This window comes from Echiichthys vipera (assembly GCF_963691815.1).
Source record: "Echiichthys vipera genome assembly, chromosome: 6".
In the NCBI taxonomy this organism is placed as follows: domain Eukaryota; kingdom Metazoa; phylum Chordata; class Actinopteri; order Perciformes; family Trachinidae; genus Echiichthys; species Echiichthys vipera.
Window position 1 is genome coordinate 21,544,520 of NC_139831.1, and position 144,179 is coordinate 21,688,698.

At 40.8% G+C, this 144,179-nt stretch overlaps 8 protein-coding genes across 11 annotated transcripts; 2 read left to right on the forward strand and 6 right to left on the reverse strand.

Annotated features, from left to right (window-relative positions):
• The first annotated feature begins 3,875 nt into the window (after positions 1-3,875).
• Positions 3,876-56,387, forward strand: ablim3 (actin binding LIM protein family, member 3). The gene is made up of 22 exons (XM_083915716.1): positions 3,876-4,256; positions 14,082-14,219; positions 29,883-30,066; positions 35,333-35,448; positions 37,801-37,927; positions 38,070-38,163; positions 41,727-41,814; positions 41,980-42,038; positions 42,134-42,205; positions 44,287-44,448; positions 45,196-45,225; positions 45,374-45,500; positions 47,407-47,502; positions 51,614-51,748; positions 51,948-52,018; positions 52,262-52,430; positions 53,506-53,535; positions 53,876-53,931; positions 54,200-54,266; positions 54,366-54,376; positions 54,520-54,600; positions 55,184-56,387. The coding sequence occupies exons 1-22, from the start codon at positions 4,244-4,246 to the stop codon at positions 55,295-55,297; spliced, it is 2,040 nt and encodes a 679-aa protein (XP_083771842.1). The 5' UTR covers positions 3,876-4,243; the 3' UTR covers positions 55,298-56,387.
• A 1,667-nt stretch (positions 56,388-58,054) lies between these two features.
• Positions 58,055-85,801, forward strand: afap1l1a (actin filament associated protein 1-like 1a). 4 transcript variants are annotated; one of them, XM_083915205.1, is made up of 20 exons: positions 58,055-58,143; positions 62,642-62,682; positions 74,529-74,654; positions 75,195-75,278; positions 75,395-75,474; positions 75,851-75,989; positions 76,147-76,242; positions 76,349-76,563; positions 76,661-76,840; positions 76,996-77,079; positions 77,662-77,737; positions 77,965-78,084; positions 78,166-78,377; positions 78,571-78,716; positions 78,826-78,898; positions 79,442-79,556; positions 81,073-81,240; positions 82,750-82,925; positions 83,013-83,135; positions 84,130-85,799. In XM_083915205.1, exons 2-20 carry the CDS (start codon positions 62,673-62,675, stop codon positions 84,154-84,156), a joined length of 2,250 nt encoding a protein of 749 aa, XP_083771331.1. In that variant the 5' UTR covers positions 58,055-58,143; positions 62,642-62,672; the 3' UTR covers positions 84,157-85,799. The 4 variants fall into 4 exon arrangements, with proteins under 4 accessions (XP_083771331.1, XP_083771328.1, XP_083771329.1 ...); XM_083915202.1 differs by lacking the exons at positions 58,055-58,143; positions 62,642-62,682 and adding an exon at positions 70,735-70,902 and having other exon boundaries at positions 84,130-85,795; XM_083915203.1 differs by lacking the exons at positions 58,055-58,143; positions 62,642-62,682 and adding an exon at positions 70,735-70,902 and having other exon boundaries at positions 75,854-75,989; positions 84,130-85,794.
• Positions 85,802-85,998: 197 nt separating this feature from the next.
• gabrp (gamma-aminobutyric acid type A receptor subunit pi) lies at positions 85,999-91,177 on the reverse strand (the record flags this gene model as incomplete). Its single annotated transcript, XM_083915206.1, has 8 exons — positions 85,999-86,500; positions 86,595-86,788; positions 87,773-87,925; positions 88,037-88,174; positions 88,385-88,467; positions 89,726-89,943; positions 90,880-90,947; positions 91,072-91,177. The coding sequence occupies 8 exons, from the start codon at positions 91,175-91,177 to the stop codon at positions 86,168-86,170; spliced, it is 1,293 nt and encodes a 430-aa protein (XP_083771332.1). The 3' UTR covers positions 85,999-86,167.
• A 20,060-nt stretch (positions 91,178-111,237) lies between these two features.
• Positions 111,238-113,370, reverse strand: foxi3b (forkhead box I3b). Its single transcript, XM_083915841.1, has 2 exons — positions 112,570-113,370; positions 111,238-112,381 (listed from the first exon to the last, which is right to left on the reverse strand). Exons 1-2 carry the CDS (start codon positions 113,168-113,170, stop codon positions 111,816-111,818), a joined length of 1,167 nt encoding a protein of 388 aa, XP_083771967.1. The 5' UTR covers positions 113,171-113,370; the 3' UTR covers positions 111,238-111,815.
• Positions 113,371-117,985: 4,615 nt separating this feature from the next.
• Positions 117,986-121,556, reverse strand: lcp2b (lymphocyte cytosolic protein 2b; the record flags this gene model as incomplete). Its single annotated transcript, XM_083915439.1, is given in 7 exon segments — positions 117,986-118,073; positions 118,075-118,109; positions 118,293-118,442; positions 118,615-118,689; positions 119,917-120,093; positions 121,202-121,264; positions 121,482-121,556. Coding segments are annotated over 7 exon segments (663 nt in total).
• Positions 121,557-124,464: 2,908 nt separating this feature from the next.
• On the reverse strand, positions 124,465-126,221 carry LOC310948347 (protein Wnt-8-like; the record flags this gene model as incomplete). Its single annotated transcript, XM_083915440.1, has 6 exons — positions 124,465-125,022; positions 125,113-125,255; positions 125,424-125,549; positions 125,819-125,948; positions 126,038-126,071; positions 126,157-126,221. The coding sequence occupies 6 exons, from the start codon at positions 126,219-126,221 to the stop codon at positions 124,465-124,467; spliced, it is 1,056 nt and encodes a 351-aa protein (XP_083771566.1).
• Positions 126,222-126,811: 590 nt separating this feature from the next.
• LOC310948348 (protein Wnt-8a-like) lies at positions 126,812-128,576 on the reverse strand (the record flags this gene model as incomplete). Its single annotated transcript, XM_083915441.1, has 6 exons — positions 126,812-127,378; positions 127,544-127,686; positions 127,779-127,904; positions 128,113-128,251; positions 128,384-128,417; positions 128,506-128,576. The coding sequence occupies 6 exons, from the start codon at positions 128,574-128,576 to the stop codon at positions 126,812-126,814; spliced, it is 1,080 nt and encodes a 359-aa protein (XP_083771567.1).
• Positions 128,577-134,651: 6,075 nt separating this feature from the next.
• tmsb2 (thymosin beta 2) lies at positions 134,652-136,694 on the reverse strand. Its single transcript, XM_083915858.1, has 3 exons — positions 136,558-136,694; positions 135,344-135,448; positions 134,652-135,097 (listed from the first exon to the last, which is right to left on the reverse strand). Exons 2-3 carry the CDS (start codon positions 135,441-135,443, stop codon positions 135,060-135,062), a joined length of 138 nt encoding a protein of 45 aa, XP_083771984.1. The 5' UTR covers positions 135,444-135,448; positions 136,558-136,694; the 3' UTR covers positions 134,652-135,059.
• Between the last annotated feature and the right edge of the window lie 7,485 nt (positions 136,695-144,179).

Below are 144,179 nucleotides of genomic sequence, written 5' to 3' on the forward strand. Positions count from 1 at the left end.
CTTAGTTAAATATAAACTGTGGAACTGATTGTGTATCCTCAGCCTCCAGTGCACATGACAAAGTCACCCTGAACACAGAATATCAGCACATGTGATCATGCAATTGGCTATGCAAGGCTACAGGACACAGACCATTTATTCTGCTCTGTTTGCAAAAGTCTGCGTGTATGTGTGTGTATGTGTGTATGTGTGTGTGTGTGTGTGTGTGTGTGTGTGTGTGTGTGTGTGTGTGTATGTGTGTGAGGCAGAGAAAGAGGGAATGAGGGTGTATTGAATAGCAACAAATTAGAGATAGACAGGAATGGTCGGACATATCAGTATACAGGGTGGATTAGACCGTTTATGTGTGTGTGTGTGTGTGTGTACACGTGCGTGCATGCATGCGTGCCTGTGTGCGTGCATGTGTGCCTACTTTCCCCTGGCCATGTGGTTGGACAAGGGGCAAGGAATGTGAGGGTTAGTGAAGAATGCAGCATATTGCTGATCAGTAATACTGATAGTGGACACATGGCCTGAGTGTGATGGATAAACAAAAGACAAATTAGCTCAAATAGAAAAACAGTGGGTGAATGATTAGGCCAACACACTGCAACAATAACGTGATCTCCGTCAGCAGTTGTGTTCGGCAGTTCATAATAAAGCCTAACTTTGGCTCACAGTTGCTGTTTTATACAGTGTTTAAAGGTCTCATGTTATGCTCATTTTCAGGTTCATACCATATTTGGTGTTTCTACTAGAAAATACATGCTTTATTGTTTAAAAAACAATAAAGATATTCTGTCTGTCTGAACCTGTATTCACCCTCTGACTGAAACAATCCATTTGAGCGCCCTCTGTTTAAGACCCCTTCGCTATAAGACCAGTCTGCCCTGGTCTTCTGCATTTGTGCTCTCTGCCTCTCTGCACCATCATAGCAGCCGGGGAAATGACTGTAACAGCACTGTAGCAGCATTTTCTACCTATACTGTATATCGTATAGTTATATAGGTATAGTTTAAAGTCACAGTTCCTGAATACAGGCTGTGAGCATTTCTCTGTGAATTGAGACTTTTGATACTTTCACAGTATTTATAAAGCAGCTTTATATTAAAAAAAACACAAGGAAATCTCACTTTTTATCTTTCATCAAAAGGGGCAACGGTGTGCAGGTTTTTACAGTATAACATATCATAAGATGTTTGCCTTTGCTGGCACTGGTGCACCAGGCACTGGCGCCTCTGCTGCAGTGACAACACTGTGTTGACCTGCCCCGCTGCCTTCAGTGCACAGGAAGGCCAGCTTCCTGTTTTTCTGCTCCATCAGTTTAAAGGACAAAAGCACCACGCAGGAGTGTCACAGAAGCATTATCAGCACCAGGCACATGTCAGGGCCGCAGGGCACACACTTTCACACCCACACACACATATACACACCCTGATGAAGATGGTTCATTTCAGTCAATCATTATCCATACTGATCATAATCAGTGTTGACTCCGGCCAGGTCAATAAACAAACCGTAGTATATACAGTATCAATTTGTACGTCCAATCTAACCAACATTAAGGATTTATTATATGAATATTAACACACACTCCACATATTATTTGATTATGATTAAGTTTTGTTTTTTTAAACAAACAACACTTTGTAATCCAAGCTCCCTGTTTCAACTGAGAAACCCAACTGAGTGAGGGGGTGAAGCAGATTAAAGGACAAAGAGAAAACAGCTTGTACAACCATTGAGCTCCAGAACCAAAGAGGTAAGACTGTGCAATACAGTGGGGGAGAGAGAGAGAGAGAGAGAGAGAGAGACAGAGAGAGAGAGAGAGAGAGAGAGAGAGAGAGAGCGAGAGACAGAGAGAGAGAGAGAGAGAGAGAGCGATACAGAGAGACAGAGAGAGAGGCGCCTCTCACATCCCCCCATTGTCCAGCTTCCTCCAGGAATCAGAACCAGGGCTTCCTCAGGACACGGGACAAGGCAGTTGGTTCATAAAAACAGTGCATACACAGTTCCATAAAAGAACAACACACATACATACACACATAGTGCCATGGGTAGACCATACCAAAATATCAAGTGTGCTCAGTCAGACCTGAATCTGAATCTGTCTCTTTCTCTCTCTCTCTCTATCTCTGTCTCTGTGTATGTGTGTGTGTGTGTGTGTGTGTGTGTGTGTATGTGTGTGTGTGTGTGTGTACGTATGTATGTGTGTATAATTCAATTTGATTATCTATCTATCTTTACAATGAGTTCAAACTTTGTTTTCTCTGTAGTATAGGAGTCTTTTAAATTGTAGGGTCAGTAACTTCCGTTGCACTTGACCCACTGTCGTTGCTTTGTATGGGAAACAGCGGATGGGTGTTTCTCCATTAGATGGAGATCTTTCCACATGGATCTCACTGAACCTATTGAATGCAACCACAACAGTGAGTCAGAGTGAACGTACGCTGTTAATCATACAAAGTTTTAGCTGACTGACTCACTACTGTGATTCTACGACCAAACACAGCACAGTAAACCTGTCAACAGCTTCACAATTAACCTCTCCTCAACAACAGCTCCACCGTAAATAATCCAATTAACTAAATTGCATACGTCGACGATCCAGAAGAGGGCGGTGTCCAACAGTTTTAGCAAGAAGCCCAGCCTAGCACTGCAAAACAAAACAAACAAACAAAAAGAAACAAACAAAAAACAAAAACACCAACAGCTCTTGGTTTCACAAAGGCTTTCCGGAATCTTTCAATCAATTTGTTTAATCTTGTGGTTCTCTTGAAAGATCACTACTTTCAGTTTCAAATGACACTGGCTTGACTAATTATCAGATCTATCTTATATGGTACGGACACAGAGTTTCTCTATCTAACCTCGTGTGAAAAAAATATTTAAGAGTGAGGCTAATGACCTTTGAACACTTAACACTTTCAGTGTAGCAGTCTATGGTGCCCCCAAAGCGTCCACAGCAGCCCGGAGTGACGTCGCTTTACACAGGATAAAGAGAGACAGACATCAAGTCACCCATATCCAGGTAGTGCCATACCGGAAATAAGGCAATTTTACTTTCACAATAAAACCAATAAAAATAAACATTGTTCGTAGGTACGTGGCCTCCAGAACCGAGTGACATCAAGTAGACTGTTGGCACTTCTAGTCAAGGACATGTGTAAGTTGGTTGTTCAATGCAGATTTGGTGTGTAAGAAACAACATTAGTGTTAACATTGTATTTTTTTTTCACATGATCAATCCCTTAATAACATTTAGATTGATAATTTATGAATCAAACACAGGAATGTCACGTCACTCTTCAAATCTACTTAGTTTGAATTTAGTTTTTTTAGAAGATTAATTTGGGGTTTTTGAGAACCTTTTATATACCTTAACAACACCTTGTATCTTAAATTAAATTATAATTAATGAATGGCCCTGGGTTTAGTCTTGGTCCTGGAGGATCCTTAAGGCTTTCACCTAACACCTGATACTGAAAGTTAAAAGATTTTTAAAAAAATACATCAAATAAATGTGTAAATTAAGGGAACAAATAATACCTGAACATCAATTGAAATTTTTAATTAAAGGCTTCTGTGTCGTGTGTTTTAGTGGGTTTTGTTTCCTTCTTTTCAGATTAATGGCCAAATGAAGGCATCTCTGACAATAATTGTCGGGTATTTCATACGACTTGTTTTTGTGGTAATTTGGAAAACTCAAACAATTGAAAAGTTAGCGCCACTTTCACCATGAGACCCACATTACTGGTTTTATTTTGAAAGTTACGGTCTGTGAGGAGAGCGCGTCAGAGGCGCACGGTGACAGCAGCAGCAGCGGCACACCGCCAGAGAGAGCGCGGCAGAGCTGGAACAACAGTCAGGAGCGAAAATGTGAAGGTGGAATCCGACCGAACAGCATTGTGTTGTGACTGGAGCCTGCTTCTCTGAAGAAGAAGAAGAAGAAGAAGAAGAAGAAAAAAAACACAACCTGCATTCCCCCACAGCAAGAATACGAGCTTTATTTTTGGATTTTATAAAACCTGGGAATATCCTCTCGTTATGTTTCTTTTCTTTTTATAACCCATCTCTCAGGCTCTGTCCACCTGCTCAGATATTTGGACTGGAAGCAGCGTCGCGGGGAGTGAAGAGCATCATTCATCATTTTTACTTACACAATTTGGAAGGAGTTAACTGCTCCGTGAAGATTCCCTTCTTGCTTTATGGGATTATTCTCGACGAAGACGCTCTGTGTGAGATACTAACAACATTGGGCATCATGAGTTCCAGTGGTAAGTCCGTTCGTGCGCGCGTTATCTCTCCACTTGAAGCGCGAGGACAGTACCTATATGCCAGAGCAGAGACCGTTTAACAGTAGTAGTCTATATGTGATGGAAGAGACAAGAGACATAAAGTGGCAACATAAATAAGGTTGAAATCAAAGCTTAACCCATGTAACATGACTTCACCTCAGTGTTGCCATAATATTACATTCCATTTCTTTCTTTCATGTACATCCCGGAAAAATAATTATAGAGCTGATGTGACACATGCATCTGCTTATAGTGTGTGCCAAGCTCCTCTTATAGACTTGGAGCAGGTTTAGAGAGGATAGCTAAGTATATCTGGAGGTCAAAGTAGCATTTACCCAGAGTTCATCCACAGAGGTGCATTTTTGGGATTCTTCATCTACATAGCAGCTGTTGCTTGGACCCTCCCAATGTCTGCTTCCCTTCTCTCTTGCTACTGTTTCATCATTATCTCCTTCCATGTACCACACCAGCGGGTACATTTGACCTCCCTTGGGAGACCACCCCTGCGTTCAGCTGTTGCCTCTTCATAAAAGTCCACCTGTCTCTAGCAGGAGTAAGAAACCCTTGAGCGGAGGTTTCTGGCCTGACCCCGCTGTTGGTCTCACAGAGTTTAGTTCACAGTGATGCAGCTCATGAAAAATAAGTCTGACAGCCTGAGGGGCTTCTGTCATGCTTCCCCTGATCGGCCCGGGGCCTGCCACGATGCTAAGCTGACCTTGTATCAGCTGACTGTGACCCTGATCCTCTGTCAGCTGAATCAGGGCTTTCCCCCTGTAGGGCAGGCTGGTCAGCTGCAATAGCATGTGCACACTTGTATGCGCTTTGTTGTTTACAAGAAATCCCCGGTTGATTCCCAAGGCTTGGATCTCCAAGGGAAGACTTTTAATGAACCACCCCGGCCCCTGTCCCTTAGATGTCAGTAGGGCCAGTAGAAGTTAATGTGCGCCAGGTGCTCTGTGAACTGATGGTGTCATGTGCTTCCTGTCCTCCCTTCTCTGTTCTCTGTGTCTACAGGAGGAACCGGGTATAACTGCATCATTCATAATCTAGCCTGTCATTGTGTGGTCCTACATTATTCATCCAGTGCTCTTAACCCTCTGGTACCGAGGCCTTGCCTGACTGCCAGTTCCAGTGCCGTGTGTGCCCGGAGTGGTGTCGCAGCTCCTCGCTTCTACAAGACAAATGTGTAGAATTCTTTTGTTAAGCTTGAAAATGCTTTTCTCGGCTAACACAGAGGGGGAGGAGTGCATGCAGCCGGCGTGTGGAGAGCTGTCACAAGCTCTCATGATTTAAAAGCATGTGCTGAAACAGGAAATGCACACAAACATCAACAACATGTCAACCTGTGGGTTTCTGTTTGCCTGCAGGTGCGTGTGAACCAGTGTATGTCTGAATTGAACTGTGTGCGTGTGTGTCAGCATTGTCATAGCAGGCAGATGATGGGGTGACATGCATCTGGCTTTAGGCAGAAAAACACAGCTGGCATCAGAGCTAAGGAAGGACCCTCTCCTCTTCGTTCCTCTCTCCCACCCCTCCAGTTAGTCAAACATATGCTCCCCTCCACTCAACACTCTCAAGGTTTGGACATGAATGGGCCTGTTAAGCTGTGTTGTGTGCAGGGTTTTCCGCTGCATTGGGTGTGATAGCCCAGAGGCCATCGACACACAGAGTAATTACACACGCCTCTGACTGTCTGTCTTGATCTTCTGGGCCTTCTATCTCTCATGGTCACTGGGTTTTATGTGTGCCTGCTTGGACTTCTATTTTCTGCCTGACTGGCAGTCGGGGCAGGACCGTGAGCGCAGCAGGTTCGTTTCTGGTGGAAAGTATCTTGGTTTTATGTACTGATGATGTACTAAATGCACACTAAGAAATATTCTCTCATATGTAACCTAATTGACAAATAAGGCAATTTCTGAAAAACAGTGTACCTACAGTTTGTGTGTTTCAGGGGAGCTATAAAACCCATGTTGATCAATACACTGATCATTGAGCTCAGGGACCTGAGGGGATCTGCAGAGCAATACATCACAGTGAGCACTGACACCTCTCTCCCTCCCTCTCTTTCTCTCTATATACAAGAGTATATTAACCTTAAAAAGCAGTTGCATCTCATACAACCTAATGATTAAGACGCACATGGTATCAATGCATGATAAGTATGGAATTAGGTGCCAAATATAATGGCTACTCTATGGAAGTAATTGTGCATTTGTCTCAGACATGTCCTAGCAGTCAGTCAGTCCACCACTTTGGTCCAGACTGAAATAGCTCAACAACAGTTAGTTGGATGGATTGCCATGCGATTGGCTACAGGTACTCATTGCACCCAGAGGATGAATCCTCATGACTTTGTTGATCCTCTAACTTTTTATGTAGTCCCACCAGCTGGTCAGGATTGTCACTGTTCTTGGATTGGCACAACATACTGTAAAGACACTCATGATAACCGGGTGACTCCTAAAGAATTTAGACATCCCCTAACGTATTGTGTTTAGTGCTGATTAGCAAATGCAAGCATTCTAGTTTGCTAAGACGTGAACACGGTATCCTGCTAAATATCATCATTGTCATTGGGAGCATGTTACCATGCTGATGTTAGCATTTATCTTAAAACAATGTTGCGCCTATGAAAGATATATACTAAACAAATCTTATTCTATCAAGTGGTTGATATGAATTGTAATTTGACATTTTTAAGAATAGTTTACACTTGATTTAAGAAAGGACTTGAAACAACCAGACTTGCTGTAAACCTGATGAATAACTTACTAGAAATGCCTCGAACTGAACTGGTGGCAATAGAAAAAAAAGTGGATCACCAATATAGCAATGATTCATCCTCCGCAAATTTCATGTATGTCAAGGATTAGCTATGTTAGAGGGGAATTTTGTTTTTATGATGGTAAAATGCAAAATGTCCACAAAATAATAAGAAAGTACCTCTGGGTACCATGGATATTCATGTCAGTTTGGACCAAAGTTTATAAATGGACACAACATGCCACTGACAGTGTCCTCCATTCAAGAAAGGAGAAGATAAGTGAATGTACAGGACGGCACTTGATTAAATGATGGATATTTCCTGTGTTGTTTTTGTGTCACCCTTGGTTTTTTTTCGGTTTTATGGAAGAAATGAGTCAGATCAAGGGTAGACAGGGAGGGAAAAAATATCATATATGATTCCTGCTCTTCTGCCTCATCTGGTGAGCAGTCCAAACCAGAGCCAAACACCATTCATCACTCCACCCGCCAGACGCCTTACAGTAGTTCAATATCACAGAAAACAAAGGTGGGAGACAAAGACGTGCAGATGCAAACTCATATGCTGGGATGCACACATGAATATTCATAGTATAGTCATGTACGTTTTTTACACTTCAACATAAATGAAAGAACATGTTCTTTCTTGTTCATTTGCAGCTACTATCATTGTGGTGTCTGGTACACTGGTATTCAGTTTGATTTGTGTAGAACTCTTAAAACCCTTGTGGAAAGGAATTAATGGAGATTGCATGCAACATTGAGTAACCGTTTCATAAGCTCTTTTTTTTAAATGAATTTGAATGAAAATAATAAAAAGGAAATCTCATTCAGTTCAATGCTACGCCATTGTGAATATATTGCATGTCACTTCCTCAAGGTTTCTGTCTCCGTGACCTTGACTTCTGGTAGGATTGAGTGATCATTCAGACTGTCAGGAGCAGTCTGACCTTTCTCTCTCTCTGTAGAGTGACAGTATGTTTGTGGTACCACTGGACACCATAGTGGCCCTGATAAATGCTCCTGTCCAAGGTCCTGACAGAGACGAACGGAGATAAAGAAAGAGGATGGGGGAAGGCAGAGAGACACCTGATCATTGGCTTTATTACAGGGAAGGCATGGTGATGCTTTGTCGTGACATTACATTAGCCTGGCATCATTAGACTAATTCAGAAATGCGTATTAGTCTACAAACTCTCAGTTAATTTTCAATTTTAAAGGGTGTTATTATTTGTACAGGACAAAATGCCTCTGGACGATTGACCTACAACCAATCACAGCAACAAAGCGGCATTGCTTGGTCTGTTTTGAAGCAGAAAAACAATGGTGTATGGGTCACAAATGTTCTCAGATTACAGCTAAACAGTACAATAAAATGTGTGTCTGAAAACATTTTATGTGTGAAATTGGCAATCCAGTAACAGAATCTTGATTCAAATTTGATCAGTGCTGTCTAGTTTGAGTTTGGACAGCCTGATAAACCGGGGCGCTCCTCCTCCTGTCAATCATTGATCCCACATGAGAAAAACAGTTGGTCCGTCAGTTCGCGTGCTGCTGAAAGTCTGTCTGAATGGGAGAGCTGCCAGAATTATCTGTCAAAGAAAATAAAACATGCAGTTTGCAGATTCGTCTGGTTTTAAGGCTAGCAACATATAGTATACAGGACAGATCTTTCAAATGAACTTGTGGAAAAATATTTGATGCACTTAAAGGGAAATGTTGGAGTGTTTTCGAGTCATTTCAATACAGTTTGATCCCTTGAAGCTAGCTTCTTGCTGCTATTAGCCAAACTACATGTTGGTGCCTTTTTGGAGTGGGTTCAGCTTTTAGTATAGCTGGTTTGTGGGTTTTTTTGTGTGGTAGGATTATGTTCTTGTCTGAAAAACCCCGAAATTTGGAATTTGAAAAATTCACTAGATGGGTAAGATGTGCACCGCTTGTGATGGTTCGTTCAATGCACTGGCTTATCAAGCACCACTGAGCTATTGCTAAACTGAGTAGAGCACTCCTTCTTTGTTGTCACAAACCCTCCCTCATGTAAGTCACGTTTGTGTAAATAAATATTATTTATATTAAGCCTTTGCAGTAGAATTACTATACTTTGGATTGTAGACATTAGCTTGTGGAAATGTAAGCTACAAGTAGGTGTCACTAACACATAAGTGGCTTAGTGTGACTTGGTTGAATTGGATTATTTTTTAAACCTGGCTTAGGACTGCGATCTGTCTATTCAAGATGCTGATTTAAAGTTGACCCTGATACAACTGATAAGCATGGGTAAAGTAAACTGTAATAAGTAAAACATCACATTTATCCTTTAATAATTTATCTTTGTTTTACTTCTGTCTGATTCTTTGCCACACTCTTCACTAACTCGTCACCTCTGATCTCTTAGTATCCCTTGTGACTGAGCTCCCAGCATATTCTTCCCTGGGGCTGTCAGGTCAGGGGCAGAAATAGCAGCAACCTCTCAGTCCCTGGGGATGCTGTCGGCTCTCTGACCCTGGCCCTGTTCTCATCACCTGTCTGCCGTAGGCTGTTTTCTACCGTGGCACTTGCCACTGGTTAGGAGTCAGTGGATTACACCTGTACTCTGGCGGCTATCATTAGAAGAATGACTCAACACCTCAGCTTGGGAGAAGATGGACTGTTGTATGCAAGCTCTTTAATGGGTGTGACGTGGAGTGCATGAGAATGAACGCCCTGAGACAATTAAGATAGAGTTACGTAACGTTTTCAGCTCCTTAGCTGAATGTGTCCCTGGATTCTCTGCGTAGGTGCAGCTTCTTGGCATGCGCATTCAACAAGTCAAATAAACATCTCATTCATTAAAAGATACTTGTTGAAAATAAGCAGGAATCTTTGCTATTTGCCGCACCTCTGCCTGTTTAATTGTGTTATGTGTTGCTAAGCTACATTCAGCAACTTTCTCAGTTTCTATGTAAAGTATTTTGTTTCTTTTATACAAGTTTACCAGACTGGGCTGTGAAAGCAGAGGAGGTTATACTGTGCCAGAGGATTATTTTGGCCATATTTCAGAAGGTCAGCGTTGTAAATAAATGTTCTTTGTGTTTCCAGCAGTGGTTGGCACAGGCTTGCATGTACTGACTGCCATTTGTTCTCATTATCTCTCATTCACACCTGATAGGATCAGTGTTGCTGATTTGATTTCACAAAAAAAAGGCTGCCTTTGCCTGGTCACACACACACACACACACACACACACACACACACACACACACACACACAATCACACACACAATCACACACACAATCACACACACACACACACACACACACACACACACACACACACACACACACAATCACACACACACACACACACACACACACACACACACACACACACACACACACACACACACACACACACACACACACACACACACACACACACACGCATATTCAAAAACCCACTTCCAAAGGATTGTCATTATTTGAACCAGTGGCTGGGCACTTATCAGGCAGGGTAGTGGGTCCCAGTGGTGCTGCCAGCATTGTGAGAGAAACAATGAACTAACAGAGACTTAAGTGTGGGAGAATGGGAGTGGGAATGAATCATGATTGCATATTTCCTGTGCCCACACTCCTTTCCTAGACAGGAAAATAAACTACAGTTATGCACTCACTCTGTCTTGCACCTATGGATACATCCATGCCCTCACACTCAGTATACACACTGTAGCCTACACTTTGCATATACTGTTGTCAAACTCTGAGCGTGCAAGAGGTGCTCAGGCTATGAAGCATGCAACGCAGTTCGACTTTTTAAGTGCTGTAAGTCCTTCGGGATTCATCCAGTGAAATGGAATCAGTAGCTGTCACGCCAGCCCACATGCTGGTGCTGCTCTGACTGAAGCAGCAAAGTCCTTCAGTCAGCTCTTCAGGTAGACAGCTAAGGCCAACTATTTTACCCCTTCCACAGAGTGAAGGACCACTCAGATACTCCTTAAGGAAGATGGAGCAACCGTTAACCCAGCTGTTCTGGCACAGTCTTAATATTGAGAGGCTGGTAGTCTCTGGTTGTGGATGCAAGATAATCTGTTTAAAGCCTAGAGGAGAAGATGGACCTTTAAAAAGCTGCTAATAGCCTAAGAGGTCTTAGGTATTCATTTTCATCACTCATTTAAGAAAGAATTAATAGGGATGTGCATCACATCTTTTTTATCCGTTAAGTATCTAGATTCATGGACTACAATATGATTATAAATAGTGCTCAACATGTCGTCCCACAACGTTCGTTGTGCTGCCACTGGACTTTATAGCTGTTCTACAGACTTTTGTTTCCATTCTAATTTCTTCCAAACTTTAGATTTTAGATTTGAGGGGGCACTTTAAACCATTATAGCCATGTTGTTCTTCCTCATAAGCTACCATCACAGCTCCACACTACTCTAACGTTATACTCTCGTCAATGCGAGTCTAGCGCTTACCTTTTACCTTTTATGAGAGTGTTGCAGAGTGGAGTGGAACCTTTCATCATATTGTAATTTATATGTTCTGAGAGAAAACTAGACTTTTGCATCTCCTCTCGGATCTGTTTTCAGGCTTTAGAAAATCTAGCCTGTGACCAGGGCTGTAGAATTTTACTCAAGTCCGCACTTGGTCTCGAGATTCATCCAAACTCCTTAATCATTATATCAGCATTGGAAAGACACTATTACTTATTAGGATCATGAACAGGACTCGATTTGCTCTGGACACGGTCTTGTCTTAGTCTTGACTGCCTTTGGACTTGGTCTTGACTTGGACTCAACTGGACCTGGTGTTGGACTTGACTTGAACTTGATTAAGTTGGTCTTGACTACAGCCCACGCAGGCTGTGATAGGAGAATTTAGCTCTCCCGCCATTTTAATTACAGGTCATTTCAGAGAGAGAACTTTCCTCTTGGCTCAGGACAAAGAAGGGGGAGAGAGCAACAAGAGGTCTCACTCTACTTCAAATTCTGCCTTTTTTTTTCTTTTTATCTACTGCTGCTTCAAGGCTGTATGTGAATACTTGCCTTCCTGACGAGGTGAAATAGCGATGAGGCTTGCAGGAGTGTGACATGTAAGCTAATGCATAATAAGGTAAGGGGATCCATCCACTTTCTGACCTGACTCAGCAGTGTGTGTGTGTGTGTGTGTGTGTGTGTGTGTGTGTGTGTGTGTCTGTGTGTCTGTGTGTCTGTGTGTCTGTGTGTGTCTGTGTGTGCGCGCGTCAGCCCATATGAGTGTGTGACAAATAGAAACGGTGGGAGAGAAAGCCTGGAGCTTACCCGGATTACATAGGTGTCAGACCTCACAGCTTCAGAACAAGTGTTGACAGAACTACACACTGATCTCATTGTGTGAACTGCACATAGTACAGTCTACTCAAAGCCCCCAAGTTCTGGTGATGGATTGCTGCAAACAGCGGAGAAACCTTTGAATATGAAAAGCAGTTTTATTGAGCTTAACTTTGAAATCTATTAAGATTTTGAATTAATGCAATGTTATTATACCATTATAGTGGAACATTTGCTGTGGCTGGAGACAGAAATGTTGATTATGGTTTGTGAGTGTCACGTCAAGTGATTGACAATGGTAGTATCTTATTTCATTAGTAGGCAATATTGATTTCAGGCTACATGATCGTCAACTTATATTAGTCATCCCCTTAAACCCACCCCACATGAGATAAAAGCTTGTGATTGGTCCACCCATGTCCAGGTTGTATGACAGAACCTGTCTGTATGGTAGAGTGACCAGTCCTATCTGCCAGAACAAATGAAACATGAGTTTGGCGGATTATTCTGGTTTCCAAGCTAGTAACTATGAGGTGAAACTATCTTTGCCTAGCAACTGTAACTGGCCCATCAAGTTTTGAATTTCTCGGTATGTTCAGGCAGGGTAATTAGCTAGTAAGCTTAGTTTTCTTTTTAAAACGCTCCGATAGGAAAAATACAAGAGCAAAGTGTAAGAAATTGATTAAACAGTGTGTTTGCTGTAATGGAAGCTGCAAATGTTGATTACAATTTGCCCTCCAACATTCCAAACCAAACACATTAACTGAGATAGCTTTATATATTTTGCAGCAGCTGCAGTCAGCAACATTTCATATTCACTGAAACTGTGTAAGTGTGAGAGTCAGTCACAGTTCATGCACACGCCACAGATCCCCCTCGCACATGTTACAATATCACATGTGCATGCCTCAAGCTAGGCATACGCTAAATGATGTTGGCATATCTAAGAGTAAGTTAGCCTGCCTACCTCCGTGTAGCATACTCTCCATGCCGTTTATCGATAACAGACAGAGGAGCGTGTTCACAGGAATCTGGTGCACACGCACTGATGCACTGAGCACTCGATGGGAGGGAGCTAAGGAGCTCGTTGGTAGTGGGGGAGGAGGGGCGTGACAGTTGTAAACATTCAAAATTTGACTGAGTCAGCTTGATCTGCCATATTTGCTGACTGCAGCTTTAAGTGAAGCAGCTAAACAAGGTTCTGTTAGAATAACAGTCTGATATTTTTTCATATCACATTTAGATTCAAAAACAATGTTTTTGTTATTGATCATTAAAAAGGATGCTGACTTTCTGAATCTTGCGACCGGTTAGAAATAACACATTTGGCTAGTACTTTTTTTTCTTCGCTGGTGGGTTGATTAAAAAGGCATGAGGAGGGTCAGAATATTAGGTTAAGACAATTAGAAGCAGAGTAGGGTGGGTCATGACTTTGCCATGACACACCCTATAAAATAAATTAGATAAAAATGAAAAATAAAATGATTGCATACTGTATGTTGCCATTAAGTGCACATTTAAGATTTACTGAGTTCATATTATAAAACTAATGAGACTAACTAAGCTTAAGTTATCTTAACTAGCTAGCTTGTTATTATGCTGATAAAATCTGCCACAGACAGTTCTTATTTCAGCTAGCAAAATTAACTGTTGCCAGCTAGAAATTACAATCTTATCTACTATCTAAACAGTCACTTACTTCTGTAAAATAGTTAAGTTTAAGAATATTAAATATGTGTCTTTTTGTCTTCAGCAGCTTATCACCAAAGCTCTGCCGGCGGTGATCGAAGTTCTGGACTAATCCGGTGCCAGCGATGTCGGGAAGTATGCAAAGGAGAGGTGGTACGAGTACAAGACACCCACTTTCACGTCAAGTGTTTCACCTGCACCGGTAAGACATGGCAACCTGATCCATAACAGCACAAAGCATCAAGTATTAGAGTAGACAAACAGCTGTAGTGATCATACAAACGGGTCTTACAAAGTCTGCAGGTGTGGGTGGTCCTGGTCATAAATGTTTTTAAAGTTATAATACGACAGGACTTAGATACCAGTAGTAGACATGAAACCAGACATCTATCTTGCTCACGTGCCTACTTTCAACACACACACACACACACACACACACACTGACACATAAACACTCACTCTTCATCCATCTTCTAGTGTACATGCTGAGTGCTACTATTAGCCCACGGTGGGGATTGGAACGGATCAAAGGTGCCTTCCAGGGGACTTAGGCTCCTGCTAAGGTAGCTTGTTCTCGCGCTGCCAACTTGGAGAGGATTTACCTTTGGTTGTACACTATGGTCTATAATGAGATTGTGTCAACTAGCTTTGCAGGGCTACAGGTGAGCACTGGTGACCTACTGTACAAGAGATACAGGGGTGACATTATGTCAGATCCTCTAAGAACAGTGATAACGTGACATGTGTTTCTCTTTGGTAATGTTTTAAAGGGATTTATTTATTCTAATGAATATAGACTATATATTTCTGCTACCTTTTACATTTCTGCTAAAATTATAAAATAACAATACTTTTGTTTTTCTTTTACTATTTTGCTCACATGTTGTCAGCTGTACAGGGCAGGCGAGACGTTTTTCTGGAGTTTTATGCTGCAAGTGGTTTGCATGACTGAAAGTGTAAAATTTAGGAAGCTGATGATCTGATGAAAGGGATGTTATTTTCTTAGCAGGATTGCAAAAACTCCTTCTCTACATTTGTAGAGTTAAATGCAGGTCTGTAAGGGGTTTATGAAAGTATATGTGCATTTGTAAATCAGAAATCACAGAGGAATTGTATTTGCCATGCTGCTGTACAGCCTGGAGCAAGTGTACTCAGTTTTATGTTAATAATGCCATTTCTAAATCAAAGACATTCAGTCATGGTTATTTTCAGTCATTTGCAGATTTTGAAAAAAGCTATCACATGGATTAAAAATGTGTACTCGTCAGTCATCTAATCACACCCATCTTTGCATAATCATAGACTAATGTGACAATTTATGACAAATCTCTTCCCACTTTGTTCCCCAGTCATCTTATTACTCATGGGTTAAACTGAGTTATGTTGACATTATGTCACACTGGCTTAGAGTTCATTAAAGTTCTCTTATTTAATCACACTAAACATTTATGAAGTAAAATCTTACAGCCAAAATACATGAACGGACCTGCAGTTTATGCAGCTAGGTGTTGCACAATGAGCTATTGTTATGAGCTATGGGTGTAGCTCATTGTACAATACACTGATTTAAACTGAGTTTGCATTGTGGCTCTGATTGTGATCAATCAGACAGGCCAGGTAGAGAGAGAGATGAGAAACAGAGAGTGAGAGCCAGTTATGATAAGGCATCAGGGGTATCTGACTAAACTGGCATTAGGGGCATCTTCACAAATTGTGTCCCCATTCTTTCTGATGACATATAACGACAATGTTTCCTACACCTGTTGGAGGGCCATGTAGCCGCACGCTACCTCCTACACGCTCTACTCAGGTGCCACCCCACGTCTAAGCTAAACAGAGTATTTCCAGTAAGTAAGAATGCGTCAGATACGAGCAATCGCCTGAGGTGTGCTACATGTATAGGGTCTGATTCCCCGGGCATTGTCCGATGTGCATGAGAAAACGGCTTCAGATTAGTGAAAATAGGCCAGATGTGGCACTGTTCCTCTAAACGTCTTACTTATTTACTCCATGAAAATAAAAAGAGAGGAAATACTTAAACTTAAGGCTTTAATCTTGTACATTGCATCAAATTGTCACCTCCATTGGAAAATGTGATAAAGTTTAATAGTTGTTTAATTCATTTCAGTGTATTTGAGATTTCATATTCCCCTAAATAGGCACAATTTCTTATGCATCTTGACTTATTCCATTTATGAATATATTCCTGTTTTATTCCTGTTTATACGGGAGTTCTTTCAAGCATTAATGTGGACATCGTCTTCCATTTAATTTTTTATTGGACTGTTTAATACTTGCATATGTTTTTACACATACTGCATTTCCTTCAAATGTCCACCTTAAACCATTCCAGCCCATATACACAGACAACACAATGAGTGAAATGAGACCATACTACTAGCAGTTATTTTGATATTTCTGCAGCAGCTGTAGTTGAGGAGAAGAAGCTGTAAGCTGAGTAAGTTGTGTTTATTACTGTATAGCTGCACTACACAGTAGATAAACTCACTGGAGGCTATTAATTGGAGGGCTGTTGTTACATGGTCCTTACATATGCACACATACACGCATGCACTCAGCCATACGAGCTTGCACGTCCATACACGCATGCACGCTCGCTGTGGTTGTGAGGGGTTGCTGTGGTAACGGTGTGAAGGGGCACCTGGGCCCTGGTTGGTGGATATTCTCAGCATCTCTATGGTGCTATTAACCAATCGGAAAGCTACATTCTGTGCCCCAGAGAAAAAGGGGGGTGAACACAGGAAGCCAGCTGTAAAGAGAAGAAGAAGAAGAAGAAGAAGAAGAAGAAGAAGAAGAAGAAGCAGAAGAAGAAGAAGAAGAAGAAGATGAAGAACAAGAACAAGAACAAGAACAAGAACAAGAACAAGAACAATAAACAAGAAGAAGGGGGATGGGGTGCTGTTTGTATCGCCTAAACATTGCTTCATCACTTAAGTGGTGATATCTGATTCCCACTTGCTCTTCTTGCTTTTCATTTCGCTCTCACTCGCAGCAGCGGTACAGTAATGGAAAACTGTCATCGATGAGCATCATGTTAAATACACCTGTCAGACAGCCCTCCCCTCTCATGTTCCAGAGAGCTCTCCTCATCACATGAGGCAATGGGGCACTATTGTGCGGCCAGACTCTGCCACATCCCTGCCCATAATATGCTCTCCTGTGTGGGCCTCTGCAGAGCCAGCAGTCCTCTAAAGCTTGTATTGTTCAGTGTCTAACCCCCCTCACAAACAAACATGTTGCATGTTCTTTTGAACTTCATAAACTCAATCGATTCTGTCTGTGCTTCTATTCTTTGCTATTCACTAGGTTCAGCATGGTTGTGAATGCAGTAACAGGATTTCAGATTGAATTTCAATACTTTCTTCCATCTCTCTATTGCTTTTTTCTCTCAGTTTTTATCCCTCTCCCTGTTTCTTTTTCCCGTTCCTTCCTGATGACGGTCACCCGAGCATGAAATCAATTTCTCATCTTGGGACAGGATGACATTGGCATGCTGGCCGTGCGACTTAGAGGCTAATGGCTAAACTGTACTATACCATTGCACCGGAGTGACAATCCGCTGTCATCTGGCAATTGCCTTATCTGTCGGACGTGTTTATGAACTGCTGGCATTTCAACGTGTGATTTCCTCCTTTGCTCTTTTCAGAGAATCAGCATGTGTACTCAGCTTATTGACCTTGACCAATGATATTTTGTGTGCCTCAGTCTATTAATTTACACTGGAAAACCATGACATACAATCTAAGTTATGTCCCCCTTTTTTCTACTCTTCCTTTTTTTCTTTTTTTATTCCTGTCTCCTTTTTCCTCAAAAGGGCTGACTTTGCCCCGCTGAATAGATCACAATCACAGTCAGTCAGACACACTTACTTTACTTTGTGAGCATGCACATTCACTTAGAATGTAGAAATACATCCTTACATCCCTTCCATCCTTTTGTCCTCCCTTTGTCTTTCCCCACACATTATCATAATTCCTCTCTCATGCATTAGTCAGAAGATCCCTAATCATGTGCATTTAACCTCTTATTTGAACCCATTATTCAGCAGCTGATTATAGCACAAGGAATCAGAAATGCCATCAGCTCGAGGAAAAAGTCTGTGGAAGATGCTGAAGACGAAAGCCAGCTCACAGATTGATGCTTCAACTCTTGACACAGAGAAGGCAGTGGGGATGTATGCGTGTGTGTGTGTGTGTCTGTGTGGGTCCCATAGCACTTCTCAGGCTTTACAGTATGGATAATGTGGTTTTGTATTACCGGCAGACAGACTGACTCGTGCATACTGGCCTAATGACATAGTGACCACATCTATCCCGCCTCTGAAGCATAATTGGCACTCTTGGATTCCAACAGAAACAGCCGGTCTATCAGTGGCGCAAGCGCAAACACACACATGTATCAAACGCAAAGGCAAAATGTGCATGTGTTTCCCTGTGCAACCAACTCACATGCAGACAGAAAATACAGAAGCACAGAAGCAAATATTCAAATGCAGACAGACAGATGAAAACAAAGACACATAGACTGCCAGGGTGCTCCCAGTAGTTGTTCACTACTGTTTGTTTTTTCAGACAAAATAGATTTTTCTCATAAAACAGCGCTAAAGGGACAGGTCAGATATATACTTGACTGCTCTGCTAATGCTCCATCTCTAGCCGGTGTTTTCACCAGGGCTATTGTAAGATTGCTGCATCTTTGTCTTTTTCTCTGCAGACCCTTTTCTGTCAGTTCAGCCTCCCTTTGGATGTCATTAGCCCCCATCACTCAACCTCTGTGGTAATAGCATCGACCTAACTGTACTGTACCGCCATTCTGTTCTCTGAAGGAGAAGACTGAGATAGAGATCTCTGTCTGCTCTGAGATAACAGAGGGGAAAGGGGGAGAGGAAAAGACAAATACCAAGAGGAATGAAGAGAAAACGAAAGAGAGGTTATAGAAAAAGACACATAGCACAGAAAAAAAGTAGGGGTTATAGGGAAGGGGAGCTTCCTGTAGCTATAGCAACCGCTGGTACGCTGGTCCAATCACCACGCCAATGCCTGGTTGCTAGGGAGAGATCTGGTGGAGAGAGAAGGGAGCGCGGCAGGCAGCGGTGCTTTTCCCCGACGACTCTCCAGGATCTGGGATAGATGACAGGGATTATACCTCTGCTTGTCTCTCTTAAGCGTCACCGTCCTTGGGGATTTTCACACACTAAAGCCCTGCCTATTGTGTGTATGTGTGTGTGTAAAATGTTTTATGCCACAGTGATGTAGTGAGCCTGCAAGTGTCTAGCTCAGAGAAGGAGTGATTTCTAAATGATAATGAAGATCATTAAGTGACAACCCCTGCTGTGTTGGACAAACACACTAAACCAGTACATCTGTGTAGAGCTTGAGCCGCGGTGCCTTTGAATTGCATATCAAAAGGCTCCATCTTAGTTTGATTATCCCTGTCTCTATGTGTGTGTGTGTGTGTGTGTGTGTGTGTGTGTGTGTGTGTGTGTGTGTGTGTGTGTGTGTATGTGGCTGTGAGTGTGTGTGTTAGAGGGATCTCATTCATGCCTACTTTCTCTGCATTATCAGCTACCTCTCTCTATATATCTCTCCTCTTGCCCTTTTTTTAGGACATCTCCATCTGTTTTCTGCTTTTGATTTTTTTAATAACCACACTAGTGGGCAATGCCAGTCGAACGGGGCGTTCACACCAAACAGCATAGACGCGAATTGAGTGACAACTCTGAGTTGAAAATCAATGTAAATGGCGCGATTACATGCGATTCATGCAGACGGGGCGCGAACGAAGCGTTCAGAGAGTCTGCCGCCTCTGGAGCGTCTGGAGCGTCTGAAGCGGCGCAAAAAAAATATTAAACTTTTCAGGTGACATTGTCGCGTGACAGCTAATTAGCGTTAAGATTGCGGTAAGCTTCATCAAAGTTCTCCATGAGAAATCCAGGGGCTCACCAAATCCGCTATTGTTGCAGTCCTTAGGGGAAACCAGTCTGTTCCTGTGGATACAATATAATGGATATAACTATGAACTGTGGATGGCAGTGACGTGCCTTTAGGCATCTAGTCTGCCAGAAATCCCGAAGAAGAAGAAGTAAGTCGTCTGTGAAGAGTGAAGCTGAGGAGGAGACCGGGCAGCAGCCTGTATGGCTTCGCAGGTTAAATCACTGACAGCCTGATCTCACTACAACACAAGGGCTCTTTTAAGCTCAGTGGGGGGTTAGCTTCAGTTAGCTAGCCGCTTTGGCTGCTACATGTGATAGACGCAAATGAAGCGCTGATCAAAAATGTGACAAATGTGAGAAAGTGGCGCAATACAAACATCTGCAATTGTATTCACGTCATTCGCGTTTGGTGTGAACGCAACACACTGTAAGTCTGCCACTTTGATCCAGATCTCAAAAACTATTGGATAGATAAAATTTTGGAGACAGTCATTGTCCTCTGAGGATGAACAATGCTAACTTTTATATGGGTTGTTATGAAATGTGGTATAGATATTCAAGGTCGCCAGAGACTGAATTTTAATGATATTCCTTTCCTTTAATGAGCCTGTGAATGTTCTCATTCGTCCAGGTCATCGTTATCCTTAAAGCAATTTCAGTCAAAAACAACTGGACTGGTTGTTTGTCTAGGAAGACGTTTCACCTCTCATCCAAGAGGCTTCATCAGTTCATGTACGCATCTGACCAGGCTGGGACTGGTCCAACGAACTGGTGTGGAGATCCAGGTATTCCTTTAATGTCACCCAGCCCGTTCTCATTCCAAGGGCATCAAATCCAACACCTTGTCATGAGCCCTTTGCGTTTAGTACCAACGCACTAGGCACCTTTGAGCATCTGTGTGAAACGCACCAGGCTTTCAGCTGTAAACCCAACTGCAGCGATATTAGATGGTCAGAGCAAGTGCTCCAGAAGTAAGTGTGAAAAGGTCAGCTTAGGAAGGGGATAGAGGTGATGGATGGTTCAAACACAACACAGGACTATTGCAGGAAACTGCGGTTTGTGCCCTGTTCATGTATAGTGTGTCCCAGGCATAACATTAGTTACATTACAAATATACTGATTTTTACCCCACCCATGATCTTTTCCTAACCCTTTCCAAGTAGTTTTGTCAACGTTGACACATGTTCTCTGTGTTTAAAACAGCAACCTTTGTGGAGTGTCACAATTTGTCATGCAGGGCTACCCGGTTTATTGTAGTGATTTAGTGATCTTTTCTTTTTTTAAGTGAAGCAGCAGATATCATGGGACATTAAAGCAGCCAAACTAATAACTGTAGTTATTAAAGTGACAGAGGAAACTACACTTTTTGCTTCTGAAGTTACTGTCCCCCAGACATAGCAGAGCAGCAGGTCTGCTTTGTCTACATTTTAGAGAATATGAATAATATTTTCTTCAATAATGATGAATTATTTCACCTATCTTCTATTAATCTGAACATTAATTGTATTACCCACTTGATTTGTATATTAACAATGGGAATATGGATATGACTGAAATCTGTGCATCACTAATCTTACTATCTAAATAATGTGCCCTGTAAATAGCAGCGAAATACTGCACCTTTGACTCTAGAATTTAAAATAGTTTTTTGTTGGTCAAATGCGCAAACGCTTTCGGCTGCCTCAAGAAAGCCATGTGCCAACTAATTTTAAGACCAACATGATCATGGGCACACAGATTGCAAATACATGTCGGTAGCAATGAAAGTTGCACGAGTACAGCCTCACAAAGCTGCTAGTGTGTTTATAGACTTTTTATTTCACTCCTCTTCCTGTCTGTCTGTCCGCCTCCTCTCCCACCCTGTGACTTGGCACAACTTGAGAAAACCAATGATTTACTCTTGAAGTGTTTCCTCCTGTCAGAGGGGCTCAGATCCTGAGGACAGGGGGAGGGCCGGGTGGCCCGGGCACCACGTTGGTAGCATAGATGTGGGGTTGAATAGGTAAGTACCTCTCGGCTGAAACTCATATCTGCCCCACTCTCTGCCAAACTGTGGCCGCCCCTATTAGTTTGAAGGGAAAAAAAACCTTGAATATTAGCATAATGTTGACGGTAGAGCTAAAACAATTAGAATGTCGGCAGTGCTACTTTTAAGTACTGTATAAAGCATGTCCATTTTCTTAAAAGCCCATTATGAAGACCTAACTAACATAATGAGCTCAAGGAACAGTCTTCAAGGAAGGTTGCATGGAGTAACTGTCCTGTAGCGAGAAAAAAGGGTGCAAATTGAGATAAAGTGGAGACCTTGTGCTCAGAGCCGCAAAGATTTGGAAGCGGTCTTAAAACGGAAAGAGAGAGAAAGAGAAGGGGAGGAGGCAGGGTTGTCAGCACTATTTTGGGGATCCGGCCTGGGCCGACTTTGAAAAGGGAATTTTAATTGCATCTGTTGGCTGGAGATAAATACCCAATCACCCGGACCCCCTGTGGGTGCCTAATCAGTGCGGTTCTAATGACCACAGCTGCAGACACCGGCCTACATGCTAACGTCTAATCACCAGACTTATGATCTCGATGCATCTTTTAGTTTTCTTTCTTGGAGCACCTTTTAGAGAAAATGTGATAATGTGTGTGTGATGCATAAACTATTATCATGGCTAGCAGTGGATGCTATTTTACATTTTTGTCTACTATTATCGTGCATAATGTCATTTGGAACAGAACCGCAATTCCTTTGTGAAAAACTCGTTTACACAGGTTTTAATCATGGACATAAGAACTGATCTTTATAGGGCATCTTCTGTGTGTAATAAGCTCCCCATCAGCATTAGACACATGAAAAGCTGACTTTATTTTAAAGTTAAAGTTTATTTAACACAAATTAATGAATCCCTTTTAGATCTACAGTTATTGTGCTTGTTGATTACTATTAGTTACTCTTGTTTGTTTACTATGGAGTGGTTTCACTTAGTCACTGTTATTTTATGTGACTTGTTGTTTTTGTTGTTTGGATATTTATGGATATATCTACCTATTTTTTTTTTGTTTTATTGATATAGTTATCTTGTTTTATTGACATAGTGCCATTTCATTATTGTTTCTTTTTATTGCTTTCTGTGTGGACACCAGGAAGACTAGCGACCACTTTGTGGAATCTAATGGGGGCCCATTTAAAGAAATATAAAATGTACAAATAGATTAAAGTAAGTCTTTCGTGTAGTTTAGTCTTTGTTTGGTTTAGCAGTCTAATTAATGAGTAATAGGATTGTTTCTCTATAAAAATCATACATAGTTCTCATGTACAAAAATATTTATCAACTTGGAAATTGTATTATAATCTTTCACTCTAACTGTATAGACTTTACCACAAGTACTAACATTGTAAACCCCCAAAGGCCATTCATAGGACAGTGAGGGTCTACGTTGGTTGTACTGGGGTGTTGTTTTTATGGGTGGGTGTCCACACCATGTGGTGCTGGTTGTGTGGCTGTAACCAAAGCCTTTCTTCTTAGAGCCAAGCTAAGCCACCAAGCTCTGAACCAACTCCACCCACTGTGCTGGCGACTGCAACATGTGGAGGGAGAAGTTTGAAACTTCTGCCTCATGGTTACGGCTTAAATAAAAGAGCTGGAAAAGTAGAGGGCCCGCATGCAGGATGTAAAAATCGAGGCTGTAATAGAGAGGTTTGAAGAAAAGTCCATCATCTAAAAGTTGCATTTACCTTAAGTCTAACAAGGTGCACTTAAACAGGTGCAAATGTACAGTAAGGACCTTAGTTTATTCTATTTTTTTTCTTTTCTTGTTAAAAACATACAATACTGTAGAAACCATGTACCTTGGACGTATCAACTTTTCATAAGCTAGAATAAACACACTTTTTCTGCATTGTGATCATGACAGCACAATGAGATTATAGGTGAAAAAGTAATGTATGTCTATCTCCATCTTATGTTGTTGTCTGTTTCCAGAGCCCTCCCGTATGCTCCTTATGGTAACTACTAGACTCCACCCCGCCCTATCAACATTCTGATACTGTATTGCATATTTCTTACATAAAGTGTTTCCAGAAACATATTTTAGTTTACGGTTTAGCTGTAAATTCAGATAAACTTTACTTTTTGGCTGACATTTTTTTATGAAAACAGACAAGAAATGTGCAAGACAGTAACAGAATATTGCTTCATATTTGAATAGCGCTGCCTAGTTTCACAGTTTGAGAGTTCAGAGCACTTATTGATGCTGCTTCAGAGACTTCGGGTGCAGTGGACCTAGCAGAGGTCATTAGGCAGACAGGGAGTGGCAGAGAGACATTACTTTTTCACATCTGTCTCATTGTGCTTCCAGAATCAAGTGACAATTTCAGCAAATGTGATTTTTTTTTTTTTTACAGAAAGTAACCAACTTAAGCTTAAAGGGAAAACTTCACTGTAATTTTTCAAATTTTCGAAAGATACATCACTGATAACATTTGGTATTTACAGTCAACAGTTCAAACACAACAAAACCAAATATGCCACCACCACATCATTCAGACTTAGGGACCTAGCTGTTTCTAGGGCAACTGTGGCAGGCTTATGTCTCCTATGGCAACTGAGGAAGGAGGATGTTCTTTGCGGGGCATTCAGCCAATCGTTCAGATAGAAAACAATATGATTAGCCAGAACAGGTGAGCCTTCCAGCCAGCCTATCCAATCCGGTCTGAGCAAATCGGGCGTCTGTATGCTAATGAAGTGCATCAGGCTAACTGAGCAGTTTCCATTCATTTGAAAATCAATCTGGGTGCAGATTGGAAAGCAAATTGTTTTGAAAGAGAGGGAGGCAAAGGAGAGAATGAGAAAGTGAACAGCTAAGAGATAATGATGGTGCTGAATGTAACTACAATTTAGTTTTAGAAGATTAAAAACATTTTTAATTAAGTTAATACAGCAGACGATTTCAAGACACAGTGATTTTTCTCGCATGATGAAGAGTTAAGCGGACGTGGAAATATTTACGCTCCCATTCCCCTTTTCCATGCAGGAATCAGATAGCCTGTGATTTGGGTTTCTGGTAAGAGCCTCAGTTAGTCTGGCTTAAAATGCAGCAGGGACACTTTTTGAAACTCTGTGCCATTGTTCAGTGGTTCTGGAAATGTGGTTTGCACACACAAACATATTTTATAAACAGGCTATTTTAAACCTCAGCTCTGGTCTTCCTCATGCATCCCTTTCTCTTCATTCTTCCCTTTCCTCTCTTCCTTTACTCTCCTGCAGCTTCCTTGCCTTGATGCCAATGACCTGTCGCAATGATAAAGATCCATCATCATATCTCACCATACACACTGTCCCATTTCATCATCTTATCCCTGCATACGCACACTGCCATCTCATCGGGGATGGATTTATGTGTTTCCATTCTCCTCTGGGAGCCGAGATTGTTTTGTTTTTAAGTGAGGGCCCATTGATCTTTTATTACACCATTAAGTCAATACGCTCCACTCATAAACAGCTTGAGATTAAATGAGCCCCTTTGAAGGGTTTATGTGCATGTGTCCGTGTGTCTGCCTGTGAGAGTGTGAACTCTCAGACTGCCAGCATACACTGAAAACTGGTAGGGAGCCAAATGTAGCCTGTAGCTGCAATGCTAGTGTTTTTAGCATGACCATGAAGAAGCCATTTATTAGCAGCAAGTTGTTGGTAGTCAAAGTGATTTATCCACGAGCACTATGATGCATTGTTGAGTTTAAAATGCTCATTTACTGCAAAGAAATCCACCATCATTGACGGGAAGTGTGTTGCAGGCATTTTACGCCCTCGTCAGTTGGACCTGATATTGTAAACCTCATGACTAGCAGTTTTTCCACACAGATTATATTTCCATGTTTCATGCTGTGATAATGGTCAATGGTTTGGCTTCTGTGTAGAAACAGTATGTTTTCACAGATAATTGTTGCTGGTTAAAAAGCCCACTACAGTCAGATCAGTTTACAGATTTCAGGAAAGAATTTAAAGCAGCTGAGACGTATTTTTGGTGATAAACTAAACGTCTCCTAAACTAAACTAAATACTCCACTGCTGCCAGGTGCAAGAGTTATCACCATAAAGGCTGACAGTTACTTCATGGAGTCATAACCGGTCGCCTGGTAACACGTACCAGCTAAAAAACAGCCCGGTACAAACAAGAAATAAGTAATCGTAAAAAGTTCACAGGTTCGGCTATTTTGTTCGACGGAGTGTTTGGACCTGGAAATAGTATTTTGAAAGGGTGTTATGTAGGACTTAAAAACCAGATCTGTAGTGACACAAATAGACAGACATACACGTACTGAGCACTCACCGTGTGCATACAGAGCAAACGATTTTAGTGACTTCCCCGTTGGTATGTAATGAGACTGAAGTCGATGTTCTGATGACGCTCGGAACTTGAGTTCTGTTGTTTTGTCTCCCTCTTCACATTTGTGACAGAGTAAATCGTCACCAGTTTTGCACATATGGCACCACGCACTTTGGACTGAGTGTGATTACATATGCACTTTAATAATTGCACAGACACTTTAAGAAGAGCAACAGCACTTTATTGGAGATTTGCACAATACATTTTAACACATTGCTTTTTGTACATTTGTATTGAAATGGTTACCATATGTATTGAATGTTTGTCGCCACGTTTGTTGTCCTTTGTTGGGTCTTAAGGTTGGCTGTGTGGGCCGCGCAGCACAACCTGGAAGAGGGACATGGGGTTAAATGTGCAGATGAAACGTGTTAGTTGCTTAATTGAAAAGTTAAGAATGAGTATTTATTTATTCCCCATACACTTATGGAGCAACACAAGAGTGTTGTGTACTCACCACTCTGTTGTCTTCAGGGTGTGCAGGCTATATATAGTTCCGGGCACAGCCAAGTGTAAATTGGTGTGGGGATGGTAAATGTGTGCATTGTATTTTAGTGGCGGTAATATGAAGTGCATTGCTGTATTTTCTGTTAGTGGACGGAGAGTAGGATGTATATAGGTCACAGAGGAGGTGGTGTGTGTATACAGAAATAAAAACAATAGTGGGTTAAACATGTTTTAGGCAGGGGATCCCGGGGAATGGATTCTTCCGGGGTAATGGGTTGACACCATAGACATATAAAGAGTAGATGCCGCATCGAACGTTGGGCCGCGAGAAATGCGGCCGCCATCTTGGACCGGTCCTTCTCCCAGATAAGTTCTATGAGTGACTCGTTGAGCCTATGAGTTGAGCAGTAGAAGGAACAAGATGCCAGAGCACTGTGCAGCGTATTCCTGCTCTAATCTAATATTACAATATTACAATTCATAATCAGTACGGTACAGTACAATTTTAAACAATTATACATAAATCCATGCATTTTTGAATGTTATAGTGAGTCCCTCAGGCTGTGGCAGGTAGATAAATATTTAGCTGCCAGAGGAGCTGCTGTCCCTTATTTTATTATTATTATCTTGTCACAGTAGAGGCGTGGAGATTAGCCTCTGTGGGAATGTTAGTTAATTTACCCCCGGCCAGATGTGTGTGTGCAAGCCTGTGTATATATTAAAGGAGAAGCAGGGGTTGTCGTACATGTGGTCTAGTGTAAATGGATTGCACATTTCCAGCAGTAGGTCAGCGGAGGATGTGCTGTGGTTTCATGAGAGGAAGACACTTCAGAGACAGTTCATCTCAGGTCACCTCAGATATTCTCAGTTTTGTTTTTTTAAATATTGAACATGACATTGACATGAATTATGAGATCATTTTTCATGTCATGTCACTTTTTTTTTTAAGTTTAGACTATCAAAGGAGAAGTGACAGAATCTGACCAATATCCTTTGCTGTTAAACTGTTTCATCAAACAGGAGCAACATGATGTGGGGTTTATTATAAAGAATGAATTAGAGATTTAACATGTATTTCCCCTCTGTGCCCGATATTCTCACAGCTGAACTAAATGTTCCATACATTTTTACTTGGTTTTCCACATCTCCACTTGAAAGCAGGACGAACCAGAACTGATGGGTCCAGGCTTTTTTAGTTCAGTTGTACCACAGAAGTTGAAACAGTCTGAAAAGAAAAAATCATACATTTATTTAACTAAGGAAAAATCTTAAATGGTTTGTATAATTTAAAATGGATATTACTGAACTAGGGCTACAAGGTGGTGTAGTGGTTAGCACTGTCGCCTCACAGCAAGAAGGTCACAGGTTCGCATCCCGACCTCAGCCTTTCTGTGCGGAGTTTGCATGTTCTCCCCGTGTCTGCGTGGGTTTTCTCCGGGTACTCCGGTTTCCTCCCACAATCCAAAGACATGCATGTGTTAGGTTAATTGATGAGTCTGAAATTGCCCGTAGGTGTGAATGGTTGTCTGTCTCTGTTCGTCTCTATGTGCCCTGCGATAGACCGGCGTCCTGTCCAGGGTGTACCCCGCCTTACGCCCGATGTCAGCTGGGATCGGCTCCAGCACCCCCGCGACCCCGACCCCGGGATAAGCGGTTGAAGATGAATGAATGAAGATTACTGAACTATGCCCCGTGTTTTTGTTTGCACATTAAATACAATTACTACATAATTAAAATATGTAATAAAGAAGACATTCACATAATTAGACCTTGCCTAAAAACAAAGGACACAGTCATTTTAGATACTATACAAAGTTCTCCTACAACATCACTTTCTTTACCAATTAGAGCTACACTCAAATTGGTAACTGTGCAAGAACAAAACAGTGTGAAAATGATCGATTTAACAAAATGTTATATATATTTTTATACCACACACACTCGCTCCCTCTCCTCTCCACTACCACGACTATGCGACTGGCAGAGCATGGATCATTTCTGAATATTTATTAACATATAGGGTTCGGCTCTTGTTTTTTTTAGTGCTTTGAATGGAAGTGTGTCTGTTTGACTTGTATTTAGATGTGTCCAAAATGTCATCTCTCTCTCTCTGACCTAATTGTATTGATACTCTTGATTTATATGTATTTTAATTTTCTCTGAGTGTGTGTGTGTGTGTGTGTGTGTGTGTGTGTGCGTGCGTGTGTGTGTGTGTGAGAGAGAGAGAGAAAGAGAGAGAGTGAGTGAGAGAGAGATTTATGTATTCATGTATGAAATACAGCCTATTAATACTCTATAAATGATTTCTCTTGTTGTGTTTATATTTATAGTGTTTGCAAAACACCTACCATACATCACATATATCATATATCAGAATATTCTATTACTGTTAATCCCACTGTGAATATTAAAATACGCTGAACCGTGTCCTGTCCTTACACTGAGTGGAGCGGGCGACCGGGCCAAGATGGCGGCTCCACCGCTCGTCAGCGCCAATAGGCCCAACGTTCGATGAGGCGTCTACTCTTTATGTCTATGGTTGACACCCTATAAATAGGCGCCATTTTGGCAACCTGGTGTTCTTTTGGTTGGTGGCATGGATGTGCCTATACTGTTTGTTAAGAGTGATGAATAAAAGAACCGCCTTGGTGACCCACCTCAAACCTTGCCTGTGGATCATTTATTTGCTGTATCATCCAGCTGCAATTGTGGTCATTTTCACAACATTGTTTAGCGCAAAATGACTTTTCCACTGATTATATCATTATATTCCCATCAGAGCAAATTGGCTCACAACTGTCTAAAGCGGAATAACTCCCCTAGCAGTCATGTGTGAAGACAAATGCACACACCACAAATAAGCACACAAACGGGTAGAAATGGGTTCACTCAGAACAAATATATCTCCTTGTCTGAAGTCTAATGCAAAATTCAAGGTGATAACACAGACGGATAGGGTAAACACTTCAAGCTACTGAGTGTTTTATAATTTAATTTGATTACAAGAAGAAATTGTTAAGAAAAGTTAGTGCATAAGCTTCAGTGTTGTGAGTGTCCGGATTTCTCACTCTCTCTCTCTCTCACCTTTTCTCTCCATAGTGTGTAACTGTGATCTGGCACGATCTGGCTTCTTCCAGAAGAAGGGCGAGTACATCTGCACGGCAGATTATCAGCGCCTGTATGGTACACGCTGTGACCGCTGTGACAGCTTCATCACAGGAGAGGTGGTGTCCGCCCTGGGACGCACATACCACCCCAAGTGCTTTGTCTGCAGTGTCTGCAGGTACACACACACACACACACACACCTACACATTTTTTTTTCTGAAAAAGGAAATTGTGCACGATGTTATCATTGAAAACGTAGATGGCGAAATGTCCATTTATGCAAATAGCCGGCCACGTGTAAACGTAGCCTCAGTTAAGGAAAGTCAAGTCAAGTCCAATCAAGTCAGAGGTCATGTCAAGTCAATTCACTTCGGGCAGTATGCTGTCTTTATAAAGAGAAAATAAAATGTTCAGTGAAATAAATGCAATCAAACAAAAAACAAATAACTTTCTTACAGCTTATTAATTTCTGAATTTCTCAATCAAAAACATACCCTCTCCCCATCAATTTTAAACACTGAAAGAACTTCAGCTTATTTATTTCTTGATTTCCCTTTAATTAAAGTTTTAATCTTGTGATTGGGTTGATAAGCGCTATCAACCGTTATCAGGCTAATGTTAGCTAGCTACAGAATCGTGAGGGAGCAGATTTTATCCGGCTAACGTTAGCTCACCTCTGCCCTCACAGACACCAGGTAATGTTACACAGACGCTTCTAATGTCAACATTTGACCTGACACACCTGACCTGACACATGATGACTCAAATTTACTGTTGTAAATGAACACAAACAAGTAATTTGAGTCATCTTGTTTGTGTTCATTTACAACAGTAAATGAACACAAACAAGTAATTTGAGTCATCATGTGTCAGGTCAGGTCAACACACAAGTCTTTAACTTCCAAGGCCAAGTAGAGTCTTACAGTAAGTCATATATTTTAGTTAAGAAAGAAAGAAAAGAAAGAAGTCAAGTTGAAAATCTCCCAAAAACTTTAAGTCTATGTCTATTTTGACCTATTCAGATATTTGTTGGTTGGTTACATATTCGGTTTTAAAGTTTATGATTTGGATATTTGTTTTTTCTTTTTGTTTTTCAAAGCTGAAAACTAACAGAATAATGCCTTTAAATAAGTCGGAGGGCACGTGTTGCAGCACACTGTTCTGTATCTGTTCAGTCCTGCGATGAAGCACAAACGTTAAGATTCATTAGTGAGAGAAGCCCGTAGAACAGGAGATTGTGGAGCTACCGATTAAGAAATGAATGACTGCATGTTTTCTGCCTCATGACCACATAATCCTTCCTTAAATAATGCTACACGAGCTTCATCTTTTGAAATAAGAAACGCAAAGGTGAATCATTTCTTTATACTTTAATAATGCTATTCAGCTCATGATTTGGGCTTATCTCAAGCTCCTGAATGTCACTAAAAGTCTGATTGGAAAGCTCAAGCGGTCTGACGTTTTGCTTAGTCGAGACACGATTCCAGAGAAGAGAGCTGACCTGGTGTTTCACACTGTTAGTTTAGTAAAAGTAGGCCATCTCTCCTCTGACCTCCATCAGTGTGCGTGTTAAGCTTCTCCTGAACGAAGTAGGAGTCAGCACCCCTGTTGGCTCCTTTCCTCCTTTTATTTCACCGTTTCCCTCTCCCTTCTCTTTCTCTTGCATGCCCATCACTGTTGGTTTTTCTCTATTTTGCTCTGCTCCTATGTGTTAAAGGGTTTACATAAGAGCAATCTTCCCCTACCTCCCTCCAGGAGAGTAGTGTTTGTCTGTTGTTTATCTGACATTGGCTGATAAACAAGCGGTCATGCTCAGCAGCCCTGGGCAAAAAAACCTGAACTGACACCAACTGGCCGGAGACAGTCAGTGGAGCAGTCCTGGCAGTGTGTGTATGTGTGGGTGTGTCAGTGTGTGTGGAATAAACTGGAAGAGACAGCAAGAAGCCAAAGGCTGAGTCTCTCTTTTCCTGCTCCGTCTGCCCTTTGTCACAATCCTCCCAATTCTTTCTTGTACTTCCTCTATTTTTCCCCAATTCTGTCTTCCTCCTCCACGCCCTTCTCCTCCTCTGTAACCCCCATTTAGTCCTCCTCTTCATCCTCATCATCACCGTCATCATCTTCTTGCTCTTAACCATGAATCCATCCCATCGTCTTCCTTTATGCCTTCATCATCATCATCGCTCTTTTGATGTTTGTCATCACAGCCTCAGCTCTAACAACATGCTGATTTTTTAAAGAAAGCAGTGGTGATCATAGCCAAAGTGCTTTTCACTGAAGCCAAAAATAGCTTTATTTCTTCGGCCAGTTTAGTAAAGGGGATTTTAGCATGAGGTTTGGGGGGGTGGTGCATTAAATATGTAAACAGTAAATTTTTAAAGCGCTAAAAAAGGCTGACAAGACAAGACTGTCTTGAGGGAGGGAGTGCAACACACAGGTAAAGACAAGGTCAGACACAGACTAAAACACTCACACACCATCACAGCATAACCTGTGCTTAAGCTGGACTATAGACTGGGATATCTTTAGTGACCTGACATGATTGAAAGTGGATATAGATACAAACCTAGAAAACATGCTTTGTGTGTCGAATACCGACTTTTTGCATGTGTCAGTTAAAATCAACTCAGGTTCTTTTTTGGCAAATACACTCATCAAATAAACTTTCGAGACATTTTTTTCATGTAACAACTATTAACAGAGATATCCCAGGAGTCGCTAACAGGCGCTAACATGCGCTAACATCTGAATGCGGCTAACACTGATTAGCTCGGGGTGTTAAGGTGAACACATTGAAAAGACTTTTAACCACTAATACTGCTCAAGGTAACACCACACCTTTGCAGAAGGCGTGATAAGAGTCTTACCACATAAAAAGAAGCACCAACAACGTAGTTAGCGAACCCAGAGTTTATTTAAAGAGTATTTTTGAAAGAGTTACCTCCTGGCCAGTCCATTCAATTCGATTATCAAATGCAATCCAAAAGGAAGGAACCCATTGATGATTTATTTAGGAATCGGTCGCCTCTTCCAATTTATTCTGCGGACGTGGAAAAAAGGGTCCTGTGAGATGCGGTTGATGAGGGATGGAGAATCCTCCATAGCAGTCACACAGCTGTTGCAGTATTCAATGATTCCAGGCCACGGCGAAAAATGTCACTCAGCATAAACATTCTTCTTCTGTGCCCATGGGCTCACAGTACCCACAAGCACACCAAAAAATGCCCTCACACGAAGACTGATGTTATGTCTGATGCTACCCTGATGCTACCTCTACCATGTTAGCCAACCTTTTACATCTATTATTAACTTATATTTCACCAAACTGCTACAACAAGTTTACGTGTTTTGCTGGAATAATTATCAATGGGATCCTTCCTTTCTGATTGCATTTGGTAATCGACTTGAATGGACTACTACAAGGGAAAAATATTGTCTCGATGGCTTATTCGATGAGTGTATTTGCCGAAAAAGACTTTAAAGGCCCCGTGCTCTTTTTTAGGTTTATATGCTTAAATGTTCAAAACTACTCTTTGAATATACCTGTATTCACCCTCTGTCTGAAACACTCCATTTTTAGCACCTGTCTCTTTAAACCCCCCTCTTAGAAAAAGTCCAGTCTGCTCTGATTGGTCAGCGTTCCTGGGTCTTCTGCATCTAAACTCTCAGCGTCTCTGCACCATCATTGTAGCCAGAAAATCACTGTAACCAGGGGCGTAGGTAAGGACGTTGCTCCCGGTGCAACGCACTGGGGCCCTTGCCATCCCTAGGGGCCCTTGATGGGAACCCCCTTGTGCGAAAACACAGAGCAAGATAACACTGTTCCACTACCATTCACCATCATCTGATAGCCTGTGAACAGTTCCTTATGAAACAACATAGAGCTTTGATTGTTTTGTAAATGTTGAGAATAAAACAAAATAAATGAAGTAATTGTGATAAGAATTATTTTATTTACGGCCAAAGTATCATTACTGAAACGAAATAAACATACATTAAAGAAAAGGAGAAGAAAATATATGAGTTTGTTGGGATTACATACCATCATGACAGTGATGTATAAGAAAGACGGAGAAAAACCAGTCAGCCGTTTCATTAAGAACTGTTCACTATCAGATGATGGTGAATAATAGTGGAACAGTGGAACCTTGAGCTGCATTTTCGTGCGGTCGTGCATCGCACTGGAAGCATCGTCCATACACCCCTGGGCCCAGATCAAAAAAAGACATGGAAACTTTACTTTAAAAATACGAGACTGTAAAATTAAAATTTGCCTTAGTTTATGAATAGATTTTAACCTTTGGATCAACTGAATTCTGAAGCCTAAATATAACTTTCATCGGTTTTCATTGACTTGTGTCCCTTTTAGTATTTACCAGTTGAATCTTTTGTGTCTTGTCTCTGCTGGCTCATCTCTTCTTCTTTGGATTTCTTCTATGTTTTTTTTGGATAATATAAAAACACAAAGGAGCAGACCTAGAATCTATGTGCCACTTCTCTCCACACACATATATTTAGACATTAAGAGTCGTAAAAAAGCTCCCTAGAAACAAATCGTCTGCAGCTGCGTGTATATTTTGCACACACCTTAATACATGCTTGCCTCTGTACATCTTTAAGTGTGTACATGGATGTACTGCACTCTTCTGGGCTGACTGTGAGCTCTGCTGGAGACTCGAGCCTCCCTCTGGGTCTTGGCTCCGGCTCAGGCCTCGGCGGGGGAGTAAAAGGATTACTGCCATCTATGTCTTTTAAACAGCCTTCCCTAAGCCTTTTAGCTCGCCAGTCATTCCCACATCCTCCCCAGTCATAAAGAAATCAATCTGTCTCTACAAAAATGCTATAGAGAAAAGAGAGACTTAACGGTGCATCATGATGTGGTAAATTTAATTTCATAGGCACTGTTTTGCTGACATGTCCTCTACTTGTTTGCGTGTATTTACTCTTCTTAATCTTAGTTTAGTGTCAAAGCTGTGAAGAAAACAGTAACCTAGTGACACCAGATGTGTAGGGAGTAGGCTAACTGGGCAGGCAGGCTGAAAGAGAAAGAGATGGTTTAGATCAGTATGCACTCCACTAAGTCTCCCTAATAAGTTCTCTTTCTCATTGTGAGAGACATTTTCCTTTTAAAAGCCCATGGCAGCATCACATTATAGCCTCCTTAATTACAGAGCAGCCAGGTGCTCCTGCAACAATCAATGTCCCATTAACCTGTCGCCTCTACTGTTTGGAAATGTACTTTCAGGTTCATAGAGGATGTCAGACTTTATTTAGCCAGGATTATGGCCTATCTGTCACCCAGTCATGTTCCTGCCAGCACCCATTTGTTATATCTGTGTGTAGACTGGTGTGTAATGTAAACACATAGAATCACTGCAGGCATTTGTATCTCCTATTGTGCGCTAGGCTTCTAATTCTCTCTTTTTCTTTTCTCCTCTTCCTCAGTAAACCCTTCCCCATCGGAGACAGAGTGACATTCAGTGGAAAGGACTGCGTGTGCCAGCAGTGCTCTCGCACACTCGTCAAGCCAAATGAACCGATCAAGATCCACGGGCCCAGCCGTAAGTCCGGCGTCCGCCTCGCTCTGTCTGTTCTGTTTAGGGCCACCAGGCGCTACAGTGTGCTGAGTCTAATGCGATGTGTCCATGAGGCCCATTTAGCTAATAGAGTGTCTGTCAAATCAGTGGTCCAACCTGTCGTGCTGATCTATCAGCTGAGAATTATGCAACAGAAACAGACACATCATTCATTACTGTCAACACTAAACATGCAGAGAATACAGCATTTTATGTAATCAGCATACGTCTGGTCACATATTCCTGCATGAGCATAAGCACTATATAATGAGCTGAATGTCCTGTGCCGGTGACAGGTAGATACTGGTAGAGTGCTAATCCCTCACCCTTTAAGAAAAAAGAAGGAAAATGACAAATTATGATTCCACAACAGAGCAATCGTGATTGATGGTGAATCATTTGTTATGTGTGGCATATAGACAGCAGCCTGCCGCTCACCGGCTGTGCAGTAATAACAGATGGTAGAGAGGCAGTGAATAACTGCCCTCCCCAGATCGCTCCATTCAGGAGAATAAAATCCAAACAGCTCCCCAGGTAAGTGTTCATCACTCAGGCAGTCCATGAGATGAGACACTGAATGTAATTCATTGGCTTTTACAGCCTGTTCCTCTGTTATTTTGATATTTTAAAATGCAAATAAACAGTGTGCTGGTAGTATTTATCCAGTACAAAATAATACATTCAGGGTAAACAGGCATTTGATAAAGTGGTGGACATTTGCTTACACACACATCAATGAACAAACTCTTTCCCTAAGAAAAAATAGTTGTTGTCATAATACTTCTTTGTGTCTCCTTAAAGCAATTGTTCAAAGTTTTTAAACACGCTTATTCAATTTCTTGTCACGCTAGGTGAAAAAAATGATGCAACTTTCATGTCTGTTTACTATATGAAGCTGCTACTAGCAAGTTGCTAGCTTAGCTTAGCGCAAGTCTCTCCTCTGTCCAAAGGTAACAAATTCTTTGTATCAGCACCTACTTTAAATAGATTTGAAACAAGCAAGATATAGCATGTTATTAAGTGAGCTTTAGAGGTTCTAGTGGGTGTATTTTGTTGGCCTCTGGCTTCATTTTCAGCCCCTGAGTGTGCCACTTGATGATAAAAAGCTTCTCATTGACTGAAGGGTTAAGAGAAGTTAACCATCTGCTGATCTGCTCATCTGAACGGACAGACATGAAAGTAGAAACAATCTTCTCATCAAACTCATCAATAAATCATATAAGGTAATTTCCTAAATGTCAAACTATTCATTTAAAGGATAAATAAACATTCACAATGACAAAGAGCAGGGAGCTACTTTAGTGATGTAATATTTTGCATGTCAGCTGATGAAAACACCTGCTGTGACATCAGAGACTGGATCGTTACCAGAAATGAGACAAGAGTGCAGATGTTTTCTTTCCTCCATCATTCTATGTAACCATATCTAACAATTCCTCATTCCAACCTGTGTTACATCATTTTTAGACATTCTGCTGTAATACTGTACCAATTTCATTCTGTGGCTAAAATAGGAAACTTTATCATGAGTCATGACTCAGAAGAAAATCAGATGTGCGTAGTCACAGTCTGGAGTTGAAATCCTGGCCCTACATACTCACCACCACATGACATTTAAGATTTATTTGCACTGCAGAAACCTGTCTCTATACACTGCAGTTTTTTACTGCAAAAACACAGTTTGTCTTGGCTGACAGGGCAGAGTGGAGTTGCCCTTCTCTCAGGGGCAGTAGACCAGGTCAGAAAAGGTTAAGCTATACCAAACGTCTTCCAAATGGAAACAAATGGATCGCTGACCTTTTATTTCTAGGGGATTCTGTCACTCTGCAGCCAGGCATCATTTGTAGCATCTATGCTGTCATGCTTCTTTCTTGCTCTGTTTGTGGTGGTCAATAACGCCTGCTGGGGCGTCATTCTGCGGGAACTGGAATCGTGCAGACTGCTTGTATACAATAAGTGCTGGTGTGACAGAGAGAGAGAGCATCATATATGTCTCATGTGAGGGGGGATTTTATTCAACTGTTTTTGTCCTGAGGCTATTTCAGGGAGTTTTACTTCCTGCATGCATTCTATCATGTTTAACAGTGCTTACAGTTGAGAGAACAAGCCTCAGAGCCCTGCAATATCCTGCATTTATATGGCTATTGATTAGGAAGGTGTGCCAAAGGGATAGAAAACTACACTTATGAGTTCAGTGGGTGTTTAAAGATGTGCAATTGCACCTTGGCTCACTTTGTCTTTCTCTGCCTCTTACATTTCCTCTTCTCCCTGTCTGCATCCTTCACTCTTCCTCTATCTTCTTTCTTTCTTCCCTTCTCACACACTATCCTTTTCCAGACTGTGCCGGGTGTAGAGCCGAGATCAAGCAGGGTCAGTCTCTCCTGGCGTTGGAGAAACAGTGGCACGTCAGCTGCTTCAGATGTCGGACATGCAACATGGTCCTCACCGGAGAGTACATCAGCAAGTGAGTGTGTGAAGAGAATCCTCAAAGCGTGTGATTCTCACGTCTCACTATACTGTTTTTTTTTCATATTCAGTTTCTCTCTAGATAGGTTAAATTGTGCATTTAACACGCTACAGCTGTTTCTTTATTCTTTATGTTGCAGGGATGGAGTGCCATACTGTGAGGCAGATTACCACGCCCAGTATGGGGTGAAATGTGAGACGTGCAGCAGATACATCAGTGGGAGGGTTCTAGAGGTATGAACGGGACCAGATTTCACCATGTTAATAGAGATTTAGCAAAACAGAGTTCTGCAGTAATACAGAAATCCGACTTGGGAGTTGACTGTTTTGGACTGAGTGTAATCAGCGTTATCGGAATTGAGCAGCTGCATTTTATCCTCGGCTCCATTTAAGCCCCGCTGTGCTTTAGCGAGTGAGCGACTTAAGATTGGCGATAGAAATGTTGTTCTTCTTTACTTAACCAAAACAAATTCAGCTGCTCTGTGTTAACCTGGTCAAGCATTGGCGCATATCCACTTTTTCACGGTTTATATTTTAATTTTTTTTTTTTATGGGAAGAGCAGCAGAGAGCAGACCTACCAACACAAACAGGAAGCAAAAAGCTAGATTGAATCATGACAACGTGTCAGGAGTTGAGAGGAAAAGAGAGTTATAAAAAGATCAGAGGGTAAAGAGTGGAAGGAGGAGAGACACCGAAAGCAAATTCCGCAGCGGCAGATAGACAGTACACTGAAGCCCTTTTAACAAGAGATGGAAGGAGTCATCGGTGGAGAGAGGAGAGCAGAGGAGAAGGAACTGAGGCGGACAGAGGGAGAAAGAAGTGAGGGGGAAATAATGAGGGGAGTAGTTTGAAAATAGTGAAAAAGTGCACATGCTAATGAAATTTTTTGGAAGAATCTCTGGAGGGTGTGTCTCGTCTGTTGGGACCTGAGGAAAGGGAATGGATGCAGTAAAACTTTGTCGGACACACGCACACACACACACACACACACACACACACACACACACACTCTAACACACACACACTCTAACACACACACACACACACACACACACACAAACATGCTCCTTTGCTTGTCAGAATGGCTGGTGTAAAGTGTTTTGTTCCTGACTGCCAGCCTCTCTGGGTTATTTATAGACATGGGGACATGTCAGCCTTTATCTGTGTGTGTTTCTCTCTCTTCCTTTCTCTGTCTCTCTCTCTCTCTCTCTCTCTCTCTATCTCTCTCTCCCACGCACACTCTCACACACACACAGACACAGACACAGACACAGACACACACACACACACACACACACACACACACACACACACACACACACACACACACACACACACACACACACACACACTCTGATCATCTCTCTGACACTCTGACATTGATTCTTCTCTCCTGTCAAATTTTGTTATCATAATGATTTGCTTCTTTCAGATGCAACTCATTTGACTCACAGAAAGTCATTTCCAAAACATTGACTGTATAAAAAATGGACAAAGTCTCTTCAGCGTCACCCCCAGGTTTCTGAAGAGCCAGAATTAAGCTGAATATGGGTGTCTCTCCGGGGTTTTGTCCGTGGCCAACTTGGCAGTGCCTAACTCCCCTCTAATCCCAAAATGGGCAGAGAGGTAGAGCGTGAATAGAGCTGAGGTGGGCCGAATAAAGCCTACAGTCTGTGCTAGCATCATGTGACGGCACCCACCTGTCACTCTAAGCGGCCACCCCTTAAACCTGGGGTAGGCAGCGAGGAAATCCATAATAATCTTTCATCGTAGTGTAGTTCTAAAACTAGACTTTTGCACCACGTCTTGGCTCTGTTTTCAGCCATTAGAATATCTAGTCTGTGACGAGAGACTTTGGACAATCACAGGTCATTTCAGAGAGAGAGAGAGAGAGAGAGAGAGAGAGAGAGAGAGGGAGGGAGACAATGAGTTCCTCTTGGCTCAGGACAGAAAGGGGAGACTGAGAGCTGCAAGTAGAGGGCTCAGTCTGCTGCAGGTCCAGGTGTTTTTTTCTTGCTTTTTACCTACTGTACCTTTATTTATGCAACTTCAAGCCATAATATCATTTAAATGGGTGGGTAATGTAAAAATCCCCCCACCATACAGTTGTCATGAAGGGGAAAATTAGCTATAGAGACCAAAACCATTTTTCTGTACCAGGCATGTTTATTTCTGCTGTAAAGTGAGGCATTTTAACATGAGGGTCTATTGGGAATGACTTGCTTTCTGAGCCAGGCCCCGTTATGAATAGGGCAGCCCCAATACTAATCAAACTAAGCTGCAATTCCGCAGATGCATGCAGGTCGTTAGATAAGACTTTAAATTAGTTAATTTGCCCAAAGGTCCATCTTATCCTTTAGCATTTATTTGTCCACAATAAATGTGATTCATTTTATAAAAGTTCTCGTTTTGTTTGTGTATTTCTACTCTGTTTAGTTGTGAAAAAGTGAACACATTTATTTCATCATAGCTTTTATTGTTAGAAATAATGCTGCGGAGAAGCCAACGAGTCATCTATTTATCTGTTTTAAGGTATCATTTCAATGTTGGTGCTGATTTCTATTCTCCCACATTGAAAACCCAGACTAAACTGTCTGTGTTTGTGTCTGTGTTGATGCTAAGGCTTGTTCCACGGAGCCCCTCTTCAGGCCAACTTTCCAGACCCAGTGGTTGTTAATTTAATGAGTAGTTTAGAATAGATGGAGAAAGGGAGAAATAAAGACAGGAAGTGGAATTAAGAGGAGCATAAAGCTTCCTTTTTAAGTTTCACTTCTCTTCTTCCCCTTCCTTCCTCAGTGTCTTAGTTTGCCAGTAAATAAAGCAGCCTATAAATGCCACTGGAGAGAATGGGAGCCTCATTAGAAATGGTAGCAGCAGCTGTTGAACTGATACCGTATGACCAGACGGTGAACGCTCTGTTGCCCGGAAAGCAGGGCGACGGAAATGCTGCATCCTCTTCTGGCTTTCCTTTCAGAGTAACTTGAGTCAGATAAAGAGAGCAGGGATTGGTTACGGATCACATAAAATTATCAGTTTTATGAAAAGCATAATACCCCGCAATACACACACTCAAACACATGCTGGTGTGTGTTCAGATGAAACAGTTCAGGTGGCCTCGACACAGGCAGCATGTCAGCGGTGCTTCTATAAATAGAAAATCTCTAATGGTGTGTCAGGAAGGCAGAGGTGATGGGACGGGGCCACGCCTCAGCCACCAGCCCTGCGGAAGCACGTGTGAGAAACATCAGGAACATGAACTGGACTGGATTAATGGATCGAGTCGGCGCAATGACATCGCACTGCATCATTTCACGTGTCCATTTCACCTGTTTGGATGTGTTCCCTCAGGGTGCTCTCAACGTCCAAGGACGTGCATCGCACTCTTGTGTCCTTCACTTACACGACCACCTACTTCCCTCTTTCTCTTTCTCTTTCTCTTTCTTTCGTATACGCACACACACACACACACACACACACACACACACACACACACACACACACACACAGACACACACACACTTTTTTCATGTGACTGTAGGTCAGTCAGGGATCTTTGCTCTAATTATGGCGTGGAGGAGAATGGGTGGTGGCTCTCATGTGATTGCTGTATGCTGATGAATAACTACAGGCTATGCAATGATGTCTCAGTGCATTATGAGGTCAGGTGACACACAGGAGAAAACATATGGAGATAAGGACTTGCTCATTTGTAAATGTAGCCCTCACTCTGTGAAACTCTTTATGATGATAATTTATGTGCAGTCACACCTCTTCTTCTCTCCTCTTCTCCTCACAGGCAGGAGGGAAACACTACCATCCGACCTGCGCTCGATGCTCTCGCTGTAACATGATGTTCAAAGAGGGAGAGGAAATGTACCTGACAGGTGAAACTTGACGCCAGTATATTGCACACACACACACACACACACACACACTCTCACACACACACACACACACTCTCACACACACACACACACACATACTTTAGACTTGCCAATGTAGATGAATGCACGGCATGCAGGAACACCCGTCTGTCTTCTCTTCTTCAGGTTGCGAGGTGTGGCACCCATTATGCAAGCAGGCGGCAAGAGCAGAGAGGAGACTCAGGGTGAGATAGAGATGATGTGAAGATGTTAAGATAAGATGTAAACTGTAATTTCCTCATTGTGTTTTTTTTTTTCTTTGTCCGTTTGTACCTCACAGCACAGACGCCTGTCAGAGGCCTCCATCTCTCCACCGGGCTCCTCCATAGGCTCTCCCAGTAGGGTTATATGCGTGAGTAGCCTATAATTTTGCAGCTTTTAGTCACTTTTAGCTTCTGCTGCCACCAAGCTTAAAGCATAATTTCTACACCAGAAACACAAGCGCTATACCCATAGGCTTGAATGGTTAACCACCAGCCCGAGAGGCTGCTCACTCCCTTGGCCTGTTCACTTGTCTGTGTACTAACCTCAGTTCTCAGTGGAGGGAGTTAAAAAGAAGTGGGGAAAAATATAAAGTGTCTTGTTAATACAAAATGTTAATGGTTTATATCTGTGAAGATCCATAGACTGTATAGAGACGGACGCCGCGTGGTCAACTTCCTCCCATTGTTCAAGACTAAAAGTGAAACCAAAATATCCCTGATACAGGCGCTGACATCTTGTAATTTTGGAGGCAGAGTCTGTGCTGTAGTGATCGGGCTGTGGGGCCAGCTGTCATGTAATTTGGCCTATATCCCATCTGCTAATATGGAGGCTAACACAATCTTTAGTTATCACTTCAATCACATCACAAGTACTGATATATAGTGATTTGCATGTTGGAACATACATGGGTTGGATTATGTGTGGCTCCAGGGATGATATCTTTAGTCCACAATAAAACAGTCAACTGTTATTTGATGGATGGCATAAAATGTTTCCCGTAGGATGAATCTCAATGACTTTGGTAGTTCCTTGGGATTCCAATTAGCCCCACAGGCAGGTCAAAGCCCCAGGAAATATACCAAGAAATAAAATATCTACAAGATAGATTTGCACTAAATTTTGTACAGACGTTCGTGGCCTCAAGACGATAAATCCTATCGCCTTTGATGAAAGACTGACTTTCCTCCTCCAGGAGTTCAACAGTTTTTGTCTTAAAAAAAAGTGCTTATTACTGTAAGCGCAGCCTCACGGAATCATTAGCATGACTGTAGACTCTCTAGGTCCAGACCTTGTCCAAACTTTGCCTTCCACAAATGTAGCACAAAACTAATGACTGTCCATGTCAGATGCGTTTTCACTTACTGTAAATAGGCGAGGGGTAACACATAAGTAGAGGCTGCAGGAGGCAGGAAATGTTGGGATTACACCACCACAGACTTCACAGTTAAATAATTGGTTATGTGGCAAGAAAAACCTTTATTTTTTTTTATTTTTCTCCAACAGATACCTTGAAACTATAGTACTGATAAGTTAGGATGCTACTGGTTCTGTTATTGGTATTTTTAAAAAGCATTTCCCTGCAATTAATTATCACGCTACAGTGTTAATACATATATAAATCGAAAAACATAAAGGCACATAAAAGTGAAAGTAAATTAGAAAAAATGGTAAAATTAAACCCAGACATTTATATATATATATATAAAAAACTTTAACATTTCAACCAAATTGATCCCACATTTGAACTAGACATATCAAGTTTTGATGTGCAAATCACTAAATCAGTGCTTCCTATATATCATATAGGGAGAGTTCAGTTGGGGAACATACCAGGTTTATGTCAAGGTTGTCACTGTGCGTTGCAAGTTGCACCAGTTTCATTTCAAAGTCCGGCTTCAGACAGATATGGAACAGTGTCCAACTGTGCTGTTTGGCAGTCTGCATGTCAGCATTATTAGCATGTCGAGGGTTGTCTGCATGCAAGCAGAAGTCACCGCACTCCGGTCAGGCCTGCCCTGCTCTGCTCTCATCTCATAATCAATGAACTTTCAGTGTGCGGTGATGGATGAGGCAGAAATGCAGCGTAAGCATGCTTGTCATCCACACTGTCTCCTCTCCCTCTCTCTCTGGCTATCTTTGCTTCATCTGCTCTCTTTCTCACATATGCTGAGCTACTGAAGGTCAACAACTTACACTACTGTCAGGTTCTGCAGCATACATGTGTACTTTTGATGAACGCACACACGTGTATGTGCATGTGCATTTGCAGATTTGCTTGTGCTTCATCAGCTCTTTTTCATTCCTCTTATCTCTGCATGATCGGCTCATCGTCACTGGTGGAGTTTCCATTCTACTTTGTTGTACTGTGTATTGTCAATGTGGTTGATGTCAGGTCTTGTTGCTGCTGTCTCTGTCTGTGGTGGGTGTATGTATGTGTCCTCTCTCCAGGCCAGAGTGGAGAATCAGATCCTAGATTATAAGGACCTAGCTGCCCTGCCAAAGATCAAGGCCATATACGAGGTCCAACAGCCAGACCTCATATCCTCCTCATACCAGCCCTACCACAGATACACCTCTGATGACAGGCTAGAAATGTACAGCTATGGGGAGGTACTGCTGCTACACACTCCAGGCCAAACTTAGCAATGGTCTCATCGTTGGTCTCATCGTTGGTCTGTTTTCAGGACTTTGCTCAGTTTTTCGATGGAGCCGTGCTGATAAGAACTGTGTGTTTTCGTCACAACTCAGTTATATAGTATTTGTAGGGCTCATTAAAAAAAAAAAATGTTTTAATTGATTGAATGGATTATTTTCATTTGGTAAAATGTGACCATGAAATTGGAAATTTGAATGGAAACTGGATTTCAAAAGTCTACAGTCTCCAGAAAAAACACTTGTTAGTTTAACAAGTTAAAAAAAAACGTTTTGAGATCAAGGTAAAACTAATTTTTGACTTAACTTACTTTTAAAATCCAGCGAATTTTCAGTAAAATTTTAATTTGAAAATGATGATCCTGAGGTACTTGGGAATATTATAGCATTTTTTTTAAGTCACCGGTGCATTTTACAATACACAGGAAATTCATATCAGTTGGTAAATGTCTTTTTTACATAATGCACCATGAGCAGAAGGAAACCACTCTCAAACTGACTGAAAATTGGGTAGCAGCTATCCTGAATCCTGAACAATTCCTTAAATAATTAGGTTGTAGATGCAAAAAGACCCCGTAAGACAAAGCAAAGATTGAATTTGAGAAGACTGTTTGGTCTCCTGCAAATACATGATATATATTGTATTTACTTCACCACAGTGTTTAAGTATAAATGAAAACGCTTCTCTCTCCACTCATTTTCCAGTCACTTGGGACACTCTCTCCCTATTCTCAGGTAAGCTTTCTTCTTCCCATAGTAAATGGCACATAAGACAAGTCTAAATAAGTGAACTGTTGTAATTTTGACCTGTCACTAAGCTGTTTGTCTCCTCGTTGCCTCCTTATCTTTGTTCTCTTCTACGTCGTCTCTATTTTCTCTTTAGGACTACGACAGCCTGGATATAAAGCAGAGGCGGTGCTCCAGTCCAGGTTACATTGACTCACCGACGTACAGTCGTCAAGGCATGTCACCCATCATGCCTCGCTCTCCGCAGCACTATGCCTACCCTGGTGAGTCAGACAGTGTTCCTGCGTAATTGGCTGCTTATGACCTCAGAGTTTAATGCCAGTCTTTTGCTTTTTTAATGAAGTACTTAATGCACTTTGAACAAATTGTGGCATAGTGGACTTTCTCATTTTTCGAGATTTGCAATTGATGAGATTATACGACCACTGCCAGTTTTCTTTGTGAACAAAAGAGAAGGCCTACACAGTTTTTCAGCTTCAACACAACTGTTTTATCATCTCTCAGTATGGACGGGAATCTAAAACCTGTCGCAGTTGGGATACGGGAACAAATCGGAACTGGAATCGTATGACTCTGCGTTTATCAGTTCCTTCTATCAATGCCAATGACGGTTGCATTGCAAAATAATGATGTCAAATGCATGGGCCTTTGCTGCTGGAAACTTGCAACAAGAAGAAGACATGGCAGTAAGGGATAAACAGTCCAAGGCAGGCCTAGCAGAGTTTTACTGTGAAAAATGTGCAACTGTCAGAAGAACATGCTGGCAATAATAAAAGGAACTGTTAAACTCACAGGCATATGATTCTGGTTCCATTTCCAATTTCAACTTGAATCGGTTCTCTATTCCTATCCCTTACATTTTTTGGAAATAATTCTACTTAAGTCAAGTGGTTAAAAAGAATAGTTCAACACTTTGGAGGATATGCCTATTTGCTTTCTTGCTGATGTTGAGATGAGAAGATCACTCTTAAATGTGCCTGTTTAATGTGCAGATACAGTCAGCAGGAACTTAGCTTAGCCAGGCTTTGTTTGAAGGTAACAAAATACACTATATACCACCACCTCTGGGGTCTTATCTTTTAGTTTAGATAGTTTATTTCGAATATGTGAAAGAACTAAATTATCATACATGGGCAATCATAAAGAAAAGGGGAAAAAAAACAGAGAGAAAAATAAATGTACAATAACAAAGTTTAACAAAGTAAACTGAAAAATAAAAAAATCTGTTTACATATCCGAAAAGGAGTGGGAAGAAGTGTAAACGTATTTAATTCCACCCTTTTTTTTAATAAATATTACTGAAATAACGCGTACTGAAGTATTTTGCCTTCTATCTATATAGTAATAATAACAATAATAATAACTTCCATTTGTCATTCTTCAATTATCCTTGTTCTATATCTAGCAAAGCATAATTCTATTACAAAGATATTTATCTTATATATATATATATTATATTAATCTTTTTTTGGTCTTCATCATGAGGTTGACAGGTAACCAGTGGACACTTGAGGGAGTTACTGCTCCTGGACAAGAAATCATTCCTGCACATAACACCTCATGAAATGTTAATTTGTATTAGATTTAACATAAATCAATAAAAGTTAGGCTGTCTCACTCTTTTTCCAGTCTTTATGCTAAGTTAAGCTAAACCAAATTGTGGACATGAGAGTGGTATCAGTGTTCTCATCTAAATCTTGGCAAGGAAACAAATAAGCATTCCCCCTAAAGTGTCAAACTATTCCTTTAAGAGATATCAAATTGTTTGTCATATCCATGTGTATGTCATCACCATTCTTTCTTAGTAACAAATATGCTATGATAGAATTTCAGTGGATTTTCAGATTCAGCTCCTTAGGGCAGACTCTCTTTCACGTCACTCCAAAATAGTTTGGCTACTTCATATGCTGCAGTTGCTCCTTGGCTGCCATTTCATTTAACTCTTACACATGTGCATTGACACTGTAGTTACTGTCATATGAAGACACACAATAACTTTTGTAATTGCACAAGTGGAATAGTTATCCAATGTCACTTTGTATTTTGAATTAATGTTTAGACTGTTGAATGGTGAATGTGACTGGTTTTATCTGCATGGAGTAGACTCGTGTTGAGGCCTTTCTTCATGCTCATGTTTCCTTTGCCTTGATTGGCTCTGGCTGGCTGCAGGCTCTGAGAGTGGCAGGAGTTCACCTTATTACGGCCAAGAGGGGCGGTCAAGCACACCCACCACAAACCAGCCCCCTAAACATTTTCATGTACCAGGTAGGACTCCCCATCTCCTCACTGCACCACTCACGATCTCATAGATTTTTTACATTTCATCTGCCATTATTAATGCATGCAAATCATCCATTTTAAGTGTGTTCGAATCAGAATCAGAGTGTATGAAAATGTGTGAGGTTGTATAGTTATACCGCACATATTTTCTCTGGCACATTCTTCTCCTCATACTGCATCTTTACCTTTCTAAACGAAACCTTCCTTTACAATCATCCCTCCTACCTCCGGCTCCTTCTTTTCGATCATCCCAACAGAAACTCACATCCTCACCTCCTTTACTCCTCCACGTTTCACCTCTTCATCTCCTCTTTCTCTCCTCAGCCACAGGGGACCCCAACATCTACAGGAAGCCTCCCATCTATACAAGAACGGGTACAGTGTAGTTAGCCCCGCCTTAGCCTGCCTGTCCAATCGTCAGTATAGTCATGCTGTGTTTGAGTACTCGTAGTAGATGTTTTTACTGACCCATTGATGTTTTTCAAGAGCCCATTTTGATTTAGCATTTATTAGATCCGGTTGTCATCAGAGTTAATGCCATCGACAACAAAACCAGATAAATGGAAAAGCTTAAAAATGCATAAAGGAAATAGAGTTGGACTTGTACAACTCTTTTTCAAGTGAAGATAAACAATTAGGCTTATTACATTAGTAAGTGTCTGAGTGCAAAAGAACAATGTTAAGTGAGCATATGCCTGCTTCTGTGTGCAGCTCCTGCAGCATGCCATGTTCTTGTCGGCAAATGGGGCTGGAATAGACCCTGAATGAAGTGAAGTTTGCTCAGGCGTAACAAGTGTTGAGTACATGGGACTCTGAGGACACACAATTCACCATAATAGAACAGAACAATGGAAACTGAAGCACAGTGGAAAACTGTATTATAAGTGGAACTTGTATTTGCTGTGGAGACTCAGCCTAGCCTAGTTAACCTGTGGTCAGTTTGTGATTTAAGGAGATGTTGCTGCAGTTGTAATTGTTTGAATCCAGAGACAGCTGTTGTGCTCTTTTTTCTTGTAAAAAAACAAACAGAGGAAGCATGTTAGAGGGTAGTCTGATTTCTTAATTGTGTGGATTTATGTTGTCGTTCAGTCAAATAACACAGCAGCGCTGTTAACACAAGATGCTATTTTTTAATTTTTTTACAAATCATTAAACTTAAATGCCATCTTTAGCCATCTGGATAGTGTGCGTCAGTAAAACAGTCATAAGAAAAAGATGATTCACTATCCCCTTGTCACATCACACTGGAAAGGGCTTCTCAGCTGAGAGTCACAAGACTTAAAACCACTTTCTGGAGAACAGTTTATCTTTGTTGTCTTGCATGTTGCTCTGAACTGTGTGTGTTGGTATTTGTGGGGTTGTTAGTAAACTTTGTCGACCAAACACTTTCACCCTTCTGTATTACTGAGCTATGATTAGTACATCACTGGCCATAAGGTTTCCACAACACACTTTTGTCTATGAATAATAATAATTATCAGCAACTTCAAAATTCTTTAAAGGTCCCATATTGTAAAAAGTGAGATTTACATTTTTTTTTCATTATAAAGTAGGTTGAGGTGCTATATAAATACTATGAATCAAAACATTTAAACCACAGAGACATGCACACAGCCTGTATTCAGAAACTGTCCTTTAAACGAGCCGTCAGGACTTCTGTACTGTAAATAGGTAGAAAGTGTCGATGCAGTGCTGTTACGGTCATTCCCCGGCTGCAATGACGGTGAAGAGACACAGAGAGTGCCGCTGCGGAAGACCCAGAAACTCTGACCAATCAGAGCAGACTGAGCTTTTTCAGGAGGGGTTCTTAAAGAGACAGGCGCTAAAACAGAGCAGACAGAGAGTGAATACATGTATATTCAGACAGACAGTATGAGAAAAAGAGTGTGTTTTCTAAGTATCAAAGAATGTAAACGTGCCCAAATGACAAGTTTTAACCTGAAAATGAGCATAATATGGGATGTTTAAACTTGCCTTGTAGAATATGGACATTCTGCTCACACTTCAACATCACTCATGTGGATCCTTCTCCAACTTTACGTCCTCCTAAACAGCTATTGATTATTATATTCTCTTGTTTCAGCACTTAAGAGAATTGATGTAAATCCAATGCCACAACAGACACATGAAGTTGTGTTGCTGTGCACATCCAAGGCGTGTTATGTACTACTCAGTTAACAAGTTTGTACCTGTCTAGAAAGAATCAGATCCTTGTTTCTTGGCTTTGTCCTTGTTCTCCATATAGGTACCTCTCACATTGTCACATCTCCCTTGAGGTCGCTCCAATAATGTTTCCCTTTCACCTTTTTTTATTGCATCCAATCACTTTTATTCACTTCCCTCCACCTTCTGCTTCACTTTACCCGGTGACCTTGCCTGTAAGTATCTCCCTCCTCTCGCTGTTTCACTGTCGGTCTGTCTGTTGTTGGGTATGTGTCTCTCTATATGTTTGTCAGTCTCATTGTACAGCCATATACCCTCAGTCTGTTGAAAGTGTGTTTCCCAAAGATGAGAATGTCTGCCATCGGTGTCATGCATCATGTCTATAGGAATTCAATGGATGATGGATCGGGGATGGCATGGCTAATGGCTAACAAAGTGAAGAGCGACCTATCTGACATTACACTGCATGTCACATCCATTAACTCCCATTGACTGTGTTTTACCGCAGAGTGGCATCAATATCATCACCTTACACCACTCATGAAACGACTGTGTGCCTCAGGCTGAGCAGTAACTGAACTCACTTTAATGCTAGTAATTGTCATGCTGTTGGCTGAAATATTGATCTCCTCTGACAGGAATGGTGGATATGATAAATGCATATATGTAGCGTAACTATACTCTGGCTGTACATCTTTGTGATATTCATTATCACATTATCACACAGTTTAACGTTTTGGGAAGTAGTTTATTCACGTTCTTGTCGAGAGCAAGATGAGAAGATGAACAATACTCGCATATCTGTATTCAGTATGAAGCTGGACCCAGCTTTAGCTTAGGAAAAGGACTGGAAACCAGGGGAAATAGCTAGCTTGGTTCTGGAAAAAGGAAACAAATTCTGGTGACCACCATTCCTAAAGGTCATTAATACAATATTCTATCTTGTTTCTTATCTTGTGAATCAGGAGCTTTGTCATCGTTGTGATGTTGCCAGGTAGCTAGCAGAAATGGATGTATTAAGAGAACTGGATACAGCGCTGGAGGCGGAGCCCCGTTCATTCCTATGAAAGCTGCACAGTGACGCATGAAGCCAAAATAATTAAATTTCCACATCTAAAAATACCCAGATACCCAATTGGCACTACTTCCACATTGTGTGATGAATACATCAGGCGCTAGAGACTTGCACACTAATTCCGGTTTAGGGCTCCAGCTAATTTGAATGGGGATTAAAAGATTTAATCGTGCAACTCATCTGGACTTTCAAACTGTTATCGGACTGGAATCAAACTCTGATATTAACGTTAGTCATATCCCGGGGGTTGTGACGCTGGAAAAAAATGTATCCGCAGTTTTATACACGTCTCTTTCAGTAAGTCAAAAGGGAAAAGTGTTTTGGGCCAGAGGGCATCTATGTGATGCCCTCTGGCCCAAAAAACTTTTCACTTGTAATTCCACCATTTGCCCACAGTGTCAAATTGGCTTGAACGTCAGGCACACTTCCTAGGGGCTTGCTAGTGGAGAGTCCAGGAAGTCACTGCTCCCGGCCAAGAAATAGTCTGGCACATATCCCAATGGGAAACCACAACTTTTTGTTTTGCACTGATTAAACTAAACAGATATAATATGTTAATTTGTTAGCTTTAAAGTTGCTGGTAGGCCTTTTTTCTTTTGTTAACATTTGAACAGCAAACTAGCTAGCTATTTCCTCCTGTTTCCAGTCTTCATGCTAAGCTAAACCTAAATCTCCTTGCTTTAGCTTCATATTTAGCAGACAAATATGAGAGTGGTATATATATATCCTCATCTAACGCAAAATAGTGTATTCCTAAAAATTATGAACTATTTCTTTAACAGAATTACCATTAACTTTGGGTCGGAGTGTTTTTTTTTTTTTTTATCTCCTATAACTCAATATATGTCTTCTCCGCAGCCAATCATGTCGACGCAGCCACCAAAAGCAGGACCAGCGAGGACATCCTCAGATCCTCCAGACTGTCCACCTACTCTCCTGAGCCATACACCCAGTCAGAGTCTGACTATTACCCATACACCAGCTCCCCCAGGGGTAGGAAAGTCATTTCACTCAGTTTAGAATTGTAAGCTCATAGTAAAATGCATTTCTCAATTTTTTAGCTGGACCAAACACGGCTCTAGAAGTACAGTAACTGCAACTGTGTTGTCATATTTATTCATTCACCCACTGCGTTCCTCTCTGAACTCTATATTCATACAAGATAATCTCTTTCATCTGTTGTCTCTCTCAGCCTATCGAGTGCCGAGAAGACGCTTCTCAACAGGAGGAGATGAAGAGAGTTGGAGTAACAGTCTTCAAAGAGTAAGAGCTTCATTTTTTTCTTTCTCTCTCTTTATCCAACATCTGGTTGAAGAAAGTCATCTCTTTAGAAACACCCATTAATAATGAACTTCTTAGGGTATGGTGGCTAAACTATTCCCCTATTTTCTTCATTTGCTCCTTCTTCCATCTTGCATTCACTGTACATTAAATTAACAGTTTTCCCTTACGCCCCCAACCCCCCCACCCCACTCCCCCTCCACCTCTTTGCTCGCTCCCTCTCAGATCGGGAGTGGCATCGGGAGGATGATCCTAAAGGAGGAGATGAAAGCCAGATCTGGTTCCTATGACAACGACCCCTGGGGCAGTGCAAGGAATTCTCGTAGTGGGAGCAAGGAAACACTCAACACCACAGGCTACGGCACCACGGCGTACAACAACACTGTTAACGGATGTGAGGATCTACCCTGCCCCCTATGCATCTCCCTCTTTGTCTCTTCTTTTTTCTGTTTCTGCAAGTTCATGCCTTTCTTTCCAGTGTGTCTTTTTACGGGCCTCAATATCTGCTGTCATCTGGGTTCGGAGAGGTAGCAGTTAGGTTGAGGATGCAGGTCACATAGGGTCATGGCTGCTGCAGGCCGGGCGGTGTATTGAGATGGAAAGATAGCTGAACAGCTGCTGCCGAACCTGTGGTAGGCCAGCAGCAGCAGCAGCAGATGTGGCCTGTCATTGTTGTGGGGATATCTGGTCACACTGATTCTGAACATTTCAAGCTACCAAGAAAAAAGCATTCAACCAGGTGTGGGCCAGATGTGAGAAAGCCGCTGGAGCTGAAGCTACCACAGTTGTTTCTGTTTGTAAGGACCCAGGCTCACTGGTCAGGCAGCATGTTGGGACTGACCTCTTTATTTCCCCTCCTCTGTCTCCTGATATCGCTCCCTGTATTCAACACTCCTAACTCTCCATCTCTCTATCCATCCATCTATCTGTGTATCTATCGTTCTCTCTAACTCTCACAGCTGGTGTCCCATATCCTGGTTTATTTATGAGCAGTAAGATCTCTCATTAAAGCTGTTTCTCTGATGGGAGGGGACGCAACTGAACGGGACTCTATTGGCTATGGTTGAAAGGCAACAAAGGCTTGTAACCACACAAGCTGTGTTGTGCGATTAGATGTCGGACTGTACAGTGTGTCTTTTTGCCTGGGTGTTTCAATGTTGTTTTTGTATTTTTGATTTCTCCCCTTCTTCTCTGAACCAGTCCTGCCTGGCCTCTTTCTGCCTTACTGCCCCTTTGATGTTTTGTGTTCCTCCTAGGGATTCATGGGTACCCAACTTGCGCCTTTTCTTTTTCTGCACTGCGCATCTGAGTAGACAGATGTCTTAGCTGTCATATCTTCATAGCCATTTTCCCAGAATATTTTTTAAGAAATGTAATTAAAATTTAGAGCAAGGCAGGTTAAAAATGCTGCAGAATGTGCGTTTTTCTTTTTTTTTGCATTAAGATGATATGATCTCTTTATTTCACAGCTCCCAGATCTCAGTACAGTGCTGATAGTGGTGAGTTTAACATTTGTATTTTGTGAATATTTTTAAATGATTGAGGCTTAATGCAGATCACCTCAGTTTGGGGTTCTGTTTTATTTAAATAGAAGCTGTTTTCATATTTAGTTTTTGAATGAAGATTGAGCTGGATTTAATAACCGTTCACTAACAAAGCTCCAGTGCACACATCTTGAACTTTAGGATTTTTTTGGTTAGTCATGAGCGCCATCTTCTGGCTCTTACCTGGCACTGAGCATAGGATTTCAAATTCCCAAACTACATGAAAATTACTGGACATTTAAGAAACTGTTGGCCTATCTGAGGTTATATTTCATTACTGCTCTCTGTATTTTAGATTTTGTTTGTAAGTCCGCATCACTACCAGGATACGGACGCAACGGCATCCAGAGGGTGAGTCCACAGTGAACAAGACTCAACACAGCATAATTAGCTGTAACAATTATATAGCCCTGAGGCTTATTTTGTAAGGTCTGACATCCTTCAAATTGCATCTGTTGTATCCAATTTCCGTTATCCTCGGGGCACTGGAATTGAGTATTGTTAGGGCTGTTGTTGTTCCCTAGTCTAATTACATACGTTTACATATCTCAGGCTAAAAATATACCAGTATGTATTATGTAGTGTTTATGTTTATGTCGCCGTCCCTCTCCACCTGCAGCCTCAGAGTGCTGATTGCTACCAGTACCAGTATGACAGTGGCAGCGAGGTCAACTGGGGCAGCAGAGGTAATTTCAGATTCATTTAAAATACCTACCCCTTATTAGAGTGAAAAAATGAATTCAGTGTTCCATTGTACTGACTTAATTTCCTTTCTCTCCTCCCAGCAGAATACAAGGTAAGGCTTAAATTCATCACCTGAATATTTCTTTTCATGTGAATTAGCCTATATGTTGAATAATCCTATTGTTGATGTAACAAAGCTTGATAAAGAATGGCTACCTCTCCCTCTCTCTCTCCCTGTCTCTCCTCTCGCTGCAGATTTACCCCTATGAGGCACTCATTGTCACCACCAGAGGTCGCAATAGGCTGCCCAAAGATGTAGACAGAGCCAGACTGGAGGTAAGTTATGAATGGGATATTGGGCGAACAGTTCTGGGAAGAAGTTGTCTCTGATCTAGTTAAAATATAGAGCTTTAGCCAATATTTTAGAAACAACCAAAATCTTGTACTTACTAACTCGACTTTAGTCTAAAAAACTTAAATTGATCTTTTTGCCATTACAACCGCGATGTCCTCAGTGGCAACTAAGGCCAAGATGAAGAGAACAGTATATTAAAGGAATATGATATATATAGGGGATCGGTGCCCATTTTCAAAATTCATACATGTAATTCCTGTGATCTCAGACAGTCCAAAAATATAAGTCAACATGAACAACTCTCTCCCAAACCCAAATGACAACACTGCAATTAATTAAATAAATGAACACAATCAGTCTCCCATTTGTTGTTTATGGACCCGCTCCACACTATATGCCTGATGACATCACCAATAAGAGACTTGTAGCTCATGTTCACAAATATTGATATAACTTTCGTATAAATATTTATTAATTTAGGGGGTTCCCCTTCGATTGAGTAATGTTAAAAATGACATGGCATAATGTGATAACTGGGTCACCTCTTTATCATTGTTTTCACAGCGTCACCTGTCCCCAGAGGAGTTCCTCCAAGTGTTTGGCATGACAGTGGAGGACTTTGACCGGCTGGCTCTGTGGAAAAGAAATGAGCTCAAGAAACAGGCCCGACTGTTTTAATAACATATTATGGATGTCCGTTGAATACTAGCATAACTAGAGCGAGAGGCTTGGCGGACTGTAGGAGGGGAAGAATAAGATAGTTAGACTTCTGTTCAGTTTCACTGCCATGGCTGAGAACCTGTTCTAGATCTCCTCATATGATGAACCAAATTCTGGTCACACCAGTGTGGACTTACCAAGGGAAGAAGGCCACAGAGACATTATGCACAGATGGACTGATAAATTGTTACATGGCTGCCAGTGCAACTGTGGCTGTGTGCTGGAGTGGTGTGTAAGCAATAGAGACTGTAGTACATTAGTGATGTGCTTCTTTTAAGCCTGAAGGACGGAGGAAGGCCTGACTGTGCCCCTATAATGCCACATATGGGGACGTCTGTGACCAGAGCCGCAGTGCTAAAACATAAAGAGGAGACTTTTGGCTTTGCCTTATTTGTTATGCTCTCTTAGTTATGAGTGTGCAGCACCAGCAATCTGAATAAGTATAATGTATGTATCATTTATGACACTTTAACAGTGTGAATGATTAGATGAGAAGAATGTGAGTGTGAGTATACAGGATCACTTTGCTTTGGTTTATATTAACAAGGATGCATTTTCTTTACCCATTTCCCATGTTTTTTGCGCTTTCACCTGAATACTGTGTCCCTCTGGTTTACACTGATTGATAGAGAATGAAACAAGTAACAGTCTGAGGTGAACACAACTTGCTGTTAATTGTGTGTGACCCACATTGATTTGTGTGCAAAAGAAAACCAAAGTGAGAATGCAAATATACAGATTAGCACATCACTTCCATAATGTTCTGGTTAAATAGTTAAAGGTCACCGGTAGACACAGTTCTCTCTCCAGCTGTATGGTAACCTAAAATAATGTGCAATCCAGTAGATCAAATAGATGAAGGAAACACCAATCCAGTCCTCCTGTTCCATGTTTTCCAATTCATTGCAATAGAACGATGACTAAATGTTTTAGGGTGAGGACTGTAGTCATCCATACATTTACATTTGCTATTATTTATGTTCTTTTAGAATGATAATCCAATAATTTTGTAGCTACAGAGATTATATTCACTCACAATGAAACACTTTGCAAGGTATTTAACACACTGACAAAGATCCAGGGGTGTTGAAGACTTTACTTCCTTTGAATACTGTTGTTTTTGATTTTATCACTTAAAAATAAACTTGAAACAAATTCAGTCTCCTCTTTTTTATTTGTAGTTGGGAGTAATCTATTTGTAAAAGGAATAATTACTAGACCTATTTACTTTCTTGTGAAGAGATTAACTAGAATTTTAAAATACGGTAGATCATTTAACCTTAATTTAAATTCAGGTAATCTACCCAGGGTCTTATTCTCAAGAGAGAACATCATTAACACTGTGATAAATGTACTGCATGGAGCAAGCAGCCACAATAGCTTAAAGACTTGGCATGAAGACTGGAATCCACGGATGTATTAGGAAACAGGACAGTTAGCCTGGTTCTGCACAAAGGTAACAAAATCCATGGATCACCACCTCTAAAAATCATTTACAAGTTACATTTACATGAACCGAAATGTAAAAAGTTAAACATTAAATATTAAAATTCAAGGACTTTCCGGGACTTTTTCAGCCCAATTCCCTCAAATTCAAGGACCCAACATGGCATAGTTTGAGACACGGATTAAGGCTAATTTATGTTACAACACAGAATTTTTTTTTTTTATGAAAACTAGCCCGTTTAACAGAAGCTCACAGTATAAGAGTTATAGAGAGAAGCTAGAATGTGGGAACACTTTTAAATTATGCTGTGATTGCAAATGTGGTCTCTTTTCTTTTCTTAAAACAATATACCTTTTTAATGGAATTCCATTGCTAGACAACGGCCATGGTCCTTGTTAATTTCCTGTCAGCTGATCTCATTCACATACAGTACACTACAACAGGAAATACACTCGGACTCATTTGGAATGTTTATGTTTACATCTTCGAAAAGGCTTAAATATTGTAATAGTGATAGAGACGGAACGTAGCCTAGCCTATTTATTAACATTAAGTTAAAAAACAATCACAAGAACTTCAGTTTCTATTCTTGCACGATATATAGGCCTATAGGCCACCTAAACTCGAGCACTTTCAAAGTTCCATTTCTATTTTAGGTCTTGTTTTTTCCACCATCTAATTAACAAACAAGGAATTTTATCATAGACACAGTAGCCTATTTATGTATTAATATTTAATGGACGTGGGGGCCATACAGTAATTCGAAACAGTCCATGGGGACCATAGGTGGGGACCATGAGCAGTTGCCAGGCAACCAACGGCGACTGCTTCCGGCCAAGATACCACATCAGAGGAAGAGTAAGACAGGGATGCAAAGATGGCGTCTATGGTTTTAACACTTTTATTCAAAGTAGATATACATTATACGTATATTACACGTATGTATACTATTAGTGACCTTTAGGAAAGCTGCTAGGCGGATAATGTTAGCTTTGTAGAACCAAGCTAGCTGTTCTCCTGCTAACAGGCTGCTGGATCCAGTTAACGTTAGCGAACGTTAGCTAGTTGCATATTTACCGTTATCAGTCTAGCTCTGAGCAAATACGTAGTCGTTTCAGAAGCAGGCGCTAGGACCCAGCAGAGAAACGGCCTGCCTCAAGTTCCCCTCCAGCCCGTTTGTGTGTCGAGTGTATCTGTCAGCGGTTGCTCCACACGCCTACACACACACACACACACACACACACACACACACACACACACACACACACACTCACACACTCTCATGGACCAGCATTACATTTCAACAGCTCTCACATGGACAGCATCACCAGCAGAATGGAAAGAAACGGCACGGAGTGTAAGTTTACTTTCTTCACTTAAAAACACTGTAACAAAAGAGATCAGCTGGTGCGATGCATACTTTGAGTGTTTTGCCTCTTTTGTGCAGTTTGCAAAGGTGGATTTATGATTGTGTTATGTGTTAATTGGTCGTTTTATGCGGCTGTCAAACCGAGTTTTACTGGGGACATGGGATTATTGCTGGTTTCATAAAGTTAGAGTTTTCTAAATGTCTGTCCTAATGGCACTTCATTTTTTCTAATGTTTACTCTTAGAAGCAGGAATTGTCTGAAACACTTCCTTTTCCCTGTAATCCCCCCTCCTGTTGTATACCTAAGAAGGCACAATGGTAGTGCACTTTAAACATATAAACAGTGTTGCTGTGGTCTCCCCCACCCCCAGCTGCTTGGAGAGGCAGAGAACCAAGTGTTCATCTAAAGTTTGATTGTTGTTATAGAAAGTGAACCCCACTCACCCTGAGTCAAGTCAAATATCTGGATGAGATATTTGGAGATTAGGTGGTCATGGTTATCATTGTTTGATATTGGACACTACCAGCAGAGCATTCTTCAGAGAAATCTTTGGAGTGCTCCAGTGCTTTTGTGGTGAAATAGCAAAAAAATACTAAATGTGTTTCCATACCATGTGTGTTTTTTTTCTGGGAGGGGTGCAGTTGCCCCCCTGCCAGTACAACATTTTTCCACATTGTTACTGAAAACAAATACACTTGCCTCCCTTGTGGGCTTCGGGGTAATGTTAGAAGTCACAGCATTAACATGGCAAGGTGTGACCCAACTCAGCATTTCAAACATGCAGTTATGAGTTCAGTTTACAGGCAAGTTTGTTTGATATGTTTATACAACTCTGATGTTGCTGTATCATGTTACTGCTTTGGGGGCTGTAGAGACTTTAGTGCTTTTCATAGACTTATTTGCCGGTCACCAGGCAGGTAAGCATGTGAGAGTGATTATAAAATCCAACTTAATGGACATTTTCACTCAACTGACTAGAGGTGAAAGGAAATTGCACACATGGTACTTTCTTTTAGTTCCAGCAGATTTTAAAAGCCTCTTTGCCGTCAAGTAAAACATTTACTTTTTTTAGTCACATATATCACTTCTGCCTTTCCTATACATGATTTACTAATTTGCCATCCTTCTACACCTTGTCAGTTTGGTGTGTACACAAAGTATCCAAAGAAGAAAGCATCTTTAGGTCTTGTCCAGGTTGGGACAAATCCTTGCCTGTTACTCCCATCTCTCTCTCTGTACACACACATAAAAACAGGAATTTTGCTTGACTGACTAGCTATATGAGCTTTGTGTTTGTTTAAGCACCACAGGAGAAAACACACGGTGACGGCTGGTGATCCCTGGGGAGCACCCTACTGTTTACATCCTCTAAATGGCTGCTGCTAAATCACTTCTCCTTGATTTGTCTTAAATAAAGCAACAGGCAATGATATTCTATCATTAATTGTTTAGTCTACAAATGTCAGAAAATAAGGACAGATGTCGTTCACAAACTGAAGCCTTCCAATCATTTATTTTGTCTGAACAACAGACAGAAACATAATAAGTAGTGTCGCACGTGAAGCTGCATTAATTGATTTTAGGACATTAGAAGCAAGCTGTAAACATTTTAGACATATAAGACATATGGACGGAGTCGCTGTGACATCACCCATAGGTTTTTGAAGAGCCAAAGTGAAGCTCAATATGGGTCGTCACTTTGGCTGTGCCTAATGCCGCCTGCTTCCAATAATCAAAAAATGGGCAAAGAAGTAGAGCTTGAATGAAGATAAGGGGGCCTAATGAAGTCTACAGTGTCCTGTGATGGCACCCACCTGTCACTAAAACAGCCAAGCCCTTAATTATGCATAACTTTAAGCCCAAATTTAATTTAAATGGGTGACTTGTAAAAAAAATCACCACCGTATGAGTTGTCAATCATGAATAGTTAAAAACTGTACCAGGCTATAAACGTGTTAACTTCTGCTGTAAAGATGGCATTTTAACCTGGGGGTCTGTTGGGATTGACCTGCTTTTGGCCATTAGAGGAACAGCAGTTTTTTGGCACTTCTGCATTTCCTTCATTTTTCATCACCGGAGGCTGCCCCTTGATTAGACATCAGACATGTTATCACCTGTTCTTCGGCTATGGCAACTTGTTGGCAGACAATTGCCTCGTCACACACACGGCATACAAGTAACAACATTCATTTTGATTTGTGTTTGTGTCCTCCTGATAAATGTGAGTAGTATTATTTAGCAGCAAAACGCTCCACTATGTTGACTAGCTAGTTGCTAATGTTGACTGTTAGCAGTTTCTCGCTGAAGGCTTAAAATAACTTTATTTTCTGCTGCTGCTGCTGCTGCTGCTGGAAATTAGGTTGAGTGAACCAAAAGCAAGGTTTCTATCCATAAAACTAAAAAAGATGAGCTAAAAGATGCAAAAAATCTCCCTAAAGCTGAAAAGAACTGTAAAATTGAGTGATAAAAATTGTTAATTTATGAATCATGCCCATCACATTTGTGAAGCTTTGACTTGATTTGTTAATTGTCTCAAAGATTATTGTGTTCCTTTTCTGACTGTCATAGCTTGCTGTGTGGAGGTAAGTAAGTTCAGATATCAAACTTGGTAAGATTAATGAGAGGCAGGTATGAGCTTGAATGATGAGAGCTTCTTAATATGAGGCCAATAAGTCAGCTGGAGAAGCAGTGTAATAAAGGTTTGTTTTCACGGTTGCCTCAGTGTGCTCTGCAAGAAGCAGAGCACCAGGTGGGTGTGAGAGGGAGAGGCTGTCCCCACAGAGATGCATTGCAGTGATGGGATTGTCTGTGATTTAGCCCAGCAGATATGATGAATTGTGGCTATTGTCAGGATGTTTGGGAGCATATGGAAGAACTTGTGTGGATAAAACAGTGATCTGCTAAGAACTCCACAAAGATTCATAAATGTAACAAACTGCTCATGTAAGCACATGTCTGTTGCATGTGCATAAAATCCCTACTCCATCCATGTCTTTCCTCTAGTGAGATAGTCGCCTCCACATTCCACTGAGAAATCTATGAAAAGAGAACCTGTGTGTTTGTGTGAATATGCTTGTGGGGAATCTGTTTTTTTCTCCTCACATTTGTCCTTCACATACAAAAGCAATCAGTGGTTTTGAGTAACAATTTTGCATTTTCATTATAGAAATCTAAGTTTTCAGGCTTATGAAGAATGAGGTTGAGGGCAAAAAAGGATTTGAATTGTTGAAAGTTGAATGAAAACATGGTTTCCGTGGGTACAGGGTTAGCAGGGCAAAAAAGCACAATTAAAATGCAGTCTGCTGTCGTCATCTCGCCAGTGGTCAGTGACCTCACTGTGTGTGCATTTAATTATGCTCTGGTACTTATTGTGTATGCTGTAATAGGCATTTTCACAGCAAAAGCGGAGTTTGTGGAAGTAATTTTACTTTTATAGAAGTTTATAGAAGTTTATCAAAGGACAATTCAATTATTTTAAAACCTTGGTGTCATAGTTATAGTTTTAGCTAATGTAACTAAAATGTGATGCTGTCATAGTCCAGATTTAAGATGGAAATACTCAAGACTTTCACCTGGGTACCGGCATTCATGCCCAACAACAATTTTTTTCTAATCCTAACCAAGTTGTTTTGATGTCTAACCCCAACTGTCCCCTTTTGTTGCTTAAACTTTACTGTTGCAGTACCCTTCCAGTCACTGTTTCACTGTGTTAAATAGAATGTCATGTTTGGTAAGCTATCATACAAAGCAGCTTTCCAGTGTCTCAAGGGGCCCAGGAAACGGTAGCCTTCACAAAAAATTTAGTTTGTTTCAACACTACCCTTATTATATAGTGTTTGGGCAATACCTTTCAATGTTCACCTTTATTTAAACAACCAAATCACATATTTTGATTTGATTTTTAAATGTATGTCTGTGTGGATTTCTTGGCCTCACTCTACTCTGTTGTAAAGCTCTGGTCTATTCTCTGCAGTGCTTCCTAAATCCTATGTTATTCTAACCAATTAAAACACCAGCTATAATAATGAGTAGCAATCTCCCTTCCGTATATGTTTTTAATTATATAGGCTATGTAAGGTTCATAAGTTCCCCAATGTTGTTTGATCTATCAGATTTTATCAAGAGATTTTAGACATAAAATGAGGATGCAGACATACTGACGCTCATACATTAAGCACATTATATTACATACAGTATGATATAGTCTATGTGCCCCGTCATGCATGAACTGTAAATCATGGATGATTGTGGACCAGCCCTAAGAGAAGTGGAATTCCCCTCTTTAACCCTTGTGAGATGAGAAGATCATTATGCTTCATATGTCTGAGATATGTGCAGGGTATTTCTGGGTATGTGCACATTGTGTATAGGCAATGGCCATTGTGTGCACAGCTGTTTATATAGGGGTTTCCATGGTGATATGCTGCACAACATTACAGCGAGCAGCTCTGACACTTCGAAATATGGTGTTTTCTTCTGTTGCAGAGGGTGAAACGTGACTCTGCCTGGGGTGTGCATGCATACAGGTACAAGCAATATATTCACAGTGAAATTTCAGATGTATTGGAGAGACAGAATATAGGCTACAGTTTTACTACCAAACTTTCCTTACCTTTTACTTGACAACAGTCATGATTTAGCACTGATATATGATGTTAATAAATGTTAATGTACCTGTGTAGAATTGTAATTTTTTGATACATCCAGGTTCGCCGTTTCACCAGTACAATGTATGCGTAAATATAGCACTGACAAAATGTGAGTCTCGTATACACTGGGACAAGGATAAACAGAATTCCTGGATAACAATCTACAGTGTGCCATAATTGATCCTTTAAAAACATTAGTATCAGTATGTGTGAACAAGGAGATTTTGTAAAAGTCTGTTGTTTGATAATTTGATAGTGTACAATGCACATTACAAATTCAGCATTTGTGAAAAAGTATGTGATATGATATCTTTGTAACAATTACCTTACAGGAACTAGGTCTATCCTTTGCGCTTTTGTTTCAGCCCTTGTCAGTGAAACTAAAAGAAGTGCATGTAGTGTTTTATGGGACTGTTGTTTAAAAGGAAAAGCTCTTGGCCCCTCTGAAGAGGTAGAGGTGGTAAATTGTCACTCTCATCACTCAAGTTTACAAAGTTTTCACTGTGAGAGAAACACAAATTCAGTTCAGAACATCCACAAAATGAGCTAATGCTCTAAATGATGGCTAGAGTTAGACAACAGCAAAGTGTGTCCTGGTGAACAACTGAAGACAGCGCTTTGCTGCGGTCAAAATCCCATTAACACGAAAAAAAAATCCAAAATGGAGACAAAGCCTCTCTTTTTTCCCTGTGTGTGTGTGTGTGTGTGTGTGTGTGTGTGTGTGTGTGTGTGTGTGTGTGTGTGTGTGTGTGTGTGTGTGTGTGTGTGTGTGTGTGTGTGTGTGTGTGTGTGTGTGTGTGTGTGTGTGTGTGTGTGTGTGTGTGTGTGTGTGTGTGTGTGTGTGTGTGTGTGTGTGTGTGTGTGTGTGTGTGTGTGTGTGTGTGTGTGTGTGTGTGTCCTTTGTATATTACCCATGTCTGTGCAACATCAGTTAAGCAGTGCTTCCACTTGCAGAATAGCATCTTTCTCAGTGTGTGAATACTTTTCTGTGAGGGAGACATAGCATTGTGGTGATCTCATAGGACTCAGGGCAGATAGGGGATCTGAATAATGCTGACTGCACTGTAGAGCCTTTGTCTGGCAGCAGGCTGAGTCAAGCCCTCTGTGCCATCTCAGACCTGAATAATTCAGAGAGCAGAAGATAAAAAATGAGAAAGAGGGGAAGGTTGAGCAGATGGACATCCCCTACATCATGGTCAGTTCTGTGACCTTTGACCTGAGTCCATATTGAGAAATACCCTGATGTAACTGTTAACACCTGGCCAGTACTACTATTCCATTACTTCTACCCATCTGTCTGCTTTCTATACCTGTTTTTTTCTGTTCAGGATCACGGGGGAGCCCATCCCATAATGCATAAGACGGGGAAATCCCCCTCAGAGTTTGCCTGTCTATCATATATATATATATATATATATATATATATACTGTGTATATATACACAGTATATATATACAGCCATACTTTTCCAGAAACCATGGCTACTGCCAAAGTGTTTAATGCTCCTGCTTCCCTGAAGCCACTGGTGTAGAAACATTTTGCAAATAACAGTAAAGTGTGTGGGCTCCAACGGGACTTCATGGTGCATCTCAGAGAAACTTAAATTGTTGTTGTAAAGTACCATTCTGCAATTTAGAAGTGACTTGGAGACGGACTGGCACTGTCGAGGTTTCTTTGAGCAATGCGACAAACCCCCAACTGCTGCTAGCATTGAGTCAAAAATGTACAGTATATCTCTGGTTTTGTGAGAACATAAGTCATGACTGACAGTAATTGACTCGCGATTGGGCGGGCAGGTGACTTTGATCCGGAGCTCCACGGTCCGATCACTAATGTGCAGACTCTGGCTCCAAAAATTGGTTGGAGGCAATTGTATACACTTTTGTGCAATGGGAGGAAGAGGCGATGTTTTGTCCATCTTTATATACAATCTGTCACAGTGCTAAACAAGCACATTTGACGATACAATAGCTTTGACACTATAAGAGGGAAGTAAAGGACTACAAGGAGAGGAGGGGGGAATTTGACATTTAGGCCCCACTGTTTTCTTTTTTGGTAAGGGTGGGGACAATGTTGGCCATTACTAAACTGATGACATGTAATCCAATTCCAGCTTATTAAAACAATGGAAAATGCACAGTGAATAAACGTAGATGATGTTAGATGGGAAGACGAGCAGCATTGCTTTACTAACCTGACCTGTAACTGGGGCCCTTGATTCTCTTGCTGTGATAGCAGCTCCCCGCTATCACCACTGCTTCCCAGATTACTCAACTGCAGTGAAGCCATGGGTAGCTGTGGGTGTATAGTGTGTGTGTGTTTGTCTGAACATCAAAAGCTTCTGTGCTCCATTGCTGCCCTTGAAAAGCCAGTTAATGCTTAAACAGGTGAGTGGGAGTGCACAAACCCATAATTCTCCCATTCCATCACCAAGGAAACATCCCAGCCGCTTAAGCGGACCAATGACTTTGAGTAGATATCATTCTCTGTGACAAGCTCGTTAGAGTGGCCTAATTACAAGGAGTAAGGATGTACTTTTAAGATAGAAATTAATTATAGGCAGTGACTGCAGGATACATACACACCCATTTAAACGACGTCTACAAATATTTGCAAAGATAGTGGGTAATTATTTTTTAACCTAAACCTTGCTCTACTTAAGAGAGATTAACTAGGATGGAAGGATGAGAAGTAATTGTGCTGTGGATTGCATGCTCCAAATGGTTTAGGTTTGGCCTTATTTAAGATTATGAAATGGTGTTTTCAATAAGCAATCAGCTTAATGTCAGTCTGTAAGTCAACATACTAGCCAGATAGTTCTGAAGTAAAAAACTAGGACAGAATACTACCTCGTGTGTCAACACAGAAACTCAAAACATCTATTTCCAACTCTTGTGAATTTATTGTATTTGTGCGCGTACACTTGTGAGTATCTCGCGGTGTGGGATGGGATTCTTGCTGTATTTTATGATAACCTGAAGCACCTACAATAAAAACAGTGGGGACAACATGTTTTTTCCCCTCTCCCCTCAATTTGTATACCTTTACGACTCCTTTAAACCAAATAAGTTTTTCCACATGCTCTCCTCACCTGCTGCTTAACTTCAGCTTGCTTGAGCATTGAGCATTTGGTATGTATGTGTGTTTATTGTTGTATGTTTTTCTAAAATGTCCATCCACATAATGAATGTACATGTCAAAGCCATGAGAAACGAATTCTGACTCTCAGTGGGACTCGCTGCAGCAGCTAAAAAAAGGTTTCGCAATAATGGCACATTCAGACGCTCCATTATGTTGTCTTCCACTTGAAATACAGTTGTAGAAGCAGCAGGCAGGTTGAATTATATCTAGCCTAGGATCTAGATGGTGCATTGAGAATGGGGTCACCGGAGACGGTACAGTAAAAGTGGGAGTGGGTCAGCTGACAGGAAGAGGAAACAGAAGGCCGGAGGTGATAAGTGATGTCATCAGAAGAGGGAGGAAGTCTATCTCTATAGGGGGCATATGGGGCATCCCCATGCAGTTGGTCAACCCGTTAACTGATGTAGTACAGGAAATGTGTTCTGTTGACAGCATGCAGAATAAAATCAAAATAAGTCTCTTAAGGGTCTTCAGTACTTATCCGAGCCTAAATAATCTTTGCTTTGATAACGGCAAGCTTGATGTATATTTGACATGCTACCTGCCATGTGGGTTTCTGTCATGGTGTCTGGGTATCTGCTGCATGTGATGATCATTTTCCAACAGACTTCCATTCATTTGTTAGTCCCGGAAATCTCATATAATTTATAAATTTATAAAACAAAAAAAGCAACATGAATGTCAGCTTTGTGTATAATGCCAGTCATGATAAGTACAATTAAACACACATAATAAACTGAATTTTGTGGCAGTGGGAACTGACATATTATTATCTTATCTCTTGGCAAACTTACTAGCAAATGGTTACTTATTTAAGTCGCAGCTGCTAAATGTCCTGTTCTGTTCATCTATCAGTTGTTAGGTGCTGCAACAGGACATTTTGGCTGAAAATGGCTAAGGCGGCAGTAGCTCTGTCCGTAGGTACTTGGCTTAGGAGCGGTAGGTACAGTGGTCAAATCCCACATACGCACCAAAACCAAGCACCACTCACCGACCGGGCAAACTTCCTCATTTTACAGCTAAACAGTACACTAAAACATGTTTTTGAAAACACTCGTTTCTGATAAATATGCAATACAGTAAGAGACTCTTGATTCGTATTTCATCATGGCTGCCTCAGTTCACGTTTCATGAGCAGTCATTGACACTACTTCAGAGACTCTTCTGCTTCAATTGGTAATTTTAGGTCGGTCGCGGTGGAATGTAGCAGATGCTATTAAGCGCATTCAGTAGCTTGATACAGAGCTAAATTACTTTTTTTTATATTAACAGAGATTTTAGCTCTGTTTCCTGCCCAGGGACTACAGATGAAAATTATCTTATAGCTAACTCTAGTGCTGCTAAGCAGCTGTGCGTTATCCCTGTCAAATAAACTAATACAATCAGCCCAAAGTAATAACTAATGGATCCACTGTTAAGCTTTAAGAAATTGGAATTAAGGGCGCACTCACACTGTCCATCCGTACCCAAACAGGTTTCACGGGTAAAGTCTAGTTTGTTTGACCAGTGTGAGTGCAACCGTACCGCGCCTAGTTGCGGCACGCTTCCCGGCCACAGACCATTCGGGAGAGGTGGGCTCTTTTGCAGATGTACGAGCACAAGCGTGTGCACGTGTACGAGCATGAGGCCTACGGCGGTTCTGACGTCATTTTATGTGCGCCTGTTAGGACAAAGAAAAAAGAAGGATGGACTATGTGTCTGACGTGTTACGGCGTGATGATGTATAAGCAGGCAAGAAGCATTCTTGCGAGGCCCAGGCAGTGTGAGTACAAACGGGCCTGGCCCACAGGGAACAGTACGGACGGACAGTGTGAGTGCGCCCTAAGATTGCATATTTTAATCAGGCTTCTTCAGCCATCTCAAATCCTATCCCAAAAGATGAATATGCTGGTCAAACAAGCAAAAAGCAGTGAGGTCACAGTTGCAGTCTTCACTTATTTCTATCATCTTACCAATAAACCAATACTGTCTCTGTTTAACTATCTTGGGCTCATACAAATTAGTGAATGCCTAGACATGTTTTGTGCTGGGGAGAGGAGAATAGTCAGACCTGGGAAATGCCTGGAATCTGAGGAGTAGAGTGGGAGGAGATTTCATCATGACAGGGCACAGGCTGGTAAGAGACGACATTGTTGGCACAGCTCTTAATGTAATTAAAAAACCTCAAGCACATCTGCTCATCTGGTTTACCTCACCTTTGTTGGTGTGTGATGGCTGATCTATAAAGAGCCAATGGATGTGATAAGTTGGTGGGTTTTTGAACTACAGATGTGACATCCGTTCTTTTTTCATGTGTTGTAAATGTTAGAATTCAGCAATTTCTTTTAACATGCGGTGCAGCTTTGATGACTGAGTTGGATGGTGGTATTTAGATAACCCTCACACGACATGAAGATAACACTCAAACCCTGCTGTCTCTTAACTAAAAAAAAAACCTCTCCTTTGAGTCACCTAACATGAGATAAGATTGTGCTTTTACACAAAAGCAAAATGTTTTTCATTTCCTTTCAAAGTTGCTGGGTCATATTGTTTAGCCGGCCTTAGTGATGAGACAAAGAAAGACTCCACCACAATGTGTCTGGACACCTCAAAGTCTTCAACCTGCAGAGCTCTTTCATGTCAGATCAGGTTGGGAAATGGCTGTATATCCAACATGTCCAAAGACAATAAGGAAGGGGAGACTTCCAAGAAAAAGCCCAGCAGTTTTCATTAGATACTGATCTCTTGTGGAGTCAGAGATGGTACTTTGGTTTGAGTTTCTCACAGCATCTTCGTCTAACAGTGTTGTGGTTATAACTAGGTTTTGTTTTGTTGACTTCATTAGTGGTGCTCACTTTTAAAATGGAAAATGCGTCTATTTTCTAGATTAATAGCCCATCAGGTTTTAGCGGTTACCTGAATACATCAGACGCATGAGAGCTATTGTACCTAGTTGTAATGTCAAGAAAAGTGATATGTTTTTGACAACACTGTGTTCTTTCCTGTCCCTCCTCTGGCATCCACGGTCCTGTGTGAGTTTACAGCTTTGCTGTGGAGGTCAGAGATCACATTTCGTCACAGTGAATAGTGGTTTGTCAGGCCATAACCAATTCCATCAGGCTGTGTCTGTGGCTTTTGTCACAGCTAGAAGGATTTTGGAAAAGTTGGGAAACACTAGTGATGCCTCAGGGAAGCTATCTGGCCTGTTTATCAAATCAGATGGTACAAGGACTTCCTGTCTACACTGTCTACACATTCAACTCAACTCAACTCAACTCAAACTTTATTTACAGAGCACATTTTAAACGACCAATGGTCGACCAGAATGCTGTACAGTTAAGTAAACCGTACAATACAATAAGAATAAAATATTTTAAATAAAATACAGTAGACTGGTTTCATGCTCAGCCTAAATTAAAAGAGAGAGGTGGACCTAAAGTCATTGCAAAAGCACACTGGAAATTTGAAAATATCCAACTAGGCTATCCCACTGTAACTGAAGTTTAAACATGTCTTAAAAATACATTTGAATAAAATCCCTAATGTTTGGGCCTTGTAGGGGTCAACTTAGGCCCTTCACAGGTCACACGTAATATCTCTACCTTTCTTTTTATTAATCTTTACAAAAACAGAAGCATAAAAACAACATGTGGTTTTATGGGGGGGTTATTTGCCAAACAATTTCTTTATTTGGGAGCAGTCATTTCCTTGAGAAGGAATACCATGCCAAAGGTGCTGCTTGGTGTACATTATTACCATTGGACAGAGCCAGGCTACCTTATTCCCCTTACTTCCAGTCTTTGTGCTAAGCTAAGCTAACCCTCTTCCTATTGATCTTACTGGTTCATCTCATCTGACTCGGCAAGAAACTGAATAACCACATTTCCCACAATGTGATCTGTTAACTAAGTAGTTTTCCATAGTTTAGAACAAAACGGGGTCCTAGGATATTGTGCACTAGGCAGCTCTACAGCCAACTGACACTGTTTTCATTCTGCAGCCAATTTTCAATAAAAGCCTTTACTTAAGAGAAGCAGTGTGTTTTGTGTGTGTCTGTGTGTGTTTCCACATTGCTGTCCTTTTGGTTGTGTATTCATCTGTGTGTGCTTGGAGGCTTGTTTGTGCAGCATTAGTACCCTGTTGTGATTGAGAGCAGCGTGTCGCATCGTGTTCAGGCACAGGACTCTGCCTCAAGGCAACAAGTCATCCACGTGTAACTCTGAAAAGTCTCAACTTGCCTGTACCTCCTCTCCACACGACTTGACTCGATCTCCCCTGTATCTTTCACTTATGTTTTCCCATAAATTGAATTTCAAATACAGTGGTTACCACGTGCAGCGTCAGCTTCACTGGGAACATTTTACTGGTATCTTTATCAGAAAGTAAACATGTTAAAAATTATAATGTCAAGTAGCAGTACAATGCCTTACTGTATCTGGTATGTCAATGGGTTCACTGGCATCATCTTGATGGCAGCCTTTATGTGCAACTAGTTAAAGGTTAATAATGTATTGAGAGAAGGAATGTAAAGGAATACAGAATGTGAGTTAGCTATTAGTCGGCATGTGCGTGTTTACACAGCAAGCCTTTCCCAGGTGCTATACGATCCCTAGGATTACAGCGAAGGGGGATTCAATAGGGCTACACACACACACACGCACACACACACACGCACACACACAGTACCACCACAATCTCCCCCACCCCCGATAGAAAAGAAAGGAGGGGAGACAGAGTGGGAGGGAGGTAAAGGGAGATAACAGATCAGAAGGAGGAAGGGAGAGGTAAAAAGGAGTGTGAATTCAGCAGTGGGCAGACTATAGCTCACCTCCACTACAAAGACATCACAAGACGGAGCACACAGGGAGGCTTTGACTCAGGAGTATCTCCTGTAGTATCTGCTTCTGTATGAATGACCTGGTTTGTCTCCTTCTCAACCTTGGAAAATGGTGGGACTCTCATCCACTGCTGTCGAGGGTGAGTGTTGAAGGGAGGTCTTGGTAGCTTTTGTCAGGATGTTAACACAGCAGGTATCTAAAGCTAAAGAATGATTTGTAAAGATACTGAACAATGAGAAAAAAAACAGGCTGTATGGATGTTGTAAACATGAGATGGAATGCAGGACATCAGTTGATGTTTACTTTGTGCCAGCTTGCTAAAATACCAAGAAATGCAGTTATGTTGAATTGTTGAGAAAGAAGCGGTCCCAACTCAGTAGTGAAACATTGTAATTTTTGGAGCCACTAAAGAGTCTTTGTGGGATGCAAATTCTCGTGTGATTAGCTGGAATGTGTCTTCGCAACAATATTGTGAAACAGAGTTGCTGCAGAATGACTGAATTTTGTCACTTTTCGACATACTTTGAGGTTAGCTGTTTGTGTGTGAGAGTGTGCAATGTGTGGCAAGATAAGTCAGCTCAGCATAAAGAAAAGCCCTTGGCATGAACAGGAGGGAGTAAAATAAAAAAAGCTGTGCACCCACCTGAGGTCACATTATTTTTCATATCAGGGTTTGTTGGACATGTTAGCACAGGTGCTCAACTTGCTGACATTGCCTGCCCCCCTCCCTCCCTCAAACAAATTGTACAGAAGCTCTGCTAAAGCAAGCCTTTTTCTTTTTTTTAAAGGTCTGGGTCTGCACTGTTAAACAAACTCTCTCTCTATGATTCAATTTACATGCACACTCACACAAACACACTTTGCAGAGTCTTGCACTATTAACAAGGTGAGGAATGTGTTTAGTGTTTAACAGCAATTGTCAGACAAGTGTGAGGAGGTAAATGTTTGAGCTTTGAATAGCTCTACACATTCCTGCATGGTGCACCCGCTGCACCCATCTTTTGTGCTGTTTCATGATGTTTTCTCTCATGGATTCAAAAGTAATCACTATGTAGACAGGGATAGTTCTGAAGTTTTGAATTGGGGTTGTATGAGCACTTCTGTGTTCAGTGTATTGCCTATAGATGGTCGTCTGCACTCCCCCAGTTTGGAGAAGCAGTCAGGAGTACAGACATAATTAATTGTGTGCTATATTTATAATACTTTCACAGCTTTGTCTTGCATTGAACAACCCTGTTAAAATTTACATTGGGGGATTTTAAACTGTTCTGTGCTCTCTATACTCTCTTCAAAGCCACCAGACTCCATTGACATAAAAAGTTATTTAACTTGCAGAACATAGGAGTTGCTTGTCTACCGCTGCCTTGATTGGTCAGTTTGTTTGTTTTATTGTGCAACCTTAGTGTTTAAAGGTTAGGAAATAGCAAAACTAACAAACAAACTAACTGATCAAGGCAGCGGTAGACCAGCAACTCCCATGCCCTGCTAGGTAAAATCATTGCTTTTCTCAAGGGAGTCTGGTGGCTTTCATGAGAACATACTGTAGAACGGCTTTCGGTCCCAATGCGTAAACTTAAACAGCGCTGTCTGAATGCAAGGTAACTGATATTGATTTGATTGAATACATTTAGCTGAACAGCAATACTGTGCCTGCTTCTTCAAACCATGGGGGTGCAAACGGCCATCTACCGTACACTGACGATGCATAAGTACCTCACACAACTCCACTTTAAAAAATCCGGACTTTCCCTTTAATTATATGGTTTGTCTTTATTTTAGGGGAAAATATTCTAATTTCACCCTGATGTGACTTCAATCAAACCACATCCAACCTGTTTTCATGTTGCATTATTATCTTATGCAAGCGTGTGTGTAGTTTCCCTCAGGTGCAGGGCTCACAATCTTTTTTTTTACCTTTAAGGACATCAAAGACGCACATCACACTCTCCACAAACACAGCGGAGATTGGAAGGATCATGTGCTGTTTAAGATGTGTGAGAAGAGCTTATGTGAGTAGTGTGGTGTTGATTATAAAAGCAAGGCTGAGGATTTAAGGGTGGTCTTATGCGCCTCTCATGCCAAATACTACGTAGTAATTCCTCTTTGCTCATTTTGGCACGAGCAGAATAACGCTGTAATCGTCAAATTAGATAATAAGCTTTCTAGAGCGCTGGTTCGAGTCAAATAGTGAAATAGTTTTATGAGCGCTTTGACCTACTTCACTCTAACTCCTTGAAAGCAACGCCTTCATTTATCATTTATATTTTATTTTAATGCTGACTGGTGTTAATTTCAGTTTCTCTCTGCCTGTGAATGAGTCATGCCGTGGATAAAGTTTTGTCTTCCACTAGGTTAGGGGAAGCCCAGCGTTTCACTAGAGCCAGAATCTAAACAGCTGGAACCTCTGGCAGAGAGACAACACTCATCAGGCCAAAACATCCCACTTTCATGAGCTCCCACCCCCACATCCTTATTACCCTTGGGTGAATCTTAATCTTAATGAGGAGACATTCCAGGTCCCTGCACAAATTCATTCCTCATGCCCACTTCTCCAAGCGCAGGCATGCTTTTATTACAATAGAAGGAAACCACACTCATAAAGAAGTGGTTGAACAGACACAGGCAAACACACCTACTGTAGCTCTTGTTGCTCTTGACTGTGGCCTTGGCAGGGCATTGTGAAGCCCAAAGGAAGACCCACCTCAGGAAAGTATGTGTGTCTTTAAGGAGTGGGAGCAATCTGAAATGTAGAACTCACATAATTTACAAACACCACATACATCTTTCAGATCATCAAGAGTTTGTACCTGTCAGTTGTGACTACAAAAAAGATTGCTATGTCAGAGTTACAAATCTACCTGAGTCCTAAACTCGTTAATATGCTCTGCAGTGTGGCACCTCCACACAACAGGCTGGCACCTCCACACAACAGGCTGGCTTGTTGACAGGTGCACAGAAGTTCACTTTTGACACGCTCCATAAAATACACATCCATCATGCTAGCGTTCCTGTGTCTTACTTTTTTTTTGTGTGCATGCCTGTTTAGTGTTTGTTTACTTGTTGCCTTATGACTGCCCACCAGACAAAAGATTTTTCTGGCTCAGCAGCTGTCCTGTGGCTGAACCTAGCAACATGCACGCTTCAGCGCCTCTCATGCTGCTGGAGCATGAGGTGGGGCTAAAGATCAGGACTCTGCTTGTTGGTACATTGTGCCTGCATTGAGCTCTGTCAAGTGGAACTTTTTGTCAGAATTGCAACAACTTTACAGTCTTTGCAGCATATTTTATTTACCGTCTTAGCATTGAAAGAGACAGTTGGTTGAAATGTGGGTTTGGGCTGATCACTTTGTGAACCAGCAATAGAAACTGCAGAAACACAACACTGGTTTTCTTTTCTCCTTGTGTAGACATTTTCTGTTCTTTTTCTGTGTATGCGATGTTATTTTTGGTAGCTTCGTTTCCAGTTTTCTTCTGGATAATGAGCAATTAGTGTTTCCTGTCACTCCAGCCTTTTTTCATTGTTTAGTCTGGCTAGTGACAGAGAGAGGAGGAGAGCAGGGATACTGTGTGATGAGGTGGCAGATTGATATTGACAAACTGTGAAGCAAAGTGACAGAAAATGAAAGAGAGACAGTGAAAGCAAAGCAGAAAGACGCTCTTTGACATCCATCCCTCTGGTTTGTTTAGACGGGACAGTCTGACCTTTGCCCTCTCTACTGATACTGAACCCATGCCGCCCTGACCTTTTGCTCCCCCCTCTGTATAGCGATGGAGGTGTTGGTGAGTGAGCTGGGTGTCCTGCTGAAGATGCTGGACCAGGAGAACCTCAGCTCCTCCACACAGGAGAAGAAGACCTCTGTGTGGAATCTCCTGCAGCAGATACAGCCATCAGGTTAGTGAGAGGAGGAAAGACTCATAAAGTGAATTCTGTCTTCTTTGTGTTTATTCTCTTGTTTTCTCTGTGTTTAAAATCTGAGAAGGGTTTTGTATATAACAAAAATGCACAATGCACTTGATATTTTAAAGGACCCATATTGCAATGTTTTTTTTTATTATAAAGCAGATAGAGGTTCTATATAAATACTGTGAAAGTATCAAAATGCTCAATCCACATAGAAATACACACACAGCCTGTATTCAGAAACTGTGTCTTTAAACGAGCCGTCCAGACTTATGTATAGTTGTGATGTTACAACTATATGATATATAGGTAAAAGTACCATAACAGGGCTGTTTACAGCCCAGCTGCAATGACAGAAGATCTGGAAACTCTGACCAATCAGAGCCGACTGGGCTTTTTCCGAAAAAAAAGAATGTTTTAAATGTTTTAGATTAAAACATGTTCTAGCAAATACACAAAAAAAACAAGTATAAACATGAAAATGAGAATAATAAGTTCCATTTAAAGGGTTAATATGTCTCTTGCCTCCAGTTTCAGGAACAGACTACATCTACATGAACTCAGCAGTTTACAGAAATGGCACCAGCTTTGTAGAGTCCCTCTTTGAGACATTTGGTGAGTTCCTTCATAGTTGTGTAAAATGTTCACCTATCTATTTAAATAAGCTGCTTCTATCATGCTCTCTTTATACAAGTTTACAGAGTTTAAATGTCTGTTGTCTTATTTTATAGACTGCGAGCTCGGAGACCTAAAGGATGTTACGGATGATGTGAAAGAAGACAAGAACACACAAAGTGACACTTTGAAACAGGCAAGTGTCCAATATGCTGCATATGTTGCTGTGTGTATGTTGTTTGCCGGCCATCTTTTCAGCACTCACCATCCAAATCCAACTTTGCAGAGAACTATTACACCTCTAAATGACTTGTGGAGAGAAAAGCAAAAGAAAAACAGGGATTGTATTCCATGTTGTGGGGGTTTCCCATGCGCACATTCTCATCAGTGTGCAAGCTGTTGGAAGAGTTCAGATTTAGAGACCCACCCAGAGCCCATGTGCCTAATTTATGGATATCATTTTGAGGGTTTAACTCTGTATCTCTTTGATGATCTAGTTATAGGGCTGTGAAAAAGAAATCTGTCATGGTTAAGAGGGAATTTTGAGAGTTATGTTTGTGTGTTTCCTTCAGCAGAGCTGTGCAGACTCGCCAGCCCCACACTCAGCTGACTCTCCTCCCCCTCTGCCCACAACGCCTCCGCCTGAGGAGTATTACGAAGAGGCAGTGCCCCTCAGTCCGGGCAAGTTGCCAGAATACATCATCACACGAGGTCAGCATCTTCCCGCCTCTTCTGAACTCAGTACCCCTAGTGTCATGTTACTGTAAAAACCTCTTACTGTAGTCAGTAATTACAAAGTACAAGTTGCATTAAGCACACGGTGAGATTTAAGGAGTCATTAGGGATGTTTTTTTCCTTCCATTTCCAGTCAGGCCTAGTCCTCCTACCTCTATAGAGGATGGGTATGAAGATGCTGAAAACAACTACCCCACTACGTGCATAACCACACACCGCAAAAACTCATGTGAGTTGAGAACAAAGCTACTCAAAAAATTAATGGGAGTAAAGGATAAATAAGTATTTTTTTACAGCAAATAAAACATCTATTTTTTGTGTTGTTGTTTTCTCAGACAACGACTCTGATGCTCTGAGCAGTTCCTACGAATCCTACGATGAGGACGAGGAAGAGAGGAGCCCTGGCGTCCGGCTCACTCATCAGTGGCCGTCAGATGAGAGCTCCATGCCTCCTGCCAGGGACTGTCGCATCTGTGCCTTCCTGCTGCGCAAGAAACGTTTCGGCCAGTGGGCGAAACAGCTCACTGTCATACGGGAGAACAGACTCCAGGTGAGAAGTTGTACATTCAATTAAATCTCCAGGAAAGCATGCAGTCATGCACTCAGGACACATACATAACTTCTTTTCTTCAATTTCCTATCTACAGTGCTATAAGAGTTCCAAAGACACGTGTCCCTATGTGGACCTGCTGCTGCCCCAATGCACTGTCGTGTATGCACCCAAAGACAGCAAGAGAAAGCACCATGAGCTCCGGTTCACCTTACCCAATGGAGATGCACTGGTGCTGGCAGTACAAAGCAAGGAGCAGGCCCACAGATGGCTTAGGGTGAGCTACACTTTGAAATGATGTTTGCTCGCAGGAATACAGACTTGCAACACAGCCATCAGTCTCTGAATCACTGGATGTGGCCTTGACTATGTGCAAAAACAATCCCCAAAAGGAAGCATTCAGTCGAGACTGATGTGTAAAATGTCCCCCAGGTTGTCAGAGAGGTGAGCGGTCATAGCGCAGGGCCTGAGGAATCCGCGTCTCCCCTCATTCCAAGAAAAACTGAACTCGACAAGGTAAGTGCAGGAGAGATGATGTTTGTGTCAGCACGTCCCTGTCATTTTTATCTTTAAGACATGATTTAGCTTTACAGCCAAGGTGAGGAAAAGTTTGTGGGAAGCAGCAATTGTGTTGTCACCATCAATTTTCTTAAAAAATTGTTTGGCCTGACACAGTACGCAGTGATGCCTGTATTTGGCTTGCAGAACAAAGAGGAGATATGTAGCATAATTGGGTGTTAAGGCAACAATGATAGGTTTGGTGGTGAGTCAGTGTTGGAACAGGCGCATCCTCTTTAAAGCTTACCAACCTGTCAGAACATAGACTGCAGAAGGCCCTATTATGGATTAAAGCATGGGATGAAGAGAGAGGAGTCGCCATACTGTAGAGTTGGTATTAAAAACAGAAAGAGGATCAGACTCATTGTGTTAAGTGAGAGAATGAAAGAATCCAGAGGCAGGTACATGTGAGCTTGTTTATGAATTGTATGTTTAGTTATTTAGCTCTTAATTAACATCTTGAATCTGGCCGGCTGACAAGTCCTCTGTAGGACTTTGCCGCCGAAAGTCTAAACCTGTGTTTGTGTGCTTTTTCCTCAGAGGCTATGCGCAGAGAGGAACACATCAGACTCAGACAGCGTAGGTGTGTCAACTGGAGAGAACTGCAGAGAGAATGGTGAGATAGAGACACGCGCAGCCTCAAATCAGTACAACAGCTGCTTGACAAAACATGTTAACTTGCTAGCTTTTTAAAAGTGCCTCTGCCTCATGGTCTGAACACTGGTGTAGTGACATGTATTAACCCACTTTTTCTTTTACATACCTGAAATGGATTATAGTTTCAACATGCCAAACATAAATCTGCACAAAACGCAACCGTTAATCCCTAAATTCTTGATGTAGGCAAGGTGAAACGGGGAGCTTTCGCTGCGGGCCGTAAAATCACACGTATCATCAGTTTTTCTAAGAAGAAGCCCCCTCGGCTCGGAGATCCCCGGACGTCCTGCAGCGACCCTCGTCAAGGTAAGGCCGCACTTAACTGTCCCTCTTCTATGTCTTCGAGTTTGCAGATGCATAATTTTTCTGTCCCTCCTTTCTGTGCAGGCTACCTGTCGTTGCTGGTGAATCAGGTGTGGCGGGAACAGTGGTGCTGTGTGCACAGAGGCTGCCTGCACTTTTACCATGACAAAGGAGACCCTCGGACTTCCCTACCTTCTCTCCCTCTCCACGGCTGTGAGGTGTTCCCAGGGCTGGGACCCAAACATCCCTTTGCTTTCCGAATCCTACGAAACAGCACAGAGGTGGCTGCTCTTGAGGTAAAATACAAAGCAACTTATTTTAAGGCAGCACTAATCAATATTTTCATCTTAACAATAGGTCAAATAAGTTTGTGTAATTTAAAGGGGTCGCTCCTAGTGGCGAACACAGCGCTCCAGAGTCTTATAGTATGCAACTTAAATGTTTGAGTCACTTCAACATTCAAAGCTGGTTTGTTATGACTCTTTTTAGGCTAGCAGCTCTGAGGAACTCGGAAGGTGGCTTGGTGTCCTCTTGGCAGAGACAGGCTCTGCGACAGATCCGGAGTCACTGCATTACGACTACGTTGACGTGGAAACCATTGCTAACATCCGCGATGCTGCGCGGCATTCCTTCCTGTGAGTGAGACAGAGATGGGGGGGACGAGGTCAAAGCAAGGCCACTGACCAGTGCAGTGACGATTGAACTTCACACAGATTTTATTTCTTTTTTTTTCTCCGATGCTAGGTGGGTCACATCCTCCAGCCATACCTCCACAGACTCCAGAACATATGATGAGGTCCCCAGTGAGGACATGCAGGTGCTGAGACTCTCACACACATATCTTCCAAGTTCAGTTAAACCTTTTGTGTAATGTGTTACTTTGATTTGGTAAGATTAGAAACTGCGTGTCTGTGTGTGTGTGCAGCTGTTAGACCGTCCCTGTCTGAATATGACACTCCATATCAGTCACTGGACAGACAGACAGTGCTCTGTTATATGTCTATCAATGACAGCTTTTTGTAAACCAGTAAAGCAGTGTGTGGGCACAGGAGGGGGGAAAAAGACCAAAAAAAGGAAAAAGCAATCAAACTGGTGACAGGAAGGCAAGAGGTCATGGCAGTTTTACAGCCTGTAAACTCCTTTCTTAACCCCACTGACACGCACTTAAACATGTGCCTCTCACCACCTCCCGCCACAAACATACACACCTCAGTGGACTCAAACCAATAAATCTGAAGATTAGTTTATTGGCTTAGGCTAATATACTAACTTTGTCGTCTTTTTCCCTATGTCCTCATCCATCTGTGTGCATCCTCCCCACATCTGTCATTTCCCCCCACACCCTCTCTACTCCACCCAGTCAGGGGAGAACCGCAGGCAGCAGTCTGGGAATCCAGGAAAGCGGCGCTCAAGTTTCTCCAGCAGCGACTCCGACAGAACCAAACCTTTAGTCTCCCTCAAACGAACAGGCTCAAGTAAGTGTCTAGCTGGGTGTTTTTTTTTCCAAAGAGACATTGCATTACCTCCAGTGATGCTCAGCCTATTCTCATTAACTATAATTGCTGGCTTGAATGTAGTCTTGATGTAGTAGAAGCTCACTGAGGAGTATATAGGGTTTACCATGTTCTGTGGTTATCTCATAATATTAGGACTATCTTCACAGATCTTTTAAATGGAATTCCATTGCGAGACAACAGCCTTTGCTCAGTTGATGTCATTCACATACATGGAAACAGGAAATAAAGTGGCACACAATGTTCTATAGACCTTTTTGAAAGTTGTAAACATATCACTTATTTCCTGTTGTGGTGTATGTGAATGACATCAGCTGACAGGAAGTTTACAAGGGCCAAGGCTGTTGCCTAGCATGGAATTCCATTAAAAAGGTCTATATCGGAATAGAAGAATTGATCCGTAGCGTATCCAGCAGGACCAAATATTTTGAGAAGCTTCCCCTCTGTATCGTATCATCTTTACACCCCTCACTGCTTTCCACCTGTCTCTCTCAATATAAAATAAATAAAAGAAGGGTAGCAGCCTGCAGACCATCAAGGGAAACAAGAATAATACAGATGGCACCTCGTAAGATAGTTGCGTATCATGCAGGAGTTAGATTGCAAAGCTCTATGTTTGCTGTAGCTTACACAATTCATACAGTCATTTCAGTTGTGTACCAATTTGCAGACAGTCATAAAATTTGAGCTTTTATCTGGCTCAATATTCCCCATCCTCCCTCCTCTCAATCATCCTCTCACTTTCTGTCCATAATCTCTTCCCTCCTCACTTGCCTCTCCCATTTGCTCCTCTGTGTCAGTTGGCCCCTGCCATACAAACAAAGGAGATAAGCGTCCTGAGTTTAGAAACGTGATATTTGCATGGTTGGCCGTCTCAGTGCTCAGTGCTGTTTCACAGGCCTTAACTGGGATGTTCTGACACATGAAAGAGCCGACTCTCTCCATGGCTGAGAGCTTCAGGATGTAACCTGAGATTTATTGGACACTCACATTAGATCCGCTGTCTTGCCTCCTGACCTCTACCTCTCTCTCTCTCTCTCTCTCTGTGTGTGTGTGTGTGTGTGTGTGTGTGTGTGTGTGTGTGTGTGTGTGTGTGTGTGTGTGTGTGTGTGTGTGTGTGTGTGTGTGTGTGTGTGTGTGTGTGTGTGTGTGTGTGTGTGTGTGTGTGTGTGTGTGTGTGTGTGTGTGTGTGTGTGTGTGTGTGTGTGTGTGTGTGTGTGTGTGTGTGTGTGTGTGTTGTATTCATGCATCGCATCTTTGTTTCCCCCAAAAGCTCCTTCTTTAAATTATGAAAAAATGTCAAATTCACGTGCTACGCTTTTATGCGAGTTGTAGGAATCGCGTCATACTCCTCATGTGGGGAGCGTGACATTAATAATGACAGGCAGAAAGATCGCTTTGAGATGTGTTGTCTCCTTCCCATAACCCCTGCGCATTTGGCCCTTCACCTTTGCTCTCTTCTGACACCTCCACCCAGATGCCAACCAGTATGGAAGGTATGGGAAAACGCGAGCTGAAGAGGATGCCAAGCGCTACCTGAAAGAGAAAGAGGAGCTGGAAAGAGAGAAGGATGGGATCCGAAATGCACTTGTGACGCTCAGAAAAGAGAAGAGAGAGCGGAAGGAAGAGTTAAAGACGGCCTCTGGTAAGGAAACACAAAGCAAAACACACAGCAGACACTGCCCAAATTCTCAGTCATTACCAAGTTCAGCTCCAATGCAACTCTGCAGCTCTTTAGTATCCAAACTTGTTACTGTAGTCTCGAAATGAATACATGCATCTACTGTATGTACCTTGATTACTGCTGATTATCTTGGTTGGAGAGACAAATGAAGGGGGCACCACGTCTTCCAAAACAAAAGTGTCAGTGTGTAAGTCTTGTTTTGCGTATACATCTGCACAGAGGGACTTGCCGTGTACATCAAGTACACATTCTCTGTCCCTGCTTTGTATCCAACCCTGCACTCTGACCTCCATTATTAGAGGGCCGTGGAAGAAGACAATTTCCCTTCAGGGATAAATAAAACATTTAATTGCTTTCATTACTAAACAAAAATGATATGAAAATTCCAGCAGAATCCCCCTGCCACTGTTCAAATATTATCTACTATATTATAGCGTCATTTTACCATTTCTGGGCAATTTAAACAATGTACCACTATGATTATGACTAGGTGGTATGATTATTTCCGGTCAAGACAGACGTCCGTCCTCCACAGAGCTGGGTCTGTCTGACGTTCCTGCCTGTTCCTGCCGTTGCCACCGTACTCTACGGGGGAATTGTTGGGTCTATGTAAATCATAAATAAATCATAGGTCTTTAGCTAGTTTGTAAAGTGTCCTGAGATGACTTTTGTTATCATTTGGCAATATAAATAAAATTGAATTGAATTATAAACGCATCATAGGTTGTGTATTAGAATCTTAATGTGAGAAGTATAGCTGTAGTAAAGTAAAAGTAGTTGCTGTGTGCAGTGAAATGGAGCACATGTGTAAAGCAGAAGTCAAGTATAAGTACACCAAAACTGTACTTGCAGTAAGTGCCGTACCAGAGTAGGGATGGGAATCGAGAACCGGTTCCAGTTGGAAACCGGAAACAAATTGGTACCGGAATCGTATGCCTCCGAGCTTCTCAATTCCTTTTATCAATGCCGACATGTGGGTCTGACAATTTTGCATTGCAAAACAATGACGTCAAGCTGATGCGTCTACGCTGCTGGAAAGTTGCATGGCACAGTTGAAGCACCGGTCCATAGCGGTGCACTATAATTATATTCGTGCCACAAAGGGAGCCTTAGCAGATTTATTACTTGAAAAACCTGTAAACTTAAATAAAAAAAGAAAGCTGTACAAATATTCTCTCATTTTATTGCAACGTTCAGACTCATAATAAAACAGTTGCATTGATGCTAAAAAGCTGTGTAGGCCTATTTTTTCACACAGGCAATTGATCAGGAATCAATAAGGGAATTGATACAGAATCAGACCGATAAGCAGAAGCGATAATGGGACTGGTATCATTACAATTGTATCCATTCCCATCCCAATAGTTCAAATGTGCTCCATTTTGAAAGACTTAACACTGCTTTAAAGAACATCAAAATCCACCTTTCAAGTCTCATTGTGTCTGGTGTTGCTGTATTTCTGTGGCGTAGAGAGGAGGCAGTCCTCCCTGAACAAGCGCGTGTCCCAACTGGAGGAGGCCTGTCGCGCTAAAGAAGCGGAGAGGGTGGACCTGGAGCTCCGGCTGGCTCAGGTCCAAGAAAACCTCAAGAAGAGCCTGGCCGGTGGAGCGTTGGGTGCACCTGCTGAGGCTAAACCCTCACTCAAGGTATATTCACACAAACACGCTTACATTCACACCTGCCAGCATGCACATCTTTTTAATTTATGTCAGTACTTTTTTCTTTTTGTGCAGGCCTCCAGCAAAAAGACACAGAATATCTATTGTGAGACTTTACCAGTAAACTGTGCCGCAGAGATGCGTCGGAGACCTCCGTCTGTTTATGCTTCTACAGGAACTGTCATGCAGAAGGCAAAGGTAACAGTAACTCTCAGTTCAGTCATTTTTCCTCAGGCTGTCATTATGGACAGATTTTTCTCTCAGGCTTTACAGGGGGTTGATAGGATCACAGCAGAATCAAATCGTCATCTAATGGCTTTTCACAGTTGACAGAAATAGAGAGACAGTCTGCGCGTGTTCACACAGTCACTTCGGACATGAAGTGCCTGTTATGTGTGGGTGTGCTTTGAGTGATTATGATCAAATGGGATTCTTTCACTACACATGATGATGATGATGATGATGATGATGATGATGATGATGATGATGATGATGATGATGATGATGATGATGATGATGATGATGATGTTACTTTGCTCTTAGCTACTTATGCTTTTTACAGTATTTCTACCTAAATGATACCACCCGGTCTGGGCAATTTAGCGAATGAGAACAGTTTGCATGCAATGTTTTTCTTGGACCTTTGATTACATTGTCAAGAAGAATTATCTTCCGTAGTTAGTAGCATTGTGTTTCAAATTTTGATAAAATGAGAATTGTGTGTTTGAGATGAAGCTGCAAAAAAAAGTTTATTGATGTTGTGTAATTGACTAATTCGACTTTGCATTGCCATACAGCCATTCAACCTCAATTATTTAGACTTTTTAGGCATTTCTGTTTTGTTTTGTCTAGAAAATAATTCATTAAAAAACTTTAAAGAAGAATGCTTACAAAGATGAATAGTCTAACATATTGCTCTACTCCTAAAATATCTTTGTAAAGCCATTTCTTTAAGGATTTTAAAATGAAGATATTTTTAAGATACGTTGTTTTGCTTGTTTGCATGCATGTTGCTTTGTTACAGTACAGTAACATAACTGAAATTGTTTAATTCATTGCTATTTATATTTTTGCATAGCTTATTTCTTATCATGTGTGCATTTCACCTGCAGTAATTTGAAATCCATTCCTTGGAATAATGACCTTTTTTCGCATTGTTAAAAAATCCCCTACATGTTTTCTACCTTTACAGGAATGGGAGTCAAAGAAAGCAACCTAAGAGGAGTATCACAGAGAGGACTGAAGAAAGATTGAACTGAGGTCAGGATCTGACTATTGTGACACTCAGACCTACTAAGGATGACTTTCCATCACATCCCAAAGCACAGACTTCAGAGGAAATAAACTGTAATGAAAGACATCAGCCACTAGGTGGAGGTACATCTCACTGAATATTTTCCCTTGTGTCTCCCTAAAAGGACTTCTCCAAATGTGAGGAATCCAGGGCTGTTTGTTGTCTGTACCAAACTATTTAGATTAGTGTCTTTGGTGACACAGATTCTAATGTAGAAACAGGAAAGAGTTTATGAAAGAAAGACACAAGAAAGGTGTATTGAAAAGCACAGGTGGTGCACAGCGTTGGAATGGAAAGGCAACACAGGATGGTGTTCTCCTTCATTGTTGCATACGGTGAAATGTTTTAATATTAAGGTGCCGTGTGAGAGATGTGATGTGTTTGGAAAATAAGAGGATGGAGGCAGTTTAAGCCACAATGTGCCTTTTTATGTAATATATTGTTTTTATACGACTGTAAAGAGTGAGCCACGACTACTGTTTTGTATGTTTTCTACTTTTATAATGTCATCATCATCACAAGACATGTACCTGTGAGAGGTTTGCAGTTTTGTGCCACGGAGGGCTGAGTGAGTTATAATTTTCTGGACTGCCTCTCCTCTCAGGTTGAAGCTGTGCCAAAACCAACTCCTGGTTGACCCTCTTTGGCACACAATAAAAGAACAGTGAAATACTCCTGCTGGTAAACGGTGTATTAGGGCCATTGTAGGTAAAAAAAAAAATTAATAATAATGATTAAATTACCCGTTAGGGATGCTGAACATTTTTTTTCAAATTAACCCCTCGTAATTTGTTTATTTTTACCTACGATGGCCACAAAACCCTATTTGGACAGGATTAGTTATACGTGGGAAAGTGGTGTAAAACATTTTTAACCTCAGGACCTCTGTAATATAAATGGCCTATTCGTACAGGATTACTAAATCTCTGTATTCTACCAGGAGTGGGAGGGGTTACTAGATTTACACACTGCAGTCACCTCCCTGTTGCCATGTGCGTGCTACGTAGCTTCCTGATATCACTAAACTAACTATACACGAAACTTAAGGAAGAAATCGATATCACACAAACGTGTTAAGAGTGCTTCTTTAAGCCCCTCCATACAGAGGGTCGTATTCAGACGGGACTAGTTTTCCTGAGGTATTTTTTTCAGACCGTTTTACACAAGGTAAAAATTGCCGTCATTTTTACTGACAATCTTTGGAATAATTACTGACATGGCGCATTTGGATGGGACTGAAACCCATGGTAAAAATAATCTCCCCCGCATTAAACTTATCCCGTCCGAGCAGGGTTTAATACACTGTTGAATGCTTGAGATAATTGAGTGACTAACAAAGTGGTGTTATTCCGTGAAACAAACTTTTTTTCTGAGGGAGAAAATCTCCACTATATGTTTAACTCAACAACTTTTCTTCTGAACCTGTGGTTGACCTTTGCACTTTACTGTTCTCCTACCTGGATAAGGGAATAATAAATGTGTTTTCTTATTCTCAAAGGTGATCTTTAATCATTTGTTACAATACAGACCCACAAAGCATCCTCAGTTACTGAATGAAAACAAAAAAACACATCGACATCAATCTTAACGAACGCAATCCAATGCAGTGCAATATAATGTAATGCAGTTCAGGCAGCCTATTGTTGACATCTAGTTAACATCCTCATTTGTTCTATGGAAATGTCAAGCAGTAGACAGAAACAGGCTTTGTATTGTCACTTCCACATGTTAATATGTTAAAAGCCATCGATCCACACATGATCAATACAGAGCATTATTGATTTCTCCCCGTCTGTGGGACAAAAAGGTGTGATACAAAAATCTTGTATGATCAGTTTAGATCCAGGCAGTGGCAACAGGTATTGGGTCCCAAATGAGGAGGTAGAGCAGCTTTAAGGATGGTGAAATTAACTATGCAGCAGTTTGGAACCAGTGCTCAGAGAAAGAGATAATAAAGCCAGTAGAGGATATTGACAAAGAGAAACGCCATGGGGAAAACGGTGCGAGCGTGGCGATCAATGTTTAGGGGATTTTCCACGGTGAAGACAGACGCCATCCTACGCGATGCATCCTTCATTGAAGACGGGCCGCAGCCCTGTCCTGACACCTTCTCTTTTGATCCGGTATTCTCTCTAGCGTCACTGTTCGCAGACTGCTCCGTGGGCTCCTGCGCAGTGGAGCCCATCTCCACAGACTGGTTTGGTTGGGTGGATCTGACGATGGGGATTGAGCCACTTCCATTGCATTCATTGAGCTCCCTCAGAAGCTCCTGACAGGGAGAAAAAAAATGAAAATGTTTTTCATTAATCAACATGTTTTATCTTTTTTTTCACCTCACATTTAAATGTAAAAGAATTCCTCACCCTGTGTATATCCTCTATGGTCTGGTGCTTCATGTTGTAGAAGTGGGCACAGGCATACTCCACCAGTGCACCGAAGATGAAGGTGAAGCAGATTCCCAGGTAAACATCGATGGCCTTGATGAAGCAGTTGGCATTGGGCAGGGAAGTGCGGGCACCCATCATCAGTGTGGTCATTGTCAGGACTGTTGTCACTCCTGGAAAATACATCAGTGTTTTTTTTTTTTTATAATGTAAGACGGTGGGTGAAGCTCTAATATATGTAACTGTTGTGCTCTTTCATCTTGTTGGGTACTGGTGAAAGTGGCTTAACCATATTAAGGTGAAATTGTGTATTGAACTGTGTTGTGTTTAAAGCACAGATGGTTGTGACGATGTATTGATATTTATATTCTCATAAATGCAGGACAGTTATAATGCTGAATTCGGTGCACTTCTTCCTTTGTTGGTCATAGTTTGTGACAAATGGGGCTGTTGATATAGTGTGGTCTATACCTACTCTGTAAAGTGTCCTGAGATAACTTTTGTTATGATTTGGCACTATAAATAAAATTGAATTGATATGCGAGCCCCCACACTGTCAAACTTTCTGCCTGCCGGACACAGTCACACTCAGTCTCTAGCTTCTTTTAAATTTCGTCTTAAAACGTTTTTCTTAGTGAAAGCCATATAAATGTCTATGATGAAAACTTTTGGAAAAGTTTGATACATGTTTTTATTTATGTTTTTATTCATTTGATCTTATTCATTAAAATTTCCTTTACTTCCTCTGTGCACATGTCCTTTGGCCTTATTCTCATTTTATCTGCCTTGTCTGGTTTTATTTCCTTTTGTAAACCACTCTGTAACATTGTTATAAAGTGCTTTGTAGATCAAGTTTAATATCATTATTGTTATGATTATTATGATTACTTAATAATCAGTTAAAGTAAAGTTAAAAACACAACAATGAGTTCATTTGATCTTTTACGACTATAAAAATCCAAAAGTGTTTCTTTCAAATTATTTTTTCAAAATTAAAAACACAGGTTTACATTTAAATATAAATTCTCTGTGCTTTGGGTGTAACTAAATCACTGACACTGGAAAGTCTGTTGAGATAGTATGTTATAGGGTCATCGATGAATAAAGAGGAATTTCTATACTTAAACCTACAGCAATACCCGGTAAGAGATACTGACCAATACAGGTCCTTGCTGGGACGGAGGACTGGCTGATCCAGAAAGAGACCCAGGAGAGAACCACCAGCAGAACGGAGGGAACGTACGTCTCCAAGATAAAGAAGAGCACATTTCTACGCAGTGCGAAATGCAACACCAGCTTGGGGTATTGTCCTGTGAAGAGACAAAGACGCTGCTTCATAGAAAGAGACAGATGATGTATTACATTTGTGCTCTTATACATCTCTACATGTAAGAGGGATTGTGGGAGTTGAAATGTCCTACCTGTCTCATAAACAGCCTCTGACACTGATGTATAGTAGCTCTCCACGCTGTACTGAGCCAGCCGCAGTATGTCGAGACCCCTCACAGAATCATTTCCTCTGGTCCAGTAGAACACCACATCCTGCAGGTTGTAGCCCCCTGCACACACACACGCACACACGCACACACACAAACATGAATTAAGGTCGGATGATTCTGACCTGCAGAGTTTAACATTGTCTCGACACTTTGATACTCACTACACTGATGATGATGATGATGCAAATGGTGATGGGTATGATGAGATGATGGTGATTAATGTCCATCGACACACTTGAAGGAGGTTGTATGGAGGTCACAGGTACTCACAGCTCTCTAGCTGCAGGGTGCACACCTGTCTGTCCATGGGGTACTTGGTCAGGTCCATGTTGCAGGCAATCGTAGCTGTGATGCTGTTGGGTATTCATAGTGATATTATAAGGGCAAACTACCCACGATGATACCCTCAAACAATGAAAAGAACAAAGACAAATATCTTAAGTGTCAGATATTTCCGTATCATTAAAGGATGAATATGTAGAATCTTTATTAGAAGATTTTTTTTAATATTATGGTACAATTAATTGTAATATAATTTTGAGGGGTACAGAATGAAACTATTGCTTTTTTCATTAAAAAAAATCTATTAGTCCGAAATTTTGGACGGGTTTGACAATGGCTTTCTGTCCCATTCTGTTTACATTGTACCAGCCAATAGTGTTGGGCATTGCGGGTTGCCAGGGTTGTCTGTTGTTCGCATGCCCAAAATGGCGATAGATGTTTAGGGGATTTTCCACAATGAAGACAGACGGCTGCGTTTCTCCTTGATCGGTAAGCTAACTTTCATGTTTACTTAGCTGTAATGGCTAACATCAACGTCTAGCGGTAACTGTCAAACAGTCAAACTTCTTTGCAATACTTGTTTTTATGGTGTGATTTGCCGAAAGGGAACAGGTTCAAAGAGGCTCAAACAGACTCGGGTATCCTGTAGGCTACTGGGCAATGAACATGGCAATCTGACTGCTGCAATTATTTTTTGTTGTTGCGACTATGATCTTTAGACACTAGATGGCGGTGTTCTGCTCATTCTCCATATTCAACCTTTAACTATATATAAGCTGACTTTACCCATGACAGCTTCTAAGCATTAAAACTGTAAGAATTACTTATAACAATGCAGGAGATTCAGAATATCATACTGTCCGTTACTCAAAAAGAATAAGGAACATACTGGCAAAGTCTGTCCTCAAAAAAGCCGTCTAGCCCTAACAACGTTCTGTATCAGTGTGTCATCACAACAGATTAGATGTCAGGACTAGACTGTGGCCATAGGGGACTCTGCGAAGCTTCCATGACACAATCTGAAGAATTTGAAGGGCATGAAAATACATGAATTTAGTGACATTTCCTCAAATTATATGACTGAGTGATGACACATGAGTGCTTTTTCCCCTTTTTTTCTTTTTTAGTAGGACCTCAGGTCAATTTACTGTTGATTATCACAACAATCATGAAAACAGCATGAAAATAAATGGGCTTTCCTTCATCTCCCGTTTCTATTATTCCTCAGTTTCCTATTAGGAGCTCAGCAGAATCTTTAACGCTTATTTTATCAGTGTCAAACAGTATCAAGTGTCAGTAAATGTTAAATCAATAAACATAAACCTGTACCGTAGGGCATAGAGAACAGTTCCATTACTGAAGATACGTATGAGGCGGTTTTCCACCGTGACGTCATGCAGGAAGGAACGCTTGGAGTCAGGGATAAAGGTGTCAGGGATCCACAGCAGTGACACGAGGCGTCCGTCCACGCTGACACTCTCATTTCCAGGGAACACCAGCCTGGAGTCACGCCATCGCTGACGGAGGAAGATGGTTGCAGTGTAGTCCTAAAAAGTTGGTGTAAAGAAGAAGCTTTCTTTCATTCATCCATCCATTCCTTTATTTCTTCGGTCAAACACTTCACAGGGGTGTAGACCCTTTGAGATCTATGGCTAACCTTAACCATTTGAGGTCAATTGCAAATGGCAAGTGCCATTTACACGACTTTAGCCTTGATTTTCCACTCGCCGCCAAAAGCCCCCAGATCAGAGGCATAACGATGGCACACAGTTCAATTGTTGGTTTTCGCGTGTCGGCTCTTGAGCGCCGTGTGTGAAGTGTTCAAAACGTCACCGCTGCTGGCCGTGTCGTCACAGCACTCTGTGTTTGATACAGACACATGAGTCACCCTTGAGCGTCGGTTTCAAACACACCGGGCTTTCAACTGTAAACCCATCCGCAGTGATATCAGACATCAGAGCAAGTTCTCCTGTTTTGTCTGAATTCAGAACATTAACCATGTGTTCCCTCTGCTTAAAACAGCCACCGCAGTGGAGGGTCTCGGTCGGGGTAACCCAGGGTCCGGACGTAATGGCAGTAGTGCCCGTGTGACGAATTGGGACGAGAACGGGTTGCAGCTCGTACTGTGTGACCCCCTGTTGCCGGTCAATCTGGTAGTGTAAGAAAAAGACAGCGATGTGTAGCGTGAATAGTACAGCAAACCGACAACTTTGAAAGTCTTGTAGTGGGAACCTTAACCACTTATCCATAACCGTTTGAGGTTTGCCTAACCTTAACCATCTTGCGAGCCTCACACAAATCCTGGGTTGCCACCGAGATATGACACAGTACAGTATACAGTTCAGGGCCATCACTTGAGGGGACAAAGGTGCGTGGATGCTGGGAGTGGCCCATAGATAATGTCTATGTATAGGGTCCAGAATTTTGTGCTACACCCCTGCTCATTCACCCACTGACAAAAAAAAATAGGAAGAGAGATATACCATATTAATTTCAGAGATGGCATCAATGCTGGCGATATCAAGACTCATTCCGATTTCCACAGGACCCTCTAGCAAAGACAGAGACACAGGGAGATCTGATGTTCAGTCAAGGAATACACAAGCACAGGAAGGACACTTTTTTGCATAGACACAAACTCAGCTGAAGGAAATAATCACTCAGCCCATCCGCACCATTGAAATTAGGCCTGAGGTAGCGGTTGTATCCTTTCATCAGCTTCTGAATGGTTGGCTGAAGCTGAGAGTCGTTCCATTCTCCCCAGTGGTTGCTAGAATACATGCAACCGCTGACAACAATAAAGAGAGGACCGTTAACGTCAGAGCAGAACATGAGGTGAGGAATTGCATTTTCAATCGATATAAATATCAATGTCAGCAGTGTTCTTAACCCCTGTGGGTTTTCGCCCTCGGTTTTCTCACCCCAGTGTGAAGGTCAGGCAGAGGGTCAGTAGCACGTGCGGCCAGACAGGCATTGTGAATCCACGGGCAGAGGTCAGCATCTGTGCTCGCGGGAGATGTGACAAACAAAAACCTGATAAACTCACAAGACATTCTCCTGCATTTCACAGGATGGCATTGTTTCACCAAAGGGTGGCAGCACCTAGCCGAAAGTGATCCCAAACCTCAGGGGAAATTTAACACGGCAGGCATTCTCATCCTTGGATGTTATAAAATTGTCCCCTTGCTTTTAAACCTGTACTTCCCGCCTACATGTAGCTTTAGAATACAGGAAGAGATAAAGACTATGCCTAGATAAGCTTGAGTGCACCTACATGTTGTGTCAAGTGTGTCACCTGGTGATTTATGAGGCTTCGACCTCATGGTTTATTCACGAAGCCGCCCCTCTCCCCATAACTAATCCTGTCACTAACTCGTCTAGGATTCCCCTTTATTGTCTAAGTGTTTCTCACCCTGCTCTTCTCTCAGATAAAATTGTCAGTAATAGACTTCATCCCTCCTTAAGTCTTACTTTCATCCAAATAATCTAAATCTATCCTTCATGTGTTTGTCTTTACAGCTATTCCCATTATTTTCTCGGAACCTCAGCAAAGCATTTCCATGAAATATTCATTATTTGAACAGCACTGCCATTATGATTGATGGTAAATATATTGATTTCCTTTTTTCTAATATGCCATAATGCAAGTTACAGAGCCATATAATGTTATTAGGTTGTTTTTCTACACATGGCAGTTGATAATTATTTCATGCCATCATATTTTTCTGTTTTCATTAATTCGCTTTGTAGCTTGTAGGCTAAAGTCTGTTTGTTTATGCATGCTCCTTTCCTCCTGTCATTCCTCTTCCACACGTCTTATCATCTCTCTACAGAATAATATATTGCTTTATAACATCTCTTTATTTCCTTCCTTTACCTTTGCTCAGCCTGTGCATACACATCCAATTAATATGTATTTCAAATGTCATCTTTTTATGCTATAAAAAATTCTCTACCTTTAAATTACATGCACACAATTTTCTCATTCTCAAGTTTCTTCTCATCATGCTTCTGTTTTTCTCCTACCTGTTTCAGTCTTCTGGTTTTCTTTTTCCACTTCAGGTCACTCCTCTTCTCTTTCCACTCCTCCCTATGTTTCCCCCTCCACTCTTCTATCTTCCACTGTCCCAAATGTTGTGAGTGTCTGAGATTTCTCTCCTCCTTCACTTATTAATGATGATATCCCAGTGTCTCTTCCATCTAAAGATAAAATACAGTTTTGTATATCATGTGTTCCTGGTGTGTGGGCTCGTGTTGGTTGTTTAGTTGTTTGTGCATCTCCCGTCTCTCTGCACAGCTGTATGCATCTCACCACAGCCTTTGTGCACCCCTCCCTCCCTCTCTCTCCCTCTCTGTTTATGCCACACAACCTCTCATTGGAGCTGCATCTCTCCCCTCTTTTTTCACTTTTTTTCACTGCCCCCCACTTCTGCACACACACACACACACACACACACACACACACACACACACACACACACACACACACACACACACACACACACACACACACACACACACACACACACACACACACGTACGTACTGTATGCATATATTAACATCCAGCTTGATCAGCCATATCACTTCTTTTCTTCCCTTCGTTCTCCTCCTCCCACACATTCTTATTCTTTTGGTCCCTAATCTCTGTCTGCCTCCCTTCCCTCCAATTTACATGACACGGCACCTCCTTCTGGGCTTCAAAGCTACCCTCTTTCTCGTTCCCTCTCCCTCTTCACCTCAAACTCTGTTCCCTTGCATCAATGTCACCTGAATTTGTTTCCTCTAAGCTCTTTCTCCTAGATCTACCTTTACTTACATAAAATATCCATGTGGCTTCCGTTACTGTATTAGATGAAAAAAAAAACCCTTATGGTTATGGTACTCATGTCTTTCCCCCCTCCTGCTGCTTACTCATCTAACCGTATAGCTACAAAAAGAAGCTGCATTTAAAAAACGCTGAACCTCTTGATGTTGCTGCTTATGATTACTGGAAATAATAACCAGGAGCAGAATCCTGGTATTGGTAATGATGGTTGTTATGGCGATGATCCACAAGCAGCGGTCGACCCCCACAGCCCATACACTGCAGCACTTTATTGGGCTAAATGGTCAATCTTTCAGGTTCCAGCACCGGTGACTTTGTGTGATTAATCTCAGTTTGATCTTCGTTCTCCGAGATTCAGCTCTAATTATATAGCCTGACCTCGAAGGCCCCACTGGTAGGAGTTCCAGCATACGTGAGAAAGCCTTGAGGGTATATAGCCTAATAATGCCTTATGAGATTTCAGCACAGGCCATCGACCAGCTGCAACCCAGCGCTTTCCCATCCTGCATTCCTCAGTGCTGACTACTGTTGATAACTGGTTGCTAACAAGCTGACGTTCCTATCTCAGTGCATCAGTAACTCACTGTAGTCATGAAGCTTATGCTTAATTTCATGCTCTGGTGGCTGTATTCTTGAATAAACAGGTTTTTTTTTTTTTACATTTAATGACAATGGTGAGGGGTGCTGTGGAATGAACACATGATAATCCAATTTGCTCCCACCATGTGAATTGGAGTACACACACAGTCACAGTCCCTGACAGTGAAAGAGACAAATGGTGACATCTGAGCAGCACCTGAGGGGAGAATGTCAGTGTTTGATCTGTGTGTTAGGGGCCTGGTGAATAATTATAGTCAGAACAGCGATGTCAGAGTGGCAGACAACTCAGTGTTACTCAGCATCCACCTGGCTGCCTCTGCTTACCTGCCTGCATGTTAACATCTGTCTGTGATTCAGTATGTTTTCCTTCGTACTTCTCTCACTACAGTGGTCTAGTTTATCCATATCCGTCCACTTGTGCATTCTCTCAATTGTTTATTAGCTGGCTCACTTTTCAGATTTCCCTACACCCTATGATTACTCCTCTGATCTGTTAGTTCAACTTTAATTTCTTGTAAAAATCACAGCTGCATCATACACAAGTTTGGTTGTGGCATATCAATGCAAGGGAGCTTCATGAATAATTGACTACATAACACATTTCATTTAAAGGGGCAATTTAGAGTAGTAAACACTAACTGGTGGGTGGGTGAGTGGATGTGTCCCAAAACACAAGATCTTCAATTGTAGGACCGATGTTTGTGTCCCGGTAGTACTAAACCTAACCACAACCTTTTTTCTAGTCCTAACCAAGTTGCTTTGTTGGCTAACGCTAATCGTCATCTTTTGACACGTAAAGGTAGTTTTATTGCTTAAACCTAACCATCTGTCACCTTTTGTTTCCTAAATGTAACAAAACGTAACTGTTGCAATTCACTTCCCGACACCGTTTGTATTTGCTGATTTTTTAAACAGAAAGTCATATCCTGTAAGATATCCAAAAATTGTGGAGCTTTGCTTATCTTGTAGTACATAGTTCGGCCCTGAAAATAGTTGCCAATTTGTTTTGTTTTTTTACAACAATTAAATAATATCTTTACAAGCTAAGACATTCCTGAAAGGGTTACTTTCGTGATTTTAATTCAGCTCTGTATCATGGCAACGAGGGTTGTATGTGCTAATGAATCGTGTTTGGCTTCCTTTTGTGGCAGAAATCCCTGCGGAGCTGGAAGCGGCGGTCCAGCGGATTCAGCAGATTTTGATGTCACAAAACAACGCCATTTGCGTCATCTAGCAGATCCAAGCTCCAAACTCTGTGCGCTGCAGAGTTTGAGAAAATGTGAAAATTCTCAATCCACAGAGAAATGCGCACAGCCCGTATTAAGAGACCTTGCCTTTAAACGAGCCTTTGCCTTTGTGATGTCACAATTATACTATATAGAAAGTGCCACTACAGTCATTCCCCAGAGAGCACAGATGTGGAAACCCATCAGAACAGACTGGACTTTTTCAGGAGGAGGTCTGAATACAGTGAATATTATATTATATATTGAATACCATATTGGATTTTTTTACACTTAAGCATGTAAACATATTCTAAAACATGTCCTTTTAGAGTTTTTAATGGTACAACATGGTTTAGTATGTCACTAGTTTGAAACTAGCTAGTAACAACTTTCAAGGGACTTCACACAAAAACTTAATGGTTTTATAACATAATAATAACTGGTACCACCCAATATACATCATACATATTTGCCTCTAATTTACTTGCATTAGGTTCGTGTTTATGTATGTAAAGTGCAACACTGCTGAACAAGAGCCTCCCAGTCTCAGCTTCACTCATTAAGGTCCATATATCAGTAACCCGTCCCTTTTGACCACCCATTAGTTCATTTCTTTCTTTTGAGTGCAATTAATCATCCTTGGTTTACAGCTCCCCACTGCCACGTACACATAAGGCTCTACTGGCCTCCCAATTCTACTGTAATCTCACTTTTATAGCTCTCCATCCATCCATCCATCCATCTATCCATCCTTCCCAAGCACACGTCCTCCCTTAACATCTTCTGTCTAGCCAAGAAGACTTAATGCTGTCTTTCTTTCTCATCAATCCCCTGTTGCATAACCATCTTTCAGTTAATCTCTTTGCCTCTCTGTATTCAACTTAATTTACATTTCTCTGTCTGTGTCTGTCTCTGTCTCTGAATATGCATTTAGACACAGCAGCACCAGAAAATGGAAACGTCACGGCCCACGATTTGTCCCCTTGATTTGCTGTAATGTGACAAATGGAAATGTCAGAGGACTGCTCATGAGACGGACAGTGATAAATCTCTCCTAAATGACTGTGACGGCTGCCATGTCCAGGAGGAACGAGAACTGTATGAATTAATGTGACATAGACTCTGCTGCCCTGTGCGCTCGTCTCCGATCTGAGCCTGCTGTCATGTCTCCCCATGACTGTTTTGTCCACTGGAAGTAGATAAAGTGTTTTCTGTCATCTTTTTTCGGGAAAAGTGGACATGAAATTGAAATTTAACATTCCTATAAAATCTTTGTTTTCCATGTCTACTAATTCAAGATTTGCTGGCTTCTGCCCAAGGCTTATCTGAGGCCGAGCTTAAGGCAGTTCTTCTTTTCAGACACTTTTCTCAGCCCTTTCATATAGGCCTTCTCCTGTCATAACACTTGTGTATCCTCAAGTTTTATCTGGTTTTAGTCCTTTTCTCCCTTCTCACTTAATTTACTCTCAAAAAAAGTTCCTGCAAGGCACAGCAATTAAATAAAGACTTTCTTATTATCAATCATACATATTACCGCATCATTCTTCCTTTCATCACTTTGCAGTTTAAGTTTTTATGAAGGGTTTTTCTCCCTTTCCTTCTTATAATCCCATGTTTGATATTAGCAAGCTGGCCACTCAAGAACAACTATGTTTACAAAAGTATAATTAAAATGCTTCAACGACAATGCTCACAGAGCATCGCACAGCATTCTATTTGGGACTGGGAGCAGAAACCAATCTGCAGGACTTCTAAGCACAAGTGCATTTGGTAGATCAGTGAAATACCTTTTTAAAATTACACAGCCTCAGATGATGAGACACATCTTGTCAAAATAGTAAAACAAATAATAAATGAACCAATACTGTTCTATTTTGGCCTAAAAAGAACAAGTATCAGAGTTCAGTAGCTTAGTCTATTAAGTAGAGGCGACGTTATAAAGATGAGTAAAAAATATTTCCTGTTCTGGACAACTGTTTTAGCCATCAGAGCCACACCACAATCCTTTTGGATGTTAGATGAGCAGCTGCTTAATTGCTTTCCAATGAGGACTTTGGGACTTGTACTTCAGCCAGAGGGGGTGAAAAATAGAGTAATCTTGTAAGAAATAAGCTGCTTACTCCCTTAATGTTAACATCTTATTCCATGTCTTTTACAGAAATGCAACTTGAAATGGTGTGGAAGTTATTTAAGATTGAAACCCTTTTATTCCCCACAGATTGGGAAATATCATGGCTGGAGTATTGTCTACAACACTACAGTTATGGTTAATTTCATTTTTTGTTTTGTAGCCAATGATGTGAGATAATTATCTTCATAAAAGAAAAGGAAAACTGGCATCGTGACCTGCTGTAAAGTTAGGCAACCATCTGAGTAAGTAAGTCACTGACTCTTTGATCTCAAATATAACTGCTAGGGCTGAACATATTTGCATGATTTTAACAGTTAATCTGAGTTTCCAGAAAATAACACCCAATTACACATCTGCCTCCAATCCAATCTTAATCAAACCAGCATTGATCTCTTTATCCTCGGGGATAAACTCACACATTCTGTAATAGGCAAATTTTGTGTTGATACGATACACATTACACTAATACATGCTGTATTTATTTTCGCAAAGTGCATGTTCTGGGGAAGAAAAACAATATGAGCCCCACTCTCCTTGCCATGTACAGTTTCTCCTGCCTGCTCTGCCCCCAGGTCCACTCAGGCTCCCATTAGAGCTGTCAGCAGAGCAGATAGCTCAATGAACATGATGCATGTATGATGTATAAAGACCTACACGAAGCAAAGCATTTCTATCATATCAGAAATCCAATTTTCACCTTCCCCCAGCTGTGGGGCTTCCGTATTCCCCTAAGCTATCACATGAGCCAAGCACTTGGGAATCAGAGGCATTTCAGCCACAAATTAGAACTTTCATTTAATTAATAAAACTCGTCTGACATGAGGTAATGGCAGAGTGTATCTAAAATGTCTAAATGGGTTTTACGTTTGCAGGAGAACTCTTTTAAATTGACATGGAAATAATAAACCACAAGGCACCAGTGGGACTAATTAAATGCAGGTGGATGCGGTGTGGAGAAATGCTGTAGGTAGAAGCAGAGATAGTGTGAGGATAAACCTGAATGGAACAGCAAGAAACTGATGCTTCAGGAATAACATTTCCATTCTTATTATACGGGGGAGTCTTGGTCCTAACTAACACCTTGGTTTCCTGAGATTGTCTCTATACTGCCTCTATTTTTATGTTAAACAATCTTTCCCCACTTTTCTTCCTATAATGTAACATGCAATGTTCTAGTCATGTTTAAGTCGAAAGCATGTTCTTGTTAAAGGTAGGATAATGTTCTTGGGTGAAACCTTTGTCAACACATCACATTACAGGGACGTTTGATAAAAAATGTTCAGTCCACTCCACCTCAATAACATCCTCAAAGTATTGTGGACCCTTTAGACTTTTTGTTTTGCAGAGGCTGTGGAAAGCTTTGAGATAGAGTGACGATATTGGAAATGAAATTAGAAAATCTAAGGAATCCAATCGGTCTGAACATGCTAGCTTGATTGAAAGGGGGCTAAATAATGCTAGGGAAGACTGGGATGGTCATTTTCAAAGGGTTCCCCTGACCTCAATATATCTGAATGAAAATGGTTTCTTTAAGTTCCCATGAGTCCCCCCTTTACATACATGCCCACCCTATGATAATCGTAGACAGTTTAGAGCAAAATTAGAAGTAAATTGGCTGCATGCACTTATATCCAGGACCACAACAAAATTGACTTTGGCTAGGTTTCATTACATACAATAAAGTATAATCTTCAAATTTACAATTTGAAGATTGATTACACTTGATATTTTGTCTCTTTCAATATGTGGCCAATTAATTATACACTGACTTAGTCTATTAAGTAGAGCTAAAGTTACAATTTATCATTGACATGAACAGGTGCACAAATACACAATGCCTTAATAAAAATGCCATGAATAAAGATATTGCTACCCTAAATGAATGCAGAGAATTGGTGAATAAATAAATTATTGATTAATAAATTCACCAGAATACAGGAAAGTAAGTGTTTAATGCTTAATGAATGGGGAGAAGACCAATTCCAATAGAGTGTGCCAGGTTTTGAAGCCAATTTAACAGTGACCAAACAAAAAATATATTTATGAGCATCTTGAGCGCTGTTTGCTTGTTTTCTTTTTTCTTTTCTTCACTGCAGACAGTCCAGGCATTAAACACAAACCCAATGTTGTGTGCTCTCTAAATTGGCCTATATTTAAATTAATATTAAAAAGAGTTCTTTGTGGTTTTTTTTACCAGACTTCTTTGTGCAGATTGATGGACGTGGTGCTCCAGAACTGTATCCTTAGCAACAATCTGCTATACAGAAATAACAGAATGCTGTGATTAACCAATCACAAGTATTCAACAAAGCCGTGTAATCAATCCGCCTACCGGTCAGTTCTCCTTTTGACAGGCAAGGGAAAGGTTTTGCCCACTCTTCTGAGTACTTTATCAAGTAACTGAAGTGTGACTCCATCAGTCATGCATTCAGGTCATCTTATCAGCCATAACCATGGCAACAAATGGGATCAAAGAAAGGTCAAGATTGATTATTTCAGCTTATTGTAATGTACACCTTGTGGGTCAATTAAGTTCTGACTAATTTTTCCTTCATTGATTCCCTTTTCTTCAGACGTGCATCTCTGTATTCATAGCATTAGCTTTCATACTGATCTTTCTCCTGTAATGTCATGTCACAGCTGTATTTAGTTTATCATGGCACTTCCTACCTTTGTCAAATCAGTCTAGTGACCCATAGTCTCTCTTTCCAAAATAACCACCTCTCCCCAGAGCAAGTCCTGTCATTTGCCTTCCTACTTGAAATTCAGAAGAGTGGAGTGTCAGGAGTGGTTATCGTCTGGACCTGGGGTGACGTCTCAATTAATTCCATGGGAGAGGTGAACAGGGAATTCGTTCCTTAGTCACCTTCATCCTGCCAGCTCTGTTGGGCCGAAGAAGGAATTAATGCTGTGCTGTGTGTGTTGAAAGCCTTTTAAGCATTTTTGAAAAAAAAGCCTTGCAGGCTAGTTCATTATGATGCTGTTTGTCTGATGCTGTGAATCGATTGTATTTCAACCACATGGTTTAAGAAGAATTGATTAAGTTATGTTGATGTATGATAAGTTTATGATAATCCACTTCTTTTTGTTTCATTGTGAATTTGGTGATATACAATTAAGGTTGTCACTGTAAAAATGAATATAAGTCATTATAGCCAAGGAGAGTTGTAGCTGTTGTGACAGATAAGTATCCTCTTTTTCATTCATTTACTTACATTTTATTTAAATGGAATAGTTTGAGAATTGAGGAAATACGCTTATATGTTTTGTTGCCAAGAGTTAGATGAGAAGATCGATGCTATACTCTGATCATTGTCCATAGCCAGCAGCTGGTTAGCTTAGCATAGAGACTGCAAGCAGGGGAAAACAGCTACAGTATAGCTTAGTTGAATCACAAACATGGCTCATGACGCATTCTTCTCAGTATGTAGGGTAACGCTCAGTTCTGTGTTCTCAATCCAGCCACTCACAAAATACAGCCTTTGGCACTGATACCAGCTCGATGCAGAATTAGAAATTGTACCTCCATCTGAGTACTGAAGTACTGTTAGTGATAATGTTGGTGCATGTGCCACTCCATCAAGTCATTTTCTTACATAGAACGGGAACAGAAAACGTCTTTCACAACAGCTGCGTATTGGTTTTTAACACAATACAATCAATGAAACAGCGATCAAACTCAATATTGGTTTCTCATAACTGCTGGAACACATGTTGACCAGCAAAATTGGTGAATGATTGATTACAAGACAATTGTGTGTGTCAGTTTTACAAAAAAACAAAAAAAGACACATTTCCTGTCTACACGCTGCAAACAACCATTTTAAAACATAGGCTTTCTGGAGATTTCTTTTTTTTTTTTTCAAAAAGCATTGTATTTAAATGCATCCACATTAAGAAGAACATGGTATTCACCTAGAGAACCCCCAACACACACACACACACACACACACACACACACACACACACACACACACACACACACACACACACACACACACACACACACACACACACACACACACACACACACACACACACACACACACACACACGCAGTTACACACACACACACACACACACACACACACACACACACACACACACACATGCATGCACACTTATACAGTACTGGTCCTCCTTTTGCCACAGGGTAAAGACACACCAATTAGTATGCACCAGTTGATTTACCCAGGAACCGGAGAAAAGCCCAAAGGGAAGATGAAGGTTCAGAGGGCCAATGCTGTGCGCTTGGCCTGGGCAAACGTTAGAGGTGCGCTGCAGTAGGAATAATTACCCACACAGTTGTTTCTTAGCCCAGTAATGACTGTGGAGGCAATTTTAGCCACACAGTCAATTATCATTTATTGGGTATATAAACTCCCACAATGCCACTTTCATTGAAGATAAATGGATGCATATGCAAAGAAATGAGCAACTTTATTTTCCCTTGCTGGCTCTCCTGCATCAATGTGCTGTATATGTAAATTTCCTTCATAGGTGATGCATTATCCCACGCTACGTGAGAACATGCTAGCTTTTCAGGGATTAATTTAGACAGTCTTATTTTCTCACTAACAGCTACCCCTATTCATGGCTTGATTGGGTTTTCTCAGATCTGTGTGGTTGTACAACTCTGCTTTCATTTTCAGTTTATTGTGAAAAGGTTATTCCATCAGGAAACACAATTTTCACTGTGCAAATGAGAAGTATTAATTATTAAAGTAGTTTCATATAATGTGTGACACACTACAGAGTAGGGAAAGAGTTTCAAAGTATTAAGTGAGGAAGAAGGAATATACAGTATGCCGTTTATTTTGTGATTGGTTGTTTTTTCATCTTTTTTTTTTTCCAACTTCCAGTCCAGTAGCATAGGAGAGAGCGTTTTACAGATCTTTTTTTAGATCTGACTAATAAATAAATAAACAACATGGGTAAATATGTGGAGCCACCTTTAAGGCTGCAGATATAGGGATTTGTGTTATAGGTTGGTAAATGTTTGTGGATATCAGTGTGCTGTAAAAACATCATCCAGTGCTGGTAGTTTACTTTTGTGTGCACTGGACTTTAATCTTGGGAAAATCTATTCTGTTTTAATGACTTTCATATGTAAAGTGTGCTTGTTTATTCCTGCTCTGGGACCCTCTTGTTCTCCCGGGTGAGTGTAGTCACACTTCAGTGGCTTTTTTCCCTCCAATACTAATTCCCTCCTGTTTGTATTTTTCTTTCTTCTTCTGTTGCTACCATTCCATCTTTATTTCTTTCTCTCCTTATCAGACACTTGTGAATAATTTGCTTTCCATCGCCCACACTTTTTTTCCCTCCAGCCTCCATTTTACCTTGCCCTCTCTTACCTAACTTTCATTTGAGTGCACCTTATTTATATGGAAATGAGTCCATAGGAAAGTGTGAGGATGATGATAGCAATGCAGGGTACAGTATGTATTGTAAGTACTGTAATAACGAACAAATGTACAAAGAACAGATTGTTTATGATTGAGTCTGTGCCAATTAAAATCGTACATCAGAGGTTAGCCACAAAGTCAAGATCAGTGAATCAATCCTGTATCAAGGAATTACACTAAATAAAAGTGCAAAAATTGTAATGTACGGATAATTTATTCTTCATCAAATCTACATAATTAATATCATACATAATATGCTTGTGTTTGTTTGCTATTCCGGCTTGTGGTGTGTTTATGGACCGACTAAGTGGCCACTGTAGGAGTCGAGTCTTCCAGTGTATTGATCATCTTCCCAGGTCAGCCATGTGCAAAACCCACACTTCAAAAGGAAAAGGCAGGCAATTAATTTGCCATAGATTCTTACTTTAACCTTCAAAGATCTTCAAAGTGATGAAAAAGCCGTTTGGCTGTTGGTTTAATTATCTTCATTGACAGGCCTACAGTATTAAAGCATGTTAAACACACACTCAGATGCAGCACTGTATATGTATACACTACACCAATATGCTTTATCTAACAAAAATTAAAGGAGTCTCTGTATGTCTGTCCCTTCCTCGACTCCACACTCGGTGGGTGTATTGCTGAAGAACCAAGGAAGTGCTGTGTCGAGTGTGAGCTCTTGAGAATAGTGTGTTATGTACACACCATGGGGTGTACTATCGAGGGAGGACCCCTAAGCACTGTTGCACCACCGAACGGCATGCCTGGTACAGCTCGCTCTCCCTCGCTCACTATAGTACAGTCAAGAACAGATGAAGAAGAGAGGCCGGATATGTTACAATGTAGCAAACTCAAACATTTCAAGCATCAGTGATTTACCTTTCAGAATGAAGGCTTTTGTTCCTGAAAATAGCCAGGCTTTGACTGCATTGAGGTTTGCATGAACTTTTGAACCTAAATGATGCGTATACTATAACATCGCTAGGGGACGCAGCTACGTCATGGCAGGTGTATTGCTCAGGAGCGAAGGAAGTGCAGTGTTGAGTGAGAAGTTGTTTGCATGAGCGGTTCTCGAGAAAGCTGCAAGTGGTAATACCAGAGGCCAAACCTGTTCCGAACAAGCGTATTATCAGGCAATGCACCAGTAACTTTAAATGAAAAAGAAGAAGCTGGAGAAGAGTGACCAAGTGTGTCCAGGCAAAATATTCAAAGAATACCTCAGGCCTGAGGAAGATCTTGTAGATAGAAACATTTATGTAAAAGAGACAGACCGTACACAGGCCTCCTTTGTGCCATGCACATGTGTGAAAACTGGAACAGTTCTTTCAGTGACCACTAAACTGACTCTTTCCTTTCACCTGCTGCAACAAACCACATCTGATCAGATTTTGTCTACACTAGAGGAAAGACCAATAGTTCAGATGTTGTTTATACTGACTGTCTGGAACTTTAACATCCATATACCAAACCACTGGAAATGTTTAACACTGTAAATCACTGTGAAAAGGATTTTGTGTTGCAGTTCCTCATTGATGGGTTGCAGTTTATGCATAAAGGCTTGCAGAGACACACATTTACCTCCTCACATGGGAGTTTACCAGGTCTACAGGGCACCAGTTCCTCCTGAACATTGTTTTGTTGGTAAAAATGCTCCTCAAGGACTCTTTGTTAGTGAAACAGTCGTACAAACAACTATCTCTGTATGGATATGTGACTGGAAATGAAACAAAACGATCCAGTTATTTTCATACTGCAACCAGAATGCTTTAAAATCACATTAGTCCATAATACAGGTCTATTCAATGGTTATTGAATGGATGGATTAAGACTTATGACATTCTTTTTTTTTTTACTCTAAACTTCATTGTCTTGCAGCCACATAAAACAGAGAACATATACTTGAATGTAAAACACAATAAATACAAAAAACCTACTACAAATAATATGTAAAACACACAAGCTCATATAAAATAATATGTACCAGTGACAACATAACATAAAATCTGGAGTTATATGGAAAACTAGGCTGCTCATCACCTTTAACGGCACATGGGGCCAAATGAAATGCACCCTGTTGGGCCTTGTGTGGTAAAATCCTGCCGATCCACAGCTGTTCTTTTGCCAACTGAGCCAAACTGCTAGCAGCAGTAAACACATTTACACAGCCAAAAAGATTTTCATCAAAAACGTAAAAAATAAATAAAAAATACTTACATTACCTAAGATAATATTTTGGTTCTGGCGAACTTATAATTATGTGGCTGAATTTTAAAACATCAAAGACATATTCACTGAAACTGTTTTAATAAAAGACACTAACTCCCTATCAGCACCTATCTAACCAGTAAAGGCAGGACCCTTGTTTTTGTCACTGAAGTCACAGCAGTGTGTCATAACACACAGCTCATGAGGGTTTAGAGTCTGATGTTTTCAAGCATGCAGGACCGACAGTTTCATCAAGACGTTTACTGTTATTGTGACATCTGATCCGTCAAAGGTGACCTCCAGGCACTGACAACATCAGAATGCCTTCAGACTGAAGGCTTGTGATGCCCTCTTTGGTGAGATTTATTGTCTCCGACACCAACTGTATCTGTCATATGCTTTTCTATTCACATGTAACATAAAACAATAGGAGACAACTTCTTGTGTACTCAATGTACAGCCTCAAAACATTCAGATTTTCTCTCCCTCTTTTTCGACATATAAGGCTATACTTGAAGCCTCCGGGCGCAAAGATTTTGTTTACAACATGAGGGAGAATGTTAGTAGTTTTTAAAAAGATCTATTGAGTCGACATATTTCTCGGTGTGTACGATGCTACAGCCCCAGTTTATGCCAATAAATGTTCAGCATGGGTGTGCAGCATTTACAACTGCGTTAGTAATCAGGAACACAATGTAAAGGCTAATCACAACTTGTAAACAGTATAAAACTCTGGATGAAAGTCGAATAATACTTTCTAATATAATAATATATTATATATTAATAATGCATCTTATTGCTTGTACAAATAGAGAAGGAGTAGGAAGCAGAGAGCTGTTAGTGTCATGACTTTTTTATGGGCACTTCAATCATCATCATTAGCCTGAAAATTCAAACAAACAAATTTGAAAAGAAACAGCCTTCTCTCAGAATATTAAAAACAGTGAGGTTTGGGTTACAGTGCCAACACCACAGCTTTGCATCCTTGTCCTGCAGTGATGGGATATGACATTTCCAAGAAAAACAACTTTTTTAGGCCAAAATCTATCATAATAAATATGTGCGCGGCCATTTTTGTGCTGACATCTGCCCGAGGCCGTGTGTGAACGTTAATGGCCACATTTTCAGACTGGAAAGAGAGCCATTGTTGTTTGTTTTTCTTTCTTTGATTTGGTTTTCCACTGAGAAATTTATCTTCTAAATGGACACGGTTTGGATCGCACTCGTGCTGTCTGGTCCAGTTACAGAGCTGGTAAACAAAAATAAATGTAAGTGCATTAGTACGCACGCCGCTTACTGCACAGTCCTCACCTTGCATGCTAAAATACAATCTCATAACGTCTGTGAGAGGAAAGGACCTGGAAGCAATCAGCTGGGCTTTATACTCTGAAGTGATTTTATTCCTTGTTCCATCCAGAAAGAATAATATTAGATAAAGCTTCCTGAGAGCAATAAGAGTGTCACTTTTTATATTACATTTCTGTTTCTACTTTATCAGGGTAGCCATGTTATACTAGGGAGCCTCTGCATCATCAGAGGCAGTAACTGAAGTACCTTAATATAAGACCAGAAGGAAGACTTTCATTTTAGCTCTTACTGTATCATTTTCCACGTATTTTCCTTCATGATAAACATTTTTAATCCAATACAGCCAATAGGTCTTAATAACACCCCTGACCATGTCCAGTACTGTGTCTATATTAACCCACCCTATCAGGTAAACTGTGTCAAAGTTCAATTCTTAGTGTCCCATTAGACAATAAATGTGAAAAAAGGATTTCTTAGATCCCCCATTCAGTTCAGCAGGTGTCCAGTAAGACACACTATTCCCCCCTTCTTCCTTCTTCTCCCTCCCTCACTGCAAAGCCCTGTTCATAACGCCATGTTTACTGCATGTTGACATGGAAAATATTTTAGGGTGAAATAACAATGATTCATATATACACACAGTCTCACTACAGTCTGTGTTTGTCTTTAAACTTCACTTTACCCCAAATCGTGTATATAAGCCATGTTTAGGAAGGGGGGATCACTCACTGCCTTATTCTCTGGAGTATGGATGCATTATTATACACAGAAGGAGCTGCTGCACTTTTACACATTCATGGAGAACTTTGATGGGATTTGGGAAAACTGGGACTTTTTCTACGTTCTCTAAACTGGGACTACTATCATTTGACATTGGTGATGGCAACTTTGAAACTTGGCAGATTGTCAAGAGTTAAATTGTTTAGCAAGTTTTTTTGGACATACAATAGCGCAACTATAATATGGAAAATGTGAGAATTTTTAAAGTAAGAGCATTTCACGTGCATCAGACTTCTACCAACAGCTGCTGGACACAAGCCGTGGTGAAATTCTAACAAATTCTAGCAATTTCCATTGACCTCTACAGAGCACAAAAACAGAAAAGGTTGTTCAATGACTTCCAGACAAAGGGCAAGGCATTTTACTCCTTTCATCACCTGTATGCGTGTGTCTGGAGTGTGTGTAGATGTTTACACATAACAGCAAGCTGGTAATGCAGAGCTGGGCATGACGACATGTCTCCAGGCTTGGCGTTCTCTGCTACCGTTTACTAAACAGCCTCGATAGGCCATGACTGTTTTAGTAAATACAGAAGGTACGCGTTTGTGTGTGTGTGTGTGTGTGTGTGTGTGTGTGTGTGTGTGTGTGTGTGTGTGTGTGTGTGTGTGTGTGTGTGTGTCCCTTTGTGTGTTTTGGGTTGATTTCAGGAAGCAGTTATCCAAAGTGAAGTTATGCATCTCCTCAAGACCTCACTAGTGGGAATAAACTTGAGCCGATTAATGAGCTGTCAGACTTTACGAACTCTTTATCCACCACACAATGAGCTGTGGAATAATCTGAACCGTTCTTAAACACACAAATCTCTCATGCAGAGCAGCTCGGGTGAAATCGTTCTCCATCTGAGTTTATATTATAAACACTTGCATGCCCTTCACTGCACGGACGTGTACACGCACGCACACACACGCATAAACAAAAAGTGTGAGGGGGTGTGGGTTCCGTTAGCTCGACAGGTGTGTGGAAGACACGAGCCAGGCAGCAGGTGAAAATGAGGATTTATAGATTTTAATCGTATAACTCTGTTGAGCAATAATTCTACTGCCTAAGGCAAGAAAGGTCCATAGCTACAGTAACATGTGATTGATGGATGCTATGTTGGGTATCCCTGAGAAACCTGTGCGCTCCATAATACAGTGGTGGATGAAGTACACAGAGCTTTTATTTTAGTAAAAGTAGAAATATTACGTAGAAGTAAGGAAAAGTACCAAAAGAATTAGCATCCAAATATACTAGACTTACCGAAAAGTGCTCATTATGCAGAATGGCTCCATTCAGAATAATATAAATTGAATTAGAATTAAATATATTTATGCAGTATATAATTTTAATGTTGCAGCTGGTAAAGATGGAGCTGATTCAAATCACTTTATATTCTGCTGGGTTGCTCGTGAATTCCACCAAAGAATCAATAAAGTCTTATTGATCTGAATATTGAGAGTAAAAAGTACACAATTTCCTCAGGATTATAGTGGAGTAGAAGTATAAAGGAGCAGAAAATGGACATACTCACAATAGCTTGTGCTCCAGTGTATGACAGCTTCATTTTGAAACTGAAACAACCATTAGGTACAGAAAGAAGAAAATCAAACAGATGCGAGGTTTTTATGGAGGTTTTAGGTGTTTGTTTTTTTTCACTGGGAAAGGGAAAAAAAGCAGATGAGAAGAAGTGCCAGGAGGAAAACAGTATAATAACTGGATATTTGATCAAGTTATACAAGTGTGTGGTCCGTGATGTAAGCTAACTGTCTAAATAAATACACAAAAAAACAGACAAGGGAAGTTCCAAAATATGTATCGTGTTATGAGTTTCAATAAAAGCAGATTGACTTTGGTTTCATGGAGTCAGTGAAGTAAATCCCTCAGGTTTTACCGTTTCTTATCTGGAGAGCTCCATCTGCATTCTCCCTCTGACCTTGTCATCCCCATCCCTGGCGTGATTAACGGCTACAAATTTGCATCAATTTGAAACTGTCTGAATAAGACAGCAGAAGGTGATGTCTGCTGTTAATGAAGTCTCCGACACAAAAGCCCTATAACGTTCCTGTTGGCAGATATACTCAAAAAGAGCTCATGCTGGATTGACAAGGCAAAAGGTCACCCTTGTTCTTGATGCCACATCTTTTACCTGCCAACACAAAGTCTGAGCATGACAGAATAATTGGCTGCACAAACTATTCAAAGTGCCAAAACGATTTGGGATGGAAGTGTGACATGTCGGGACAGTGATATCCTGATATTTACTGTACTTTTCCCATTTGTCACCCCTAGTCTTTGCTTATCTCCCGCTTCTTTCTCTCTGTCTTTTTTTTTTATTAAAAAAAAGCTCTTGATCCCCTCTTTAATATCTGCAGGAAAAGATTATTATGTATTTGCATATACATTTGGCACGGACCGGATAACCTGAATGAGTTCTGAGGTTTATGGCTCAGTATGAGAGGCAGGACTTTTCACACGATTAAATGAGATATATGCCTTTGACACAGCTAATAAAGCGGGACTTTATGATCCATCCAAATGCAGCCTCATCACTTGTCTTCAGTTATGCAAATTTTGACAGGATGACCGTCTCACTTTTATCCATACAATACACTTTGCCGATTGTGCCAGGATGTTAAATTCCACTTGATCTGGGTTTAATGTGTGTTCTCTTCTTTCTTTCTTTCTTTCTTTCTTTCTTTCTTTCTTTCTTTCTTTATGTGTTTAGTGTAAATGACTGTCATGCTGCCTTTGTTTCAGGGTAAATAAAGGCCTAAGGGTGATATCCATCAAAGGATTTATATTTATTTAAAAGCATGTGCAGCATCACAAAGTGCAGAATAAAAAACAGGTAAAATAATTGGGAAATTATATCAGTCACACTTTATCCATCTATTTATTTGTTTATTTATACAGTTTAAAGTTACAGGGACGGTCACATTAATAGACGTTAATTACACAAGACTAGTTTGCTACTGCAGTCCCTGTGCAGGTGTAATGAAAGTAACAAAAGCACATTTCATGAGAACACAAAATTCTCAAAGCAATATACAAAGTATAAAACAAACCACACTTCAGGTTATTTGATATATAAGTTACTGTTTCTGGTCACACACTTGATCGTCTTTTAACCAAGTTAATCAACTTTGGTTATTTAAATTAACCATTGTAGATGATGGCTGTTTCTAACTGGATAGTTTAGTTGTAAATCAAGTAAAGCCCACATTTAAAGGGGAACCATGAACTGATGTGGTCCAAACATGTGTTTGTTTTATGTTATATCACTGTATGAATCACAATTGCAGTATCAGGACATATAACAGACAGCAACATACTACCAATGTCAGTGTCTTGCATTTTTCCAGATCTACTGTTCAGATTCTTGTCACTGCAGTGCATCAGACTTATTGCACACATCTAAATAACTGTTCCACATCTGACTATACACATGTGCATTGCTGATAGTATGGTATCTTTATTTTTATAGCCTAAAACTTCTTCTACTACTTTTTTAACCAGGGACAGGGGCTGCAAATTTGTCTCGCCTATAAACCTGTAAGCATGGCATCTGTTTTATATTTAATATGAAGCAAAATATAATGTATTTGTCCCTACTCAATAAACTTCTAAACTAAAACAAAAAACTAAACTTCTTATATTTATACTACATATTACTGTATCTATGGTCTTCCTTTAAAGTACGTTTTTATGAATGGCGGTCACAGAAGAAAGCAATCATGACTGTCTTTGTACGGCGCAAACCAGTTTGTCTGTGCATATGATAATAAAGCAGACATACACTCTCACAGAGTCTCAACTGCCCATGATGATGAATATGTTTTGATTATATTCATATATTATATTCATTTGTAGTGCTGACTGTTTATTGAGCAGATCATTTATGCTTCAGCATCTTTACAGCGTTTTACAGTTGGTCCCTCTGAGGCTTGAATCCAGTCAGCAGTATCTATGTTAAGATGGTGTGACGGAGAAGGATTTCTGTGTTTAGTGTAGCAAAGAGGGACAGCATGGGAATGTGGATTTCCACCGTTTAGGAGGATCAGTTAACTATCCATCACACAAAGATCAGGTTACACCGTCATGCAGGTTCTACTCTACTGGTCATTGCTTTTCTGACAGGACTGTTTTCTGTCAGTGAGTGCTTAATGTCTTAATGTCTTTTCTCTTGGGAGGGAGGGGATTTGAGAGTAATCATTTAGCCAATTGCTCCTGAGTAATAATTATCCATCATCCATCATAACAATAAAATGAGAAATCCAACGGTAGAACTCTAAAACCTTTTTATTCATATCAAAAACAAAAAAATATATAGCATTTACCATACATAATAGTTTAACCAACAAACCAACAATATAAATGAATAACATTACACAACACAGTGACATATTTACAAAGTACAATTACCACTATCACACTCCAAGGCTGTAAGTTAATCAGACTGCTTCAGTTATACAAAAAAAAAAAGAAAACATGACAAAATGTTTACCTTTTACCTTTTGTTAATTCCTACACACACTATGTAGACAATGGTGTAATTTAACCGCTGCTCTAAATGTGCTGTCTGTGCGTTGTATGGGTGATACCATCAAAGAATCACAGATAGTGGTGTGGAATGACCTGATGTCAGCAGATCAGATCTAGGATCTGCTAATAATGAGTCAGATCTGATAGAGGCTAGCTTTAGTTTGAATTAAAGCTGACTGAGGATCTGATAGTGAGGCTGACTGGGCTTTCAGGGAGTGACACTCGTAGTCCACTGCTGCTGACTCTGCTGTTACTGTGGGAATCAAAGCCTTTTTACTCTACTGTCACACGCTAAAGTGATCTCAACTGTCTCAGTCAGCGCAAACTGTGTGTGTTTGCTTTTGCATTGTCGTTCCCAACCGAAACACTTTCAAATTCTCCAGTCAAGAGTCTTTTCACACAAACTTAATGTCTTATTAAACCTCTGTGCCCTCGCGATGATATATGATTCCAGTCGAGCCCAGTGTAGGGTAGAAATGCCCACTGGACCCACTGTACTGGCTCAGGATGGGGCTAGTGTAGCCTAGAGAGGAGTGGGTTGGTGAAGAAGAGAGCACAGAGGGAGCTGGCACTTGAGGTACCCACTCTGGGCCACCTGAGTTGGGGGAGTAGCTACTAAAGCTTCCCGGTTGTGTGGATCTATGAGGCCCGTCTAAAGAAAGGTGCAGCGGCCTGCTTAACCCATCAGCTCCCACGTCATTAGCTGCTGAGGCTGTCACTCCAGACATCTCGGATAAGAAGCTGCTAAGACACGGCGTGGGCCCGGATGATGAAGGGGAGGGGATCCTGTCCGCTGTAGGAGAGATGTTAAGGGCAGTTGAGTGTTTGGGGCTGCCTCGTTCGCTGTCACCTGACTCTGGAGCCCCTGAGCCACCTTCACCACCGGAGAGGGAATCAGACTTCCTCTTCCTTTTGCGGCGGAAGTTTCCATTGTCAAACATCTTTTCACAGTTTGGGTCAAGTGTCCAGTAGTTGCCCTTGCCTGTGAAAAGAATATAGAGTTGATGAGGTTCAAAATGGCTTTAGGCTATACAACACATCACACCACAGAACATTTTCAAAGCAGTACAATAACACTGTAAATGGAGGTTAATCGATCATATAAGTCTTCCCTTGTAATGGAGGGATATTCAAAACAAAGCCACAACCAAACCAAAAGGAAAAAATTACCTGGATCATCCTCATCTCTTGGTACTTTTTTGAAGCAGTCATTCAGTGACAGGTTGTGTCTGATGGAATTCTGCCAACCTGCTTTACTCTTGTTGTAGAAAGGGAAGTTGTCAGCGACATACTGGTAGATCTGGCTCAATGTCAGTCTCCTATCTGGTGCACCGTGGATAGCCATGGCGATGAGAGCGGAGTAGGAGTAAGGTGGCCTGACCAGCTTCATCAGATCTTCCTGTGAGGGGAGAGAGAACCAGCTCAGCTCCCCTCCCGGACCACCAGCTCCGGCAGGACCCAGGTAAGGCCTCTGCATGCCGTAGTGCTGAGGGACAAAGGGAGGGCCGGGGTTACCAGGCGGGCCGGTAGTAGCTAGGTACGGTGGTGTGTTGATGCTGGACCCGTTGAACCAGAGGTAAGGGTTTGGGGAGGAGGTGGTGTAGTCGCTCAGGTCGTAGGTGGTCGGAGTGGTGCGCTGAGGACTCGGCAGTGAAGGAGGAGGGTAGTAACAGTCACTGTACATGCTGAGTTCAGGGGGCTCCTGGCCAAGGCTGGGGAACTGTGGGCCACACCGGGGAGGAGACTGGCTCTGGGCCTCAAATGAAGACATTGTGGAATTTCTTCTCACCTCTCAGGGTCTCCTCTTAATCCTTTGTCTTTGTTTGTCCTTGCTCTCTATGCCAATGTCTTTTTGTAGCGGTTTTGTCAGCTTCCGAAAGTCCTCTTCTTCTTCAGACCTTTGCAGGTATTTGAAGGTGAGCTGATCCAAATGACAGTCTCTACACTCCCAGTTTGCAGGCTACTCTTCTCCACCCCTTTCCTGTGGGCTTGTCCTTCTTTATGTCAAGATTTCACCTGTCATACCTGCTTTATCTGTTTCCCTGGAAACGCCCCCTGCCTCGTTTCATTGGTTGCTTTCTCAGGTGAGTAGTCTGTTACTGCTTTCTCTCAGTTTTTTTCCTACTGTCAGCTACTTCAGTTCCTCCAGGGTTTTTTTTCACCCTCAATTAAATAATTTTCCACTAGAGCTGTTCCTTGAATATTAATTGAGTTCAGTCATCTGTAATTTTTTCATGATTATGATGCATATTTAAACAGCCCGAAATAAGGCATTGGCCTATTTAGATACATTTGAATCATTCTTGTTTTTCTTTAATGGCAGCTTAGTCATTATGGAGATGAACAACCTTATTATACAGAGGAAAGACAATTTTGTGACAAAATGTAGTCTCATTTAAATATTTAGGATATATGTCATATTTAATATTAGCTTACATTATTATTACATTAGGCTACATTAATATCCACACGTCATAGACAAAGAGTGATAATTATGATGAACAAAACAATAACCATTGCCATGGCCTCTTTAAAGCAGGCTGAGATATAGCCTAGGCTAGAAGTAGGAAGAGTGCATATCTTACTGTAGTAGTAGGAGTAATAATACCCTTACAGTAACAGTAGATTACATAGGCCAATTTTATTTTGAATGAATAGTATTTCATATTTTCAAATTTAGTTAGGGTAAATGTATGGGACATAGCCTATTTTCTTTCATATATGTCCTATATAAACTACAATTTCACAAGTTTTACTGTCACTAGCCCTTATTTATTTATTTTTGTTTCATACTGTTTTAGATATATTAAGTGTTATTTCATTATTTATTGCTGTGTACATAGACTATTATTATATTTGCATTTTGCATCTGTTGTTGATGCTGTTGTTATTTGCACTTTCCGCTTTTGCTGCTGAAATACTGTAAATTCACCCACGGTGGAACTAATAAAGGGTTCTTTTATTTAATTTTAATTGAATTTATTATCTTATCTTATCTACCGGTCACTCATCATCTCAGATAATAATGTTTATTATTACCAAGGCAGGTTATCATAGCTACAATACATTTATGGAATAAGTTTGTTTAAAAATGACCTTGAGGCACGTAGGAAGATACGTCATCGCGTTTTAGATGGAGAATGCGTACTGCGTCGTTGTTCTATTCAGGTTGGCGCTAGAGCTTTCCTATTTCAAACTCACGAACCAACCGAACAACTCTCTATCGTAAGTGTTTTGTCATTTTTAAATTAGATAATACCTCCATAACCGTATGAACTGTGGTTTTAAAACCCCAGCGAGTATTTGTTGTTTCTCTTCAAAAATCTTAAATTTAGAAGAACCCAACGTTAGGTTACCATGCTAACTTGACCTTGCTAAAATCAGACCACAGCTCACTGAGCCATGTAAGCTAACTAACCCTTAACGTCTATTTTTGCTGCCATGACAACTAACGACAGGGAAGTCTCGTTGGCGTTAGCTGAATTCCGTTCGTTTTTGACGGAGAACTAGCTAACGGGCAGCTGATATAAGCCATAACGTTAACGTGATGCCGGTTTGTAATTTAGATGGCTGGTTCATCGTCGTTCCCCGAGCTTCCACAGAGAAACATCGACGATGTGCTGGAGCTGAACAAGGACCTGGAGAATATTATTGAACACATTGAACAAATATCAGGTAACGTTATGTAGAACTGTGTCACCAGTCGGACCGTTTCTGGCTAAATTCTATCAAACTTTCTGTTTAACCTACAAATATAAATGATGGTGTAATGTTAAGTTAATCGAATGGTGTTAAATTAACGTCTAACTCCTTATCTATGTAACCATATATGGTTTTAATGGCCTCATTTATCCTTGTGTTTACAAGAGTGGTCAAAAGGACGCTAACACCGGTGAATTAGCCGTGTGCTGCTCTCGGCCCTAGTCGGACACCCAGATCTTCCCGTCGTAAACACTGGGAGCTGCTGGTCGTCCACATTAACATCAATGCTGTCAAAACATCCAGGAACAAACTTCAGTCCTTCACAATTAAATCACATGCTATACTAGCTCCAAAATACACCGTAAAGTCTTCTTCATTTCCATTTTTAATGTAAATCACCACCTGAGACACTCAGCGTCACCCGAACGTTCTGACTGCTTTCTCTCATCAACGTCACTTTCATTTACTAATTTGACCTGTAAATGCCCATGTCCAAATATGAAACTTCACTTGTAGATTCTTAGAAGTGTGTAAATTAATTATACTTGCACTTCGGTAGCGATCACCCACTACAGGCAACACAAAGACCGGAAACTGCGGCAGACCAGATCCGTCCGGATAGGGCTAACACCAGCCAACGGCGTCCGACTGTGATACATTCCCTATAACTTGCGTTAAGTTTGTCTCATTGGATTGTAAAACTGCGTTTACGGCTTCATTTCAGTTCGCAGTTATTTGGGATTTTGTGATAATGTATAATATCGTTAACGATATATTCGTTGTCTGTTCACCTGTAGAGCAGCTGACTTGGATGGGTTATGACATGGTGGCCCTCCGGACCAGTCCTGAGCTGGGGGCCTCTATGAAGAAACTGGAAGAAGCCTATCATCGTTGCAAAGCTATTGTCTGTGGAGACTAAAAACAGGAGCCAGAGATGGCCACGTGTCCTGAGAGTCTACTGGCACAACATATACTCAGATGTGATGTCAGAATTTTCAGTGCATAGAGTAAGGTCACTGTGCTGAGATTAAGTGGAAAGGATTGATGAAGCTTGTAAATGCTAAACTCTGTTTATTTTGTTTGCTATGGAGAAGCAGGTGTTTGGTTCTTGTGTTTCTGCTCTCTGACTGTTTGCTGCAAAACAGGATGTTTCATTCACTAATGCAAATACTGCTACTTGATGTTAGCATGGCCCGTGTGTTCTGATCTGTTAAGCATGTTTAATTCAATAATAAAAAAAGAAAATGAGAATGTGTTCTGTTTTTTTTTGTATGGCACCTAATGTTGTATTGTATTAATGTTATTAATAATTAATTAATTAATTATATTTGTAGTTTATATAGCCTGTTTTGTTCCTATGTAATTATTTCTCAGATGGAAAACACAGAGAAGAGAACAGAAGAAGTTCCCTCAACCACCTACATTGATCTGGAAAACATTCTGAAAAGGCTGGACTCTTTATCTAACTGCATGGATCAACTGGCATGTATGTGTGATCGTTATCCCCATCCACTCCCTTTATACCTCCACAATGTCAGTAAGCATCAATTTTGCCAGAAAGATGGCCTTGATGATCAATTTGCAAATATGCAAAGCGCATGATGTAACTGTTATCCTAGATCTGAAATGTGATAACCAAAATTGGTTTATTTTAAACCAACTGCTTCTCAACTTAGCCTTGCTTGTAGATGTCAGTGGTGCAGAGTTGCAAGATGCTACATGATGTCTGTCAGATCACACACTGTAGATGGGCAGATAGGAGTAACTGAAGGATTTCACACACACGGTTGTCCATCATCATGCCATTTGATGTGAGGCATGATGTTGCAACTTCTTTTTTTGCCAGGGGGGACAGTTGTGGGCAAAGAGGCAGTCAAAGTAGTCTGCTTACTGTGTTGTCTTATTTGATTATAACTATCTTCTGACTTCAATGAGCCTGGAAGAAAATGAAACATCAGACATTTGTTGTTTTGGTGTCCCCTTTTTAATCATTTATTGTTTGGCTTGTTGTATAAACAGAACATTTTTTTATATCAAGCTGTTATTTTAGAGAGCTGTTGCCAGTTTTTAACTTACTAAAAGCAAACCTCAAAAATTATTTGAATATGAAATACTTAGTTTGTGTTCAGAAAATAGTTTTGATTGTTTCAGCTCTTTCTGTTCATCAACACTACACTCTTTGTGATTTTTACTTACTTTGTTTTTCAGATAACATATTTAAAACATTGTTAGAATTCATGTGTAGAACAGATATATCCACAAATTGGTGTCAGAAATAAAGCGAATACCAGTACTGCTTAATAATAGCGAGGAAATGGAGAGGAAAGTATACAAGTCTATCATTCAGGTAATTTCCTGTTAAATCCTTTCATCCTTGGTGAGGACTCATAGTATATTTTGAAATGTGACCTTTGAACATCTTAGAACTATGCTGACCTGAGGTGCATGTATTTGTTTTCTGTCTGCAGTGCGAACCCAGCTGAGGCAATGTGATCTGATCGTTTGTGTTGGCCACCCTGAGAAGTATCTGGCATTTCTGAAAATCCAAGAGGAACTGAAGCAGCAGCACCCAGCGTGACCTGAAACTGAGGAATGAAGAACAGAGGTAATGCTGTGTGTCTGGAAAACATACAGTAGTTTAATAAAACGTGCAAACCATCAGCGATTTAAAAAATATATTCATTTTCTCTCATGTTTGCTAAAAATACAAGTGAAGTTATCAGATAAGAAAATTACATAACAATGACATTATGTGTTTGTCAAAATTGTAACATTTGTCTGGTTGTTCCTAAAAGGCTTCTGAGTAAAACACGTATGTCTGCGCATAAAATTAGCATACAGAGACCGATGGGAAAACCCACATTAAGCTTGGAGTTGGTAGTGGTCAGAGGGCCGCAGGGTGAAGCAGAAAGCACTGGCTCTTCGTTTCAGCTCTTTGGTCTGTGGCATGTATGAGCCGCAATGGGGTGTGTGTGATGGGTAATCATCTCCTTCACTCCAGGGAAACTCTGCAGCACACAAAAAAAGAGGACAGAGACCTAATGATGCAGGGCAGCACAAGTCAGCAGCATCAAACACTCCCCGGGGCGTGCCGCAACATGTGAACTTTTCAGTTTACTCAAAGTCAACACAGACTATCTTTTCCTCTAATTTTAATATTGTATTTGATGGCGTCATAATTTTCAGTTTACCTTGTTGTTTTTGAAGCCAGTGCCAAGGGAGTAGGAGTTGCCCTGGTTACGGATCATAATGTTGTAAACCTTGCCTTGTTTCAGCAGCATCAGGGTGTAAGGGTGCTCAACTGCACCATGTGAGCTGTCCCTCACCACAAATGCCCCATCCTAAAGACACAAATGTGGATGAATCCACACACAGACACATACATTCAAGCACTTTTAACATGATATTGCAAATAACATCTTGTGACATTTGAGCTGCATGCTTGTGTATATGTGTGTCTGCTCCAGAAAGAGGAGGACGAGAGATGTGAGACTGTGAGAGGTAGCACCTGACCTTGTTCACCTCTTTGAGAAGAACTTCAGCTTGATGTCTGGTCACCTTTCCTCCATACCAGCTGGGATCCAAACCCTGAATGTATCAAAAAAAGAAAGTCATAGTAAGAACTATATTATTTGTTGATTGATGGCAGTCTATGAATATACTATAGGTTGTGTGTTAGTAATTTCTTAACAGCAGATACCGTACAGTATGTTTGCAAGACAAGTTTCCCTCAGGACAATAAAGTCTGTCTTAAAAACACTTAAAAACTCTTTTCATTTCTCTTTTGCAGTGATATAAGTGTGTTTTACATTATTGTTGTAAAATAACTAACAGATTTCCCCTCTTACCCAACCTAGTGAACAAAATGCAAAAGGCCAGAAGGGTCCCACCATATTCTTTTTACAACATCGCCATCTGCTGTTTCACTTCCCAAAAGTACTCAAAGTGTGTAATTCCACAGAGATGCTCACCCTCAATATTTTGTGTTCTCGAGCTAGCACATTTTATATGGAAACCACCCACTATTTATTTTCACCTTTCTCGCTCCTGGTATTGAATTGTCGACCTTAGCAGGCTGTGTTGGCACTGGAGGAACTGGAATGAGTTTATCTTCTCTGGGAGGGGAGAGATGTAAAAGATGTATAAGACATAAATAATTCCATTACCCAAAGTTAGGCTTGCAAGACTAATAAATCATTCAGGTTGGCCTACCGGTTGGATACATCTGTAGGTTTGGGGATTCTTGGTTTAGGGGTCTTGCTTGTGGATGTGCCAGGAGCCTTGCCAGCGCTGCCCTCTTGTGGACGTGATGGATAGTGTAAAACAGAAATGTATAATATTGTGAGGAGATCGCAACATTTAGCTGTTCAATTGTTACAACTACTCTAAACCCATACATACATAATAAGCAGCACATACTTGATTTTGCAAGGTCTGTCTGTGATGAGCCAGATTGTCCAGCCTTCTTGCTCCTATTGATATGCAGACTGGGCTGGCTGGCTGGTGTTCGGAAAGAGAAAACATGTTTTACATGTACATAGGGCTTAGATCATCAATGAGTCAGGTGGTTGGGGCGTCTTTAAATGTTACCTGGTGCTTTGAAAGGTCTCTGAAGGTCATGGTTCATTTTTGTTTGAGCTATTGAGGTCCTTTTAGCAGGTATCGGAGCATGATCAGGATCTACTCACATTCACACACAGATTTCTTAGGTTAGACTTGCAGGAAATGTGATCTCGAGTTCTGAAGGCAGCAGAAACACTGATATATTTTCGCATTTGATTGTGTACGGCACTGACTGTCCTGATGTTTAGTCACTCTGGGATGTTGAGGTGGCTTCATTATGCCAGCAGAGGAAGACATCTCGCAGCTCTCTTCGTAGGTCTCGTCACTGTCTTGTTGCTCAGCTGTTTGTGGCTCAGTCAGAGCACAGATGTAGCCGTCTTCCTCTTCCTCCTGATCTGGATCTTCATAGTCATGATCACTTTCAGTGTCCTGACCAAAGCCCAGACATGTGACACAAGTAGTGATCATGAATCCGACGCAGATCACAGAATACAGTTTTGTGAACCGTTTCTTCTGTTATATACTGCATACATACTAAGGAACAATGGGCCTCAAGCAGGAAGCGTTTCCTCTTATCTTTATTTGTATAGATTTGTCAATTTCACTACTGCTGAAGTTGTTCTTGTTCTTGCAGCCTTTTTTTGGTGGCATCTCTCTAATTCTTGGACGTGTGCCAGAGTGTTCGCACATGCCACATCTGCCTTTTTTTAATATAGTGTTTAGGCGACACATATGCTAATAAACTGTTATGATCAAGTGGTATTAATTATTCAGCAAACCATGGGTTAGAGCAGATCTGGATGGTTAAGAGCATTTGGTGCAGCTCACTTAAGTTGACTTCTCTTATTTCTTCTCTTAATAGAAAACTAAGAGAAATATAACAGAGATTTAAGAGAACGTTATTGCATGAGGCCCATTGTCACTTAGTTTTATTAATTTGCTTTTACCCTGAACTTTGTATGAAACCTAAACAATAGCTTTTTACTTACCAGCTCATCAGAGCCCCAAACTTCTTCCTGTACAAATCCTGTAGAAAAAAAAACATGAAAAGAATAGTATTAGGCTTAAGAAAGTATGGCTTTATGATATCAGAGGCACGGGTGAACCCAGGTTTTCTTTACCTTGTTTTGGGTACTTCTGTGTCTTTGATCTGCACAGTAAGTAAATAAATAAAATGATGCATTGTTGTTCAGTTACACATTGGGTAGAAGCTGTAAAATAACATCTGTTGTCTTACTTAGGACCAAAGGCCGTCTTCTGTTCCCCCTTGTTGATTTCACTTTGGATCTTAACAATTACTCTGAAGATATAATGCCATTTTTATTAATGCATATTTCTGTTTGGAAAAGTCTTTGGTGTCAATGAAATATGTATATTTTCCATAATACTCACGGGACATAAAGCAGGGGGAACACTTGAAGGTCACCCACAGTCAATTGCTGCATAATGAAGATTTGAATATTGATAAAAATGAATTTCAGAGTATTTCAGAATAGTGTATAAGTGTAAAGGTCTCCAGAGATATTGAGATACTTACTAGGAACTGTTCTCCAGTCATGCTGCCCTTTATCACTAATTTGTCACAACCGGATAATTTAAGCTGAGAAGACATCACACACTGTTAGAGCAGATACATTAACGCTAACTGTGTGTGGAGTTACATGATTATCTGGATTTTTTTTTAAATCTTTAGTGTTATAAAATAAGCCACAAATTGTGGTCAAGAAAAATAGACAACACAACACAATTTTGAAATTTCAAAAAATGTATCCTAACAGTGTAGACATTTAACTCCTGCTGCTTTTTTTTATACTTACCCTCCTCATGTAGTCAGCTAGACTTTGGGGATCCCATCCCATCACCTCCGCTTGAGAAGGAACATTTAAACTCATGCTTGTCTGTTGTAAGTATCACATCCACTGAAAAAAGAGAGAAATTAAATAGCTTAATGACAGCAAGAGCTTTTCGTTTTGCAGCGGGCTCACAAAACTATTGCTCTTGAGGTCTTACATACTCAACCTACCTTTATAGAATGAAGGTTGAGAATGACCTTTTTAAACAAGCATACTTGTGGTTTGTCGTCTTGTCGATCACGTAAAAGACTGAAGTAGAATATTTCTGTGGTTGTAAAGCACTTGTGACATGCAATTTTAGCCCATGCACGCACAGCAGAATAGATCTATTTCTAAACATAGAGCCTGCTGATTTCCTTTCACAAACCTACATGTACCGGTACAACCACAGGCTTGTAGCTGCATATGATAGTTTTTGTGTCAAACTGAAGAGGCAGATTTCTCAATTTTAAATATGGTTGGATGTTGATTGGATTTAATGTGGATTTAATGTTGGCATACAATTCTAAATACTTTCATTTATATGCACAGGTCAATGATGCTACTTGGATATTTGTTGTCAGTCAAGTTGTGATCTCATGCATGATTTTTATTCTAATTCATAACATGACATTGTTGAAAGTTGTCAGATCTTGTATCCCAGACTCTTGGTATCTCACACCCAGGTGAGAGAGGAGGGCAGCAGAGAAAAGGGATGATCAATCACACTCAGATCCCCCGAGACCCCCAGGCATGTCTGGGTGAATACATGTGTCCTCCTGGGGGGTCCCAGTGGGAGACCCCCCCCACCCCCCCTGTTTTCCTCCTCTGTCCTGATTGGGAAACATACCCTCATGAAAGACATGATACTGCCTCTGTGGAGGAGGCTTGAAATGATTACAAAGAAGGGGATGCACCAATTTAAGCAAAGTATTAAATCAAGATAAGATGATCTGAAAATGTGGTTGTTTTTATTAAGCCTGTTTGAAAAATGCTGACTTCTCAAAACTGTTGCAGGATAAATAAACAACTGACCTTCTCCCTAGAAATTGCACTTTCTAGGGAAAAGAGGTTTAATCAGCAGACATGATTGGAAGAACAGTTGTAAAGCACAATTAACCAAAAGCATCATATGGGACCAATATGGAACCAATGATGTACTCAGCGGAGTGCAGAGATAAGGGGCGGATCGGTGAGGGCTTCCAGTAGGGTGAAACCTTCATTAATGCACAGCAGGACAGCATGGGAAATACAGGACATCCCCAGAAGCAAACGGACAAATGGAAAAGGATGGGAGGGAGTGTTGTGGTCTGTGAGAGTGTTACTTGTTCTTTCAGCCAGGAGTTGTTTTTTTTTACTCCACTTAGTGGCAGTTTGTCAGCTTTTCTGCCATTGTACAACATTCCCTGTCCCAGAAACCCATTTCATTGTACATTTACCCATGTGATATTCATTTATGCAGTAGTGGAGGAACTACTCGGATAAGTAAAAAGTAGAAATAGTAAAAATAAGTAAAAGGAGGAATACCAGACTAGAATTACTCTTTTATAAGTAAACGTCCTGCATCCAAAATTGTACTTAAGTAAAGTAAAAAAGTATTAGCACTAAAATATGATTAAATATTTATATTGTTGTATCATAATGATTGGTGCAATAATGCACTTTAATACTTCAGGAGGTGAAGGTGGAGCTAATTTTAACTATATGGGCTAATGCTGGGTAATGTGAATCCCCTCATACTTTTTAATTAAGATGAATATTTAAAGTAACCCCTAACTTAAGCTGTCAGACAAATGTTGAGTAAAAAGTACAATATTTCCCTCTCAAATGTAGTGGAGTAGAAGAATAAGAGAAAATGGAAATGCATTCACCTCCAAATTATACTTGAGTTGTGTGTTGTTTCACAGAGTGTTTGAGTGTTTCTAATTGCCATGAGCCAATATGTCACATTTTAAATAACAAGTAGTGTGGAATATAAATTATGATAATCCATGCTGTAATGTCTCACTTGTGTTATTTACTGCTTCTAGTAACTGGTCTGGTCTCTTGTCCCACCCCCTCTCCCCCAGGCATGGACCCCCTCATGAAGGTAATATCCATGCCATCACTCGTTTAGCTGATACAGTGGCAGGTTTATGACACGTCCAACTGAGAGGAAGATTTTTGGAGATACAGGGGGTAGAGGAGAGGAGGAGGCAAATGAATGGCTCCTAAGACAGATAGGCCAGTGGGCGGAGACGAGGCTTCTCTTAGACCTAATTACTTGTAAATCATAAGATTAGAAATTGACTTGCTTTCAGTGTGGAATCTGAGTTATTTATAGCCTAACTGTCGCTACACTGTAATTGTAGTGTAATATGTGGATCCCAGTGTGACCCACTTTGCTGAGAAACAGTGACGTTTGGTAACAAATGTATGTTAAAGCCCGTTCCACCTCATAACGCTTTGATGTACAGTGGTACATTTGCATTCCCTGTGGGATGTGACGAGGCTAGGTAGTGGTGTCCCGGATTATCAGGCCAAATAAACTTCTAGTGGTGGAAATGCTTCGCTAATTTGTCTTTCAAAGCATTGCTGCTCTTTGAATGAAATCAATACACGTTGACATCAAAGTGTTAGTGGATCAACGCTGGATCAACACCTGAGTTAGGTGCGAACTGCACCATGTTATCCATGTAATCCTCTGTTAATTGTATTCGGCCCATTCTTATTCTAAACCTGTGAGCCCTCTCATAAATCCAATGACCCTAGGATGTATTAGGTCCAATAATCAAATGTGTTCTAGTAACAGACTGAAATGAAACGTGACATTCAGAAACCTTCGCTTCTATTTTATTTTAATTAAACAAAACACAATAAAAAACACAATATATAAATAGACACTCGAGTATTTATACAAGACATGAAAAGTGCAAACATATGGGCCGTTATTTAGCAGACTTCACTGTGATGTAGACGGGGTAACCGATCACTTGGGTCCACGGAATCTCCGTCTGATGCCGTGCCCGTCAGCACCTTCCCTCCTGGCGCACACGTGTTTGACTATAACCTGAGAGCAGTCGTCACAGTTCACCGTGCAGCACCAGTGGAATTTGCAGTTGCAGCTGCTCACTACCTCCGTGCGCCTCTCTTCCACCCTCAGGCCACATTCATGACACAACCTGCGGCAGCTGCGCCTCTCCCACTGGGTTAAACCTTCTCCGTGCTGCACGCACTCCCGGCCCTCGGTGCCGTACAGCCCCAGGCTGATGTTCTTCCTGCAGTAGTCCGGGGAGTCCTCCAGGTAGATGAGCTCTGTCTGCGCGACGCCACCAAACGCGTCCACGATGGCACCTCGGTTGTCTGCGCTGTTGCCAGCCCGCATACGCTTTTTGTCGATGTCCAGTTTTTGGGCTTGACTGTGCTTGATCTTCAAGTAGTTGCCTATTTCTCTGAAATCTGACAGTTGTGTCCAGCAGGTTTTGACACTGCAGCTCTCGGACATGCCATGACATCTACAGATGCGTTTCATTGTTGCCTTCACAGCCTGTTTGGAAACAGGGAATCTTGATTACCGACAACCACTCAACCATGTTTAATGTCAGATACATACTCCTGGTGTGTGAACACAACTTACCAGCCGCCCAGCCGCGTTGTTGTGCAGGTTGACAGCAGCCCTGGAGTCCTGACCTGTCTCCTGCGCATCCACGTACTGTTTGGAAATGCTCTCTCCGAAATCCACGTTGTCACTACAGCCACCCCACAACCAGCCACGGCCGCCTGCACACAAAATATCACTTAAATCAGGTCACCGAAGCTAACCTTTCAAAAAAGGACACACGAGAGTTACATCATAGGTTTTATGTACATAACATACCATACCATGTTATTTAGGCCCATAAAAAATGTAAATAATTCTGATTAATATGTTTTTGCTTGGAGCCTCACCAATTTTTCCATTCTTGGAGACATCACAGCCGCAGTTATCGAGGTCTCCCAGACTACAGTTCCTGGTCAGAGTGTACATGACCCCAGCTGCACTGATGGCGTGGACAAAAGAAGTCTCTCTGGTGGCTGTTTAGGAGAGAAAATAGGCATTAATGTTAGAGTGATCAGTGAGAATAAAAAAACACTGCAACTGTGCCTTTTTTAGGCTCACATTTATATTGATTAGTGTCCCTATTATTTGAATACTGTGACCTATGTATTTCCATTTCGGTGCATGATGTCCTGTGCTATTTTATACATTATTTGCACATTTGTTGCATATATGTCAGTGGTTTTCTTCAGCATTTTAACGCATATAACGCAATGAAGGAATTGTATTAATAGTCTCAACGTACCACGTTTGAGTCCTTTGAGCTGAGTTGTGCTGTCGGGACAGTTCCATCTATCCCAAGCAAACTGGTGTTTACACTCCTCAATCCCACTCTGCGCACCTCCCAGCACGCTTCGTGCATAGGTGAGGTAGGCCTGCAGGAGAGGCAATGTCATTTCGTGGCCTGATTCACATTTTTGAATGAAATTATCCATTACTTGTCAAGGCAAACTGTTTTGTTTACCTTGGGTCCCGTCATTAGAAAGTTACTTGCTACCCTGAAAAGAGATAGGAGAATAAATAATGACATCAATTTATCTTAAGTCTACATTTCGAAAACATACAGGCAAACAGATCTCTTACCAAGCATGTCCCGGACACATTTTATATAAAAGAGGCAGGAGGAGCCAAAATAATGAATGCACCATTTTCACCTACACCGTTATCCCTCGAAGAACAGATGTAATTATTTTGTCCCTGTGTGCTGCAACTTTCTCTTTTTATTTGAATGAGGAACAAATGGAACTCTTGTTCTTTGTCCTCGAAGTCAGAGAAAGCTGATTGGTTGACGAGTTCAGGAAACGCCTATATGCGCACTTCAAAGGATGGCATTAGATAGTTTATTCTCTTCCCCAAGGCTGTATGACACCAGGGCACCAATATACAAAATGCTGCCATCGACAAATCACTTTGAGTCATGCATATTGTAGAAAAATATTTATTAGGTAACAAAAATACATATAAGATATTAGACAATTTTCAGACTTCACAGAAGACAGACCCAACTGAAAAAAATCCAGACCCCCCCATGCACCAACATAGACGGTTGAGCATCCCTGGAACAGGGATAGATGCAGAATCAAATCAATAAGATCAAGTGCATTGAAACCACAGAAACAGATAATGTTATAGTTGAAAATGAAAATAACATTCTCGTATAACAAAATAATGCTTGTTGATGTCCATATTGCTAAAATAAATGAAAAGTGATGAGGATAGTCTATGCAACAAATGGCATTCAGTGGCGGCGCGCACGGTGCCTGCGCTTCGTTTTATTGTGAGGTCTCCTTCCACCTTCTTTACGTGCACAATAATATTTAGTAACGATTTTCGTGCATTTGTCACACTTCACTGTGCAGCACCAGTGAAATTTGCAGTTGCAGCTGCTGACAACCTCGATGCGCTTCTCCACCACTCTGAGGCCGCATTCATAGCACAGCCTGCGGCAGCTCCTTCTCTCCCACTGGGACATGTTCTTGTTCCCCTTCAGACACTCCCGCCCCTCGGTGCCCTGAAATCCCACGCTCTGGTTCTTGACGCAGTAATCCGGGGAATCCTCCAGGTAAATTAGTTCTGTACGAGCTATGCCCCGAAAAGCGTGCTTTATGGCTCCTCGGTTGTCGGCGCTGTTCCCAGCCCTCGCCGGCTTCTTGTCCATCTCCAGTTTCTTTGCATGTTCGTGCTTCATCTTCAGGTAGTTACCCACCTCTCTGAAGTCGGCCAGCTGCATCCAGCAGGTTTGGATGCTGCAGCTCCCAGACACTCCGTGACACTTACAGGCTTTCCTCATGGTAGCTTTGATTGCCTGGCGAGAGAGTGAGAGTGTTAGTTGGAAATGTAACGATCAAACCATGCGTGAATGCCACTGACAAGGCATCCCATTTCCGCCCTTGACTTAGGATATTAATAAAAGTTGAATGAATTTGAGAACAAAGTCAATAAAGAAATGACTAAAATAGTAAACTCTTACCAGTCTGCCTGCCTCGTTGTTATGCAGGTTGACTGCTGCACGCGAATCATGCCCTCCTTCCAGTGCGTCCACAAACTGTTTGGAGATCTTCTCTCCAAACGCCACATTGTCACTGCAGCCGCCCCAAATCCACCCTCTTCCACCTGGACATTCAGAAATGCACATTTTAATTTAATTATATGAATAAAAGGTAGATATTTTGTGTAAAGAGGCATATAATAGACATGTAGCGTACCTGTCTGTCCAATTCTGGAGTCATCACAGCCGCAGTTGTCAAAGTCTCCCATACTGCAGTTCTTGGTGAGCGTGTACATCACTCCGGCCGCGCTTATTCCGTGGACAAAAGCAGTTTCCCTTGTGGCTGCAATAAGTGACAAAGAAAACAAATCGCAAAGTTCAAGTTTGCAATTCAATTTGGTATGCGTATATACAGTGTGCGCGCAATACTGTGCGTAAATCGTGCGTAAAGACAGTACTGGGGAAAGTTGACAGTTGCTGGAAATAAAATTACCCCACCCCACTGGTGCAAGTCATGCATATGATAAACAATATATGGATACACGTCTTACCACTTCGAATGCCGTTGTGTGTAGATAACTGGAGCGTGTTTTCTGGGCAGTTCCACCTCTCCAACGCGAACTGGTGTTTACACTCATGTATTCCACTCTGTGCACCCACTTGCACGCTACCGGCGTAGGTCAGAAACGCCTTGGGAGAGAAAAAAAAACGTATTAGTAGACATTATTGCACGTAACCAGTAAGAAAAACAGTTATGCGAATGTACAGGGAAAAATACGCACAATGCGTGACCACGTATAGGTAGATCGAAAAGGTATTTACCTTTGGTCCAGTCATGAGGAAATTATTCACCGTCCTATAGAAAGAAAACAAGACAACCACGTCAGTCCCAGCACACATTACACTGCAATATTTTTCACTGAATTAAAAAAAATACGACATACCAAGCTAATGCAAACTGAACATGACAGCACATGGACAAAACCATGGCTGGAAGGATATCCAAAGGTCCCATAACGGCTGTATTCCAAATGGAGGCCTGTTTGTTTGTATCCCAGATGTGAGTTCCAAGAGAGAGCTGAGGCAACTGAAGTTGTAGCCGGACTCTACGCTGATGATATTTATATGGTCTTGCCCCTTTGATTGACAGATTTGTCCTGCAGGTAACGTTTCACTGTGAAAATGCGTCGAAGACGACATTGATTGCCGCGTCCAATAGACAAATAGGAGCCGTGGGTGCATAAGTGCACTTCAAAGAAATGACGCAGACCGTTGAACAGCCCCTCATTCATTCACCTGTCGTTCCCAGGCTCTAATCCTTATACACATTTCCACACGAATTGAAGTATATCCAGTGAATATCCTCCAATATGAGCTTTATAAATCCCTATATTAATCACATAACCATTTTATTTTCGGTTTATTATGACATAAGGCAAGTTGAGAAAAATTGGAGACTATAGGGAAACGTCGTTATGCCCATTAAAAGGACTATTATAAAGATGTATTATTAGAGGGTTAGAGGGGTTGTCTGCTGCACTGAGGCCATAACAACGCTTTTTTATTTTTACCAAAATACATTATAAACGGTTCTTATATTAATCAATTAATGTCATGTTATAGAGTGCCGAATGCCATCGTGAGGCTTCGTAGTCATAGGAAATGGCACCAGTGTCCCCAGGGGGAAAAGACGGTGAAAAAGCCATAAAGTCTCTCAGGAGCTGATGGTATAGTCATGTAAATGCTGCCTCACACATCGGCGACATTGGCATCGTCGTGGTAATAGGATAATAGATGTTTCCCTGGGAAACAACTTGGTGTGAAAACAGTCTGGAATTTACAAGAGTATAAACACATAAGAGCTTTAATGTTTTAGATTTCACATTCAGTTTGTTCTGTTTCGATGTGTAGATTTAAACCTGAAAAATGGATTCATTTCGTATTAATAATTCACTACAGAAATCCGGGGTTATCCAGCATTTAGTCCCATCTCATTGCATTCTGCTGATTATTGTCCTTGATTTTAGCCAACATAATCACTGCGAACATCAACAGCCATCATGTCAGTTTCTGTCATTTCATACTCATACTGTGATTTGATGCGAGAGAAAGTTAGTGATTAACATTACAGTTTTTAAATGAAATCGCTGACACTTGTCAAATCCCCTTTAAGCCACTCAAAATCCCTTAAATCAACTATTCACCCCGCGCGCTGGACAATAGATGGACGGCTGGGCGAGGTCCTCCGCACAATAGTGGGGGATGAAGGTGAAGATAATCCCTACTAATTAGATATGGCCCACATTCATTCCGCAAATATGACTGAAACCTGGAGCCCCTCACCACCTGGTTGGGAAATACAGAGCAATTAAAAATCAATCTTGGATGCTTCATAATTTGCCCTTAATCGAAGGCTTAACGATTAATGAGTTAGGCCTGAAAACCTGCAAACAACATCCAGCTGGGCGTGTTCCAACAAGGCTGCGAGATGTCCCATAAACACCGAAACTCACGTGTGGTAGTTAAGTCATTTAAAGAAATCCATGTCATTTCTTTATTATGCTATTATTATTATCATGCCCTAATTGACTAATCAGAAATATTGCCACCTGTCAAGAGACATGGTCAAAGTATTATAATAATTTATAATAGGCTATTGACTGAACGAAAATGTTAATCATCATAATTTAAGTGCTTCTTTCTTCATTATGGATTTTATTTTTCATGCAAATGTGTGTGATGTGTATTCCTGTTCAACCACAGGAGAGGAACCTGCAGGGTCAGGACCTTTTGAAATACACGATGCTTATAATAACACGAGGTCAAATGCGCGCTAATTAAATTGTTCTAACAGACATTTCAGACACATTAGGCCTTCCAGGGAGCGATGACGGGTGATTTATGGCAGTTAAGGTGAGAGAAATGGAGCAATAAAGACTCAGGAGGTGGCAGGCTTGACAAGCCGAGGGAGGGTGGCAGGACCGGTGACGCCACACTGCGACTTCAGTCAGGCGATGCAAATTTTGGACTATAGCCTAAATGAACACTGTGGTCGGCTGCTGTTGTGGAATAAATCAAATAAAATGTAATACATAAAGAAGGAGGAAGATATCTAAACTATACAGAGAAGTTTAATACAAATCAATGGTGATATCATTCACTACATTGTCAAACTCAAATCTCTGTTTTGAAATGTTAATATTTCTTACATGCTATTCTTATTATTATTTAATATGATTTTTATTCTTTTGAACCTCTATATTTACTCCCTCCCTTTCAGCCAACTACAGCCCTCCAGCTTCTAGCATGCTCACACTGGAAAACAACAAAAGCTGGGTGAACTCAGAATTTCAAGGTAACAAACTTCAATACCATTTTAAGTTGGGCAATTAAACTAAATATTAAAAGTTTTGCTTTTGAGTTTGCTCAACACTGATTTCTGTTTTTTGTCAACTCAAATGTTAGTCGTACCAATTTATAATTTTACATTGTAATGACTTTTAATCCTTACTTCTGCTAACTCTCCTACAAGCTGTACTAACTTATTCATTTATATTGCATTAACTTTAAATCCTCAATTCAGCTAACTCTCCTGTAAATTGTACTAATTTATCATTTTATATTGTCATAACTCTGATTTCTTACGCAGAATCCACTTTTCATTTTGGTTAAGTTAGTATAGCGGAATAATTCAAGAGGAATTTAAAATTGCACACAGCAATAGCTTATAATGTAACACATCTTAATAACTTAATCTAGAAACAATAACTTCTAATCAAATCTATAAATAATTACAGACGCAACATGTACATTCAAAACATTTGTTTTATTTAAACTGTACCAGCATCAAATCCTCTTCCCATCAAAACAGGGACAGGTAAATGCAAACTAATGGGATGCAGTCGATAGTGTTTCAGCAGAACAGCTTCTACGGTGTGGATGAACTTGCACTGCATTCATTTCAATCTGAAAAACAAAGATAACAATTTGCTGGGTATTAGTAAGGCAGTCAGTAGAATTTTTTAACATTTTAGCAATTTAAAACATTTTATCAATAGACTGGACTAGGGTTACTGGACAAGGGTTGACAAGACTGACAATATAATGTTCTGTCCCATTTTTAATTTTTAATATATCTTACTGTAATAAGATACATTACGATTAAGGTATATTAATTAAGGACACTTCTCAACAGTCTAGGTTAACAAAGTCAGCAGTCAGTATAAAACATGGCAGTTGTAAAAGTAACATGTCTGTATATTGTTACCAACACAATGTTTGATACATACAGGTGAATCGGTCTTTCCTGCCTCTACACTGTTATGATGATATTGATGCAGCGCCGCTAGCATCAGTTAGCCGCTAACGTTAGCTTTCACTTATGACTGAAAAACTGTCTTTAAATGCTGAAAATGTGTAGGTTGCCTTCTCCACAACAGAGCACAACATAACTCAGAATAAAATTACTGTATGTAATTTTAACTTAATTTAATTAAAGGTTGCTTACCTGCGTGGACTTGAGCCAGCACAGCCACAATAAGAGTGAAACTTCAAGTGCCAACTCGGAAAGTTGGCTTACCCGCACACACATTACAAATACTTCCGCATTTCACGACAAATAATTGAGAGTTTGAGAATAGAGAGTTTATAAATGTCCCGCAATGGGGAAATTCAATTTTCACTCTATTTTTTTTTCATTGTATACATGCAACTAAAGGAGAGATGTCAGAGCGAGGGGGCTTCCAGTGACCAGCGCCCCGAGCAATTGGGGTTCGGTGCCTTGCTCAACAGCACATCGGCAGTGCCCAGGAGATGAGCTGGCACCTCTCCAGCCACCAGTCCACGCTCCATTCATGGACCCTTGGGTTCCCAGCCAAGTCACCGATGGACTGAGCTACTGCCCCAACCTACTGTTACCAACCAACCAAATTGTTTTGGATTACACCAATGGCTTGCTTTGTTTTGCTAACTAATATTATCGCCTCAAATGTCAATAATTTATATTTTCAAGTTAAACCATCTTAAATTACTGTTTAAGCCCAAAAAATACAGGTTGGCTTTTTTGCAGTGCAGCTATAGCCTAAAGCCAGCTAGCAAGCTAGCTCCTGCTCCAACCCACAGCACAATTTTTGGTGTCACTGGTGTGCCTTCATGACCGTAATGTTGCTCTTAATATTCACTGAAAGAAATTAAGTACGGCTGCAACGCCTGATTAATTTCATTAATCGGCCAATTATTTTTGAGATTATTCTTTTTATTTTATTAATGAATTGTTCGGTCGATAACATGTAAGACAATAGTGACAAGGGTGAGGTCTTCAAACAGCTGGTTTTGTCCAACCAAAAGTCTAAAATAGAAAGAAAACAAATTAAATATTTGTGCTCTGATTGGTCAGTTTTTTCACTTTTTCTGCATCTGCACTGTCGGCGTCTTTGCTGTTACATTCATTACAGCCGGGGAATGCACTAAAGTGGCACAAAGTTTGTAACCATAGTTGTGATATCACATCCGTATGCAAGTCCTGACTGCTCGTTTAAAGACACAGTTTCTGTTTTATACTGTAACTGTATTTGTATAGCACCTCGACCTGCTTTGTAATAAAAAATACATGGAAATCTCACTTTTTACAATATGGGACCTTTAACTGATAATTACAATTGTTACCAGTTAATTTTCTTACTTCATTAGTAAAGTAATACGTTTGAGCTCTAATGTTAGTAAAAACTCACAAGCTAAGTTAGCTCAAGTCTAGCTGCCAATGACAAACAGACAATGACAGGTTTTCATAATAAGTTCTTGAGTTTGTCATTAATATGTTAAAGTGTTGGTTAAGTTTTCTGTATATGATTAGTAACTTAGAGTACATTACTATTGTTATTAAGGTATGAAAATATGTGTTGCTAACCCTTATTAAGTACACAGGGATTTGCCCTGTTTGTACATTGGACTCCACATGTCTACATCTTGAATCGCTGGTGAAACCTTAAAGTGATGCAAGACTATACAACCTTGAATATGCGCACATATTTGAGCTGTTTACACAACTGTATATTGCAATACTTTATATAGCGTAGAGTCCAGTTGCAAGCAGTCTTGATTAGGGGTGGAACGGTTTATTAAAAAAATACGTCCCGTTCCAAACACTTTTCACGGTTGGGAACACATGTTTACCGTTCGGTTTATGAGGTGCAACGTAGCGTAAGCCTTGCGCCATATTCATATGATTGTATACCAGATACTGCACATTATTTCCAAATGGAAAAACTAATGTTTCTATTAAGAACTGACAATCAGGGAATAAAAATATTATGGGCATTGTATTTTGTGTTCATTTTAAAGAAAGGAAAGTCTAGTGCTAGTTGAGTTTAGTCTTCACTTTATGTTGATACCCTTTGCCTGTAATGTGACCATAAAAATAGAATTATTTTCAGTTAGAGCTTTAAGAGCCATTTTCTTTCATTTTTTCAATTTTTGTCAGAGATATATTGTAGCCTATTTCAGTCAGTTCAGTGAGTGCTGTTTGTGCGTATTTTAGTGAAAGAAAAACTATTTTCTTCATTTTTTTTAGAGATTTGATAATGTAGAAGTGTCTTTATTCTTACCTAGAAGGCAAACAATTGTTTACCTTTTTGCCAAATAAATATATAAACGTGTACATGCAGCAATGTCTCCCCTACTTTTTTCAAAATCTCACTTCACTTTAATTTAAGATTGTAACAGTAATCCCTAAACAAGATGCCTCATTATTTCAGTTTTTGCATGATTGCATGAAATGTCCTTAAGAATATCTGATTAACAAAATAATCTAATTATTAGGCTTCAAATCTGATACATGGTATTTTTTAGAATCTAAAACAAACAGAAAAAAACAACCGAACCAAACACTGTGACCCCAAAACCGTGATATGAACCGAACAGTGGATTTTGTGAACTGTTCCACCCCTAGTCTTGATGCATAATGTGTGTATTTATTCCATGGCTGTGCATGATGAGTCCATGCCTCATGAATATGAATATATGTGTATTAAAGTCTGACTTTTGCACATAAACATAAAGGAAACAGCAATATGCACAGAGCTGACTGGTTCCACTGCTTCATATTTATTTCATAATGAAAAGTAAAAAGTTTATTAAGAAAACATCCCACATGATTAGACTCCAATTGCTCCCATGTCTGTGGACCCTCACCCCCCAACCCCCAGCCTGGATGCCTGCCTTTCTCTCTGTGCTACATCACTACACCACTCCCCAGTTTGGCAATATTGGAGACATGTTAGCTATAGGCTAACAGTGCAAGACGGGCACCCAGGCTAAAGTATTTTCACCCAAGTGCTAAGAGAGCTCCCATGTGAGGATGCCATATACCCCTACAGCACCCCAGGGAGCTCAAGAGCACCCTTTTCTGAAGACAAAATAAGAGATTGAAATACTGTGATAATCAAAAGAAAGTGCTTTTTTGCTGTGGCATTATAGCTTCTTTTCTTCACGTGCTCAGAAGTCAAGGTGTGGCATCGCCTTTCCTCTCTTGCTCGATGGCTAAGGAAGAAAAGAAGAAGATAGTTTAGGTCAGTAGCACACGTGTTTATTAAATATGAGAGGGTGCTACTTTTTGAATGCTCTGTATGATGTGCTGATGTTGCAGCAAACCGGGGTTTTGCTGCTCTGCTTGCAGGTCTTTTGACAGCATTGGAAGTGATGCGTAGCTACTGACAGGGAAATTGTTACAGTGGATCAAGGCTTCAGCGCTGCCAAGAAACAGAAACAGACGCAAGGGGCACTCACTCTCTTTGGTGGGCAGAGGGTTTTTTTCTTTCGTCTCTGTCTTCTTCAGCTTTGTCTTGTCAAAACGAGCAATCTCAGTCATGTCAGGCTTGTCGGACATTTTGGCTGTGAAATGAGAAAAACATCTGAGCACACAGGTTTGACCTTTCCTGTCAGCCATCATACTGATAATGCGGCATGACATAATAGACATCTACAGTATAAGATATATTCTATAGTATTAGAATGTTTTGATAAGTCATCACGAGAGCTTTCAGAAAGAGTGATGGCTTTGTCTCATATTAAAGATAATCTTTGTAACCGAACGCACATAAAGGGAGTGGCTAAGACATGTGCAGCTCAGATGGATCCACATGGATGCCTGTGAGTGGTAGATGCCTCACACATGCTCCCTCTTGATATTCTCCTTTCCAAAATGGCAATTGCTAACATGTGCCAATTTTTTTTACCTAGCTGTTTGTTCCTTCCTTTGTCTTTGCTTCTCTCTCTCCAAGGCTGAGGTCTTTGTTCCCTTCCTCCGCATCCTCGCTCTCTCTTTCTCTCTCTCTGCCTCTGCATCCACCCCTGCAGCTTCATGGATCTAGGCTCCACTGCAGTCATATTCCTGACCTAGCCGCAGGTCTGACTAATTTGCTTTGCACAGTCTGGCCCAGTCACGCCTGTTTCAACCACTACTCTTGTCAGAGACTGCCGTGGAAACATGACAAGCCCACTAGCCTGCAGCCAGTCATTTGCAAACCAAGCTGTAAAATCCTTCTCACTAATCTGGATTTGAATGGGGCCTACAGTAATAGAATCACTTTGACATAGAAATAGACATGCCTGGCACATGGCCAGAATTTGAAATATTTGAGTTTCTTCAAGCGAGGCACACTGAATCGTTACTTGATTACCCTTTAGCTACGAATGTTGTCCATACCCAGTCCTGCTAAGGCTCAATAGTGACATCAGCAGTCATAATCTTACCTTATTTCAATTAATTAGTATACCCAGTTATTCAAACATTTGCTCTATTGTTCCCTTATCATCATCATCATCATTATAATCATCACCCTCAACATCCCTCATTTCACAGCTGCCATCAGCAGTCAGCCTCTGCTCATCCAGCCACACCCCAATCCTTTGTTTGACTCTAGTAAAAACAGAACCAAAAAGAGACACACTGACACATAGACATTGATAATCACAGTGAAGGAGATATGATCCATTCTTACCGGTGTTCCACACAGAAGTGTGCTAAAATCCACCAGTGGAGAGAGTAGGGAGGGATAGAGACACAGAGATGGAGAAGGGAGAGCGATGCGGAAGCTGAGTGAATCTGCCGGTGTATGCACGCCTGCCTGCATCCAGGGTGTGGGTATAAGAGGGAGAGAGGGGGAGTAGAGAGAGAGAGAGAGAGAGAGAGAGAGAGAGCGAAAGAGAGACAGATGGTAGAGAGAGAGAGTTACTGAAAGCTTGGTCAGCCTTTCTCCTCGTCATCAGTGTTAATGTTCATGAGGGAAAAGACGAGAGGAAAAAAAACACTGATAGAAAACGGCTTATGACACATTATTTAGGTATTTGTGCGTATTGTAGATTGTATTACGCAGTGCCTTTTGTTGAGTAGGTCAGGGACACACGGCATGTGATGGTGGAAAGAGGATTTCATCTACATCTATTGCTAATGTATATGTATTGGGACTGTACTTCTTTAATTCAATTCTTTATTATTCATTATATGTTGATAATGTGTCAGAGTTATGGGTATTTTTAAAATTGCAATTTACACCTTTATTTTTATCCTGACAATTTGACATTACATACTTTTTAAAAGAATTGTTTATTTATATATATATATCTATATATATAGATATATATATATATATACACAAGTATATAGCATGGACCATTGCCACATACCACCGCATTTATAGCCTAAGCTAGCTGCATTGCCCATCCCTAGATGGAAAATTGCCATGAAAGTCAATCTGCCCATAATCATAATGATCCGTATGTACTCATGGCTTAAAGTTCTATGGCTCCATGTCTGTTTTCAGGCTTTAAACAGCTTTAAATTTATATAATACTTAAATGAATACTTTGTACACATTTCCTCCTGGACCACTTTTCATGCTCACCAATCATTTCTTGCTTTTAGCCCCGGTGTCACAGTCATTACATGCTGACATTGTGTCAGAGTTACGTTTATTAATAGAAAGTGAATATGGCAGTTCATTCCCATTCTTGCACAGTGCCAAGTGAAAGCCCTCTAGAAAAAAACTATTTATATATTTTAATGTTTATGGGGAAAGTATGGGCCAGTGCCACATACCACAGCATTTATAGCCCAAGCTAATTTGTATTGACCATCCTTAGAAGGACCTTTGAACAGATACACAAGACACCTCAAGAAATACATATAAATCAACACAAAACTCAACATGAAAATATATACTTAATAGCACAAAGCACAAACAATAAGATTACCATAAAACTCAATGACAAGCACCAGATAATGTGTGGCTACATTATTGCATTTATAGCCTGAGCTAATTTGCACTGACACATTTCCTCCTGGACCACTTTTCATGCGTACCCTTAGATGGGCCTTTATACAACAACACAAAACTCAATGTGATATATACACACACTGGAAATCAATAAGATAGTGAAAACATTATTAATACTTGATTTATTCTGAGATATTATCTTTTTTATTTTTCAGTATCCGGTATGGCTATAGCACGGCTGTACTAGCATGTTTTTTAAATAACAAAGGCACTTCAACAAAAAACTTTATTTTGTAAAAAAAAAACAGTGAGTAAAATAAGAGAACAGTAACCACTGTGTCAGAAGAGAAGATTTAAACAATGTTTTCAGGAAGTGTAAAGGCCACAGCTTTGAATGACTTCAGCACATCTGCGCCCACATGACATCACTAGTTTCTCACACTGCTCTGGTTTGATCTTGGTCCATTCTTCTTCAGTCTCTTCCACAGTGCAGTAACTGTAGTGGGTTTTTTAACTATTACTTTGTCGCAGAGGATTCCCCAGAGATGCTCTATGGGGTTTAGATCTGGACTCTATGCTGGTCATTTAATTGTTTCAATATTCTTAGCTTCAAGGAACTGTGTAACCTGTCACATAGACTTTGCATAAAATTTGCATTCCCCCTGCCATGTCGCTGTACAAGAGGCCCAACTCCTGCTGCAGAAAACATACTCCAAATCATGACACTTCCTCCTCCAAATTTAACTGATGTCTTTACACACTTTCCCCAGTCCTACGCTGAACATAATGTTTCCATCAGACACAAATCAATTGAATGTACTCTCATCACTGAAGTGCACTCTGGACCAGTTCTCCTCTGTCCACGAAGCGTGCTCCTCAGCAAAGGCAAGTTTAGCCTTTTTATTCCTTCTGCTGATGAGAGGTTTAGTCACTGCAGAGTGGACTTTCAGTCCAAATTGTCTTAAACGACGAGACACTGTGTGCCATGACAGATCCTTGCCTGTTCAGCGCTGAACTGGCAAGAAACTCCAGCTGCGGTGGTTCCCCATTTAGAGTCTTTGCTTAATCCTGTCCCCTCCTGCAATTGTTTTACGTGGACGGTCAGCCTTTAATGGACTTAAATTAATCTTTGTCCTTGTAAAGTTTAAATACTTGGAAGGCCCAACCTCTCTTGCAATGGCTGAGAGGGTCATCCCTTTGGCCTTCATCTGGAGAACCTTTTGGGTTTCAGTAGTAGCCAGATAAATAGGTGTCCAACAATTAAGTACATAGTCACCAGGTGCCAGACTAACACTAATAACTGGGAGGTATCTGAAAGTTAGTTAAAGTTGTTCCTTAATTTTTATCTGCATGACTGATCCCACACAGTCAGAGCTGAAACAACTGGTCAATAAATTGATCATCAACAGAAAATCAACTATTTTGATTATCCGTTGTTTTTTTTTTAAAGTAACTTCACAAATGTAAATATTTTCTGGTTTTTAGTGCTAACCCAACACATAACCCTACATTATATACACTGCCATTAATCTTTTCTCACTACTAAATAACAACTTATTCTACAAAATGTTTTAGCTGGATACGGTCTGCACCAGAGCTGTTTTTTTTTTTGGTTTTAACATAGTTTGTCACATCCTTTATTTTGTGAATGATCAAGCAGCTCTTGATTACATCAGATTCTAATACAGCCATGATGTGCAGAGCTCATGGTCCTTTGCTGACATCATGAAACATGCTGGTCTTTACTTTTTAATCTTGCTAGAGGTACAGTTACAGCCTGCTGAAGCAGCCGAAGAGGGCAGCTATCTCAGGGCAGACGGCTCATCTCAGAATAGCATAGTGACGATGAGTCAACATGACCTCAACCTTTGAAATGATACAATGCACTAAGCAAGTGGCTGCACATTAGATTCTAGTAAGCACAGTGTTCATGTGTGACATCATATCACTGGATGACTTGGGGTTTTACCAGATCACCAATGAGGTCATAAATACATCTTAATGCTCTGTAAGTAGGCTGCAACACCACCTGCTGGTTGAAGATTGAAATGGCTTAATTTACATATGGATCTCACACAATAATCAATAATAGTAATAACATGCAGCCTTGTTACACTTTCACTCGACATAAGGCTTGCTGAATGCAGTACACAATACGTCATAATCCAGACTAACCTATATGTGATAGCCCTATTGAGCTAATTGGTGCTCTTCAAATCACACACTGATTAAGCCTTTCAGACATTTGTTTCTATTGAGTTGTTTTTTTCTTTGGGGCAGTGTGGGGGCAAAGATCTTTGACCTTCTCTCAATTAGCCCCAGCCCTCCTATTAACCTTTCTGTTTGAAATGTTATCATATTTGAGCTTGGAGACGAGATGCACACTGACAAAGGTCAGACTAAGCAGCAAAATTACCTGTCAGAACAGTCAGACAGACCACTGCTTGTTGGTGGATGGTAATAGACCAAAAAACATTTGCTGGGATCAAGTCTGTCTCCGACCTGCTTGTCAATGTCTAGCTGAATGACGGAGTCAGTGATGAACACACTTTTGGGTTATGCATAGTAACAGTCAGAAGATGGCAGCCCTGTGTATTAAGGATGTATGGATGGATAGATAGATATTCCAGTTAACTGAAATTAATCTATATATTGTTATCTGCCTTTAATATTCAAAATAAACAGAAATACTGTGTTAGTGCACACTTAACAGTCATGCTTACATATGGTGTAAACACAGGATGGCAGCACAAGACTATTTTAAATTGTCCAGGCACTGAGCTGCACTGAGATGAACAGTCTTCGAGGGCCCGCCAGGGTGCACTCATCCCTAAGCACTAAGCAGCATAACAGCTTGTAGCAGCATGAATCCTAATGTCACTAATGTGATTTAAAAAAAAAAAAAAAATCTTCTCACACTTCTCCAAACACTTCCATACTTGTGTGTTAATACCCAGTCTTAAGCTAGATAGTTCAGTGATTTAGCATGACAGTACGAGAGAACAGGAGATGATTCAAATGAGTGGAAGAGGAAGTTCCAGAAATGATTGCAACATTTGCTTTCATGAATATGGCAATTAAGCATGCAGTGTGCATCATATGCAGTTCTGTGACTGATTTGTTACGATGTTTTTTTTTTTACAACATATCCTTTTCTAGTTAGTGTGGATTTGTTGTGTTCCTTTGTCTTCTTTTTCGATCAATAAAGATATAATTTACTCCTCAATGTAAGTAAGTGAGTAAATGAGTTAACATCACGGTTATGCAGTACGTCTGTATGACCTGTATTTACTGCACAGAGCCAGTTTGGCATAGAGATTGGTTGCATAACCACTTTGGTTTAGACTGAGAACTGCTGGATGGAGTGCCATACATTTTTGGACAAATATTTTTTGGTGCCCAGAGGATTAATCCTAATGACTTTGGAAATCCAGACTTTTCGTGTAGCACCACCATGAGGTTTTGTGGCTATTTCTGAGAACTGTCCCAACAACAGTTGGATGGATTACCATGCAATCTGGACAGGCACTCTCTTCAATTCCCATCAGACTCAGCTAATAGCAAATTTTAACATGCACACTAAAGTATACCAATAAAAAAATCTAAACATGATACTAGGACTAGTCAATATGGCAAAATACATTATATTGTCAAAACTATATAAACATTTTTACCATCTATATTTTCTACATCGCTTTTATCACTATTTACATAATCACATAATTTATTTAATATAGACTATTTCTTCAATTACTAGAAAACATGCTCTATTGATATTGTTGGCGAGATATGAAATTATATCAGGATAGAAGATTTTGGCCATATTGCCCAGCCCTAGATGATACCCAAGTCTCGGCATGCTAGCATTGTCATTGGAAGCTCATTGGCATGCTGAGATTAGCTCAAAGCACCACTGTGCCTAAGTGATGCCTCATTGAGCCTCTAGCATGTATGTGGACTCTTTATCTAGAGTTATTACAGTTAACAATTCACTCTCATCTTTCTACCGTCACACTTAATGCTTTCTCCCTCCTTCTTGTTATTCTTGTATTCTGGTTCACATGTTAGACAGCTGCAGCTGTGTTCTCTGAAGCTTGGGAAAAGTAGTGGCTGTTTTCTCAGACAAAATGGGCTCTCACTTGCATCCTGCGCAAAGCGGCACAGAGCGGAGCTACTCTGTCATTGCTAATTTCAGACTGACGCAGTTGTCATTTTCACCCCTAGCATCTACATTGTGTAAGTAGCAAATGTACTTGTGCCCGTCTCTACGCCTGTGGTTGTGTTGGTCTTTAAATGAGGTGTGGTCAGGAAACATTATTGGTACATTAGTCATAGTAGATACACAGACTGCAGTTATATCTGTGGCTCCAAATCGGTCAGAAATATAAACATTCTAATTAATAGCGCATGGATGGAATACATTGTTAATGAGTAAAATATTAAACACATACTCTAAAATCTGGACAGAGCAGAACAGTGCTGCTCCTTTGCATATTTACACACGAGGAACAGTAACTTCATAGAGTAATTCAGAAGCTAAAAGTTTAGTGTCCTCTGTTAGGCTTTTAATTAACATTGTTAACAAGAACACAACACACACACACACACACACACACACACACACACACACACACACACACACACACACACACACACACACACACACACACACACACACACACACACACACACACACACACACACACACACACACACACACACGACTTACACAAATGAGTGCCAAGTTATCTCTCAAACAAATCTCATTACTACACATTAAAAGAGGAATTTACAAAATGGTGCTTCTGTGCAGACACACCAGGCTGCTGTAGTAGTTGGATGTGTAGGATGGGTTGGAACAGGGCAGGATCAGTAATACCAGATAAGCACAATGCCTCAGCTCATGATCTGCGCGACTAATGATGTAGCATTTGATAGGTGCCCTGTGTTCCATCACCCGCCAATGGGCTGAGAGTATCTCGGTGTGGAGGAGTTATCTCACCTAGCCAGCTGGAGGACAGTGACAGAGATAGAAAGAGAAGAAGGAAAACAGCAGAGAGAGGAGATGAGAGGAGATGGAGACAGAGATGAAGGATGAGGAACCAAGAGAGAGGAAGAGATAGATGGAAGATCGGAGCGCTGCTTTAATCACAAAATCCATTTGTAATGCACCTTATCAGGTATCAGGGAGTAATGGCAATTTCTGAAGTTCATGTCCACAATGGTCAGCGCATGTTCATGGTGCTGTTAGTGGTGTGTGTATTACAGTACATTACTTGATGAAATATCTACATTTAGGGTGAGATAAAGCTTTGTTTGCAAAGCTTAATACATCAAAGTAAATACCCTCCATGCATCTTCTCCCTTTCAACAACCCCCCTCTCCGTTACTTTGTCTCAGGGATAAATACAGGCACACAACTTAAGGCTTGAATGGCCTAAGCAAATTATCAATCCTTTAAATACATGCATCAATAAATACAGTAAATACAGTGAGTGACTGACAGCACAAACTGCACTGTTAAAACCAAGGGAGGAAGGGTATTGAGAGAATAATCTCCTGCCTTATGGAATGCAACATTTTGGGGGTTAAATGATATTTAGTTACTAAATGTTCTTGCAGTAACACAGCTTTATAACCCCTGTCTCAGAGGGCTTTCTCATGTCAAAAAGCACCAAAGTCTTAGAAATAGACGGTCATGGTTACGGAACAGTTGGCAAAAACAATATTTATTTTCTGGTGAAAAGCTGTTTCTGTTGCTGTTTGCTCAAGGGGAATTGTTTTCCCTGTACATCATAAATACATTTTAGAGTGTGGTCTAGACTTACTTTATATAAGGAATAAACTACAGGATCCTTTCAAACTGGAATCCCTCATCAGCATGGACCATTTCAAAAGCAGTATTAAGGACTTTTTGAATACAATTTGCACATGTACTGTCTCTGAGCACTGATCTGCTTTTTTATTTTGAATGCTGTTTTATTTTGTTGATTTATCATGTTTAGTTGTGTGTCATGTTTAGTTGTGTGTTGTTTTTGTTTGAAATGTGAAACTTGTATGTTTATGCTGCTGTCTTGGTCAAGACTCCCTTGGAAAAGAGATCTTAAAACTCAATGAGAATATTCCTGGTTAAATAAAGGGTAATACAAAAATATGTAAAGTGTCTTGAGATACCTTTTGTTACAATGTGGCATTATATATAGAATTGAATTGATCTGCACATAGTTGACAGGGAACATGAGTGTGAAGTGCTCCTGAACTCACATTCCAATTTGAATAATGACCCAAAATAATGTGGGCCAGTTCAGAAAGCTAAGAGGGGTTATCACAGTATCGTTTACGAGTGT

What these genes read in the sequence shown, in the direction of transcription:
- ablim3 (XM_083915716.1), top strand. An exon ending in CAAGATCCACGGGCCCAGCC is followed by an intron (nt 35,449 to 37,800) that starts GTAAGTCCGGCG and finishes ATCCTTTTCCAG; the next exon opens with ACTGTGCCGGGTGTAGAGCC. An exon ending in CACTCTCTCCCTATTCTCAG is followed by an intron (nt 45,226 to 45,373) that starts GTAAGCTTTCTT and finishes TTTTCTCTTTAG; the next exon opens with GACTACGACAGCCTGGATAT.
- afap1l1a (XM_083915202.1), top strand. Translation starts at nt 70,872, where the DNA reads ATGGTGGGACTCTCATCCACTGCTGTCGAGG. An exon ending in GTCCCTCTTTGAGACATTTG is followed by an intron (nt 75,279 to 75,394) that starts GTGAGTTCCTTC and finishes CTTATTTTATAG; the next exon opens with ACTGCGAGCTCGGAGACCTA. An exon ending in AGAATACATCATCACACGAG is followed by an intron (nt 75,990 to 76,146) that starts GTCAGCATCTTC and finishes TTCCATTTCCAG; the next exon opens with TCAGGCCTAGTCCTCCTACC.
- foxi3b (XM_083915841.1), bottom strand. Translation starts at nt 113,170, where the DNA reads ATGTCTTCATTTGAGGCCCAGAGCCAGTCTCCTCCCCGGTGTGGCCCA. An exon ending in AAGAGATGAGGATGATCCAG is followed by an intron (nt 112,382 to 112,569) that starts GTAATTTTTTCC and finishes TTCTTTTCACAG; the next exon opens with GCAAGGGCAACTACTGGACA.
- tmsb2 (XM_083915858.1), bottom strand. Translation starts at nt 135,443, where the DNA reads ATGTCCGACAAGCCTGACATGACTGAGATTGCTCGTTTTGACAAGACA. An exon ending in CCCTCTGCCCACCAAAGAGA is followed by an intron (nt 135,098 to 135,343) that starts GTGAGTGCCCCT and finishes TTTCTTCCTTAG; the next exon opens with CCATCGAGCAAGAGAGGAAA.